This window comes from Pristiophorus japonicus, chromosome 7 (genome assembly GCF_044704955.1).
Source record: "Pristiophorus japonicus isolate sPriJap1 chromosome 7, sPriJap1.hap1, whole genome shotgun sequence".
Taxonomy (NCBI): domain Eukaryota; kingdom Metazoa; phylum Chordata; class Chondrichthyes; family Pristiophoridae; genus Pristiophorus; species Pristiophorus japonicus.
Window position 1 is genome coordinate 231,263,122 of NC_091983.1, and position 144,179 is coordinate 231,407,300.

The window sequence follows — 144,179 nt, forward strand, 5'->3', positions numbered from 1 at the left end:
AAATCCATGCTGACTTGGACAGATCCTGTCACTGCTTTCCAAATGCACTGCTATTTCATCCTTAATAATTGATTCCAACATTTTCCCCACCACTATTGTCAGGCTCACCGGTATATAATTACCCACTTTTGCTCTTCCCCCCTTTCTTTCTCTCTCCCTCCCTTTTACTATGGCTGATCATTCACCTCAGTACCCCTTTCCTGCTTTCTCTCCATACCTCTTGATCACTTTAATCATAAAGGCCATATCTAACTCCCTCTTGAATATATCCAGTCAACTGGCATCAACAACTCTCTGCGGTAGGGAATTCCACAGGTTAACAACTCTCTGAGTGAAGAAGTTTCTCCTCATCTCAGTCCTAAATGGCTTACCCCTTATCCTTAGACTGTGTCCCCTAGTCCTGGACTTCCCCAACATCAGGAACATTCTTCCTGCATCTATCCTGTCCAGTCCCGTCAGAATTTTATATGTTTCTATGAGATCCCCTCTCATCCTGCTAAACTCCAGTGAATACAGGCCCAGTCGATCCAGTCTCTCCTCATATGTCAGTCCTGCCATCCTGGCAATCAGTCTGGTGAATCTTTGCTGCACTCCCTCAATAGCAAGAATGTCCTTCCTCAGATTAGGAGACCAAAACTGTACACAATATTCCAGGTGTGGCCTCACCAAGGCCCTGTACAACTGCAGTAAGACTTCCCTGCTCCTATATTCAAAACGTTAGCTATGAAGGCCAACATACCATTTGCCTTCTTTACTGCCTGCTGTACCTGCATGCCAACTTTCAATGATTGATGTACCATGACACCCAGGTCTCGTTGCACCTCCCCTTTTCCTAATCTGCCAACATTCAGATAATATTCTGCCTTCGTGATTTTCCCACCAAAAGTGGATAACCTCACATTTATCCACATTATACTGCATCTGCCATGCGTTGCCCACTCATCTCACCTGTCCAAATCACCCTGCAGCCTTTTTGCGTCCTACTCACAGCTCACACCACCTCCCATCTTAATGTCATCTGCAAACTTGGAGATATTACACTCAATTCCTTCATCCAAATCATTAATGTATATTATAAATAGTTGGGGTCCCAGCACTGAGCCCTGCAGCACCCCACTAGTCACTGCCTGCCGTTCTGAAAAGGACCCATTTATCCCGAATCTCTGCTTCCTGTCTGCCAACCAGTTCTCTCTCCATGTCAGTACATTACCCCCAATATCATGCGATTTGATTTTGCACACCAATCTCTTGTGTGGGACCTTGTCAAAGGCCTTTTGAAAGTCCAAATACACCACATCCACTGGTACTGCCTTGTCCCCTCTACCAGTTACATCCTCAAAAAATTCTAGAAGATTTGTCAAGCATGATTTCCCTTTCATAAATCCATGCTGACTTGGACCAATCCCATCACTGCTTTCCAAATGTGCTGCTATTTCATCTTAATAATTGATTCCAACCTATTCCCCACTACTGATGTCAGGCTAACCGGTCTATAATTACTCGTTTTCTCTCTCCCTCCTTTCTTAAAAAGTGGTGTTACATTAGCTACCCTCCAGTCCAATGGAACCAATCCAGAGTCGATAGACTGTTGGAAAATGATCACCAATGCATCCACTATTTCTAGGGCTACTTCCTTAAGTACTCTGGGATGCAGACTATCAGGCCCCAGGGATTTATCGGCCTTCAATCCCATCAATTTCCCGAACACAATTTCCTGCCTAATAAGGATTTCTTTCAGTTCCTCCTTCTCACTAGACCCTCGGTCCCCTAGTATTTCCGGAAGATTATTTGTGTCTTCCTTCTTGAAGACAGAACCAAAGTATTTGTTTAACTGGTCTAGCCAATTCATGCCTCATACCATCAAAGTTATCTTTCCTTAAGTTCAGGACCCTAGTCTCTGAATTAACTGTGTCACTCTTCATCTCAATAAAGAATTCTACCATATTATGGTTGCTCTTCCCCAAGGGGCCTCGCACAACAAGATTGTTAATTAGTCCTTTCTCATTACACATCACCCAGTCTAGGATGGCCAGCCCTCTAGTTGGTTTCTCGACATATTGGTCTCGGAACCTATCCCTAATACACTGCAGGAAATCCTCCCCCATCGTATTGCTACCCGTTTGTTTAGCCCAATCAATATGTATATTAAAGTTGCCCATGATAACTGCTGTACCTTTATTGCACGCATCCCTAATTTCTTGTTTGATGCTGTCCCCAACCTTACTACTACTTTGGTGGTCTGTACACAACTCCCACTAGCGTTTTCTGCCCTTTGGTATTCTGCAGCTCCACCCATACCGATTCCACATCAGCCAAGCTAATGTCCTTCCTTACTATTGCATTAATTTCCTCTTTAACCAGCAACGCCATCCCATCTCCTTTTCCTTTCTGTCTATCCTTCCTGAATGTTGAATACCCCTGGATGTTGAGTTCCCAGCCTTGGACACCCTGGAGCCATGTCTCCGTGATGCCAATTACATCATATCCGTTAACTGATATCTGCACAGTTAATTCGTCCACCTTATTACGAATACCCCTCGCATTGAGGCACCGTTTTCTGGCATATTGCCAGAGTTACTCCTGTTTTTCTCGGCCGGAAATGCGGCAGAAATATTTTGCCAAAGTTTCCACGATGTATAATTGGAATTTGGCACCATGCAGCGTGTCCAGTTACCTTGGGGTGTGGAGCCTGCCGTCTGTGCCAAAAAACAAAGCTGCATCTTCTGCGCATGCGCAGAAAAAAAAGTTACATTTTTGACGTTCGTTCCAATGGACGCACATGCTCAGTACAGCTCGGATTTGGCAATTGGCCATTTTTAAAGAGCCAGTTGTGTGTGTGAGAAGGACTGCTGTATAAGAGCATTGGGAAAATCACAGCTGGAGCAGTACAAGATGCAACGCAGTACAAGGACCAAGAATTTCTTGCAGGAAGAAGCAGAGACACTAGTTACTGTGATTGAGAACAGATGGCTGAAGCTGGACACCAGCACAAGTCACATAAAGGTTCCACCCAAAGAAATTATGAAATGCTGGAACCAATTTTGTCGGGGGTGGTGTGGGGGTCAGGTTCACTTCTGATCTTCTGAGCGGTTCAAATTGCTCCCACTCCCTCGATTCTAGACTTTGGATTTATTTAGGGATGTGACAAAGTGCAGAAGACAACTGGTTTTGGTGCAAGAAACTTTGATTTTATTCAAGAAAGAAAAATACAATATTTAATGTATTGTCAAAATCTTACAATCTCAAAATAGGGAACACTTTAATACACACACAAGAAGAGATAGAGCAGAAGAACACCTCCCACCTCCCACTCCTTATATCTAGCTAAATTAGACTCTAGGGCAACAGGGATAATGCTCACTAATCCTTCCTTTGATAATTAGGGCTGTTTCACGGTTTCGGGGTTCACTGGGTTTTGTTGGTTCTGCTTGCTGTACCCCGAACTTAGTAGAGGACTTCTGGCTGTGTTTTCATCAGTTGGGGTGTGTCCGCCGATGCGGTAGGGCACATTTTGGATCTATGGGGTAAGTACCCACTTTTCTCTTGCAGAGGTAGGGTTTCGGGTTACTTTAGGTAAAGTTTTGCCTGTTTGTAGGTCAGGAACAGATTGTAGATTGGAAAACTTTTGAATCTCCGGTTTTCTTCCGAGTTGGTTCTGGTCGAAATCTGTCGGTTGCGGTGGCTCAATATTACCAAGTTGGTTGTTGGTAATGGTTTGTTGATAGTTTCGTGAGGCTCTTGTTGCTGTGATGTGTCCGATGATGTCTGGGGTCACTGAAGACTGACTTCTTCTGCCTTGGCTGTGAAGATCTGTGGTAACCTACTGACCGTAAAACCGGACCTCAATTATACTTTGAGAGGCCTCCTAATCTGTGCGCCAAATCAAGCCCGGTTCTCTGTTTAAGTTTTGGCGGGCTCGTTAATTTTGGTGGACCCGTTAATGGTAACTCAATTAAAAATGTGTTAATTGTTGAAATTATCTTTTGGTTTCGAGTCACAATTGTTAAAGTTAGTTTTTGGTGTCGAGTTGTCTGCCTGGGTCCGAGCTTTCTATGCAGGCCGGAAAGGTGATTAGCATTATGCATGAGTTGGATGGGTTCTGTGCTTGTACTGAAACTGTACTTCCTTGGGTCGATTGTTGAAATGTTAATGTCTTCTAGGGGGCAGGTTTGAGGGTAAACAGTTCCCCAGCCAATTTGATTAGCTCCAATATCCCCAGACAGCTTGATTAGCTCCAATATCCAAACTGGCATTACAGAGTTTGAACACACCCCTGGTCTTGCAGCCGTTTCCTCACAGACCCAACATGCACCTTTTAAAATCCCAAAGTTCATTTTAAAAGAGTCCAAAAATGATCCTTCCTGAGGGTTTCTTCAAGCATGGGGGAATCTTTGAATTTTGAGAAAACTTACAGTCCCCCCTGTGACACTCTACATGCTCGAGTGTCATGCTGAGTGAGCAAAATTCCTGATTCCTGAGAGCCAACATTCCCCTGTAACATACCTAGCTAAACCCAAACGTATATTCCCCTCTGAAATGTATTGCTGTTTATAGGTAAATTCAGTCATAAGTTACATTACAGCATAGAGGGGGTCCAACGCCCCTCCATGACTCCAATTTATAAAAATACACAGTAAAACACACCAAGTTCAAACTTTTTAACACTTGACCTCTGTGTTTTTACAGCAGGTGGAATCTAAACCGGACCTCACTGGGTGACTGTGATTTTTCTGCAGTGTCCTATCATATTTTGTGTTTCCCTCCATGATACAATCCTCAAGTTCAGCTTGGGCTCGTCCAGCACCCTCTGGTGCCGGGACCGGCGACCTCTGCCTCTCACCCTGCAGGTAGTACACCATAGATAAAGAGTAATCGCGAGCTGGCAGATAACTAAAATGTGGGAAGCTATTCTAATTCCGGCAGGGCCCTCTACATTCTGAAAATATCCCACCAGGGTGGAACTGTGATCTCCAAAATCTTGCCCTCTATCTCAACTGTTTTTTGTTCTTGAGTATAGAAATGTTTCCGTGATACTTCTACAGTTTTCAGTAGGGCGGGAAGATGTTTGGGTAGAGGGGGGATTTCGTAACTAAAATGTGTAACACAATCCTGCAGGTTTGTGATGTTTTCACTCACAGTGAGGTGAACAGTGGAGGGTTCAGGAATGGGGACAATCCGTTCCTGGGCCACTTGAACTTCTGCCTCAGGTTTAAAGCAGAAACTGCTGTCACTTACCGGACACCAGAAGTGTTGTCCATGTTGGTAGTGAGGCGCACTTGTGGTGACACAATATGTCCCACCCACTATGTATGCTACATGTGGAGGGACCTGGTCTTGTGTCATTACCTCCATGGTACAGTTGATAGGCTGTGCACCAGCAGCTTTAAACCCGCACTGTGGCTTGGAATAGGCATTCAAGTGCTGGGGGCACAGTATTATGTGTGCACCCCGGCTCCGGCACCCGGAGATGACAGTACCTGTCATAGCGTGCTCCCACTTTATGACATAGGGTGGGACCGCTGTGAAATGAACATGTGCACCCCTTTGAATGACCCCAATATTCTCCACCCTGTATAATGGTGCGGGTCGGGCTGTCCCACCCATGACTGGCATCCTCACTGCTATTCCCATGATAGTGTGATTGGAACGCCCACAATCCACTGGGACAGGGTAGGTTTCAGAAGCTAGATGGAGCTGACACGGGTTTAGAGAATTATGCGGGTGGAGAGCTGCGAGATGCTTGTTGCAGGAGGGGACCAAACCTTGCTTTAAATCCTCCAGCTTGTTACGGCCCTTGCCCAATAACCATGCCCCGTACAGCACACACACCTCATTCCTCGTAGCCTGATCTGAGGCATTCCTATCCTCCCGTATAAGTGCATTTACTGTCTTTCCAGCTCAGCAATAATCTCCTTTAAATGGACCGTCATAACCTGGTGCTCATGTAGTTCTGAGCCTACCACTATCTCTTCCCTTAGGACCTTCTGTCGTTGTTTTTTTTAGACCATTTATTTGCGTTTGCAGTTCTATATTGTTCATGCTATTTATCACAGATGATCCTGTATTACATGCAGTAAAAATATTGTTCCAGGTTCCCCTTCTTTGTCTCCCCGTGCCCATAGTGTTCCCAGCGTATAGGGTGTATAGATCTGCTTTGTCTACGTTGCCGAAATCTAACTCGTAAAATTTCTTCAACATTTCTCTGAGTGGGGCCTGGTATAGCTGCTCCATTTCCTTCGGGTACCATGTAGGTAAGTGTACTTCTGTAAGGTTTAAGATGACACGAAGCTACTGCATAGTGTACCCTCTGGGATCGATGTCACCTCTGTGACCCAGACTCGCCCCCATGATAGCTCTGGCACGCGAGTGTTCCTCGGATTCCCTGAGGTCTGCCTCCAGTGACTCGACTTACATAAGAACATAAGAACATAAGAATTAGGAACAGGAGTAGGCCATCTAGCCCCTCGATCCTGCTCCGCCATTCAATAAGATCATGGCTGATCTGGCCGTGGACTCAGCTCCACTTACCCGCCCTCTTCCCGTAACCCTTAATTCCCTTATTGGTTAAAAATCTATCTATCTGTGCCTTGGATACATTCAATGAGCTAGCCTCAACTGCTTCCTTGGGCAGAGAATTCCACAGATTCACAACCCTCTGGGAGAAGAAATTCCTTCTCAACTCGGACTTTCTTGTCCAATTTCTGGATCTATCGGTGTAGGCAGACTAACCATATTGCTTTCTCCACAGAGCGCTTACGGTCCTTACTCTCAGTCCATTTGGCTGCAGCGTCCAGAGGACGCTCAGCGCACAATAGGTTCAGTACCCATTTCCTTGTTATACTGACTTACTTGAATATGTAAGAGGAAATTATCTCTTCCATTTTGCTTCTTTCCTCAAAAACAGTGTCTACTGCATCACACCCTTTTGACAACGCTCCTACCTGGCTTGCCATTCTGGGGTGGTGGGTCTGTCAGCTTGCCTTCCTGACCCAGAGCGGTTGCGAGTCGCTCCCACTCTCTGGTTCTCGAGCTTGGATTTATTAATCAGGGTGTGATAAAGTGCAGCAGACAACCGTTTTGTACAAAGAAATGTATGGTTTTTATTCAAGAAGAATGAATACACCTTTTATTAAAACTGAGAAAACTTATCAAGTTAAATGAGAGAAAACTTATCACTGTAATGGGGAATCCTTTACTAAAACACAAGGGAATAAACAGCAGTACAACACCTCCCACCTCCCAATTCCCCTATCTAACTATGTTAGGCTCTGAGGCTTCAGGGACAATGCTCACTAATCCTTTCTTGACAGTTGGTAAAGGGACGCGGTTTCAGGGTTCGTTGGATTTGGTCGATTCTGCTAGCCATACCCCGAACGTAGGAGAGGACTTCTTGCTGTGTGTTCCTCAGTTGGGTGGTACGGCGCGTATTACCTCTATGGGGTAAGTACCCACTTTCTTCCTTCAGCAGTAGGTTTTAAAGTTCTTTTAGATAATGTTTTATTCGTTGGTAGCTCAGGGATAGCTTGTAGAGTGGAAACAGCTTGCGAGTCTTCGGGTTTTCATCGAGTTAACTTTGGTTTTGAAATCGTTGGTCGCGGTGGCTCAATATTACCAATTTGGTTGCAGGTAATATCTCGGTGATTGCTTCGTGAGCCTCTTGCTGCCATGGCGTGCTTGGTGTCCTGGTCACTGGCGATACTGTCTTGCTTGATGTTCTGAGGAACCAGGTTAATGAAGCTGGTGTGCTGATCTTGAAGTCTGCCAGGTCTGAAGCATACGAAGCTGGTGTAGAAGCAAAGTGTAGTCCTGACTGTAAAAACAAGCCTCAATTATACCCATAGAGGCATCCTTAACTGCGCGCCAAATCAACCTTGGTTCTTTGTTTACGTTTTGGTGGGCTCGTTACTGGTAACTGGATTGAAAATGTGTCAATTGCTGGAATTATCTGTGGGTTTCGAGTCACAATTGTTAAAGTTAGTTTCTGGTGTCGAGCTGTCTGCCTGAGTCCCAGCTTTCTATGCAGACCGGACAAGTGATAAGCATTATGCATGTGTTGGATGGGTTTTGTGCTTGGATTTGAAAATGTACTTCCTTGGGTCGATTGTTGAAATGTAAATGTCTTCTAGGGGCAGGTTTCGAGAGTAAACAGTTCCCCAGACAATTTGATTAACTCAAATGTCCCCAGACAGCTTGATTAGCTCCAATATCCAAACTGGCCTTTTAGAGGTTGAACCCATCCCTGTTCTTGCAGCCCTTTTCTCACAGACCCAACATTCACCTTAAAAATCCCAAACTTGGTTAAAACTCGTAGATTTCTTCCATAAGCATTTTAGGATCCCAAACTTTCTGCTTAATAGACCCAAATCGAATTTCCTTTTCAATGAGTCCAAACACTGGGGGACGGTTCCACAAATTTTGGAATCTTGCAGTGGCATCATACACCAATTGGAATCTTCGCCCCTTACAACAAACCATATTCCCAGTTGATTTCCAGATTTTCATTTGTTGGCCGAATATAAAATTTGGGAACCAATCATTGAACCCCTTTATGATCTGATTAATTAAAAATCTCCAATCATACAACATGTAATTGCCTTTGAGATCAATTGTTCCTTGTAGTCTTTGTTGTTCTGACATAATGTCTCCTGTCTGCCTATTTATTCCGTTCATGACCGAGCCCACAAGTCACGTTCCATTATCACTATCGATCACCTTGAACTCCCCACCTCGAAAGAAATTGTTCAACAAGAACTTTTGCAGTAGTGAGCATCACGGTGTCGCTTCGAGCTGATACTTAAAAACCAAATACAGCCTGTCTTTACATTCAGCAATCCAATGTGGCAAATAGAAGTAAGGAGTTAATTACCCAATTTCTTCCTTCAGCAGTAGGTTTTAAAGTTCTTTTCGATAATGTTTTAGAAACATAGAAACATAGAAACATAGAAAATAGGTGCAGGAGTAGGCCATTCAACCCTTCTAGCCTGCACCGCCATTCAATGAGTTCATGGCTGAACATGAAACTTCAGTACCCCCTTCCTGCTTTCTCGCCATAACCCTTGATCCCCCGAGTAGTAAGGACTTCATCTAACTCCCTTTTGAATATATTTAGTGAATTGGCCTCAACTACTTTCTGTGGTAGAGAATTCCACAGGTTCACCACTCTCTGGGTGAAGAAGTTTCTCCTCATCTCGGTCCTAAATGGCTTACCCCTTATCCTCAGACTGTGACCCCTGGTTCTGGACTTCCCCAACATTGGGAACATTCTTTCTGCATCTAACCTGTCTAAACCCGTCAGAATTTTAAACGTTTCTATGAGATCCCCTCTCATTCTTCTGAACTCCAGTGAATACAAGCCCAGTTGATCCAATCTTTCTTGATAGGTCAGTCCCGCCATCCCGGGAATCAGTCTGGTGAACCTTCGCTGCACTCCCTCAATAGCAAGAATGTCCTTCCTCAAGTTAGGAGACCAAAACTGTACACAATACTCCAGGTGTGGCCTCACCAAGGCCCTGTACAACTGTAGCAACACCTCCCTGCCCCTGTATTCAAATCCCCTCGCTATGAAGGCCAACATGCCATTTGCTTTCTTAACCGCCTGCTGTACCTGCATGCCAACCTTCAATGACTGATGTACCATGACACCCAGGTCTCGTTGCACCTTCCCTTTTCCTAATCTGTCACCATTCAGATAATAGTCTGTCTCTCTGTTTTTACCACCAAAGTGGATAACCTCACATTTATCCACATTATACTTCATCTGCCATGCATTTGCCCACTCACCTAACCTATCCAAGTCACTCTGCAGCCTAATAGCATCCTCCTCGCAGCTCACACTGCCACCCAACTTAGTATCATCTGCAAATTTGGAGATACTGCATTTAATCCCCTCGTCTAAATCATTAATGTACAATGTAAACAGCTGGGGCCCCAGCACAGAACCTTGCGGCACTCCACTAGTGACTGCCTGCCATTCTGAAAAGTACCCGTTTACTCCTACTCTTTGCTTCCTGTCTGACAACCAGTTCTCAATCCACATCAGCACACTACCCCCAATCCCATGTGCTTTAACTTTGCACATTAATCTCTTGTGTGGGACCTTGTCGAAAGCCTTCTGAAAGTCCAAATATACCACATCAACTGGTTCTCCTTTGTCCACTTTACTGGAAACATCCTCAAAAAATTCCAGAAGATTTGTCAAGCATGATTTCCCTTTCACAAATCCATGCTGACTTGGACCTATCATGTCACCATTTTCCAGATGCACTGCTATGACATCCTTAATAATTGATTCCATCATTTTACCCACTACTGAGGTCAGGCTGACCGGTCTATAATTCCCTGTTTTCTCTCTCCCTCCTTTTTTAAAAAGTGGGGTTACATTGGCTACCCTCCACTCCATAGGAACTGATCCAGAGTCAATGGAATGTTGGAAAATGACTGTCAATGCATCCGCTATTTCCAAGGCCACCTCCTTAAGTACTCTAGGATGCAATCCATCAGGCCCTGGGGATTTATCGGCCTTCAATCCCATCAATTTCCCCAAAACAATTTCCCGACTAATAAAGATTTCCCTCAGTTCCCCCTCCTTACTAGACCCTCTGACCCCTTTTATATCCGGAAGGTTGTTTGTATCCTCCTTAGTGAATACCGAACCAAAGTACTTGTTCAATTGGTCCGCCATTTCTTTGTTCCCCGTTATGACTTCCCCTGATTCTGACTGCAGTGGACCTACGTTTGTCTTCACCAACCTTTTTCTCTTTACATACCTATAGAAACTTTTGCAATCCGCCTTAATGTTCCCTGCAAGCTTCTTCTCGTACTCCATTTTCCCTGTCCTAATCAAACCCTTTGTCCTCCTCTGCTGAGTTCTAAATTTCTCCCAGTCCCCAGGTTCGCTGCTATTTCTGGCCAATTTGTATGCCACTTCCTTGGCTTTAATACTATCCCTGATTTCCCTAGATAGCCACGGTTGAGCCACCTTCCCCTTTTTATTTTTACGCCAGACAGGAATGTACAATTGTTGTACTTCATCCATGCGGTCTCTAAATGTCTGCCATTGCCCATCCACAGTCAACCCCCTAAGTATCATTCGCCAATCTATCCTAGCCAATTCACGCCTCATACCTTCAAAGTTACCCTTCTTTAAGTTCTGGACCATGGTCTCTGAAATTACTGTTTCATTCTCCATCCTAATGCAGAATTCCACCATATTATGGTCACTCTTCCCCAAGGGGCCTCGCACAATGAGATTGCTAATTAATCCTCTCTCATTACACAACACCCAGTCTAAGATGGCCTCCCCCCTAGTTGGTTCCTCAACATATTGGTCTAGAAAACATCCCTTATGCACTCCAGGAAATCCTCCTCCACCGTATTGCTTCCAGTTTGGCTAGCCCAATCTATGTGCATATTAAAGTCACCCATTATAACTGCTACACCTTTATTGCATACACCCCTAATTTCCTGTTTGATGCCCTCCCCAACATCCCTATTACTGTTTGGAGGTCTGTACACAACTCCTACTAACGTTTTTTGCCCTTTGGTGTTCTGCAGCTCTACCCATATAGATTCCACATCATCCAAGCTAATGTCTTTCCTAACTATTGCATTAATCTCCTCTTTAACCAGCAATGCTACCCCACCTCCTTTTCCTTTTATTCTATCCTTCCTGAATGTTGAATACCCCTGAATGTTGAGTTCCCAGCCCTGATCATCCTGGAGCCACGTCTCCGTAATCCCAATCACATCATATTTGTTAACATCTATTTGCACAATTAATTCATCCACCTTATTGCGGATACTCCTTGCATTCAGACACAAAGCCTTCAGGCTTGTTTTATTAACACCCTTTGTCCTTTTAGAATTTTGCTGTACAGTGGCCCTTTTTGTTTTTTGCCTTGGGTTTCTCTGCCCTCCACCTTTCCTCATCTCCTTTCTGTCTTTTGCTTTTGTCTCCTTTTTGTTTCCCTCTGTCTCCCTGCATTGGTTCCCATCCCCCTGCCATATTAGTTTAAATCCTCCCCAACAGCACTAGCAAACACTCCCCCGAGGACATTGGTTCCAGTCCTGCCCAGGTGCAGACCGTCCGGTTTGTACTGGTCCCACCTCCCCCAGAACCGGTCCCAATGCCCCAGGAATTTGAATCCCTCCCTGCTGCACCATTGCTCAAGCCACGTATTCATCTGAGCTATCCTGCGATTCCTACTCTGACTAGCACGTGGCACTGGTAGCAATCCCGAGATTACTACTTTTGAGGTCCTACTTTTTAATTTAGCTCCTAGCTCCTTAAATTCATTTCGTAGGAACTCATCCCTTTTTTTACCTATGTCATTGGTACCAACGTGCACCACGACAACTGGCTGTTCTCCCTCCCTTTTTAGAATGTCCTCCACCCGCTCCGAGACATCCTTGACCCTTGCACCAGGGAGGCAACATACCATCCTGGAGTCTCGGTTGCGGCCGCAGAAACGCCTATCTATTCCCCTTACAATTGAATCCCCTATCACTATCGCTCTTCCACTCTTTTTCCTGCCCTCCTGTGCAACATCCGTTGGTAGCTCAGGGATAGCTTGTAGAGTGGAAACAGCTTGCGAGTCTTCGGGTTTTCATCGAGTTAACTTTGGTTTTGAAATCGTTGGTCGCGGTGGCTCAATATTACCAATTTGGTTGCTGGTAATATCTCGGTGATTGTTTCGTGAGCCTCTTGCTGCCATGGCTGTGAATATCCCTGAAGCTGGGCAGGAGTGAACAAGAACAAGTCAAATTAAAACGTGTATTAACTGTTCAAATTGTAACTTTGCAATTCTCCAAAGCTGCTTTTTAGCCACTTTTTTAAAAATTGTGTATTTCAACAGTGGTATAATGTAAATGTCCGTCAAGATAAATCCACACCAGTCTCTTTAATTTAAAATGTCCAAACTCTTTTCATTAAAGCACAAAAGTTTTCCTTAAATCTCTTATTACTGGGGACACCATTCTGACATTATTATGAGCTTAACAACCATATTCACGCTGTCATCATTCAATCCTTTTTTGCTCTTATCCACCTGTAATGGTTATGAGTTCACAAGTCATACGCCCAAGGATCATAAACATAGTTTAACTAATTCTCCATCTGCAGGGGCGGGCATTCATCTCTCAAATTCAAATGGGCAGATCGAAGTGCAACACCTGATTGACGCAAGACTGTAATTTTGAACTCGAGGCATGCCACAACACCCTGTATTAACCATGTATTGAAGAACTGCAGTGCTACTGTGAGCACTTCTTAAAGGGACACACATGGCTTTCAGGTAAGTGCAATTTCAGTTATTGCAGTGTTTCTTTGTATTTTATTGAAGTTGCTGTTTGGTGCAATACATTTCAAATGTTGTTAAAGTGTGAAGGGAGTGCGACTAGATGCTCGCAAGGCTTTGGATGGTAAATGAATACCTCGGATAAGAAAATAAATGCTCCAAATATTCAACAGGTCAGGCAGCATCTATGGAGAGAGAAACAGAGTTAGTGTTTCAGGTCGAGATGTTGCCTGACCTGCTGAGTATTTCCAGCATTCTGTCTTTATTTAAATTTCTAGCGTCCTGTCCTGGCCTTTTCTCACCAGCCCCTTCCCTTCCCTTCCTGGCTTTTTCTCACCAGCCCGCTCCCTTCCCGGTTTTTTAATTTTTTCACTGGACCAGATCCCGTAATGAGCCGGGGACACCATTCTAACATTAATATGAGCTTAACAACCATATTCACGCTGTCATCATAACACACCACAGGTACCTTGATCCAGTCTTTCTTGATATGTTAGTTCCGCCATCCCGGGAATCAGTCTGGTGAACCTTCGCTGCACTCCCTCAAAAGCAAGAATGTCCTTCCTCAAGTTAAGAGACCAAAACTGTATACAATACTCCAGGTGTGGCCTCACCAAGGCCCTGTACAACTGTAGTAACACCTCCCTGCCCCTGTACTCAAATCCCCTTGCTATGAAGGCCAAAATGCCATTTGCTTTCTTAACCGCCTGCTGTACCTGCATGCCAGCCTTCAATGACAGATGTACCATGACACCCAGGTCTCGTTGCACCTCCCCTTTTCCTAATCTGTCACAATTCAGATAATAGTCTGGCTCTTTGTTTTTACCACCAAAGTTGATAACCTCACATTTATCTACATTATACTTCATCTGCCATGCATTTGCCCACTCACCTAACCTATCCAAGTCACTCTGCAGCCTCATAGCATACCCCTCGCAGCTCACACTGCCACACAACTTAGAGTCATCCACAAATTTGGAGATACTACATTTAATCCCCTCGTCTAAATTATTAATGTACAATGTAAACAGTTGGGGCCCCAGCACAGAACCTTGCAGTACCCGACAAGTCACTGCTTGCCATTCTGAAAAGTACCCAGTTACTCCTACTCTTTGCTTCCTGTCTGCCAACCAGTTCTCAATCCACGTCAGCACACTAACCCCAATCCCATGTGTTTTAACTTTGCACATTAATCTCTTGTGTGGGACCTTGTCGAAAGCCTTCTGAAAGTCCAAATACACCACATCAACTGGTTCTCCCTTGTCCACTCTACTGGAAACATCCTCAAAAAATTCCAGAAGATTTGTCAAGCATGATTTCCCTTTCACAAATCCATGCTGACTTGGACCTATCATGTCACCTCTTTCCAAATGTGCTGCTATGACATCCTTAATAATTGATTCCATCATTTTACCCACTACCGATGTCAGGCTGACCGGTCTATAATTCCCTGGTTTCTCTCTCCCTCTTTTTTTAAAAAGTGGGGTTACATTGGCTACCTTCCACTCGATAGGAACTGATCCAGAGTCTATGGATTGTTGGAAAATGACTGTCAATGCAAGCGCTATTTCCAACGCCATCTCTTTAATACTCTGGGATGCAGACCATCAGGCCATGGGAATTTATCGGCCTTCAGTCCCATCAATTTCCCCAACACAATTTCCCAACTAATAAGGATAACCCTCAGTTCCTCCTTCTGACTAGATCCTTTGACCCCTTTTATGTCCTCTTTAGTGAATACCGAACCAAAGTACTTGTTCAATTGGTCTGTCATTTCTTTGTTCCCAGTTATGACTTCCCCTGATTCTGACTGCAGGGGACCTACATTTGTCTTTACTAACCTTTTCTCTTTACATATCTATAGAAGCTTTTGCAGTCCATTTTAATGTTCCCTGCAAGCTTCCTCTCGTACTCTATTTTCCCTGCCCTAATCAAACCCTTCGTCCTCCTCTGCTGAGTTAAAGTCACCCATGATAACTGCTGCACCTTTATTGCATGCACCCCTAATTTCCTGTTTGATGCCCTCCCCAACATCACTACTACTGTTTGGAGGTCTGTACACAACTCCCACTCGCATTTTCTGCCCCTTGGTATTCCGTTGCTCCACCCATACCGATTCCACATCATCCAAGCTAATGTCTTTCCTTACAATTGCCTTAATTTCCTCTTTAACCAGCAATGCCACCCCGCCTCCTTTTCCTTTCTGTCTATCTTTCCTAAATGTTGAGTACCCTTGGATGTTGATTTCCCAGCCTTGGTCACCCTGGAGCCATGTCTCCGTGATGCCAACCACATCGTATCCGTTAACTGCTATCTGCACAGTTAATTCGTCCAACTTATTCCGAATACTCCTCGCATTGAGGCACAGAGCCTTCAGGCTTGCCTTTTTAACACACTTAGACTCTTTAGAATTTTGCTGCAAAGTGGCCCTTCTTGTTTTTTGCCTTGGGTTTCTCTGCCCTCCACTTTTACTCATCTCCTTTCTGTCTTTTGCTTCTGTCTCCAATTTGTTTCCCTCTGTCTCCCTGCATTGGTTCCCATCCCCCTGCCATATCAGTTTAAATCCTCCCCAACAGCACTAGCAAACATTCCTGTTTGGACATTGGTTCCGGTCCTGCCTAGGTGCAGACCATCCGTTTTGTACTGGTCCCACCTCCCCCAGAACCGGTTCCAATGCCCCAAGAATTTGAATCCCTCCTTGCTGCACCACTGCTCAAGCTATCCTGCGATTCCTACTCCGACTAGCACGTGGCACTGGTAGCAATCCCGAGATTACTACTTTTGATGTCCTACTTTTTAATTTAGCTCCGAGCTCCTTAAATTCATCTTGTAGGACCTCATCTCATTTTTTACCTATATCGTTGGTACCAATGTGCACCACGACAACTGGCTGTCCACCCTTCCTTTTCAGAATGTCCTGCACCCGCTACGAGACATCCATGACCCTTGCACCAGGGAGGCAACATACCATCCTGGAGTCTCGGTTGCGGCCGCAGAATCACCTATCTATTCCCCTTACAATTGAATCCCCTATCACTATCGCTCTCCCACTCTTTTTCCTGCCCTCCTGTGCAGCAGAGCCAGCCACGGTGCCATGAACTTGGCTGCTGCTGCCTTCCCCTGATGAGTCAACCCCTCAACAGTACCCAAAGCCACTGTTCTGCCCACCTGACCAGTATATTCTTATCTTCCTGCAGTCTGCAACTTTCTTCTTCATTATCAACCACACAGCTTATTTTAGTGTCATCTGTCAACTTCTGAATCATACCCCCAACATTCTATTCCAAGTCGTTGATATATATCACAAAAAGCAAGGAACTCAGCATTGAGCCCTGTGGAATGCTACTGGATACAGCCTTCCAGTCAAAAAAGCACCCATCAACCATTACCCTTTGCTTCCTGCCTCAAAGCCAATTTTGGATTGAACTTGCCACTTTGCCCTGGATCCCATGGGCTTTTACTTTCATGACGAGTCTGCCATGTGGGACCTTATCAAAAGCTTTGCTAAAATCCATATACACTACATCATATGCACTGCCCTCATCGACCCTCCTTGTTATCTCCTCGAAAAATTCAATCAAGTTCGTCAGACAGGACCTTCTCTTAACAAATCCATGCTGAATATCCTTGATTAATCCATATCTTTCCAAATGAAGATTTATCCTGTCCCTCAGGATATTTTCCAATAATTTTCCCACCACTGACTGGCCTGTAATTACTCGGTCTATCCCTTTCTCCCTTTTTAAAAAAGGTACAACATTAGAAGTCCTCCAGTCCTCTGGCTCCACACATGTAGCCAGAGAGGACTGGAAAATGATGGTCAGAACCTCTGCTATTTCCTCTTTTGCTTCTCAACAGCCTGGGCGACATTTCATCTGGGCCTAGGGATTTATACACTTTCAAAGCTGCTAAGCCCTGCAATACTTCCTCTCTCACTATGTTTATCTTATCTAATATTTCACACTCCTCCTCCCTCATTGGAAAGTCTGCATCACCCCTCTCCTTTGTGAAAACAGATGCAAAGTATTCATTAAGAACCATCCCCACATCTTCTGCCTCTACACATAGATTTCCTTTATGGTCTCTAATAGGCCCCACTCTTTCTCTAATTATCCTCTTGCTCTTCATGTCTTTAAAAACCATCTTTGGGTTTTCCCTGATTTTACTTGCCAACATTCTTTCATGCTCTCTCTTTATTTTCCTGATATATTTTTTAGTTGCACCCCTGCACTTCTTGTACTCCGCTAGAGATTCTGCAGCATTGAGTTCTCGGTATCTGTCATAAGCTTCTCTGCTTTTCTTTATCTTACCATGTATGTCCCTTGACATCAAGAGGGCTCTAGATTTGTTCGGCCCACCCTTTTTTTTAGGGGAACATACTTGCTCTGTACCGTCAGGATCTCCTCCTTGAATGTCTCCCATTGCTCTGACACTGAGTTACAATCAAGTAGCCATTTCCAGTCCACTTTGGCCAAATCCCATCTCAGCTCAGCAAAATTGTTTTTACTCCAATTGAGAACTTTTATTCCTGGACCACCTTTGTTCTTTTCCATAACTACCCTAAATCTTACTGAATTATGATCACTGACACCAACATGCTCTCTCACTGATACCCCTTCCACCTGCCTCTCTTCATTCCCCAAAATTAAGTCCAGAACCGCCGCTCCCTTGTTGGGCTAGTTACATACTGGCTAAAGAATTTCTCCTGAATGCATTTTAGGAATTCTGCACCTTCTGTACCATTCACACTACTTTTTTCCCCAGTTAATATTAGGGTAGTTGAAATCCCCCACTATTATAGCTCTATAGTTTTGCACTTTTCAGCAATTTGCCCACATATTTGTTCTTCTATCTCCCTCTGACTGTTTGGGGGTCTATAGTATACTCCCAGTAGTGTGATCACCCTTTGTTTATTCTTCAATTCAACACATATGGTGTCATTTGATGACCACTCTAACATATCATTCCTTCTCACAGATGTAATTGTTTCTTTAATTAATATTGCCTTTTTTATCCCCCTCTCAATCCCATCTGAAATCCCTGCAACCAGGAATGTTGAGCTGCCATACCTGCCCTTCTTTCAACCATGTCTCTAATAGCTATAATATCGTACTCCCAAGTGTCAATCTGTGCTCTCAGTTCATCTGCCTAATTCCCCATACTCCTTGCACTGAAGTATATACCATTTAGCACTGCCAAACTCACTTGATGTCTATTTGCCAGCCCTTGTTTCCTCTGTCTTCCAAATTCACTTTCTGCTTTTCTAGTGATTTTATCATAACAACTTTATTTCAGTGACTCATTTGGCCTTCCGTTTATAATAAATGATATGCAAATAATAAAACCTGGTTCCTAGGCTCCGACCATCTCCGACAACACTCTCTGATCTCCGAGAACAACACAAGTCCTGGGGTGATCAGCTCCCGCCCTCCTGGCCCTCCGTGCGGTTGTATCCTGACCCACGAGAATGCCCTGAAGTTGAAGGGGTCCTGGTTCTATTCTTATACTATAATACAACCTTGGCCCGTCCTACGCAATATGTAAATTGTACGCTCAGCTGAGGCCGCAGCTTCTAATCTTTTCACATTTGCCCCTATGCTACGAGCTTTGTTTATAGTACAGTAAGTGGTTAGGCCAAATCTTTCTCCTGTTCCCTCGTCCTGTTGTTCATATCTGGAGACAAGATTAAGTTCCATTCTCTCACATTTGCTCTATGATGAAAAATGCTAAAAGAAAGAGATGCTGGAGTAGATTGATTTTTTAAATGAAGGACTGCAGCTCAGCACCACCTTCTCAAGGGCAATTAGAGACGGGCAACACCCACATTCCGGGAATTAATTAAAAAATATACATTTCATAAAATAAGATCAAATCAGTCACTGTAATAAAGCTTGTTATTATGAAAACCACAGCGGAGTTACTGTGTCCGGATTAACAACTCTTTGTTGTGAAGGTAACCACAGAGAAACATAGAAACATAGAAAATAGGTGCCGGAGTAGGCCATTCGGCCCTTCGAGCCTGCACCACCATTCAATAAGATCATGGCTGATCATTCACCTCCAAACCCCTTTCCTGCTTTCTCTCCATACCCCTTGATCCCTTTAGCCATAAGGCCCATATCTAACTCATCCCTGCTCCTATACTCAAATCCCCGAGCTATGAAGGCCAACATGCCATTTGCCTTCTTCACCGCCTGCTGCACCTGCTTGCCAACTTTCAATGACTGATTTACCATGACACCCGTGTCTCGTTGCACCTCTCCTTTTCCTAATCTGCCGACATTTAGATAATATTCTGCCTTCACGTTTTTGCCAACAAAGTGGATAACCTCACATTTATCCACATTATACTGCATCTACCATACATTTGCCCACTCACGTAACCTGACCAAGTCACCTTGCAGCCCCTTAGCATCCCCCTCACAGCTCACACCGCCATCCAGCTTAGTGTCATCTGCAAACTTGGAGATAATACACTCAATTCCTTCATCTAAATCATTGATGCATATTGTAAATAGCTGGGGTCCCAGCACTGAGCTCTGCGACACTCCACTAGTCACTGCCTGCCATTCTGAAAAGTAACCATTTATCCCGACTCTCTGCTTCCTGTCTGCCAACCAGTTCTCTATCCGCATCTGTACATTACCCCCAATACCATGTGCTTTAATTTTGCACAACAATCTCTTGTGTGGGACCTTGTTAAAAGCCTTTTGAAATTCCAAGTACACCACATCCACTGGTTCTCCCTTGTCCACTCTACTAGTTACATCCTCAAAAAATTCTAAAAGATTTGTCACGCATGATTTACCTTTCATAAATCCATGCTGACTTGGACTGATCATATCACTGCTTTCCAAATGCACTGCTATTTCATCTTTAATAATTGATTCCAACATTTTCCTCAGTACCGATGTAACGCTAACCAGTGTATAATTCCCGGTTTTCTCTCTCCCTCCTTTTTTTAAAAGTGGTGTTAAATTAGCTACCCAGCAGTCCATAGGAACTGATCCAGATTCGATAGACTGTTGGAAAATGACCATCAATGCATCCACTATTTCTAGGGCCCCTTCCTCAAGTACTCTGGGATGCAGACTATCAGGCCCTGGCGAATTATCGGCGTTCAATCCCATCAATTTCCCGAAGACAATATCCTGACTAATAAGGATTTCCTTCAGTTCTTCTCGCTCGATCCTCTGTCGCCTAGTATTTCCAGAAGGTTAATTGTGTCTTCCTTCGTGAAGACAGAGCCAAAGTATTTGTTCAATTGGTCTGCCATTTTTCTGTTCCCCATTATAATTTCACCTGATTCTGACTATAAGGGATCTATGTTTATCTTCACTAATCTCTTTCTCTTCACATATCTGTAGAAGGTTTTGCAGTCAGTTTTTATGTTCCCTGCAAGCTTCCTCTCATACTCTATTTTTCCCCTCCTAATTAAACACATTGTCCTCCTCTGCTGGATTCTAAATTTCTTCCAGTCCTCAGGTTTGCTGCTTTTTCTCGCCAATTTATATGCCTCTTCCTTGCATTTAACACTATCCCTAATTTCCCTTGTTATCCACAGTTGAGCCACCTTCCCAGTTTTATTTTTACTCCAGAGAGAGATGTACAATTATTGAAATTCATCCATATGATATTTAAATGCCTGCCATTGCCTATCCACCGTCAACCCTTTAACTATAATTCCGAAGTCTAATCTCGCCAATTCCCGTCTCATACCATGAACATTACCTTTCCTGAAGTTCTGGACGCTCGTCTCTGAAATAACTGTGTCACTCTCCATCTTAATAAAGAATCCTACCATATTATAGTCACTCTTCCCCAAGGGACCTCGCACAACAAGATTGCTAATTAGTCCTTGCTAGTTAGTTCCTCGACATATTGGTCGAGAAAATCATCCCTAATACACTCCAGGAAATCCTCCTCCACCGTATTGCTATCAGTTTGGTTAGTCCAATCTATATGTAGATTAAAGTCGCCCATGATAACTACTGTACCTTTATTGCATGCATCACTACTTTTTTGTTTGATGTTGCCCCCAACCTCCCTACTACTGTTTGGTAGTCTGTACACAACTCCCACTAGCATTTTCTGCCCTTTGGTATTCTGCAGCTCTACCCATACAGATTCCATATCATCCAAGCTAATATCCTTCCTTAATATTGCGTTAATTTCCTCTTTAACCAGCAATGCTACCCCATCTCCTTTTCCTTTCTGTCTATCCTTCCTGAATGTTGAATACCCCTGGATGTTGAGTTCCCAGCCTTGGTCACCCTGGAGCCATGTCTCCGTGATGCCAATTATATGATATTCGTTAATAGCTGCCTGCGCAGGTAATTCATCCACCTTGTTAAGAATACTCCTCGCATTGAGGCACAGAGCCTTCAGGGTTGTTTTTTTTAACACACTTTGTCCCTTTAGAATTTTGCTGTAATGCTGCCCTTCACTTTTACTTTTCTTCTTTCTATCTTTTGCTTCTGACTCCATTTTATTTCCCTCTGTCTCCCTGCCTAGGTTCCCATCCCCCTGCCATATTAGTTTAACCCCTCCCCAACAGCACTAGCAAACACTCCCCCAAGGACATTGGTTCTGGTCCTGCCCAGGTGCAGACCATCCAGTTTGTACTGGTCCCATCTCCCCTAGAACCGGTTCCAATGTCCCAGGAATTTGAATCCCGCCCTCCTGAACCACTGCTCAAGCCACATATTCATCTGAGCTATCCTGCAATTCCTAATCTGACTAGCACGTGGCACTGGTAGCAATCCAGAGATTACTACCTTTGAGGTCCTGCTTTTTAATTTAATTCCTAGCTGCCTAAATTCAGCTTGCAGGACCTCATCCCATTTTTTTACCTATATCGTCGGTACCTATATGCACCATGACAACTGGCTGTTCACCCTCCCCCTCCAAAATGTCCTGCAACCGCTCTGAGACATCCTTGACCCTTGCACCAGGGAGGCAACATACCATCCTGGAGTCTCGATTGTGGCCGCAGAAACGCCTATCTATACGCCTTACAATAGAATCCCCTACCACTATAACTCTCCCACTCTTTTTGCTGCCCTCCTGTGCAGCAGAGTCACCCATGGTGCCAGGAACTTGGCTGCTGCTGCCCTCCCCTGATGAGTTATGCCCCACAACAGTACACAAAATGGTGTATCTGTTTTGCAGGTTGATGAGCACAGGGGACCCCTTCACTACCTTCCTTCCACTGCCCTTCCTGTGGTCACCCATTCTCTCTCTGTCTTTGTAACCTTTGTCTACGGTGTAACCAACTCACTAAACATGCTATTCACGATATCCTCAGCATCGCGGCTGCTTCAGAGTGAATCCATGCGCAGCTCCAGTGCCGCAATACTGTCTGTCAGGAGCTGCAGTTGGATACACTTCCTGCACATGTTGTTGTCATGGACGCTGGAAGCGTCCCTGAGTTCCCATATAGCACAGGAGGAGCATAACATGTGTCTGGGCTCTCCTGCCATGACTTAACCCTTAAATTAACATAATTTGGCAACAATGATAAAGGTTACCTATTGATAAAGGAAAAGAAAAAGAAGACAAACTGCTCACCAGCCAATCACTTACCTCCTTGGCTGTGACGTCACCCTTCGATTTCTATCTAATATTTTTTGCAGTTCTCTCCCTGCTCCAACTGGATCCTCATCCACGCTGCCACTCTCCGAGTGTTGGGACTTTTATAGGCCTCCAGACTCACCGCGCCTCCTCCTCGACCCGCTAACATTGGTGTCCCCGGGTGAGCACCAGTTAAAGGTGGGAGATGACAGTGTTAATAGAGTGGCTGGTTTCCGACAGGAGAATGGATTAGCTTAAGCCTAATATTGGAAGGAGAAGGAAAGCACACAGGCGTGAATCACTGTGGACTCAGGGTGAATGAGACCGCTGAATGAGAGGGTTAAGCGGCATTTGATCTTTGCCACCACTGTGCTCTTCGAGTGTATCAGCTTCACGGGCGTGATCTTTGGCTGGGCTTGTCTTCATACTGAAGAAGGATGAATATTTCTCCAACCTCTGTATCCCACTGCACAACTCCAGCAACCTCAAAGCGAATAATGGCACCAGAGAGTGTCCGGGGTGGGGCAGGGGGCGGCGGTGTCGGGAGGCGGTGAGGGAGAGCGAGAACGAACGCAAGGAAAAAGTGCAAGAGTGAGAGTGGGAGTGATCAAAGGAGGGAGGGAGGGAGAGAGAAATCATGCATGAGGACATATAGAACATAAGAACATAAGAATTAGGAACAGGAGTAGGCCATCTAGCCCCTCGAGCCTGCTCCGCCATTTAACAAGATCATGACTGATCTGGCCGTGGACTCAGCTCCACTTACCCGCCCGTTCCCCATAACCCTTAATTCCCTTATTGGTTAAAAATCTATCTATCTGTGATTTGATTACATTCACTGAGCTAGCCTCAACTGCTTCCTTGGGCAGAGAATTCCACAGATTCAAAACCCTCTGGGAGAAGAAATACCTTCTCAACTCAGTTTTAAATTGGCTCCCCCGTACTTTGAGGCTGTGCCCCCGAGTTCTAGTCTCCCCGACCAGTGGAAACCAACTCTCTGCCTCTATCTTGTCTTAAGGGAGAGGAAGGGAGAGAGAGAAGGAAGAAGCGAGAGGGAGAGGGAGACAGTGCAGCACACCCTCAGTCCTGCCTCCTCCAACAATGTAGTGCTCCCTCAGTACTGTCACTCCAACAGTGCAGCGCTCCCTCAGTACTTCCCTTCCGACAGTGCAGTGCTCCCTCAGTATTGCCCCTCCGACAGTGCAGTGCTCTCTTATTTCTGCCCCTCTGACAGTGCAGCACTCCCTCAGTACTGCCCCTCTGACAGTGCAGCACTCCCTCAGTACTGCCCCTCTGACAGTGCAGCACTCCCTCAGTACTGCCCCTCTGACAGTGCAGCACTCCCTCAGAACTGCCCCTCTGACAGTGCAGCGCTCCCTCAGTACTGTCCCTCTGACAGTGCAGCACTCCCTCAGTACTGCCCATCTGACAGTGCAGCACTCCCTCAATACTGCCCCTCCGCCAGTGCAGCACTCCCTCAGTACTGCCCCTCTGACAGTGCAGCACTCCCTCAGTACTGCCCCTCTGACAGTGCAGCACTCCCTCAGAACTGCCCCTCCGACAGTGCAGCACTCCCTCAGAACTGCCCCTCTGACAGTGCAGCACTCCCTCAGTACTGCCCCTCTGACAGTGCAGCACTCCCTCAGTACTGCCCCCCTGACAGTGCAGCACTCCCTCAGTACTGCTGCTCTGACAGTGCAGCACTCCCTCAGTACTGCCCCTCTGACAGTGCAGCACTCCCTCAGTACTGCCCCTCTGACAGTGTAGCACTCCCTCAGTACTGCCCCTCTGACAGTGCAGCACTCCCTCAGTACTGCCTCTGCGTCAGTGCAGCAATGAACGGGAGGTGCTGAATCACGCACTTATATGGGCGGTTGGAGTTTGGAATATCACTATTTTGGGAAGGGAATTTATTTGAACTTTAAGGAAGTTTTGCAAAGGTAATATGACAAATATTTTTATCTGCGGGTCCCTGTATCTTTCAGCATCAATGAGCTGTCTTTTATTTTTACCGTCTCGTTCATGTTTTCTATAGCTCCATCAAATGTTCTGTATTTCAACAAAAGTGATATGGGTCGTGAGAGAGAGAGAAAAAGAAAGTGAGGGAGAGACAAAGGGAGGGAGCGAGGGAGAGAAAGAGAGGAGAGAGAAAGAAATCAAGTATTGAAGGGCAGTACATTTGTCACGATTGTGGTAAAATGCAAAATTATCCACTTCGGTAGGAAAAATAGAAAAGCAGATTATTTTTTAACTGGTGAGAGATTGGTGTTCAGAGGGAGCTGGGTGTCCTTGGACACGGATCACTGAAAGTTCACTTGCAGATACAGGAAGCAATTAAGAAAGCAAATGGTATGTTGGCCAGACATCTTACTACAATTATATAGGGCCCTGGTGAGATGGTACCTGGAGCATTGTGTACAGTTTTGGGGCTGAAATTGCCCCTTTTTCTTTAAGAGACGTGACCACATTAAAGAGGCAGCAGGAGGACAGTAAGGACTCACCGCCTCGTGAGCAAGGAGTCACCAACATTTATGAAATTGCCCTCCATTTGTTTACCAGCGGTGTTGGTCCGCTCCAAACCCCACCCACCGGCGGCAACCCTTTTCCACCCCGCGTGGGAAATTGCCCGGCGGGAAATTGCCCGCAGGAGCGGATCGGCCGTCGCTCGATGCCCCCGACAGCGTTCTCCTGCAGGAAGCTGAGTGTGGCTGGGAAGTGCGTCCGTCCTTAAAGGGGAAGTCGCTCTGCCGCTGCCGCCATTTTATTTCAATTGTCAGCCGATTACAAGTTCGGCCCGACAATGGCGGCCACGGGTTTGGCCAGGCCTCCAGCAGGCAGCCCGGCAACCCTCTTGGGTACCGGGCGGCTGGCCCGGCCAAACCCTCCCTGGTGTCCCAGTGGACCAAATTAAACTAAGTACAGAGCTCACAGCGGCCTTCCCCTTTAACTGAGGGGAGGGACGTTGTGACGCATCAACACAACACTGATGACTTTGAGTGATGTCCGCTCTGCTCCAAGTGTACTTCCGCCCCGCAGCTGCCCCAAACATCGCCCCGACCAGAAAAAAAATCAAAGAACTGAATTTCGTTCTCCTTCAGGATCGGCGAGTGCGAACCCTTTCAGTCGGAGAACAATTTTGCCCCTTGATCTCCTTACCTAAGGAAGTATATACTTGCCATAGAGGGAGTGTAACAGTGGTTTACCAGACTGATTCCAGGGATGTGGGGATTGTCCTGTGGGGAGAGATTGAATAGACTAGGTGTATATTCTCTAGAGATTAGAAGAATGAGAGGGGATCTCATTGAAACATAAAAAATGATTGCAGGACTTGACAGGGTAGAGGCAGGGAGGATGTTTCCCCTGGCTGGGGAGTCTAGAAACAGGGGTCACTGTCTCAGAGTAAGGGGTTGGCCATTTCGGACTGAGATGAGGAGAAATCTCTTCACTCCGACGGTGGTAAATCTTTGGAATTCTCTACCCCAGAGGGCGATGGAGGCTCAGTAGTTGAGTGTATTCAAGACGGAGATTGATAGATATTTGAATATTAAGGAATCAAGGGATATATGGATAGTGTAGGAAAGTGGAGTTGATCTAGAAGATCAGTCATGATCTTATTGAATGGTGGAGCAGGCTCGAGGGGCCGAATGGCCTACTCCTGCTCCTAATTCTTATATTCTTATGATTTTCCTCCCATGGGCGAATGATCATTTTCAGAAAGTACAATCGAGCCCACGGAATTCTTTCCAACAATGTTGCAGGAGACTTGGCAACGTTTTCAGATGGACTTTCTTGGCACATTACTGATATTACATTCTTCTGCATAGATTATTGTCATGGCTGTACTTTGGGATCATTAGCACTAGATGGTGGCACTGGGAGGCCATTGGGCTGCACCAAGTGTGTGCAGCCCAAGTATAAAAGGCCAGCCATTTTGTATATTAGTCACTTTGGGCCTTAATAAAGCAGAGCCAAGGTTATACCTCTTGGAGTTAAACAGTACTCAGTCTAACAGTTACTGCATACACAATATTTGGCGATGAGGCAACAAGAACCTTTGCCTACAAAAATGAGCACAATTGGATTGTTGGAGTGATTTGTGGAAGGAGAAGATTGAGCAGACTTTGTGAGCTGTTTGAGCCAGTTCTTCATGGCCAACAAAATTATGGTCTGATAAAGAATCTACTCCTGTTTGTGAGTCCAACAGAGAAGACATATGAAGAATTGTGTACACTGGTACAGGACCACCTTAAGACAGACAAAGGCATCATCATCTCGAGATACAGATTTAAACACACGTTCGCTCAGAGGGCCAGAATGCGGCAGAATTTGTTGCTGACCTGTGACATCTAGCGGGACCGTGTAAGTTCGGGGCTGTGTTGGCAGACATGCTGCGGGACTTCTTTGTAGTCGGCATGAACCACGAGGTGATCCTGCGTTAGCTACTGGCGGTGGAGACGTTGGACTTGAATAGGGCCATCATGATCTCTCAGTCATGCATGATGACGGATAGAAGTCTAAAGCAGATATCAGTGAAAAATCGAAACTCAGGAAGTACTGTAAATATGATCGATTCGGCGTTCGGCAGAGCGACACATGGCAGGGCCTACCTGACTGCGTATGTGAAACCTGTTGCTGCCCAGCGGGAATTAATCTGATTTCTCCGTGTTGGCATTGTGTGGGAAATCACCGGCACCAGCAGTGCTGATTTAAGCAATATAGTTGCAAAGGTTGTCTGAGAGTGGGGCAAGTGTCTGCAGATGAGCAAGCGTGCTGCAACACACCATGTGGAGGATGATGGTCAGAAGTGCGGATCTAGATACGCAATCCATGATACCAGAGGAGGAAGTGTATGGACTGTACTCATTTCTAATGAAGAGCAAACCAATAATGATCAACATGAAATTTAATGGGGTACCGGTATCGATGGAACTGGACATGAGGGCGAGTCGATCGATAATGAGCCAGAGGGCATTCAACAAGCTGTGGAACATTGAGGCTGTGAGGCCCAGGCTGATTCCAGTCACTGCCAAGTTGCGCACGTACACCAAAGAACTCATAACGATGATTGGCAGTGCCACATTTAAAGTGTCGTATGACAGTGCGGTTCATGAGTTACTGCTGTGGATTGTCCCAAGCAACGGCCCAATGCTGTTCGGCAGGAACTGGCTTGAAAAAATATGATGTGACTGGAATGATGTCAAGGCATTGTCGTCGGAGGAAGATACATGTGCCCAAATATTGAAAAAGTTCCCCTCACTGTTCGAACCAGGCATCGACAACTTCACGGGAGCCAAGGTACAGATCCACGTGGACTTGGATGCAAGGCCCATCCATCATAAAGCTCGGCAATTCCATATATGATGAGGGAGCAGGTCGAAATCGAACTGGACAGACTCCAGCATGAAGGGATCATATCACTGGTTGAATTTAATGAATAGGCCAGCTCCATTGTTCCTGTGCTGAAAAGTGATGGCACAGTCAGAATCTGTGGAGACTACAAGGCTACGATCAACAGGGTTTCGAAACAGGATCAGTACCCATTACCGAAGGCTGATGACTTGTTTGCAATGCTAGCCGGGGGGGGGAAGTCGTTTACCAAACTGGACTTGATGTTGGCCTACTTGACACAGGAGCTGGTCGAGAAGTCGAAGAGACTTCCATGCATTAACACGCATAAAGGACAGTTTATTTATCACAGGTGGAATTCGCTCGGCTGCAGCAATATTTCAGAGGAACATGGAGAGTCTACTGAAGTCTGTTCCCAGAACCGTCGTGTTCCAACTTGACATCCTGATCACAGATCGTGACTCCGAGGAGTTTCTGAACAACCTGGAAGAGGTTCTACATCGTCTGGACAAAGTGGGACTCAGACTGAAATGCTCGAAGTGCGTCTTCATAGCACCAGAGGTTGAATTCCTGGGGAGGAAAATTGCTGCTGACGGCATCAGGCCCACGGACGCAAAAACCAAGGACATCAAGAATGCACCCAGGCCGCAGAATGTGACGGAGCTGCATTTGTTCCTGGGTCGACTCAACGACTTCGGTAACTTCCTATCTAAATTGAGCACCGTATTAGAACCACTGCACATGCTGCTAAAAAAAGGCGTCAACTGGGTGTGGGATGCGTCTCACGACAGAGCTTTTGAGAAAGCCACTAATCTGCTTTGCTCTAACAAGCTGTTGGTACATTATGACCCATGTAAACATTTAGTATTGGCCTGCGATGTTTCGTCATATGGAATTGGTTGCGTACTCCAACAAGCTAATGAGTTGGATAAACTTTAACCAGTCGTGTATGCTTCAAAAAGTTTGTCTAAAGTGGAAAGAGCCTACAGTATAGCAGAGAAAGAAGCACTAGCCTGTGTGTATGGGGTTAAAAAGATGCATCAGTACCTGTTTGGTCTTTGGCTTGAACTGGAGACAGATCACAAGCTGCTCATTTCACTGTTCTCTGAAAACAAAGGTATCAATACCAATGCTCCATCGTGCATCCAGAGGTGGACGCTGACATTATCCGCTTACGATTATGTCATTCGCCATAGACCTGGCACCGAGAATTGTGCCGATGTTTTGAGCCATCTGCCGTTGCCCACACCGGAGGTGGAAACACCACAACTGGAGGACCTATTGTTAGTTATGGATGCTTTTGAGAGTGAAGGATTCCCTGTCACGGCTCAACAAGCTAAGACCTGGACCATCCATGACCTGATTTTATCGGTGGTGAAGAGTTGCATCCTCAAAGTTGATTGGTCTGCCATACCCAAGCAAATGTGCGAGGAGACCAAACCTTACATTGGTCGTAAAGACGAACTGTCTATTCAGTCGTGTTGTTATGCCCAAGAAAGGGAGAGAGAAATTTGTGCGTGAGCTACATAGCACACATCCCGGCATTGTAATGATGAAAGCCATCACCAGGTCTCATGTATGGTGGCTAGGAATTGACTCTGAGCTGGAATCATGTGTGCATCAGTGCAACACTTGCATGCAGCTCAGCAAAGCACCAGCGGAACCACCATTGAGTCTGTGGTCGTGACCGTCCAAACCATGGTCCAGGATCCACATAGACTTTGCAGGTCCATTCCTGGAGAAGGTGTTTTTAGTTGTGGTGAATGCATATTCGAAGTGGATAGAGTGTATAATCATGTCATCCAGTACATCCACAGCTGCCATTGAGAATGTCAGTGTCATGCTTACGACACATGGTCTGCCTGACATGGTTGTTAGCGACAACGGATCGTGCTTCACCAGTCAGGATTTATGAAACTCAATAGTATCAAACATGTAAAGTCAGCACGGTTCAACCTACATCCAATTGGCAAGCAGAACGTGCTATCCAAATCATAAAGCAGAGTCTGAAGCGAGTAACCCAAGGGTCACTGCAGACCCACCTATCATGCATACTGCTTAGTTACAGGACAAGACCACACACGCTTACCGGGGTGTCACCGGCTGAACTAATGGTGAAGAGAGGTCTTAAGACCAAGCTATCTCTTGTACACCCTGATTGAATGATCATGTTGAATATAGAAGACAAAGTCAGCACGGGTATCACGATCGCGCTGCTGTGTCACACGATATTTCTGTAAATGATCCTGTATATATTCTGAATTATGGTCAGGGTCCCAAGTGGATCGCTGGCACTGTCATGGCCAAGGAGGGCAACAGAGTATTTATTGTCAAGCTCAAAAATGGCCAAACATGCGGGAAACATATGGATCAGACAAAGCTGCGGCACACAGACGAACCGGAACTGTCGGAGGAAGAGACAATCGATGCGTGCAATAAAGGTGCAGCAGTTATAATGGGTGACTTTAATATGCACATAGATTGGGTTAACCAAACTGGAAGCAATACGGTAGAGGAGGATTTCCTGGAGTGCATAAGGGATGGTTTTTTAGACCAATATGTCGAGGAACCAACTAGGGGGGAGGCCATCTTAGACTGGGTGTTGTATAATGAGAGAGGATTAATTAGCAATCTCGTTGTGCGAGGCCCCTTGGGGAAGAGTGACCATAATATGGTGGAATTCTGCATTAGGATGGAGAATGAAACAGTTAATTCAGAGACCATGGTCCAGAACTTAAAGAAGGGTAACTTTGAAGGTATGAGGCGTGAATTGGCTAGGATAGATTGGCGAATGATACTGAAGGGGTTGACTGTGGATGGGCAATGGCAGACATTTAGAGACCGCATGGATGAACTACAACAATTGTACATTCCTGTCGGTCGTAAAAATAAAAAAGGGAAGGTGGCTCAACCGTGGCTATCAAGGGAAATCAGGGCTAGCATTAAAGCCAAGGAAGTGGCATACAAATTGGCCAGAAATAGCAGAGAACCCGGGGACTGGGAGGAATTTAGAACTCAGCAGAGGAGGACAAAGGGTTTGATTAGGGCAGGGAAAATGGAGTATGAGAAGAAGCTTGCAGGGAACATTAAGACGGATTGCAAAAGTTTCTATAGATATGTAAAGAGAAAAAGGTTAGTAAAGACAAACGTAGGTCCCCTGCAGTCAGAATCAGGGGAAGTCATAACGGGGAACAAAGAAATGGCGGACCAATTGAACAAGTACTTTGGTTCGGTATTCATTGAGGAGGACACAAACAACCTTCTGGATATAAAAGGGGTCGGAGGGTCTAGTAAGGAGGAGGAACTGAGGGAAATCCTTATTAGTCGGGAAAAATGTGTTGGGGAAATTGATGGGATTGAAGGCCGATAAATCCCCAGGGCCTGATGGACTGCATCCCAGAGTACTTAAGGAGGTGGCCTTGGAAATAGTGGATGCATTGACAGTCATTTTCCAACATTCCATTGACTCTGGATCAGTTCCTATGGAGTGGAGGGTAGCCAATGTAACCACACTTTTTAAAAAAGGAGGGAGAGAGAAAACAGGGAATTACAGACCGGTCAGCCTGACATCGGTAGTGGGTAAAATGATGGAATCAATTATTAAGGATGTCATAGCAGTGCATTTGGAAAGAGGTAATATGATAGGTCCAAGTCAGCATGGATTTGTGAAAGGGAAATCATGCTTGACAAATCTTCTGGAATTTTTTGAGGATGTTTCCAGTAGAGTTGACAAGGGAGAACCAGTTGATGTGGTATATTTGGACTTTCAGAAGGCTTTCGACAAGGTCCCACACAAGAGATTAATGTGCAAAGTTAAAGCACATGGGATTGGGGGTAGTGTGCTGACATGGATTGAGAACTGGTTGTCAGACAGGAAGCAAAGAGTAGGAGTAAATGGGGACTTTTCAGAATGGCAGGCAGTGACTAGTGAGGTACCGCAAGGTTCTGTGCTGGGGCCCCAGCTGTTTACACTGTACATTAATGATTTAGACGAGGGGATTAAATGTAGTAACTCCAAATTTGCGGATGACACTAAGTTGGGTGGCAGTGTGAGCTGCAAGGAGGATTCTATGAGGCTGCAGAGCGACTTGGATAGGTTAGGTGAGTGGGCAAATGCATGGCAGATGAAGTATAATGTGGATAAATGTGAGGTTATCCACTTTGGTGGTAAAAACAGAGAGACAGACTATTATCTGAATGGTGACAGATTAGGAAAAGGGCAGGTGCAAAGAGACCTGGGTGTCATGGTACATCAGTCATTGAAGGTTGGCATGCAGGTACAGCAGGCGGTTAAGAAAGCAAATGGCATGTTGGCCTTCATAGCGAGGGGATTTGAGTACAAGGGCAGGGAGGTGTTGCTACAATTGTACAGGGCCTTGGTGAGGCCACACCTGGAGTATTGTGTAAAGTTTTGGTCTCCTAACCTGAGGAAGGACATTCTTGCTATTGAGGGAGTGCAGCGAAGGTTCACCAGACTGATTCCCGGGATGGCGGGACTGACCTATCAAGAAAGACTGGATCAACTGGGCTTGTATTCACTGGAGTTCAGAAGAATGAGAGGGGACCTCATAGAAACGTTTAAAATTCTGACGGGGTTAGACAGGTTCGATGCAGGAAGAATGTTCCCAATGTTGGGGAAGTCCAGAACCAGGGGACACAGTCTAAGGATAAGGGGGAAGCCATTTAGGACCGAGATGAGGAGGAATTTCTTCACCCAGAGAGTGGTGAACCTGTGGAATTCTCTACCACAGAAAGTTGTTGAGGCCAATTCACTAAATATATTCAAAAAGGAGTTAGATGAAGTCCTTACTACTCGGGGAATCAAGGGATATGGTGAGAAAGCAGGAATGGGGTACTGAAGTTGCATGTTCAGCCATGAACTCATTGAATGGCGGTGCAGGCTAGAAGGGCCGAATGGCCTACTCCTGCACCTATTTTCTATGTTTCTATGTTTCTATGACCAACCAACCTACCCCCAGTCATCAGAGGACTCAGTGATCATCAGTGAACCAGGACTTTCAATCACTGACATGTTCAATGAAAATAGACTTTCAATCCCTGACATGGCCATTGCCACTCAGGTCAGCCACCCAGTCAACAGTCACAACAGACTCTGAACACTCACCCAAGGCTGGAGTTGAACTGAGATGGTCAACCCGAGAGGGTAAAACACCGGACCATCTCAATTTATAAAAGACTGTGTTAATATCTCAGAGGTGGGTATTGTCATGTATGTACTTTCGGGATCACTAGCCACTAGATGGCGTCACTGTTGGAGGCCATTGGGCTGCACGCATATGTGTGCAGCCCAAGTATAAAAGGCCAGTCATTTTGTATATTATTCATTTTGGGCCTTACTAAAGCAGAGCCAAGGACATACCTCTTGGAGTTAAACAGTACTCAGACTAACAGTTATTGCATACACAACAATTATTATCTACCATAATTTCTTCTTATCTCACCACATTTATTTTTGTTTTGATTTTGAGCGCTGTATAATTTGCATTTTAGATTTTACGGAAGTAGTCAGCAAATTATAGATGAATGAGGAAGAGTTTTCCGCAAGTGTAACAAAATATTTACAGCACAGAAAATAGCCATTGGGCCCAACAGGTCTATGCCAGTGTTTATGCTCCACACGGGCCTTCTCCCACCACACTTCATCTCACCCCGTCAACTTATCCTTCAATTGCTTTCTCACACTTGTGATTATCCAGCTTCCCCTTTTTGTATCTCACCTCAATCATGAGTTCCTCATTCTCACCCCTCCCTGGGTAAAATTGAGAATCACTGAACAGGATTCTCCGCATTCCTTTCGGAGTGTAACCAACGTCTGACGTCTCACGAGGGTGGGACAATACTGGGAGGGTCAGTACTGAGTGAGTGCTGTCCTGTCGGAGGCTCAGTAGTGAGGGAACGCTGTACTTCGGAGGGTCAGTACTGAAGGAGCATTGCCCTGTCGGAAGGTCAGTACTGATCGAGCGCTGCCGTGTCGGAGGGTCAGTACTGAGGGAGCTCTTCCCCGTCAGAGGGTCATTACTGAGGGAGCACTGCACTATCGGAGGGTCAGTACTGAGGGAGTGCTGCACTGTTGTAGGGTCAGTACTGAGGGAGTGCTGCACTTTCGGAGGGTAGGTACTGAGGGAGCACTGCACTGTTGCAGGGTCAGTACTGAGGGAACGCTGCACTATCGGAGGGTCATTACTGAGGGAGCACTGCACTGTTGTAGGGTCAGCACTGAGGGACGCTGCACTGTTGTAGGGTCAGTACTGAGCGAGCGCTGCACTGTTGTAGGGTCAGTACTGAGGGAGCACTGCACTGTTGTAGGTTCAGTACTGAGGGGTGCTGCACTGTTGTAGGGTCAGTACTGAGGGACGCTGCACTGTTGTAGGGTCAGTACTGAGGGGTGCTGCACTGTTGTAGGGTCAGTACTGAGGGACGCTGCACTGTTGTAGGGTCATTACTGAGGGACGCTGCACTGTTGTAGGGTCAGTACTGAGGGAGCAGTGCATTGTTGTAGGGTCAGTACTGAGCAAGCGCTGCACTGTTGTGGGGTCAGTACTGAGGGAGCAGTGCATTGTTGTAGGATCATTACTGAGCAAGCGCTGCACTGTTGTGGGGTCAGTACTGAGGGAGCAGTGCATTGTTGTAGGGTCAGTACTGAGGGACGCTGCACTGTTGTAGGGTCAGTACTGAGGGAGCACTGCACTGTTGTAGGGTCAGTACTGAGGGAGCACTGTACTGTTGTAGGGTCAGTACTGAGGGACGCTGCACTGTTGTAGGGTCAGTACTGAGGGAGCACTGCACTGTTGGAGTTTCAGTACTGAGTGAGCACTGCACTGTTGTGGGATCAGTACTGAGGGAGCACTGCACTGTCAGAGGGTCATTACTGAGGGAGCACTGCACTGTTGTAGGGTCAGTACTGAGGGATGCTGCATTGTTGTAGGGTTAGTACTGAGGGAGCACTGCACTGTTGTAGGGTCAGTACTGAGGGAGCACTGCATTGTTGTAGGGTCAGTACTGAGCAAGTGCTGCACTGTTGTAGGGTCAGTACTGAGGGAGCACTGCACTGTTGTAGGTTCAGTACTGAGGGACGCTGCACTGTCAGAGGGTCAGTACTGAGGGAGCACTGTACTGTTGTAGGGTCAGTACTGAGGGACGCTGCACTGTTGTGGGATCAGTACTGAGCGAGGACTGCACTGTTGTAGGGTCAGTACTGAGGGAGCACTGCACTGTCAGAGGGTCAGTACTGAGGGAGCACTGCACTGTAGGATACGCTGTTTTCGTGATTTTAAACCAAAGTTCCATCTATCCCCTTGGGAGGACATAATAGAACCTATGGCCATTATTGGAAGAAGATCAGGGAATGAGGTTTCTCCCGTGTCCTGGGACCCAATATTTATCCCTTAACCAACATCAATATAAACAGATTATCTGGTCATTGATCACATTGCTGTTTGTGGGTTCTTGCTGTGTGCAAATTGGCTGCGGCGTTTCCTTCATTACAATAATGACTACACTTCAAAAAGTAGGTTATTGACTGTACAGCGATTGGGATGTCCTGAGGTGGTGAAAGGCACTGTAGAAATGGGAGCTCTTTCTTTCAGGCACTGGATCAGGAACCTCCCAGGTTATAAAAGGGCAATTTACAAGACTCGGGGTCAATGGCACCGTTGAATATGAAGGTCAAGCGGTATTTGACCTTTGCCACCGGGCTCTTCGAGTGTATCAGCTTCACGGGCGTGATCTTCGGCTGGGCTTCCCTCATCTTCGTACTGAAGAAGGAGGAATATTTCTCCGACCTCTGTGTCCCACTGCACAACTCCAGCGACCCCGGCGCGAGGAATGGCACCAGTAAGTATCTGCGGGATGAGGGAAGGGAGGGGGGGAAGGGAAAGAGGGAGAGAGAGTGACTGAGTTTGGAATGGCACCAGTAAGTGTCCGAAGGGAGGGAGATAGAGGGACAGAAAGAGAGAGGGACAGAGAGAGAGGGACAGAGAGAGAGGGCAACAGAGAGAGAGAGTGACAGAGAACGAGAGAGAGAGACAGAGAGAGAGAGAAAGGGGTGACAGAGAGAGAGGGACAGAGAGAGAGGAGGAGAGAGAGTGAGCGAGAGGGACAGAGAGAGACAGAAATACAGAGAAAGAGAGAGAGAGAGGGACAGAGATTGAGAGAGGGACAGAGAGAGTGAGGGAGGGAGAGGGCCAGAGAGAGACAAACAGAGAGACAGAGAGAGAGAGAGAGACACAGAGAGAGAGAGAGAGAGGGAAACAGAGAGAGAGAGAGAGAGAGAGAAATGGGTGACAGAGAGAGGGACAGAGAGAGAGTGAGGGAGAGAGAGAGACACAGAGAGAGAGAAAGAGAGAGAGAGAGAGAGGGACAGAGAGAGAGAGAAAGTGGTGACAGAGAGAGAGGGACAGAGAACGAGAGGAACAGAGAGAAAGAGCGAGCGGGACAGAGAGAGAGACAGAAAGACAGAGAAAGAGAGAGAGAGGGACAGAGAATGAGAGAGGGACAGAGAGAGAGAGAGTAAGGAGTGACAGAGAGAGAGGGACAGAGAGAGAGCGCGAAAGAGAGTGATGGAGGGAGAGGGACAGAGAGAGAGAGAAACAGAGAGAGAGGGGGAGAGAGAGTGAGGGAGAGGGACAAAGAGAGAGACAGAGAAAAAGAGAGAGAGACAGAGAAAGAGAGAGAAAGAGAGAGACAGGGGTGACAGAGAGGGACAGAGAGAGAGAGGAACAGAGAGAGCGAGGGAGAGGGACAAAGAGAGAGACAGAGAGAGAGAGAAACTGAGAGAGAGAAAGGGATGACAGATCGAGAGAGGGACAGTGAAAAAGAGTGACAGGGAGAGAGGGACAGAGCAAACTATGTCGGTATGAGGGGTGACTTGGCTAAGGTAGATTGGGAAACTACATTAACAGGTATGATGGTAGACCAGCAATGGCTAGCATTTAAAGATCTAATACATCATTTACAACAAATATACATTCCTTTAAGACACAAAAACCTCACAGGAAAACTGGTCAAACGTGGCTAACAAGAGATGTTAAAACTAGTATTAGATCGAATGAAGAGCTTATAATGGTGCCAAAAAGACTAATAAGCCTGAGGATTAGGAGGATTTTAGAATTCAGCAAAGAAGGACCAAGAAATTGATCTGGAAAGAGAAAAAGAATATGGGAGTAAATTAGGAAGAGACATAAAAACAGATCGTAACCATTTCTATAGAGGTATGTAAATAGGAAGAGATAAGTAAAGAGAATGACATAGGTAGAAAAAGGGGTGAGGTCCTGCAGGCAGAGTTTTGGGAGCTAGGAGAAAGATTAAAAAGCAAGATCTCAAAGGTAGCAATCTCCGTGTTACTCCCGGAGCCACGTGCTAGTGAGTACAGAAATAGGAGGATGGAGAAGATGAATACGTGGCTGGAGAGATGGTACATGCGGGAGGGCTTTAGATTCCTGAGGCATTGGGACTGTTTCTGGGGGAGGTGGGACCTGTACAAGCCGGACAGGTTGCTCCTCAATATACCCATGACCAATATCCTCGCGGGAGGTTTTGCTATTCTTATTGTGGAGGATTTAAATTAGCTTGGCAGGGGGATGGGAACTGGAGAATAGATTCAGTGGGAAGAGAAGTAAAGCTGGAATTGGGCAGCAGAGTAGTAGAAGTAGAAAGTGAATTTGGAAGATAGATGAAACAAGGGCTGGAAAATAGACAAAAGGGTAGTTTGGCAATACTAAATGTGATATACTTCAATGTAAGGAGTATAGGAAATAAGGCAGATGAGCTGAGAGCACAGATTGACACTTGGCAGTATGATATTATAGCTATTACTGAGACGTGGCTGACAGAAGGATAGGTATGGCAGCTGAACTTTCCTGGTTACAGGATTTTCAGACAGGATAGAGAGGGGGGTAAAACAGGAGCGGGTGTCACAGTATTGATTAAAGAAACAATCACATCTGTGAGAAGGGATGATATGTTAGAGGAGTCATCAAACAAGGCCATATGGGTTGAATTAAAGAATAAAAAAGGGGCGATCACAATATTGGGAGTGTACTATAGACCCCCAAGCAGTCAGAGTGAGATAGAAGAACAAATATGTGGGCAAATTGCTGCAAAGTGCAAAATCTATCGAGCTGTAATAGTGGGGGATTTCAACTATGCCCATATTAACTTGGAAAAAGGTAGTGTGAATGGTACAGAAGGTGCGGAATTCCTAAAATGCATTCAGGAAAAATTATTTTGCCAGTACATAACAAACCCAACAAGGAAGGGTCAGTTCTGTACTTAGTTTTGGGGAATGAAGAGGGGCAGGTGGAAGGGGTATCAGTGGGAGAGCATTTTGGTGCTAGTGACCATAATTCAGTAAGATTTAGGGTAGTTATGGAAAAGGAAAAAGGGGGACCAGTGAAAAAAGTTCTCAACTGGGGAAAAGCCAATTTTGCTGAGCTGAGATGGGATTGGGCCAAAATGGACTGGAACTGGCTACTTGATGGGAAATCAGTGTCAGAGCAGTGGGAGTCATTCAAGGAGGAGATCCTGAGGGTACAGAGCAAGTATGTTCCACTAATAAAAGGGTGGGGCTAACAAATCTAGAGCCCTCTGATGTCGGGGGACATATCGAGTAAGATAAAAAAAAAGGGAAGCTTATGACAGATACGGAGAACTCAACACTGCAGAAACTCTAGCGGAGTATAAGAATTAAAAAAGATATCAGGAAGTCAGAGAGAGAGAATGAAAGAATGTTGGCAGTAAAATCAGGGAAAAGCCAAAGATGTTTTATAGATATATTAAGAGCAAGAGAATAACTAGAGAAAGAGTGGGGCCTCTTAGAGACCGTCAATGAAATCTGTGTGTAGAGGCAGAAGATGTCGGTAAGATATATAATGAATACTTTGCATCTGTGCAGCAGCTCAGAGTGGGAAAACCGAGTTTGGTGAGTGGGAGAGTCTCAAGGGTTTGGAGGCTGGTGGCAATTGCTAGTCGCCTCTCAGTAAGATTAACAGTTAAATATTTAGCATTCTTTCAGGCTGAGGTAGAGACAAACTAGCTAGCTAGCTCTCCAGTAGTTTGCTAAATAGCCAGTTAGTTAAAACTAGTTAAAACCGTTTTTTGAGCAGCTGACCAGTGGTGACTCATCTGAGCCACAAGCAATTTAAAAATCGAGGGCACGTGCTGTTAGCTCGGAGTGCAGCAGCTCAGAGTGGGAAAACAGGGTTTGGTAAGTGGGAGAGTCTGGTGAAGTGGGGGCGGGAGGTTTTGCTTTGCCTTGTTTTTCCTAACTTTTTCCGCAGAGCGGCGACGTACCTGAGCCGGAGCAGACCGAGGCCCGAGGGTGGGAATAAAAGTCACAGCAGACATAGAAACATAGAAAAATAGGTGCAGGAGGAGGCCATTCGGCCCTTCGAGCCTGCACCACCATTCAATGAGATCATGGCTGATCATTCACCTCAGTACCCCTTTCCTGCTTTCTCTCCCTATCCCTTGGTCCCCTTAGCTGTAAGAGCCAAATCTAACTCCCTCTTGAATATATCCAATGAACTGACATCAACAACTCTCTGCAATAAAGAATTCCACAGGTTAACAACTCTCCGAGTGAAGAAGCTTCTCCTCATCTCAGTCCTAAATGGCTTACCCCTTATCCTTAGACTGTGTCCCCTGGTTCTGGACTTCCCCAACATTGGGAACATTCTTAGTGCATCTAATCTGTCCAGTCCCATCAATTTTAAATGTTTCTATGAGATCCCCTCTCATTCTTCTAAACTCCAGTGAATACAGGCCCCGACGATCCAGTCTCCCTTCATATGTCAGTTCTGCCATCCTGGGAATTAGTCTGGTGAACCTTTGCTGCACTCCTTCAATAGCAAGAATGTCCTTCCTCGGGGTTAGGAGACCAAAACTGAACACAATATTCTAGGTGAGGTCTAACCAAGGCCCTGTATAACTGCAGTAAGACCTCCCTTCTCCTATACTCAAATCCCCTAGCTATGAAGGCCAACATACCATTTGCCTTCTTCACCGCTTGCTGTACCTGCATGCCAACTTTCTATGACTGATATACCATGACACCCAGGTCTCGTTGCACCTCCCCTTTTTCGAATCCACCGCCATTCAGATAATATTCTGCCTTCGTGTTTTTGCCACCAAAGTGCATAACCTCACATTTATCCACATTATACTGCATCTGCCATGCATTTGCCTAATCACCTAACCTGTCCAAGTCACCCTGCAGCCTCTGAGCATCCTCCTCACAGCTCTCACCACCACCCAGCTTAGAGTCATCTGCAAACGTGGAGATATGATACTCAATTCCTTCATCGAAATAATTAATGTATATTGTAAATAGCTGGGGTCACAGCACTGAGCCCTGCAGCACCCCATTAGTCACTGCCTGCCATTCTGAAAAGGACCCATTTATCCTGACTCTCTGCTTCCTGTCTGCCAACCAGTTCTCTATCCACATCTGTACATTACCCCCAATACCATCTGCTTTAATTTTGCACATCAATCTCTTGTGTGGGACCTTGTCAAAAGCCTTTGAAAGTCCAAATACACCACATCCATTGGTTCTCCCTTGTCCACTCTACTAGTTACATCCTCAAAAAATTCCAGAAGATTTGTCCAGCATGATTTCCCTTTTACAAATCCATGCTGACTTGGACCGATCCTGTCACTGCTTTCCAAATGCGCTGCTATTTCTTCTTTAATAATTGATTCCATCATTTTCCCCACTACTGATGTCAGTCTAACTGGTGTATAATTCCCCGTTTTCTCTCTCCCTCCTTTTTTAAAAAGTGGTGTTACATTAGCTACCCTCCAGTCCATGGGAACTGATCCAGAGTCGATAGACTGTTGGAAAATGATTACAAGTGCATCCACTATTTCTAGGGCTACTTCCTTAAGTACTCTGGGATGCAGATTACCAGGCCCTGGGGATTTTTCAGCCTTCAATCCCATCAATTTTGCTAACACAATTTCCAGCCTAATAAGGATTTTCTTCAGTTCCTCCTTCTGACTAGACCCTCGGTCCCCTAGTATTTCCGAAAGGTTATTTGTGTCTTCCTTCGTGAAGACAGAAGCAAAGTATTTGTTCAACTGGTCTGCCATTTCTTTGTTCCCCATTATAAATTCAGCTGATTCTGACTGCAAGGGACCTACGGTTGTCTTCACTAATCTTGATCTCTTCATATATCTATAGAAGCTTTTGCAATTAGTTTTTATGTTCCCAGCAAGGTTCCTCTCATACTCTCTTTTCCCCCTCCTGATTAAAGCCTTTGTCCTCCTCTGCTGAATTTTAAATTCCTTGTGGTCCTCAGGTTTGCTGCTTTATATAGCCAATTTATATGCCTCTTTCTTGGATTTAACACGATCCTTCATTTCCCTTGTTAGCCATGGTTGAGCCAGCTTCCCCATTTTAATTTTACTCCAGACAACGATGTTCAATTGTTGAAGTTCATCCATGTGATCTTTAAATGTTTGACATTGCCTATCCACCGTCAATCCTTGAAATATAATTCGCCAGTCTATTCTAGCCAATTCACGTCTCATACCATCGAAGTTACCTTTCCTTAAGTTCAGAACCCTCGTCTCTGAATTAACTGTGTCACTCTCCATCTTAATAAAGAATTCTGCCATATTATGGTCACTCTTCCCCAAGGGGCCTCGCACAAGAAGATTACTAATTAGTCCTTTCTCATTACACATCACCCATCTAGGATGGCCAGCCCTCCAGTTGGTTCGTCGACATATTGGTCTAGAAAACCATCCCTAATACACTCCAGGAAATCCTCCTCACCGTATTGCTACCAGTTTGGTCAGCTCCACCCATACAGATTCCACATCATCCAAGCTAATGCTCTTCCTTACTATTGCGTTAATTTCCTCTTTAACCAGCAATGCTACCCCACCTCCTTTTCCTTTCTGTCTATCGTTCCTGAATGTTGAATACCCCTGGATGTTGAGCTCCCAGCCTTGATCACCCTGGAGCCATGTCTCCATGATACCAATTATATCATATTCGTTTTTAACACACTTTACTGCCTGCGCAGTTAATTCCTCCACCTTATTACAAATACGTCTCGCATTGAGGCACAGAGCCTTCAGGCTTGTCCTTTTAACACACTTTGCCCCTTTAAAATTTTGCTGCAATGTGGCCCTTTTTGATTTTTGCCTTAGGTTTCTCTGCCCTCCACTTTTTCTTTTACTTTTCTTCTTTCTATCTTTTGCTTCTGCCCCCATTCTATTTCCCTCTGTCTCCCTGCCTAGTTTCCCATCCCCCTGCCATATTAGTTTAACCCCTCCCCAACAGCACTAGCAAACACTCCCCCTAGGACATTGGTTCCGGTCCTGCCCAGGTGCAGACCGTCCGGTTTGTACAGGTCTCACCACCCGCAGAACCGGTTCCAATGTCCCAGGAATTTAAATCCTTCCCTTCTGCACCATTCCTGAGCTATCCTGCAATTTATCTCAGCTATCCTGCAATTCCTACTCTGACTAGCATGTGGCACTGGTAGCAATCCTGAGATTACTACCTTTGAGGTCCCACTTTTTAAACTAGCTCCTTAAAATCAGCTTGTAGGCCCTCATCCAGTTTTTTACCTATATCTTTGGTACCTATATGCAGCACGACAACTGGCTGTTCACCCTCCCTCTCGAAAATGCCCTGCAGCCGTTCTGAGATATCCTTGACCCTTGCACTCGGGAGGCAACATACCATCAGCATACAGCCAGTGTGATCTCCTGAACTAGTTTTGATCACCTGGTTGGATCGGAGATGAATTTTCCCAGATTTTTCCGCAATTGGCCTGGGTTTTTTTCTGGTTAATGACTCTCCCAGGAGATCGCATGGCTCCGGGTGAGGAGAACCCTGTATGTGACATCACAGGTAATGCAGGTAAGTGATTAGTAGTGATTGTGGGCTAAGTTTTTCTTTTAAATTAATATATAGCATATAACTAAATACTAAAAACTAACCTTTACTTGTTTAACTAATTTGATAAACTATATAGGGTAAATACTTGATTAACGCAAAACTAATTAATTCAATAAAATAATGGGAAAACAGGAGATGTGTTGTTGCTGCAATATGTGTGAGGTTCGAGAAGTTTTGGTCGAGGGCGACTACATCTGCGGTAAGTGTCTGCGGCTCCAGGTTGAGGAGCTGGAGTCCGAGCTGCAGCCATTGCGAGACATGAGAGAGGGAGAAAGTTACTTGGACCTGTTGCTCCAGGAGGCAGCCACACCCTCTAGATTAAATACTTTAGAATTGACACATGGTCAGGGACTGGAGCATGTGACTGCGAGTGAAGCAGGTAAGGGGATCCAGGAGGTAGTATTGCAGGAGCCTCAGTCCCTGCACTTGTCCAATAGATTTTAGGTTCTTGCAAAACTTGTGGATAAGTGTGCAGACTGCGGGGTGGACAAGCAGACTGAACAAAGTACCGTGGTGCAGAAAGCCATTCAAGTGCGGGGAGTAAAGAGGCAGATGGTTGTATTGGGGATAGTATAGTTCGGGAGATAGATCGGGTTCTCTGCAGCCGAGAGTGTGCATCCCGAAGGCGATGGTGCCTACCTGGTGCCAGGGTAAAGGACATCTCCTCCGGGCCGGAGGAGAACTTGGAGTGGGAGGGGGAGCATCCAGTTGCCGTGGTACATGTAGGTACCAATGACATAGGTAGAACTAAGAAAGAGGTTCTGCTGAGAGAGTTTGAACATCGAGGGACGAAATTGAAAAGCAAAACCACAAAGGTAGTAATCACTGCATTATTTACTGAGCCACGAGCAAATTGGCATAGGGTCAATAGGAGAGGCAGTATTGAGGGAGCACCGCACTGTTGGAGGGCCAGTACTGTGGGAGTGCCACATTGTTGGAGGGGCATTACTGAGGGAGTGCCACACTGTCAGAGGGGCAGTACTGAGGGAGTGCGACACTGTCAGAGGGACAATACTGCAGGACAGCCACACTGTTGGAGGGGCAGTTCTGAGGGAAGGCCACACTGTCGGAAAGTCATTACTGAGGGAACACCAGACTGTTGGAGGGTCCGTCTTTCATATGAGACATTAAACCAAGGCCCCAGTCTGCCCTCTTAGTGGAAGAAAAGTTCCCACAGCCACTATTGGAAGAAGAGCAGGGGCAGTTCTGCCCAAGGTATAGGGACAATATTTATCCCACAACCAATATCACAAAAAAACAGATGATCCGGTCATTAATCACGTTTCTGTTTGTGTGGGCTTGCTGTGTGAAAATTGGCTGCCATGTTTTCTACATTGCAACAGTAACTACACTTCAAAAGGACTTCAGTTGGGACGTCTTGAGTTGGTGAAAGGCGCTGCAGAAATCGATGCTCTTTCTCTCTGTCTGTCTCACTCACTTTCTCGTCCTTTCTTTCTCTCTCTCAGTGGACTGCGATCGGCAGGATGAGCGCTTCGCCCTCATCTTCACCCTCGCCTCCTGCACCATCAGCTTTGTGGCCTTCCCCAGTGGTTTACTGTTTGACCACTTTGGCACCATGGTAACCCACATCCTGGCCATGTAAGTACTTGTCCTCTTCTGGGCTTTTGGGTTGTTAGAGGTTGATATGACTTGACACAGTCAGTAGAAGAGAAACAATTAAGACAGAAAGAGAATCATGATAGAGGTAGAGTAAGAGAGAGATGTGTAATATTGAATAAGAAGGTTAGAGTGAAGAACCATCACCATAAATGGTTAAAGTGGTTACCAGGAATATTAAAGATATATGGTCCTCGCACATATTTGATGATGGAAATGTTAGGTTTGTTCATATTGAAGGAGTTGAAAGTTGAAATGATTCGATTATTTCTGATGAGTCAGATAGTCTTGTTATAAGTAGAGTACCAATAGCAAATCCTACCTCTGATGTACTAGAAACAAGTCCAAGAGAAAGTCAGAATTTAAGTCTGAGTCAGGCAGGCAGACAGTCTGAAGTTGTACAGAGTTCAAATGTAGATCAAGGGCATCTCTTGAAGAAAAACTCTCCTCAGGCTCAGCCTAGAATGAGTCTAACTGCAACACCAAGTTTGGAGAACGAAGGTATCCTCATTGAAACAGAAACCCCTGGTTAAGTTTGGTTTGTAAATATGGTAAACTAAGTCCATGGGGCTGAAATTGCTCCTTTCCTTTCGGCCTTTTAACACCGGAAAGTGGCGGCCACACTGCGGAGTGCAATGGCCGCTGACTTTTCGTGTAATGGCCGCCATTATCACAATTCCACTTCTGTGCTATCCCGGTGGTGACCCGCTCCCCCCCACTGCTCCGCTGTTGCCGATCCGTGCTAAGTACATCATCACAGTGTGTACCGTCGATCTACTCCCCGCCCCGCCCCCATCAACGGCGAAATTCTGCCGTGAAAACTTACGGCCCGCCCGGTGGTTCCAAAGCAAGCTTTTTTGTGGTGGTCCAGTGAGGCTGAGGCCTTCTGTAATGGTGGCACAGCTCCCCTTAAAGGGGAGGACCTACTGCTGCTGCCGCCATGTTTTTTATTTTGTCGGACGACTGCCATGTCGGCCCGACAATTATTCCTCCAGGTTCGGCCGGGCCACCAACAGACAGCCTGGCACCCCCTCTTCAGTGCCAGGCCGCTGGTCCTGCAGAAACCCAACCTAGAGACCCGGTGGACCGAAGTTTAAAGATCGCGCAGGCTCTCACCTTTAAGTGAAGGGGAGAGCCGTGGTGATGTGGCATTGTGCTGACCTCATCACCGGGACCACTCCACAGCCCCCCCCCCGCCAACTTCCCCCCTCTAGTCTTGTCACCGCCGCATATCCGCCCCCATTAAGTGCGACTTCCGGATCCGAGTGAAAAAAACAAAGAGCAGAATTTTGCTCAAGAGGCGACCTCACTCACCATGGCAGTAAAAACCATAGAAACGTGCTGTGTATGGAATATTTCGGGCGGGGGGACATTTTGGCCCGAATATCTTTGATGTGTATAACCATGCAAGTTATGTATGATGATTATTTTGTTATGATTAATTACTCATTAAGGGGGGAGAAGTATAATGTAGCTCCCCCTAGTGGACTACTGTGTAAATACAACTGCTGATGTATATTATAAAAGCATCATGTTCTTGTAGTCCGTGTGTTTGTGATGTCACAAAGAAGATATCAGAGGTTCAGAGGAGGTTTACCGGGAATGAGGAACTTCAGTCATGTGGAGAGATTGAAGAAACTGGGGTTGTTCTCTTTCGAGCAGAGAAAATTGAAGAGAGACCAAATCGAGATACAGTTTGATTGCTATTTTGATTTGTTGTCAGTGTAAACTCTGAGAATAGTTCCCAGAATAAATCCAAAAAACATTGTGTGCATTTATTGGAGCAATTTATGACTGAACTATATACTTTCACCACCTCAGCATGTCCCAAAACACTTTAAAACCAATGAAGTTCTTTTAAAGTGTAGTCACTGTTCTAATGTAGGAAACGTGGCAGTCAATTTATGCACAGCAAGCTCCCACAGAGAGAAATGCAATATGACCGGACACCAACTGTATTTTTAGTAATGTGCGTGAGGGATAAATATTGGCCACAGGATTCCGGGGAGAATTGCCCTGTTCTTCCAGTACCAGCTGTGTGAACTTTTATGTCCACCTCGGAGGGCGGAAGGGACATTGATTTAGCTTTTCATTTGAAAGAGAGCATCTCTAACAGTGCAGCTCTTCCTCAGTACTTCCACTCCCACAGTGCAGCGCTCGCTCAGTACTGCCCCTCCCACAGTACAGCACTCCTTCAGGACTGCCCCTCCTACTGTGCAACACTCCCTCAGTGCAGCACTCCCTCAGTACTGCCCCTCCCACAGTGCAGCGAACCTTCAGTACTGCCCCTCCCACAGTGCAGCGAACCCTCAGTACTGCCCCTCCCACCGTGCAGCGAACCCTCAGTACTGCCCCTCCCACCGTGCAGCGAACCCTCAGTACTGCCCCTCCCACCGTGCAGCGAACCCTCAGTACTGCCCCTCCCACAGTGCAGCGAACCCTCAGTACTGCCCCTCCCACAGTGCAGCACTCCCTCAGTACTGCCTCTCCCATAGTGCAGCACTCCCTCAGTACTGACCCTCCCACAGTGCAGCACTCCCTCAGTACTGCCCCTCCCACAGTGCAGCACTCCCTCAGTACTGCCCCTCCCACAGTGCAGCACTCCCTCAGTACTGCCCCTCCCACAGTGCAGCACTCCCTCAGTACTGCCCCTCCCACAGTGCAGCACTCCCTCAGTACTGCCCCTCCCACAGTGCAGCACTCCCTCAGTACTGCCTCTCCCACAGTGCAGCACTCCCTCAGTACTGCCCCTCCCACAGTGCAGCACTCCCTCAGTACTGCCCCTCCCACAGTGCAGCACTGCCTCAGTACTGCCCCTCCCACAGTGCAGCACTCCCTCAGTACTGCCCCTCTCACAGTGCAGCACTCCCTCAGTACTGCCCCTCTCAGAAACGTAGAAACATAGAAAATAGGTGCAGGAGTAGGCCCTTCGGCCCTTCTAGCCTGCACCGCCATTCAATGAGTTCATGGCTGAACATGCAACTTCAGTACCCCATTCCTGCTTTCTCGCCATACCCCTTGATTCCCCTCGTAGTAAGGACTACATCGAACTCCTTTTTGAATATATTTAGTGAATTGGCCTCAACAACTTTCTGTGGTAGAGAATTCCACAGGTTCACCACTCTCTGGGTGAAGAAGTTTCTCCTCATCTCGGTCCTAAATGGCTTACCCCTTATCCTGAGACTGTGAGCCCTGGTTCTGGTCTTCCCCAACATTGGGAACATTCTTCCTGCATCTAACCTGTCTAAACCCGTCAGAATTTTAAACGTTTCTATGAGATCCCCTCTCATTCTTCTGAACTCCAGTGAATACAAGCCCAGTTGATCCAGTCGTTCTTGATAGGTCAGATCCGTCATCCCGGGAATCAGTCTGGTGAACCTTCGCTGCACTCCCTCAATAGCAAGAATGTCCCTCCTCAAGTTTGGAGACCAAAACCGTACACAAAAGGCCCTTACAACTGTAGCAACACCTCCCTGCCCCTGTACTCAAATCCCCTCGCTATGAAGGCCAACATGCCATTTGCTTTCTTAACCACCTGCTGTACCTGCATGCCAACCTTCAATGACTGATGTACCATGACACCCAGGTCTCATTGCACCTCTCCTTAGCCTAATCTGTCACTATTCAGATAATAGTCTGTCTCTCACAGTGCAGCACTCCCTCAGTACGGCCCCTCCCACAGTGCAGTGCTCCCTCATACGGCCCCTCCCACAGTGCAGTGCTCCCTCAGTATGGCCCCTCCCACAGTGCAGCACTCCCTCAGTATGGCCCCTTCCACTGTGCGGTGCTCCCTCAGTACGGCCCCTCCCACAGTGCGGTGCTCCCTCAGTAAGGCCCCTCCCACAGTGCGGTGCTCCCTCAGTACTGGCACTGGGACAATGACGATAGGTTTAGAGAGGGCACAGGAGACAATGGGATAAGGGAGAGCATTTTCAGTGGGAGGGTCAGTGTCCTGGGGCTAAGATTGATCAACATCAATAAAAAAAGCTGATCATTATTTGTACATATGTAAACCCGTAAATACCTTGTTTAACCACCGGAGGGCTCATCCCCTGGAGTCCCAAAGGATCCCACAATCCCTTGGGAGCACCTGTACATAAGGAGGCCTCACAGGCTGTAGAGGCACTCTGGAGACCTGTAATAAAGGACTGCGGTCACACCTTACTTTGAGCTCACAGTATCTGGTCAGACTCTTTATTCAATACATAACAATTATCACATTGCTCTTTGTGGGAGCTTGCTGTGCACAAATTGGCTGCCATGTTTCCTACATTACAATAGTGGCTGCACTTTAAAAAGCACTTATAGAATCATAGACTGATACAGCACAGAAGGAGGTCATTTGGCCCATGCTGCCTGTGCTTTGAAAGAGTTGCCCGATTAGACCCACTTCCCTGCTCTTTCACCATAGTCCTTCAAGTATTGATCCAATTCCTTTTTGAAAATTGTTGTATCTGCTTCCACCGTCCTCAGGCAGTGCATTCCAGATCATAACAACTCGTTGCTTAATTTTTTCCCTCATGTTGCCTCTGGTTCTATCACCAATGACCTTAAATCTGTGTCCTCTGGTTCCTGACCCACCTTCCACTGGAAACAGTTCCTCCTTATTTATTCGATCAAAACCGGTCATCATTTTGAACATCTGTATCAATTATCCTTTTAACCTTCTCTTCTCGAAGGAGAACAACCCTAGGTTCTCCAGTCTCTCCAAATAACAGAAGTCTCTCATCCCTGGTACCATTCTGGTAAATCCCCCCTGTGCCCTCTAGTGCCTTGACATCCTTCCTAAAGTGCGGTGCCCAGAATTGAACACAAGGCTCCAGTTGAGGCCTAACCAGTGGTTTATGAAGGATTTAGCAATAACTTCTTGCTTTTGTACTCTGGGTCTGTTTATCAAGTACTTCATTGGCTGTGAAGCGCTTTGGGTCGTCCTGAGGTGGTGAGAGACGTTGGATAACTGGGAGCTCATTCCTTTCAGGGGAAGGGGAGGTGAATGTGTGGACAAAGGAGTTCAAACTAAGCTCTGATTTTTATCTCCACAGATTCCTCCACACCACCGCGACTCTGATCATCGCCTTCTCCACTGCTGGTAAGTCTAGCCCCTCCCCCTGTCAGAACCCAGTGAGGTCCCACACATGGTCCTTCAATACCTGCATAGAATTACGTAGAATATACAGCACAGAAACAGGCCATTCGGCCCAATCAGTCCATGCCGGCTTTTGTGCTCCACTCCAGCCTCCTCCCATCCTTCCTCATCTAACTCTATCAGCATTGTAAAAGTTGGATAGAGTGAAGGATAGAGCACCAGTCCTTAGTTACTGACTCTTTTTCCATGTTGAGTTCAGTGTTTGATGGCTGGTTCCATCTGCCCAATAGAAAAGGGGAGGAGTCCCACATGGAGTAACCTCCACTGGGGAGCCCCGCCTCCTCTGCGGGGGAAGATGGCCCACCAAGGCGTGTCCGGACGGCAGACGAGGAAGACAAAGTGGAGAGTGTGCAAGAGTAGCCCGTACAGGAAACCCCTCCGTGCAGAGTGGAAAAGCACGGCAGGGATCTCCAGGAGACGGCTCAAGCTGTGAGGCACCGGATCCCGAGGGAGGATTCGAGCCCTGGTGCCGATGAGAAAACACGGACAGGATCGCTCCATACACTTGAGCCTCCTCGACACGCCTCGTGGAGTCAGGGCTAAGTGCCTCTTTTAGCGTCTCGATGGCTTTGGCCATGGACCAGACACCGTGCCATGACATGCGTTGTGCCAACTCTTCATGGAACATCCAGCCCGCTCCTCCTTTATCCAATAGGCCCCTGACTCTGGTCACCTTGCCAGCCAGTGTCTTTCCCTCTGCCAGTCACGTGACACGCGGACGTGGAGGTACGGATTCCTGAGCAGCAGCTCCCGGAGTATAGCCATCACTCCTGACGGGGGAGAACTCCGGCTGGAGGTGACAGCTTTGCAGATCCTGATCATTACATGGTAAAAGACAGGCAGCTCCTGCAAGGAGGCCCAGCCACACCCCAGATTTATTGGCAATAGCTGAGTGCTATAATTGAGGCCATGCAGCTAGCGGAAGAAATACGTCGCCAGCGCACACGATCTGGGAGGATCCCTGACGTACAGATATCTCTACAGGGTCTGAAGACGGAAGGTCGCAGCCTGGGTACACACCCACACCAGCGCCTGACCGCCCTCTCTAAGCAGGAGTCGGATAACCATGGCACAGACCCAATGCTTCCCTTTGATCCTGAAGAAGTCAACAAGCATCTTCTGAATCTTGGCGACTGATACGTCCTTACTACACAGTATAAATGCACACGAGGCCCATGCTTGAGAGAAGGTCAGTCTGTGACCTGCCCTTTATTCCTTAGCACTCAAGTGATGAAGGTGGGTGGAAGTTCGCCTTTTATACCTGAAGGTCCAGGTTAGGAGTGTCTCCCACCTCGTGGTCAGTGTTCTCACGGTGTACAACTTAGGTCAGTTTATACATGGGTTACAATGCTGGTTGAATACATGACATCACCTCCCCCCCGCAAAGTCTTATTGGGATCGCAGGTTGAGTCTCTCTGGTGGTTTACGCTCCCTTGTAGAGCGCCTGAGTTGGGGCTCCGGTTGTTGGGCGCTGGCCTGAGTGTCTGCTGTTTGCAGTGCCTCAGGCCTGTCCGGACTGCCCACAGTGATTGGGCCCTCCTCCCTTTGGTTCCGGTGTTCGGTCACCTGTGGTGGAGTGAACTCTATATCGTGTTCTTCCTCTGCTTCTTCTATGGGGCTGCTGAACCTCCTTTTTGTTTGATCCACATGTTTGCGGCAGATTTGTCCATTGGTAAGTTTAACTACCAGAATCCTATTTCCCTCTTTGGCAACCACAGTGCTTGCGAGCCATTTGGGCCCTGCAGCGTAGTTGAGGACAAAAACAGGATCATTTACATCAATACATCGCGCCCTCGCATTCCTGTCATGGTAGTGATATTGTGACTGGCGCCTGCTCTCGACAATTTCTTTCATGGTGGGGTGTATAAGGGATAATCGGGTTTTGAGCGTCCTTTTCATTAGTAGCTCTGCGGGTGGAACCCCTGTGAGCGAGTGTGGTCGGGTTCTATAGGCCAACAGGAGGCGTGATAAGCGGGTTTGTAGGGAATCCCCTTGGAATCTGAGCATCCCCTGTTTGATTATCTGCACTGCTCGTTCTGCCTGGCCGTTTCAGGCCGGCTTGAACGGTGCCGTTCTAACATGGTTAATTCCATTGCCTGCCAAGAAGTCCTGGAATTCAGTGCTTGTGAAGCACGGGCTATTGTCACTGACCAAGATGTCCGGTAGACCGTGGGCGGCAAACATTGCCCGTAGACTTTCGACCGTGGCAGAGGATGTGCTTGAATTTAAAATGTCACACTCAATCCATTTGGAGTAGGCGTCTACTACAACCAAAAACATTTTCCCCATGAAAGGACCTGCGTAGTCCACATGGATGCGTGACCAAGGCTTGGCGGGCCATGGCCAGGGGTTAAGGGGGGCTTCCCTGGGCGCATGGCCCAGCTGGGCACATGTGTTGCAGCTGCGAATACAAAGTTCCAGATCTGCGTCTATCCCTGGCCACCAAACGTGTGACCTGGCAATTGCCTTCATCGTGACAATGCCCGGGTGCCCATTGTGGAGTTCTCTGATGAACACCTCTCTGCCCATCTGGGGCATATACTACGCGGTTTCCCCACAGTAGGCAATCGGCCTGAATCGAGAGTTCATCCTTGCGCCTGTGAAATGGTTTAAATTTCTCAGGGCATGCCCTGTACGTGGCTGCCCAGTCCCCATTCAGGACACATTTCTTGACTAGAGACAATAGCGGGTCTCTATTTGTCCAGACTTTAATCTGACGGGCTGTCACGGGTGAGCCTTTGCTTCCGAAAGCTTCAACAGCCATGACCATCTCAGCACCATGCTCGGTAGCCCCCTCAGTAGTGGCTAGCGAGAGCCTGCTGAGTGCATCGGCGCAGTTTTTGGTGCCCGGTCTGTGCCGAATTGTGTAGTCATAGGCAGCTAACGTGAGTGCCCACCTCTGTATGCGGGCCGATGCGTTTGCATTTATGGCCTTGTTGTCGGCCAAAAGGGATGTTAGGGGTTTGACATCTGTCTCCAGCTCAAATTTCCTGCCAAACAGGTACTAGTGCATTTTCTTTACCGAATATACACATGCGAGCGCCTCCTTTTCTACCATCCCGTAGCCCCTTTCTGCCTGGAACAGACTCCTGGAGGCATAAGCTATCGGCTGTAACTGACCCTTGGCACTGACATGCTGCAACACACACCCGACACCATAGGATGACGCATCGCACGTTAACACAAGTTTCTTATATGGGTCATATAGCGTTAACAGATTGTTGGAACATAACAAATTGCGTGCTCTATTAAAAGCTCTTTCCTGGCTGTCCCCCCAGACCCATTCGCGACCTTTGCATAGGAGCACATGTAGCGGCTCTTGCAGCGTGCTCAATTTGGGAAGAAAGTTACCAAAATAGTTCAGGAGCCCCAGGAACGAACACAGCTCCGTTGTGTTACGGGGTCTGGGTGCTCTCTGGATCGCTTCCGTCTTGGATGCAGTAGGGCTGATCCCGTCTGCTGCTACTCTCATCCCCAGTAATTCTATCTCTGGAGCTAGGAAGGCGCACTTCGCCTTTTTCAGTCGCAGACCTACCAGATCCAGTCTGCGTAGCACCTCCTCCATGTTGTGGAGGTGTTCTTCAGTATCGTAACCCGTAATGAGGATGTCGTCCTGAAAAACCACCGTCCTTGGAATCGACTTGAGGAGGCTTTCCATATTTCATTGGAAGATCGCGGCGGCCGAGCGAATCCCGAAAGGACATCTGTTGTACTCAAACAACCCCTTGTGTGTCGTGATGGTGGTCAGCTTCTTCGACTCACTCGCCAGCTCCTGGGTCATGTAAGCTGAGGTCAGGTCCAATTTTGAAAAAAGTTTGCCACCGGATAGCGTCGCAAAGAGGTCCTCCGCTCTCGGTAGCGGGTACTGGTCTTGGAGTGACACCCGATTGATGGTGGCCTTGTAATCGCCACATATCCTGACCGACCCATCCGCCTTGAGCACCCGCACAATTGGGCTCGCCCAGTCACTGAATTCGACTGGCGAGACGATGCCTTCCCTCAACAGGCGGTCCAATTCGCCTTCTATCTTTTCCCGCATCACTTACAGCACCACTCTGGCCTTGTGGTGTACTGGCCTGGCGTCTGGGTTTATGTGAATCATTACCTTGGCCCCCATGAAAGTGCCAATGCTGGGTTGAAATAATGAGTCAAATTTGTCCAGGACCTGTGAGCATGATACTCGCTCCACAGAAGAAATTGCATTGACATCGCCCCATTTCCAGTTCATGACAGCAAGCCAACTCCTCCCCAGTAGTGCGGGACCGTCCCCTGGGACAATCCAGAGTGGCAACCTGTTCTCCGAATCTTTGTGGGTCACGACTACCGTGGCGCTGCCCAGCACCGGAATGATCTGCTTTGTGTAAGTCCGTAGCTGTGCATCAATCGGCAATAATTTTGGCCTCCTGGCCTTGGATGCCCACAACTTTTTGAATTGTTTGATAACCATCAGGGACTGGCTGGCACCCGTGTCTAACTCCATTGATACTGGGATGCCATTGAGGAGCACTTTCATCATTATCGGTGGCGTCCTGGTGTATGAACTGTATACGTACTCCACATGAACTCGCTGAACTTCAGCTTCCAGCGATTTCCCCCAGTGTCCATTTCTGCAATTTCTGCAGGTAGTTTGCTCATCTCTGCAAACTCCGGCTGAATGTATGCCTCCACGCCTCCAGCATGAGTTGCGGTTTGAAACAAAAGGTCCCTTGCCAGTCGATCGTCCCTGACTGCCCCTGTTATTGTCCTTGAGTGCACCATTAACAGGTGTTGATGGCCCCATTACTGGCCGCATTGTCCCTTGTAATGGCGTGAATCGTTGTTCAGCTTCCCATTGTCTCTGTCGAACTCCCCCTCTGGGTTCGACTACATGTTGGGGCATGCCTGACTGCCCTTGTCTGCCTGGAGAACTGTGTGCTGCTTCAACAATGTTGAATCTCTGTCCCAACCATTCCTTAACACAGTATCTCTCGTCTGTTCTGCTAGTGGCCATGCTCGCGTGGTTTAAATCCCAGTTTCTTGTCGCCATTGATACGTCCTTACTACACAGTATAAATGCACACAAGGCCCATGCTTAAGAGAAGGTCAGTCTGTGACCTGTCCTTTATTCCTTAGCACTCAAGCGATGAAGGTGGGTGGAGCTTCCCCTTTTATACCTGAAGGTCCAGGTTAGGAATGTCTCCCACCTAGTGGTCAGTGTTCTCACGGTGTACAACTTAGGTCAGTTTATACATGGGTTACAATGCTGGTTGAATACATGACAGCGACAGTTCGGGGGAGGGGCGGGGGATGTATCAAAGTGACCAACCAGTACCACAACATAGCGGCCATCAGTTGGTTTATGACCAGCGCCCTACCCCTGTAGGACAGCACTTGGAGCAGTCCTGTCCAGCGCCCTCGGTGAGCAGTGACTTTAGCCTCCAGCACTTGCCAGTTTGCCAGCCAGGCTTCCTCAGCAGGGCTAAGGTAAACTCCCAGGTTGAGGAGATGAGTTGTACTCCAGGTATAATTTCTGAGCTCCTCCCACCACTGACTGACCAGGAGTGCGGAACATTTCTCCCAGTTGATCCTCACAGAGGACGCGGCAGATTAGACCCGCTGGCACTCGCGCAACCTCCGCAAGACAACGGCATCCGTGACCATGAGGAGCACGTCAGCGACGTAAGCCGAGAGCACGACCTCCACACCCGGCCCTTGGAGAGACCGTCCCGTAAACATCTTCCACAAAAGATGCAGGAAAGTCTCCAGACAGAAAGCATGGAACTGGCCAGACAAGGGGCATTCCTGACGGTCCCATATCCCGAAGCCAAGGGTCGCCGTCAAAGACCCGTTAACCTTAATCAGACACTCCACGCAAGTCAGTTCGAGTTAAAAAAATGTGTCCTGAATCTGAATGTGCGCATGAGCTGAATGTATCCATCCTGTTGAAAACTTTCTCCTGATCCAGGGAAAGGAATGCCACCGACAGACCAGTCCTCTGGGAATGGTGGACCAGGTCCCGAAACAGATGGATGCTGTTGTGGATAGTCCGTCCCTGATCTGTGTAGGACTGGTCAGGGTGGATCATTTGGGCCAGCATGGTGCCAAGGCAAGCAAAGACTTGTCGTTCGTGCTGAGGAGGGAGACCAGGCGCCAGATCTTCAGTAGGGGCAGATTTTCCCTCTTGGGCAGCGGGATGATGACTGCCCTGCGCTGAGAGAGGGATATCTCCCCGGCCTCCAGACTTTCCCCCAGACTCACAGGTAGTCGCCCACCCCCACCCCAGAGCATCCCAGAACTCCACGGTCTGACCATCCAGCCCTGGGGACTTTCCCCTCGAGAATGGGCTGAGGGCACTGGCCAGCTCCCCCAGGCTTAGCGGGGCATCGAGCTGCTCGCCACCCTTCGGGCTGACCTTCAGCAGGTCCTCGCACAAAACAATGCGAGCAACCTCGATAGGACGGATCCGCAGAGAACAGAGCCCCATAGTAGACACGGGCCTTGGCACTGATGCCCTTCTGATCCGAGGCGAGGGATCTGTCGCTGGCCAGTGGCCCCAAGAGCTGCTAACGGAACCCCTCCCTCTTTTTCCATTGAGTAGAAGAAGGGCGCCCAATATTTATCCATCAACCAACATCACACTAAAAAAACCAGCAGATCTGGTCATTTATCAGGTTGCTGTTTGTGGGAGCTTGCTGGGCAGAAATTGACTGCTGGATTTCCTACATTACAATAATGTTAAGATAAAGTAATTAATTGGCTGTGAAGATTTTGGGACGTCCTAAGGTGGTGAAAGGCACTGTATAAATGAAAGTTCTTTCTCTCTTTCTCACACTCCCTCTCTCCCTCTGTTGCAGCTTCAGCAGCACTGTTGTTCCCTGCGCTCTGTCTGATGGCAGTGGGAGGAAGGTGTTTTTTCATAACAAACTTTCAGGTAATGTAGGATTGTGTGTGATAGAGCATGAAGTGTACTGAGAGAGTGCTGCACTGTCAGAGGGGCAGTACTGAGAGAGTGCTGCACTGTCAGAGGGCAGTACTGAGGGAGAGCTGCACTGTCAGAGGGGCAGTACTGAGGGAGAGCTGCACTGTCAGAGGGGCAGTACTGAGAGAGTGCTGCACTGTCAGAGGGGCAGTACTGAGGGAGAGCTGCACTGTCAGAGGGGCAGTACTGAGGGAGAGCTGCACTGTCAGAGGGGCAGTACTGAGGGAGAGCTGCACTGTCAGAGGGGCAGTACTGAGGGAGAGCTGCACTGTCAGAGGGGCAGTACTGAGAGAGAGCTGCACTGTGAGAGGGGCAGTACTGAGGGAGAGCTGCACTGTCAGAGGGGCAGAACTGAGAGTGCTGCACTGTCAGAGGGGCAGTACTGAGAGAGTGCTGCACTGTCAGAGGGGCAGTACTGAGAGAGTGCTACACTGTCAGAGGAGCAGTACCGAGAGAGTGCTGTACTGTCAGAGGGGCAGTAGTGAGAGAGTGCTGCACTGTCAGAGGGGCAGTACTGAGAGAGTGCTCCACTGTCAGAGGGGCAGTACTGAGAGAGTGCTGCACTGTCAGAGGGGCGGTACTGAGGGAGTGCTGCACTGTCAGAGGAGCAGTACCGAGAGAGTGCTGTACTGTCAGAGGGGCAGTAGTGAGACAGTGCTACACTGTCAGAGGGGCAGTACTGAGAGAGTGCTGCACTGTCAGAGGGGCAGTACTGAGAGAGTGCTGCACTGTCAGAGGGCAGTACTGAGGGAGAGCTGCACTGTCAGAGGGGCAGTACTGAGGGAGTGCTGCACTGTCAGAGGGGCAGTACTGAGAGAGTGCTGCACTGTCAGAGGAGCAGTACCGAGAGAGTGCTGTACTGTCAGAGGGGCAGTAGTGAGAGAGTGCTGCACTGTCAGAGGGGCAGTACTGAGAGAGTGCTGCACTGTCAGAGAGGCAGTACTGAGAGAGTGCTGCACTGTCAGAGGGGCAGTACTGAGGGAGAGCTGCACTGTCAGAGGGGCAGTACTGAGAGAGTGCTGCACTGTCAGAGGGGCAGTACTGAGGGAGTGCTGCACTGTCAGAGGGGCAGTACTGAGAGAGTGCTGCATTGTCAGAGGGGCAGTACTGAGAGAGAGCTGCACTGTCAGAGGGGCAGTACTGAGGGAGTGCTGCACTGTCAGAGGGGCAGTACTGAGAGAGTGCTGCACTGTCAGAAGAGCAGTACCGAGAGAGTGCTGTACTGTCAGAGGGGCAGTGGTGAGAGAGTGCTGCACTGTCAGAGGGGCAGTACTGAGAGAGTGCTGCACTGTCAGAGGGGCAGTACTGAGAGAGTGCTGCACTGTCAGAGGGGCAGTACTGAGGGAGAGCTGCACTGTCAGAGGGGCAGTACTGAGAGAGTGCTGCACTGTCAGAGGAGCAGTACCGAGAGAGTGCTGTACTGTCAGAGGGGCAGTAGTGAGAAAGTGCTGCACTGTCAGAGGGGCAGTACTGAGAGAGTGCTGCACTGTCAGAGGGGCAGTACTGAGAGAGTGCTGCACTGTCAGAGGAGCCGTACTGAGGGAGAGCTGCACTGTCAGAGGGGCAGTACTGAGAGAGTGCTGCACTGTCAGAGGGGCAGTACTGAGGGAGTGCTGCACTGTCAGAGGGGCAGTACTGAGAGAGTGCTGCACTGTCAGAGGGGCAGTACTGAGGGAGAGCTGCACTGTCAGAGGGGCAGTACTGAGAGAGTGCTGCACTGTCAGAGGGGCAGTACTGAGGGAGTGCTGCACTGTCAGAGGGGCAGTACTGAGAGAGTGCTGCACTGTCAGAGGAGCAGTACCGAGAGAGTGCTGTACTGTCAGAGGGGCAGTAGTGAGAGAGTGCTGCACTGTCAGAGGGGCAGTACTGAGAGAGTGCTGCACTGTCAGAGGGGCAGTACTGAGAGAGTGCTGCACTGTCAGAGGGGCAGTACTGAGGGAGAGCTGCACTGTCAGAGGGGCAGTACTGAGAGAGTGCTGCACTGTCAGAGGGGCAGTACTGAGAGAGTGCTGCATTGTCAGAGGAGCAGTACTGAGAGAGTGCTGCACTGTCAGAGGGGCAGTACTGAGAGAGTGCTGCATTGTCAGAGGGGCAGTACTGAGAGAGTGCTGCACTGTCAGAGGGACAGTACTGAGAGAGTGCTACACTGTCAGAGGAGCAGTACTGAGAGAGTGCTGCACTGTCAAAGGGGCAGTACTGAGAGAGTGCTACACTGTCAGAGGGGCAGTACTGAGACAGTGCTGCACTGTCAGAGGAGCAGTACTGATGGAGCGCTGCACTGTCAAAGGGGCAGTACTGAGAGAGTGCTGCACTGTCAGAGGGACAGTACTGAGAGAGTGCTACACTGTCAGAGGGGCAGTACTGAGAGAGTGCTGCACTGTCAGAGGGGCAGTACTGAGAGAGTGCTGCACTGTCAGAGGGGCAGTACTGAGGGAGAGCTGCACTGTCAGAGGGGCAGTACTGAGAGAGTGCTGCACTGTCAGAGGGGCAGTACTGAGAGAGTGCTGCATTGTCAGAGGAGCAGTACTGAGAGAGTGCTGCACTGTCAGAGGGGCAGTACTGAGAGAGTGCTGCATTGTCAGAGGGGCAGTACTGAGAGAGTGCTGCACTGTCAGAGGGACAGTACTGAGAGAGTGCTACACTGTCAAAGAAGCAGTACTGAGAGAGTGCTGCACTGTCAAAGGGGCAGTACTGAGAGAGTGCTACACTGTCAGAGGGGCAGTACTGAGACAGTGCTGCACTGTCAGAGGAGCAGTACTGATGGAGCGCTGCACTGTCAAAGGGGCAGTACTGAGAGAGTGCTGCACTGTCAGAGGGGCAGTACTGAGGGAGTGCTGCACTTGCCTGCAGGGATTGTGGGACCACCTCAAAAAGAGGAGGAGGGAGAAAAGGAGGATGAGGAAGCAGAGGAAGAGGAGCAAAAGGAAGTGGAAGGTCAGGAAAATGAAGATGTAGGGAGGAGGCAGTAGCTGGACACTTGGAAAATCATGATTCAATCAAGCAGAGCCAACATGGTTTTATGAAAGTGAAATCACGTTTGTCAAATTTGCTGGAGTTCTTTGAGGATGTAACCAGTAGGGTGGTTAGTGGATGTGGTGTATTTGGATTTCCAGAAAGCATTTGATAAGGTACATAAAAGGTTACTGCACAAGATAAAAGTTCATGGGGTTGGGATTAATATATTAGATTGGATAGAGGATTGGCTAACGAACAGAAAACAGAGTCGGGATAAATGGATCATTTTCCAGTTGGCAAACAGTAACTAGTTGGGTGCTGCAGGGATCAGTGCTAGGTCCTCAACTATTTACAATCTACATTAATGATTTGGATGAAGGGATCGAGTGTAATATAGCCAAGTTTGCTGATAGAAAGATGGGTGGGAGAGCAAATTATAAGGAGGACATGAGAAATCTGCAAAGGGATATAGACAGGCTAAGTGAGTGGGAAAAAATTTGGTAGATGGAGTATAATGTGGGAAAATGTGAGGTTATCCACCTTGGCAGAAAAAATAGAAATGCAAATTATAATTTAAATGGAGAAAAATTGCAAAGTGCTGCAGTACAGAGGGACCTGAGGTCCTTGTGCATGAAACACAAAAAGTTAGTATGCAGGTACAGCAAGTGATCAGGAAGGCAAATGAAATGTTGGCCTTTATTTAGAAACATAGATACATAGAAAATAGGTGCAGGAGTAGGCCATTCGGCTCTTCGAGCCTGCACCACCAATCAATATGATCATGGCTGATCATTCACCTCAGTATCCCTTTCCCGCTTTCTCTCCATACCCGTTGATCCTTTTAGCCTTAAGGGCCATATCTAACTCCCTCTTGAATATATCCAATGAACTGGCATCAACGACTCTCTGCGGCAGGGAATTCCACAGGTTAACGACTCTCTGAGTGAAGAAGTTCTTCCTCATCTCAGTCCTAAATAGTCTACCCCTTATCCTAAGACTGTGTCCCCTGGTTCTGGACTTCCCCAACATCGGGAACATTCTTCCCGCATCAAACCTGTCCCGTCCCGTCAGAATCTTATACGTTTCTATGAGATCCCCTCTCATCCTTCTAAACGCCAGTGTATAAAGGCCCAGTTGATCCAGTCTCTCCGTATTTCAAGGGGGATAGAGTATAAAAGCAGAGAAGTCCTGCAATAACTGTACAGGGTATTGGTGAGGCCACATTTGGAGTGCTGCGAAAGTTTTGATCTCCGTATTTAAGGATGGATATACTTGCATTGGAGGCTGTTCAGAGAAGGTTCACTCGGTTGATTCCAGAAATGAGGGGGTTGATTTATGAAGATAGGTTGAGTAGGTTGGGCCTATACTCATTGGAGTTCCGAAGAATGAGAGGTGATCTTATCGAAGGTAATGAGGGGGCTCGACAAGGTGGATACAGAGAGGATATTTCCATTCATAGTGGAAACTAAAACTAGGGGACATAGTATCAGAATAAGGGATAGCTCATTTAAAACTGAGATGAGGAGGAATTTATTCTCTGAGGGTTGTAAATCTGTGGAATTCTCTGCCCCAGAGAGATGTGGAGGCTGGTCTTTGAGTATATTTAAGGCGGAGATAGACAGATTTTTGAGCGATAAGGGAATAAAGGATTATGGGGAGCGGGCAGGGAGGCGGAGCTGAGTCCATGATCAGATCAGCCATGATATTAAATGGCGGAGCAGGCTCGAGGGGCCAAATGGCCTACTCCTGCTCCTATTTCTTATGTTCTTGTGGGGCAGGCAGCAAATTCCCCTTCCGGACAGGCTGTCCGTGTCGTCTCATCCAAGTCAGATTCCAATGAATGAAGGCCCAGATCCCGGTCACTCACCACATCCCCATCATACCATCCCTCTGTCACAGAACATCGCAGCGTCCTCCTGGGCACAAAGCTGGAATGAGAGCCACTACAAAACAAAAATTCTAAACAAAATTAATGAATTTATAAGTATTCAATTAACAGTGCAATATCAACCAATCATACTTGTGCAATCCCTTAGTGTCTGCCGTTTGTGTGACCTCTCCTACTCTCGTGCTCCTACGCAGTGCTCCCCCAGTGACTGAAGCATGGCTGGTGGAAGGCTGCTGAGTTTCCAGGGGGGAGACTACAGCTGGCCTTGCAGGACCACCTCAACCAGGTGTGGATCTAGAAGGCCCAGCTGTAGACTGCACCATCTGGGCTGGCTGTCTGACAGGCAGCAACAAGTACAATGACGGAGTGGCAGTGGTGGGAGTAGGAATCCTGTCATACTGAGAGAGGGTCCTGCACAGACCCATTGCCACTCCCCCGGTACGGCACCTCAGCATTCCTCGCAATCTGTTAGAGGCTAGATTGCTGACCTGCAACACCCTGCAAGCCCCATACGATATTCATAAACCCAGCCATGATGGCGGCACTCTCAGCTTCCACTGCAGCTGTGAGACGTTGCGTCACTTCCGCCTGTGCTGCAATGGAAGCTGTGACATCGCCCACCACACACAGTATCATGGCTGGGTCCACAAGGTCTCTCCAAGAATCACAGTTTGTTTACAGCACAGAAAGTTCACCAGACTGATTCCCGGGATGGTAGGACTGACATGTGAGGAAAGAGTGGATCGACTAGGCTTGTATTCACTGGAATTTAGAAGAATGAGAGGGAATCTCATAGAAACATATGAAATTCTGACAGGATTGGACAAATTAGATGCAGGAAGAATGTTCCCGACTTTGGGGAAGTCCAGAACCAGGGGTCACAGTCTAAGGATAAGGGGTAAACCATACAGGATCGAGATGAGGAGAAACCTTTTCACCCACAGAGTGGTGAACCTGTGGAATTCTCTACCACAGAAAGTGGTGGAGTCCTGTTCGTTAGATATATTCAAAAGGGAGTCAGATGTGACCCTTACGGCTAAGGGGATCGGGGGTATGTAGAGAAAGTGGGAGTGGGGTACTGAAGTTGCATGATCAGCAATGATCATATTGAATGGCGGTGCAGGCTCGAAGGGCTGCTACTGCATTTATTTTCTATGTTTCTATGTTTCTATGTATGCCGGTAATGGGCGGGACACCACAGCCAGCTCCGGTATACAGAGTGGATTGCAAGGGGCCTACATTAGTCTTCACTAATCTTTTTCTCCTCACATATCTAGAGAAGCTTTTGCAGTCAGTATTTGTATTCTCTGCAAGCTTACTCTCATACTCTATTTTCCCCCTCCTTATTAAACCCTTAGTCCTCCTCTGCTGGATTCTAAATTTCCCCAGTCCTCAGGTTTGCTGTTTTTTCTGGCCAAATTATATGTCTCTTCCTTGGATCTATCCCTAATTTCCCTTGTTAGCCACGGTTGAGCCACCTTTCCTGTTTTATTTTTATGCCAGACAGGGATGTACAATAGTTGTAATTCATCCATGTGATCTTTAAATGTCTGCCATTGCCTATCCACCGCCAACCCTTTAAGTATCGTTCGCCAGTCTATCCGAGCCAAATCACATCTCATACCATCGAAGTTTCCTTTCTTTAAGTTCAGGACCGAGTCTCTGAATTAACTGTGTCGTCCTCCATCTCACCCATTGCTCTAGCCAGTGTTGCTACTTCAAGTGCCAGTCCCACTAATTCTACCCTCACCTCACCCATGATTTCCAGAAGCAATCTCGTTAAAACATAAGAACATAAGAATTAGGAACAGGAGTAGGCCATCTAGCCCCTCGAGCCTGCTCTGCCATTTAACAAGATCATGGCTGATCTGGCCGTGGACTCAGCTCCACATACCCGCCCACTCCCCATACCCTTAATTCCCTTATTGGTTAAAAATCTATCTATCTGTGACTTGAATACATTCAATGAGCTTGCCTCAACTGCTTCCTTGGGCAGAGAATTCCACAGATTCACAACCCTCTGGGAGAAGAAATTCCTTCTCAACTCGGTTTTAAATTGGCTCCCCCATATTTTGAGGCTGTGCCCCCTAGTTCTAGTCTCCCCCACCAATGGAAACAACCTCTCTGCCTCTATCTTGTCTATCCCTTTCATGATTTTAAATGTTTCTAAAAGATCACCCCTCATCCTTCTGAACTCCAACGAGTAAAGACCCAGTCTACTCAATCTATCATCATAAGGTAACCACCTCATCTCCGGAATCAGCCTAGTGAATCGTCTCTGTACACCCTCCAAAGCCAGTATATCCTTCCTTAAGTAAGGTGACCAAAACTGCACGCAGTACTCCAGGTGCGGCCTCACCAATACCCTATACAGTTTCAGCAGGACCCCCCCTGCTTTTGTATTCCATCGCTCTCGCAATGAAGGCCAACATTCCATTCGCCTTCCTGATTACCTGCTGCACCTGCAAACTAACTTTTTGGGATTCATGCACAAGGACCCCCAGGTCCCTCTGCACCTCAGCATGTTGTAATTTCTCCCCATTCAAATAATACTCCCTTTTATTGTTTTTTTTTTCCCAAGGTGGATGACCTCACACTTTCCGACATTGTATTCCATCTGCCAAACCTTAGCCCATTCGCTTAACCTATCCAAATCGCTTTACAGCCTCTCTGTGTCCTCTACACAACCCGCTTTCCCACTAATCTCAGTGTCATCTGCAAATTTTGTTACACTACACTCTGTCCCCTCTTCCAGGTCATCTATGTATATTGTAAACAGTTGTGGTCCCAGCACCGATCCCTGTGGCACACCACTAACCATCGATTTCCAACCCGAAAAGGACCCAATTATCCCGATTCTCTGCTTTCTGTTCGCCATCCAATTTCTATCCATGCTAATACATTTCCTCTGACTCTGCGTACCTCTATCTTCTGCAGTAACCTTTTGTGTGGCACCTTATCGAATGCCTTTTGGAAATCTAAATACACCACATCCATCGGTACACCTCTATCCACCATGCTCGTTATATCCTCAAAGAATTCCAGTAAATTAGTTAAACATGATTTCCCCTTCATGAATCCATGCTGCGTCTGCTTGATTGCACTATTCCTATCTAGATGTCCCGCTATTTCTTCCTTAATGATAGTTTCAAGCATTTTCCCCACTACAGATGTTAAACTAACCGGCCTATAGTTACCTGCCTTTTGTCTGCCCCCTTTTTTAAACAGAGGCGTTACATTAGCTGTTTTCCAATCCGCTGGTACCTCCCCAGAGTCCAGAGAATTTTGGTAGATTATAACGAATGCATCTGCTATAACTTCCGCCATCTCTTTTAATACCCTGGGATGCATTTCATCAGGACCAGGGGACTTGTCTACCTTGAGTCCCATTAGCCTGTCCAGCACTACCCATCTAGTGATAGTGATTGTCTCAAGGTCCTCCCTTCCCACATTCCTGTGACCAGCAATTTTTGGCATGGTTTTTGTGTCTTCCACTGTGAAGACCGAAGCAAAATAATTGTTTAAGGTCTCAGCCATTTCCACATTTCCCATTATTAAATCCCCCTTCTCATCTTCTAAGGGACCAACATTTACTTTAGTCACTCTTTTCCATTTTATATATCTGTAAAAGCTTTTACTATCTGTTTGTATGTTTTGCGCAAGTTTACCTTCGTAATCTATCTTTCCTTTCTTTGTTGCTTTTTTAGTCATTCTTTGCTGTTGTTTAAAATTTTCACAATCCTCTAGTTTCCCACCAACCTTGGCCACCTTATACGCATTGGTCTTTGATTTGATACTCTCCTTTATTTCCTTGGTTATCCACGGCTGGTTATCTCTTCTCTTACCGCCCTTCTTTTTCACTGGAATATATTTTTGTTGCGCACTATGAAAGAGCTCCTTAAAAGTCCTCCACTGTTCCTCAACCGTTAGTCTGTGTTTCCAGTCTACTTTAGCCAACTCTGCCCTCATCCCATTCTAGTCCCCTTTGTTTAAGCAGTGTATACAGTGTCTCAAATGTCCCTACACCTAAACCATGGGGCTTGCTTTATCCACTAGACTGTAGGGTCTTATATACAGTGGCTCAAACGTCCTTACACAGATGTAGTTTTAGACCATCACCTGGTCCCCTACCTTCCACTCGTGCGTTCTGTGGGGTTCGAGCAGCAACTGATTACTCCGGTGTTGCTTCCCCATGTTTCTGGCTGCCTGCCAATGAATCTGCTTCAAACTCTCGTACAGATTCTTGACAAACCTATCCTGGTTTACTTCTCTCACTTGACCTTTGGTGAGATCCCGTGCCAGAACATGGCTGGGCGTGCGCATGACCCTACCAGTCATGAGCTCATGTGGGGAATACCATGTGCTTCTGGAGAGGCTGGCACGGACCGCCATCAAAATTAACGGCAGGACCTCATCCTACATTTTCGGGGATGGCCCCGTTTCCTTCCACAGACTTTCTTTGATGGTCCGATTAAGTTGCTCCATAACCGCCGATGACTGTTGGTTGTGAGACACATGCCATTTCCCTTCTATCCCTAGCACCTTCAAGGTGGCCTGAATCACCTGCCCTGTGAAGTGGCTCCCCTGGTCGGACTCCACGATCTGTGGCAGTCCCAACTGAGAGAACATTTCCCTCACCAAAATCCTTGCCTTCGCCAACGTCATGGCTGATCAGCAAGGGAAGGCTTCCACTCGCTTGGAGAACACGCCTACTAGGACCAAACAGTACTTGTAACCCCGCTTTGTGGTGGGCAATGGCCTGATGTAATTGACCTGTATCGACTTCCATTGTCCCTCTACCCTTCTCATGTGTCCCATGGGAACCTTCCTACATTGCGGATCGGGGTTGTTGTCTGCACACACCAGACAGTTCGCGCAAAAATCGCGGACATCCTCCCTCAGTTGCGGCCACCACCCTGTCTGTTCTACCCTTTGCCAGGTGGTCTCTGGCCCTGGGTGTCCCGCTCCTGGGCCCCCGTGGCCCAACTGGAAGTGCGTCTCGGGAACTATCCACCGATCCCCCTGAAAGAGAATCTCCTCCTTTATAGTGATGCCCGCTACACCGAAAGGACCTTCTACCTTCTTGCCCTTAGCCAGCTGTTCCAGGACGACCTTGAGGATGGGATCCTGTGCCTGCATTTGTCTCAAGTCTGGGGCCAATGCTACCCCTACACTCCCTGGTGTTCCCGCTTTGTCCCAGATCGCTGCTACTGGGTTGGACCCCAAAAAACTCCTTCCCTGGCTCCCTCCTTTACTAACTCGTCTGCCCTTTGGTTACCTTCCCCTCTGGGCTCTGTCTTAGCGTGAGCCTTTACTTTGAGGATGTAATAACTTCCCAGGATCCCCGTGGCCTCTAAAACCTTTCTCAGCAATGGTGCTGTTGCGAAGGGCTTCCCGTTGGCGGATGTGAAACCACGACGAACCCAGATGGCCAAGTATTCGGTGCATGAAATGCACGTAAACATGGAAACCGAGCAAATGGTGTATGGGGCCAGGAACTCGTCGGCGTTGGTAACGACATACAGCACTGCCGACAGTTCAACGTGCTGGGAGCTCAGGGTGCTCGGGAGTTTAATGGCCCTTGCTATCCCAGCCGTAGGATCATAAATCCCACACCCGGTGAAACGCTCCACGTTCATCACCGAACTAGACCGTCGACATAGATCTCAAGGCGTGTTGGGTGTAACCCGGCCCAAAATCCTACGTCCACGTCCCTTACCCCTTCTACCGTACACTTGTGGGCCGTCCCTGCGTAGATCATGTTGGCGGCCAATTTGGGCTCACTCAGGCCTTGCACTCTCAGATGCATTTGTGAGAGCAATAAAGTCCAGTGGGCAATGAGAGCACTGCTCACCGTGCCGTCCTTTATCCTCCCATTTAATAACTTCTGAGTGGGGCTATGGTGGATTAGTAGAACGATCAGGGACGATTCTGTAAAGAGCTGTGAGCACTTTATGACCCAATGCATGGCTAAGAGATGCCTCTTGCAATTGGAATATCCCTGATCTACATCCGTAAGGACTCTTGAGGAGTACACCATGGGCCTCAGTTTGCCATGCCGCTCCTGGAGCAGCACCGCGCTCAAACTGTCCCCGCTGCTGCCACATCGAAAATGAAGTCCTCACCACCATTAATCGCCCCTAATGCGGGTGCCGTCTGCAGGTCTCCCTTGAAGTGATTAAATGCTGCCGTGCAGTCCTCATCCCATTCCCAGCCGACTCGCTTTTGGAGGAGCCGAAGCAGAGGGGCTGCCGTGGCAGCGTAATCTTCAATAAAATCCCTGCATTACCCAGTGAGCCCCAGGAAGGATCTCACCCCCGGCACTGTCGTGGGGGCTGGTAACTCCTGTACCGCCTTCCATTTGGTCTCATCTATAGCCCTTTCCCCAGCCCTCACGGTGAGCCCAAGGAATTTTACTTCCCTCTGACTGATCTGAGCTTTCTTAGGATTGACCTTGAACCCTGTCTCTCTCAGCAGCTCCAGCAGCTCAGCCAGCAGTGGACCATGCTTCTCCCCCTCATCGGAGAACCTCGTCCACAACTGCACCAACTGCTGGGGTCTGCTGAATCACTTTAAGGCGTCTGCCATGCACTGGTGGAATGTGGAGAGGCTGTTCTGAAATCCCTGGGGAAGGCATGTCCATGTGTACGACTGTCCCTTAAAGGTGAAAGCAAACTTGTACTGGTCATCACATTTCAGGGGAATTGACCAAAACCTGTTTGAAATGTCCAGCACCGTAAATGTGGTTGCGGTTGCTGAAATACTCTCTATCGGATCAGCTATGGCCGCGACTGTGGGTACGCAGGCTGGGATGTTTCTGTTAAGCACCTGATAGTCCACGGTGGCTCTCCACGACTGGTCCGGTTTCCTAACCGGCCAAAGTGGCGAGTTCACGTGTGTGGCTATGGGCCTCAACACATCCTGTGCTACCAGGGATCCTAGCACCGTCTCCAAGTCGGCCTCTCTGGGGAAACTGTACAGCTTCTGTGGCCGGGACATAGGGTCCCCCTGTACTCAGACTTCCACCCCCATCACCCTACCACAGCCATGCTTGTGTGTGGTGAACGATGCGAGATTGTCCCGCACGTAAGCCTGGTACTCGGCCGGGGTAGTTTTGAACAATTGTTCTAGGTCGTAACTCCCTTTTGGCTTTATGGTACACGTGTTGCCTTTTCCTTCCCTTTCCTTGGGATCACAACAACTTCATCCTCCTGATCAGAACCCACTGCTTCCCAAAGGCAGTGATTCCTCTAGTCCACTATAATTCTGTGGGCTAACATAAAGTCGGCCCCTACTGTTCCCATTTTATTAGGACACAGTCCTACCTGGTGTGGAGGGATGCTAAATCTATGGCTAAGGACCTGGACATCGCCCCCACCTGCTCGTTCCTGGTGAACCCCACCAGACTGTGTGGGACCTTGCTGGACAGGGTGAATCGGTCAGATTCCTCACATGGATCACCGTGCTTGAAGCTTCGGTGTCCACCATGTATTTCCCCTCGACCTTCTCCACCCCCATCCTCACGCATGGTTTACTCCACTCATCGTACGTGAGTGAACACAAGTACTCAGGCTGGGTGTGTGCTCGTCAGGGTGGTGGGATGACCGGAATGGTCGGGATTTCCCTGTTCATAGCAACGTCTACCCTTCCCTGCTCTGGCACAAAAGCTATCCGAAGGGCGGCCACCAGAACATCAAATTGTCCCACGATCGGTCCCTTCGCCTCGACAGGTTTCATCCTAGGCACTGGAGGATCCCCTTTGCTTTACCCCCTCCTCGGGGCTGGGCAGTCTCGCCTCTAGTGTCTCGACTTCCCACACCCGAAACACGTCCTAGCCTTCCCTGCACTAACCCCTTCCTAATGCCATTCCTTTTTACTATGTTACTCTAAGGGTTATGTCAAGGCAGGAGAGCTCGGACATGTGTCCTCCTGTGCTATGTGGGAACTCAGGGATGCTTCCAGTGTCCCTGACAACTACATGTGTGGGAACTGTATCTTGCTGCAACTCCTGACAGACCGCATTGCGGCACTGAAGCTGCAGGTGGATTCACTCTGGAGCATCCGCGATGCTGAGGATGCCATGAATAGTGCGTTTAGTGAGTTGGTCATATCGCAGGTAAAGGATACACAGGCAGATAGGGAATGGGTGACAAACATGAAGAGCAGTGGAAGGAAGGTAATGCAGGAGTCCCCTGTGGCCATCCCCCTCCAAAACAGATACACCATTTTGGGGACTGTTGGGGGTGATGACTCATCAGGGGAGGGCAGCAGCAGCCAACTTCATGGCACTGTGGGTGGCTCTGCTGCACAGGAGGGCAGGAAAAAGAGTGGAGAGAGCTATAGTGGTAGGGGATTCTATTGTAAGGGGAAGAGATAGGCATTTCGGCAGTCGCAATCGAGACTCCAGGATGGTATGTTGCCACCCTGGTGCAAGGATCAAGGATGTCTCGGAGTGGCTGCAGGATATTTTGGAGGGGAGGGTGAACAGCCAGTTGTCATGGTACATATACGTACCAATGATATGAGTAAAAAACGGGATGAAGTCTTACAAACTGAATTTAGAGAGCTAGGAGTTAAATTAAAAAGTAGGACCTCAAAGGTAATAATCTCAGAATTGCTACCAGTGCCACGTGCTAGTCAGAGTAGGAATGGCAGGACAGCTAAGATGAATACGTGGCTTGAGGAGTGGTGCAGAAGGAAGGGATTCAAATTCCTGGGACATTGGAACCGTTTCTGGGAGAGCTGGGACCAGTACAAACTGTCCGGTCTGCAACTGGGCAGGAGCAGAGCCAATGTCCCAGGGGGAGTGCTGTTGGGGAGGGGTTAAACTAATATGGCAGGTGGATCGCAACCTATGCAGGGAGTCAGAGGGAAGTAGAATGGGGGCAGAAGCAAAGATAGAAAGAAGAAAAGTAAAAGTGTAGCACAGAGAAACCCAAGGCAAAAATCAAAAAGGGCCACATTACAGCAAAATTCTATAGGGACAAAGTGTGTTAAAAAGACAAGCCTGAAGGCTCTGTGCCTCAATGCGATGAGTATTCATAATAAGGTGGATGAATTAACTGCGCAGGCAGCAATTAACAAAAATGATTTAATTGGCATCACGGAGACATGGCTTCAGGGTGAACAAGGCTGGGAACTCAACATCCAGGGGTATTCAACATTCAGGATGGATCGACAGAAAGGAAAAGGAGGTGGAGTAGCGTTGCTGGTTAAGGAGGAAATTAACGAAATAGTAAGGAAGGACATTAGCTTGGATGATCTGGAATCTTTATGGGTGGAGCTGTGGAATACCAAAGGGCAGACAACGCGAGTGGGATTTTTGTACAGAACACCAAACAATAGTAATGAGGTTGGGGACAGTATCAAACATGAAATTAGGGATGCGTGCAATAAAGGTACAGCAGTTATCATGGTCGACTTTAATCTACATTAGATTGGGCTAACCAAACTGGTAGCAATACGGTGGAGGAGGATTTCCTGGAATGTATTAGGGATGGTTTTCTAGACCAATATATCGAGGAACCAACGAGAGGGTTGGTCATCCTAGATTGGATGATGTGTAATGAGAAAGGAATAATTAGCAATCTTGTTGTGCGAGGCCCCTTGTGGAAGAGTGATCATAATATGGTAGAATTCTTTATTAAGATGGAGAGCAACACAGTTAATTCAGAGACTAGGGTCCTGAACTTAAGGAAAGGTAACTTCGATGGTATGAGACATGAATTGGCTCGTAGCGACTGGCAAATGATACTCGAAGGGTTGACGGTGGATAGGCAATGGCAAACATTTAAAGATCACATGGATGAACTTCAACAATTGTACATCCCTGTCTGGAGTAAAAATAAAATGGAGAAGGTGGCTCAAGTATGGCTAACAAGGGAAATTAAGGATTGTGTTAAATCCAAGGAAGAGGCATATAAATTGGCAAGAAAAAGCAGCAAACCTGAGGACTGGAAGAAATTTAGAATTCAGCAGAGGAGGACAAAGGGTTTAATTAGCAGAGGGATAATAGAATATGAGAGGAAGCTTGCTGGGAACATAAAAACTGGCTGCAAAAGCTTCTATAGATATGTGAAGAGAAAAAGATTACTGAAGACAAACGTAGATCCTTTGCAGGCAGAATCAGGTGAATTTATAATGGGGAACAAAGAAATGGCAGACCAGTTGAACAAATACTTTGGTTCTGTCTTCACGAAGGAAAACACAATTAACCTTCCAGAAACACGAGGGGACCGAGTGTCTAGAGAGAAGCAAGAACTGAAGAAAATCCTTATTAGACGGGAAATTGTGTTGGGGAAATTGATGGGATTGAAGGATGATAAATCCCCGGCGCCTATAGCCTGCATCCCAGAGTACTTAAGTAAGTGGCCCTAGAAAGAATGGATGCATTGGTGATCATTTTCCAACAGTCTATCAAAATTGGATCAGTTCCTATGGACTGGAAGGGAGCTAATGTAACTCTACTTTTTAAAAAAGGAGAGAGAAAATGGCTAATCATGGACCAGTTAGCCTGACATCAGTAGTTGGGAAAATGTTGGAATCAATTATTAAAGAAGAAATAGCAGCGCATTTGGAAAGCAGTGACAGCATTGGTCCAAGTCAGCATGGATTTATGAAAGGGAAATCATGCTTGACAAATCTTCCAGAATTTTTTGAGGATGTAACTAGTAGAGTGGACGAGGGAGAACCAGTGGATATGGTGTATTTAGACTTTCAAAAGGCTTTTGACAAGGTCCCACACAAGAGATTGGTGTGCAAATTTAAAGCACATGGCATTGGGGGTAATGTACTGATGTGGATAAAGAACTGGTTGGCAGACAGAAAGCAGAGAGTCAGGATAAACGGGCCCTTTTCTGGATGGCAGACAGTGACTAGTGTGGTGCTGCAGGGCTCAGTGCTGGGACCCCAGCTAGTTCCAATATACATCAATGATTTAAATGAAGGAATTGAGTGTAATATCTCCAAGTTTGCAGCTGACACTAAGCTGGGTGGCGGTGTGAGCTGCGAGGAGGATGCTAAAAGGCTGCAGGATGATTTGGACAGGTTAGGTGAGTGGGCAAATGCATAGCAGATGCAGCATAATGTGGATAATGTGAGGTTATCCACATTGGTGGCAGAATCACGAAGGCAGAATATTATCTGAATGGAGGCAGATTAGGAAAAGGGGAGGTGCGACGAGACCTGGGTGTCATGGTACATCAGTCATTGAAAGTTGGCATACAGGTACAGTAGGCGGTGAAGAAGGCAAATGGTATGTTAGCCTTCATAGCTAGGGGATTTGAGTATCGGAGCAGGGAGGTCTTATTGCAGCTATACAGGGTCTTGGTGAGGCCTCACCTGGAATATTGTGTTCAGTTTTGTTCTCCTAATTTGAGGAAGGACGTTCTTGCTATTGAGGGAGTGCAGCGAAATTTCACCAGACTGGTTCCCAAGATGTCTTAATATCACTCAGAGGCCCCTTCAGCCCCTCAACTTTACCCATTAACAGGGCGTTCTCCTCCTGTACAACCTGCTCGTTGAGCATGGCCTTGGTGATCTGGCATTGCAGGTACTCTCTGGTGTTATGGGAGGGTTCCTCCTGAGGGCACATTTCCTCCCTCTCCTCGCACAACTCATCCACTAATCTGGTCCCCACTGTGGCCCTTGCGGCTGACTGCTCCTCTGACTCTTGGAGCTCTGCCTTAAGCTTACCAACCTGCTCCCTAAGCAGCTGGACTTGCTTCTACAAACACAGGAGCAAAATGGCCTTTTTTTTTGCCTTTTTGTGCTCCTTACTCCCCATCCACTCAGCGGCTTTTTCCTCGGGACTCTCAGCCCGCAACAGGTCTAACACCCACTAATGAGTTACATTAACATTTCCGAATAAGCACGAGGAAATCCTATTCACCATTGCCAATCGCTTGACCTTGAGATCCTCCATAACTGTCTGTTCAATCAAATGTCTCTTCGTGGTCACCAGATTCTGTAAGTGGTTTTGCCCTTGGTGGTTTCGAATCAACCTCCTTACAACAGTTCTAGACCCAGGAATTATAGTGGTGAACAGAATACACAGTTATAGACAAATCTTTCAGTCTCAACCATCACAATGCTTTTATTCAAGTTAAAGCAGACACCTGCTTCCAGTGAAATACACCCTGGTGCTGTAAAACAGACAAACACAGTACAACACATACCACTGGCCGTCTGAACAGGTCCCTATCACGAAGTACCCATGATTAAAACAATCCTGCTTGGCTCAATAGGGCATCACCGAATCTGTCCAATGGATTGTGCTTACGCCTATGATCCGCACAGAAACCTCCCCACAAAACCACTAAGGCTTGGTTGGGACACACGACACCGCTGCACACTATGTGGTGATCTTAAGGATGCGTGGGTTGGGATAATGCTCACCAGTTACCCCTCTGGCTTACTCGCTGCTTCTCCCAATGTGTGAGGCTCTCTTTGCTCATAGATGCTGGTTTAGAAACATAGAAACATAGAAAATAGGTGCAGGAGTAGGCTATTCGGCCCTTCGAGCCTGCACCACCATTCAATAAGATCATGGCTGATCATTCCCTCAGTACCCCTTTCCTGCTTTCTCTCCATACCCCTTGATCCCCTTAGCTGTAAGGGCCATATCTAACTCGTCCTGAATATATCCAATGAACTGGCATCAACAACTCCCTGCGGCATGGAATTCCATCGGTTAACAACTCTCTGAGTGAAGAAGTTTCTCCTCATCTCAATCCTAAATTACATACCCCTTATCCTAAGACTATCTCCCCTGGTTCTGGACTTCCCTAACATCGGGAACAATCTTTCCACATCTAACATGTCCAGTCCTGGCAGAATCTTATACGTTTCTACGAAATGCCCTCTCATCCTTCTAAACTCCAGTGAATAAAGGCCCAGTTGATCCAATCTCTCCTCATATGACAGTCTAGCCATCCCGGGAATCAGTCTGGTGAACCTTTGCTGCACTTTCTCAATAGCAAGAACATTCTTCCACAGATTAGGAGACCAAAAATGAACACAATATTCCAGGTGAGGCCTCAGTAAGGCCCTGTACAACTCCAGTAAAACCTCCATGCTCCTATACTCATATCCCCTAGCTATGAAGGCCAACATACCATTTACCTTCTTCACCACCTGCTATACCTGCATGACCACTTTCAGTGACTGATGTACCATGTCACCCAGGTCTCGTTGCAGCTCCCCTTTTCCTAATCTGCCACCATTCAGATAATATTCTGCTTTTGTGTTTTTGCTCCCAAAATGGATAACCTCACATTTATCCACATTATACTGCATCTGCCATGCATTTTCCCAGTCACCTCACCTGTCCAAATCACCCTGCAGCCTCTTAGTGTCCTCCTCACAGCTCACACTGCCACCCAGTTTAGTGTCATCCACAATCTTGGAGATATTACACTCAATTCCTTCATCTAAATCGTTAATGTATATTATAAAGAACTGGGGTCCCAGCACTGAGCCCTGCGGCACCCCACTAGTCACTGCCTGCCATTCTGAAAAGGACCCATTTATCCCGACTTTCAGCTTCCTGTCTGCCAACCAGTTCTCTATCCACGTCAGTACATTACCCCAATACCATGTGCTTTGATTTTGCACACCAATCTCTTATACGGGACCTTGTCAAAAGCCTTTTGAAAGTACAAATACATCACATCCACTGGTTCTCCCTTGTCCACTCTACTAGTTACATCCTCGCAAAATTCCAGAAAGTTCATCAAACATGATTTCCCTTTCGTAAATCCATGCTGACTTGGTCCGATCCTGTCACTGCTTTCCAAATACGCTGCTATTTCATCCTTAATGATTCCAACATTTTCCCCACTACTGATGTCAGGCTAACCGGTCTATAATTAACTGTTTTCTGTCTCTCTACTTATTTAAAAAGTGGTGTTACATTAGCTATCCTCCAGTCCATAGGAACTGATCCAGACTGTTGGAAAATGATCAACAATGCATCCACTATTTCTAGGGCCACTTCCTTAAGTACTGTGGGATGTAGACTATCAGGCCCCGGGGATTTATCGGTCTTCAATCCCATCAATTTCCCTAACACAATTTCCCATCTAATAAGGTTAGCCTTCAGTTCCTCCTTCTCACTAGACCCACTGTACCTAGTACATTCGGAAGGTTATTTGTGTCTTCCTTCGTGAAGACAAAACCAAAGTATTTGTTCAATTGGTCTGCCATTTCTTTGTTCCCCGTTATAAATTCACCTGAATCCGACTGCAAGGCACCTACGTTTGTCTTCACTAATCTTTTTCTCTTCACATATTTATAGAAGCTTTTGCAGTCAGTTTTTATGTTCCATGCTAGCTTCCTCTCGTACTCTATTATCCCCCTCTTAATTAAACCCTTAGTCTTCCTCTGTTGAATTCTAAATTTCTCCCAGTCCTCAGATTTGTTGCTTTTTCTCGCCAAATTATATGCCTCTTCCTTGGCTTTAACATGATCTTTAATTTCCCTTGTTAGCCATGGTTGAGCCACCTTCCCCATTTTATTTTTACTCCAGACAGGGATGTACAATTGCTGAAGTTCATCCATGTGATCTTTAAATGTTTGCCATTGCCTATCCACCATCAACCCTTTAAGTATCCTTTGCCAGTCTATTCTAGCCAATTCACGCCTCATACCGTCAATGTTACCTTTCCTAAGTTCAGGACCCTAGTTTTCGAATTAACTGTGTCACTCTCCATCTTAATAAAGAATTCTACCATATTATGGTCACTCTTCCCCAAAGGGCCTCGCACAACAAGATTGCTAATTGGTCCCTTCTCATTACACATCACCCAGTCTAGGATGGCCAGCTCTCTAGTTGGTTCCCCGACATATTGGTCAAGAAAACCATCCCTAATACACTCCAGGAAATCCTCCTCCACCGCATTGCTACCAGTTAGGTTAGCCGAATCAATATGTAGATTAAAGTCGCCCATGATAAATGCTGTATCTTTATTGCACACATCCCTTATTTCTTGTTTGATGCTGTCCCCAACCTCAGTACAACTGTTTGGTGGTCTGTACACAACTCCCACTAGCGTTTTCTGCCCTTCGGAATTCCACAGCTCCACCCATACCGATTCCACATCATCCAGGCTAATGTCCCTCCTTACTATTGCATTAATTTCCTCTTTAACCAGCAACGCCACCCCACCTCCTTTTCCTCTCTGCCTATCCTTCCTAAATGTTGAATTCCCTTGGATGTTGAGTTCCCAGCCTTGGTCACCCTGGAGCCATGTCTCCGTGATGTCAATTTCATCATATCCGTTAAATGCTAACTGCGCAGTTAATTTGTCCACCTTATTCCGAATACTCCTCACATTGAGGCACAGAGCCTTCAGGCTTGTATTTCTAACACACTTTGCCCCTTTAGAATGTTTCTGTAATGTGGCCCTTTTTGTTTTTTGACTTGGGTTTCTCTGCCCTCCACTTTTACTTCTCTCCATCCCAGACGGTGTGCTCAGTCCTTGAGTGCCTTGAATGAAGCAAGTAAGTGTCGACGAGGAGAGAGAGAGAGATGGCTCCAAACTGCTGTCTCTTATACCCAAAAAATACTTCTGAATTCTCGCACCAAAAACCAGTCCTTTGCCTGAGGCAGTCCAACTAACAGCAATGAATCACCTCTTCAGCCTGTGCCTTTGTTACTGGGCTGTTCCTGGGGATAAAGGCTCCATCGTCTGGGTGGCCAATTGGCTTCCTTTGACCTGAGGTTCCCGCGCTCCGGGGCTCTCAGTCATTTCGATGGCTTGAGCACTGACCAGTTTACCTGATCTCTCACTGATGGGTTCCCATTACATGACAAAGGGTCCTGCATCAGTCACCTTCCTGCGATTCACCCGCCCACCCGATGTGTATTCCTGTGGAACATGTCTGGACTTATCCCAATCCTCGATCTGCTCTTCTGCAATAACAGAAAATATGGAAAAGCAATGTCCAAAACTTAATGTCCAAAATGTTTACGCTGATGCTGTCGATGTTTCCTCCGATTCTTACCTGTGGTGCAGTGTGTTTGGATGGAGTGTGTGAGTGAGTGAGTGTTGTGCAGTGTGTTTGGGTGGAGTGTGTGAGTGAGTCAGTGTGGTGCAGTGTGTTTGGGTGGAGTGTGTGAGTGAGTGAGTGTGGTGCAGTGTGTTTGGGTGGAGTGTGTGAGTGAGTGTGGTGCAGTGTGTTTGGGTGGAGTGTGTGAGTGAGTCAGTGTGGTGCAGTGTGTTTGGATGGAGTATGTGAGTGAGTCAGTGTGGGCAGTGTGTTTGGATGGAGTGCGTGAGTGAGTGAGTGTGGTGCAGTGTGTTTGGGTGGAGTGTGTGAGTGAGTGAGTGTGGTGCAGTGTGTTTGGGTGTAGTGTGTGAGCGAGTCAGTGTGGTGCAGTGTCTTTCAGTGGAGAGTGTGAGTGAGTGAGTGTGGTGCAATGTGTTTGGGTGGAGTGTGTGAGTGAGTCAGTGTGGTGCAGTGTGTTTGGGTGGAGTGTGTGAGTGAGTGAGTGTGGTGCAGTGTCTTTGGGTGGAATGTGTGAGTGATTGAGTGTGGTGCAATGTGTTTGGGTGATGTGCCTGCCATAGTTGAATAGCTGTCAGTGCCTGCAAGGTGTGATATATGGATGTGAGTTTTGCAGCCATGGTACGGTTGTGAGTGTGAAGTGAAGCTCTGAATGTGAGGTATGAGTGGTGAACGGTAGAGATTGTTGGTAGGTGAGTGATGGGGTGTGGTGTATTGAGCACTGTGAGGCTTGTGGTGCAGATGGTGGGATATGACATTTGCTGAAGCCTTCACTCCCCTTGACCGGCCGTGTGAGGTCATTAAACTTTTTTCGGCACTGGATCCAGTTCCGCGGCATGGCACTGTTGGCCGTGACGTACGCAGTTACCTCTTGCCAGTGGGTTTTAATGGCTTCCTGCCACCCTGCGGGAACAGGAACCCACCTTCTCTCCTTGCCACTACTAATGCCGCGAGACCCTCGGGCTCATTCTCCGTGTTGTTGCTGAGCCATGTCTCCAGCTGCGCTTACAATGAGGTGCTGCTGCATCATTGCACCTCCCCTTTAAGTAATGGAGAGAGACCAGGCCAAACATTACTGGCCATGAGACTGCGCCCGATATTGACCCACTTGTTGAGCACTAAGCCAACCAGCAGTGCGTTTACTGCTGAGATCACCTCTCCAATCATGTAAATGAGCAGGCAGCACAAATTTTGCCTGCTGCCTGCACCACTTTGAATTGCTGCAGCCAAATTGCACTGGCCCATGACACCGCCCGTTTTCAGACGATATCCAATTTCTGGACCTCGACATCTTTTGTATAAATAAAACTCGCATTCTAATCTGAATGGAGGCTGTGTGGTGCCATCTGCTGGCATAATAGGGTATGACACATAACGATCACAGGATGCAGCCTGGGCCTTTTCCTGCTGTGTGTGTGTGTGTGTGGGGCTCTGTACCACACCGACTGTGATCAGCTGACGCAGCACAGGCCGGGCATGGAGCCTGGGCCCTTGCTGCTGTGTGTGGCCCAACTAACGATGGATCTGTTTGGGAGCGGCTTCAAGGGCACATAGAGCTCCATTGACTGTTTTTGTTGTGTCTGATCCCCAGGTTGGAAACTTATTTGGGAACAAACGATCCACAGTTATCACACTGCACAATGGAGCCTTCAATACCTCATCTGGCGTGTTTCTGCTGGTCAAGGTGAGAGGTGCAGGCAGCAAACTAGCTTATAAAAACAGATGGATTCAAACTGTACTCACTGCCTGGCTTAACATCCAGCTCAGAGGACCAGAGGGTGAAAGGTCAGGGCCTGACCTACTGACCCCACCCAGTGTTATCCATCAGAGCGAGGAGCCCTTCACTCCCTCTGTCTGGGGGAGAGGGAGAGGAGAGAGGAGAGAGTTCTGGCTGTAGAGAGGGAGAGAAGAGAAAGAGAGGGGGCGAAGAGGGAGAGAGAGGTGGAGAGAGAGAGTGCGAGAGAGGGGGCACACGGAGAAAGAGAGGGAAGGGTTCAGTGTGAGATCAGGGAGGGTGCGGGGTGAGGGGTATGGGAGAGAGAGAGGGGAGGGTGCGGAGTGAGGGGTGTGGGAGAGAGAGAGGGGAGGTGCGGAGTGAGATCAGGGAGGGTGTGGGGTGGGATAGGGGAGAGATAAAGGGGGAATGAGGGGCGAGAGATAAAGGGGGGTGTGGGGGGAGAGATAAAGGGGAGAGTGCGGAGTGGTGTCAGGCGAGATCTGCTGTTAATGGTCACTTCTTGTTTTATTGCGTCCCACCCTTTCTCCCTGTAGGTGTTGTACGAGGCTGGCTTCTCCCTGAGGCCCATGTTCCTGTTCATCAGCTGCCTGAGCTGCTTGCAAATCCTGCGTACCTGCCTCCTGCTCCCCCGCACACACATTCCCTATCCCCTGCCTGAGGAGTACAGCTACGGGTAAGGAGAGCAGGCAGAGTGAGTTACAGCATGGAATCTAATCCAGGGGTTTGGGGGATTATATAGAATAACAAATACCTGGGAGTGAGTTATAGGCTGGGATCTAATCAAGGTGCTCGGTGTGGTTTATATATAGAATACAGGTACAACGTCCCGAATCCGGAAACCTCGTCACCGAGGCCATTCCGGTTTTCGGGTTTTTCCGGATTTCGGAGAAGAAAATCCGACGTTCCAAATCCAGACACCCCTGGGCCGAGTTTCGGGTATTTCTGGATTTTGGAGACAATCCGACGTCCCGAATCCAGAAATATAATCCAGAAAATTGCTGCAACTATATTACAGTTGTAAGGTGACCAGGACTGGGAACTGAATATTCAGGGATATTTGACAATTCGGAAGGACAGACAGAAAGGAAAAGGAGGTGGGGTAGCACTGTTAATAAAAGATGAGAACAGTGTGTTAGTGAGAAACGATATTGGTTCAGATGATCAAGATGCTAAATCAGTTTGGGCGGAGATAAAGAATATTAAGGGGAAAAAGTCGCAGGTGGGTGTAGTCGATAAGCTCCCTAACAGTAGCTACACTGTTGGATGGAGTATAAATCAAGAAATAATGGAGGCTTGTAATAAAGGAACGGCAATAATCATGGATGATTTTAACGTTCATATTGATTGGACAAGGCAAATTGTCTAGGGTAGCCTTGAGGAAGAGTTCATAGAGTGTATCCAGGATAGTTTCCCTCAACAGTACATTGCAGAACCAACCAAGGAGCAGGCTATCTTCGATCTGGTACTGTGTAACAAGACAGGATTAATAAATGATCCTTTAGGAATGAGGACCATAACATGGTTGAATTTCAAATTCAGTTGGAGGGTGAGAAAGTTAGTTCTCAAACTAGGGTTTTGATCTTAAATCAAGGAGACTACAAAGGTATGAGGGCAGAGTTGGCTCAAGTGGACTGGGAACATAGATTAAAGTGTAGGACGGTTGATGAGCAGTGGCATCAAATTGAAAACAAGGGCATACAATGTGGCCAAGACTAGTGGGAGGCCAGAGGATTGGAAACATAGAAACATAGAAAATAGGTGCGGGAGTTGGCCATTCGGCCCTTCGAGCCTGCACTGCCATTCAATAAGATCATGTCTGATCATGCAACTTCAGTACCCCTTTCCTGCTTTCTCTCCATACCCCTTGATCTCTTTAGCCGCATCAACAACTCTCTGCGGCAGGAAATTCCACAGGTTAACAACTCACTGAGTGAAGAACTTCCTTCTCATCTCAGTCCTAAATGGCTTACCCCTTATCCTAAGACTATGTCCCCTTGTTCTGGATTTCGCCAATACCGGGAACATTCTTCCCGCATCTAACCTGTCCAGTCCCGTCAGAATCTTATACATTTCTATAAGATCCCCTCTCATCTTTCTGAACTCCAGTGAATAAAGGCCCAGTTGATCCAGTCTCTCCTCATATGTCAGTCCACTTTTAAAAGCCAGCAAAGAACGACTAAAACATTGATAAAGCGAGGGATGATAGATTTTGAAAATTAACTAGCACAAAATATAAAAACAGATAGTAAGAGTTTCTACAGGTACATAAAAAGGAAGAGTGGCTAAAGTAAATGTTGGTCCCCTAGAGGTGAGACTGGGGAATTAATAATGGAGAACAGGAAAATGCCAGAGACATTGAACAAATATTTTGCTTCAGTCTTCATGGTAGAAGACATTAAAAACATCCCAATCGTGGATAATTAAGGGGTTATAGGGATGGAGGAACTTAATACAATCACAATCACTAATGAAGTAGTACTCGGTAAAATAATGGGACTAAAGGCTGACAAGTCCCCTGGACCTGATGGCTTACATCCTAGGGTATTAAAAGAAGTGGCTGCAGAGATAGTGGATGCATTTGTTGTAATCTACCAAAATTCCCTGCCTTCTGGGGAGTCCCAGCGGATTGTAAAAATGCGAATGTAACGCCCCTATTTAAAAAAGGAGGCAGACAAAAAGCAGGAAACTATCGAAGAGTTAGTCTAACATCTGTCATTGGGAAAATGCTAGAATCCATTATTAAGGAAGCAGTAGCAGGACATTTGGAGAAGCATGATTCAATCAAGCAGAGTCAGGTCAGCATGGTTTTATTAAAGATAAATCATGCTGGAATTCTTTGAGAATGTAACGAGCAGGGTGGATAAGGAGGAACCACTGGATGTGATGCATTTGGATTTCCAGAAGGCATTCGATAAGGTGCCACATAAAAGGTTACTGCACAAGACAAAAGTTCACGGGGATGGGGGTAATATATTAGCATGGATGGAGGATTGGCCAACTAACAGAAAGCAGAGAGTCAGGATAAATGGGTAATTTTCTGGTTGGTAAACAGTGACTAATGGGGTGCCGCAGGGATCAGTGCTGGGTCCTCAACTATTTACAATCTATATTAATGACTTGGATGAATGGACCAAATGTAATGTAGCCAATTTGTTGATTATACAAAGATGGGTGGGAAAGCAAATGGTGAGGAGTACACAAAAAATCTGCAAAGGGATACAGACAGGCTAAGTGAGTGGGCAAAAATTTGGCAGATGTAATATAACGTGGGAAAATGTGAGGTTATCCATTTTGGCAGAAAAAATAGAAAAGCAAATTATAATTTAAATGGAGAAAAATTATAAAGTGCTGCAGTTCAGATGGACCTGGGGTCCTTGTGCATGAAACACAAAAAGTTAGTATGCAGGTACATCAAGTCATCATCATCATAGGCAGTCCCTCGAACGAGAATGACTTGCTTCCATGAGTCCACAGGTGTTTCGATGAAGGACCCAATGTTCCAGTCCTGAACTCCAATTGAGGGGGTGGAAGATGCCTGTGCATGAATTTTTTTAATATATGGTGACCGTTGCACACCAGCCACCACACGGGTTTGACAGAGCTAGGTCTTGGTCCAGTTGCAAGGAGTAACCAAGGCGACTGGAGACCTGCTCTGCTGCACGGATCGAGCGCATGCATATCGCCTTGGCTCTTCTGGGCTCCGTACCCTCATCTGCTGCACCTCCGCCATAATCTCTCACTGCTCCTCCGCCATAAACATTCACCGCATCTCGCCACAAACACTCGCCGCTCATCCGCCCCGACCTTCCCACTCCTCTGTACCTCGGCTCTGCCGATGTTCCTGCCAATGCTCCAAAACGGCAACCAGGGTTTGATGACGTCACCTAGGTGCCCATCTCAAAATCCTTGGAGCAGCTCGCAATGGTAATCAGGAAGGCAAATGGAATGTTGGCCTTTATTGCAAGGGAGATGAAGTATAAAAGCAGAGAAGTCCTGCTATAACTGCACAGGATATTGGTGAGGCCACACCTGAAGTATTGAGTACAGTTTTGGTCTCCTTATTTAAGGAAGGATATACTTGCATTGGAGGCTGTTCAGAGAAGGTTCACTAGCATGAGTCCGGAAATGAGGGGGTTGACTTATTAAGATAGGGGTTGGGCCTATACATGTTGGAGTTCAGAAGAATAAGAGGTGATCTTATCGAAACATATAAGATAATGAGGGGGCTCGACAAGGTGGATGCAGAGAGGATATTTCCACTCATAGGAGAAACTAAAACTAGGGGACATAGTCTCAGAATAAGGGGCCGCCCATTTAAAACTGAGATGTGGAGGCATTTCTACTCTCAGAGGATTGCAAATCTATGGAATTCTCTGCCCCAGAGAGCTGTGGAGGCTGGGTCATTGAATTTATTTCAGGCGGAGATAGACAGATTTTTGAGTAATAAGGGAGTAAACGATTATGTGGAGCGGGCAGCGAAGTGGAGCTGAGCCCATGATCAGATCAGCCATGAACTTATTGAAATTAGGGCAGGCAACAAGGTAGGTTTTAAGGAGAAACTTGAAGGAGTAAAGAGAGGTAGAGAAGCGGAGAGGTTTAGGCAGGGAGTTCCAGAGCTTAGGATCTAGACAACAGAAGGCATGGCCACCAATGGCTGAGCGATTATAATCAGGGATGCTCAAAGAGAACAGAATTAGTGGAGCGCAGATATCTCGGGGGGTTGTGGGGCTGAAGGAGATTAAAGAGATAGGGAGGGGCGAGTGCCATGGAAGGATTTGAAAACGATGAGAATTTTATAATCAAGGCATTGCTTAACGGGGAGCCAATGTTGGTCAGCGAGCACAGCGGTGATGGGTGAGCGGGACTTGGTGCGAGTTAGGACACTGGCAGCCGAGTTTTGGATCACCTCTAGTATACGTAGGATAGAATGTAGGAGACCAGCCAGGAGTGCATTGGAATAATCAAGTCTAGAGGTAATAAAGGCATGGGTGAGCTGCGGCAAGGCCGGAGACAGGCAATGTTACGGAGGTGGAAATTGTTAATTTTAGTTATACAGTGGATATGTGGTCGAAAGCTCATTTCAGGGTCAAATATGACACCAAGGTTGTAAACAGTGTGATTCAGCCTCAGACAGAGGAAGGGGAGAGGAATGGAGTTAATGGCTAGGGACCGGAGTTTGTGGCAGGTACTAAAAACAATGGCTTTGGTCTTCCCAATATTTAATTGGAGATAATTTCTGCTCATCCAGAACTGGATGTTGGACAAGCAGTCTGACAATTTAGAGACTGTGGAGGGGTCGAGGGAAGGGAAGTGAGGTAGAGCTGGGTTTCATCAGCGTACATGTGAAACTGTGGCTGTGTTTTCAGATGATGTCGCCAAAGGGTAACATGCAGACGAGAAATAGGAGGGGGCCAATGATAGATCCTTAGAGGACACCAGAGGTAACTATGCAAGGGCGGGAAGAGAAGCCATTGCAGGTGATTCTTTGGCTACAATTAGATAGATAAGAATGGAACCAAGCAAGTGCAGGCCCACCCAGCTGGACGACGATGGAGAGGCGTTAGAGAAGGATAGATTGGTCAAATGTGTCAAAGGCTGAAGACAACTCAGGAAGGAGGAGCAGGGATGTAATTTGTGACTTTGATGAGAGCTGTTTCGGTACTGTGGTAGTCATGGATACTGGATTGGAGGGATTTAAACATGGAATTGAGGGAAAGATGGGCACGGAGTTGGGAGGCGACAACACGTTCAAGAACTTTGGCGAGGAAAGGGAGGTTGGCGATGGGGTGGTAGCTTGCAAACAAAGTGGGGTCAAGGGTTGTTTTTTTTGAGGAGAAGGGTGGTGACGGCAGATTTGAGGGAGAGGGGGACAGTACCTGAGGAGAGAGAACCGTTAACAATGTCAGCTAACATGGGAGACAGAAAAGGAAGTTGGGTGGTCAGCAGTTTGGTGGGAATAGGGTCAAGGGAGCAGGAAGTGGGTCTCATGGACAGGATGAGCTCAGAGTGGTCATGAGGAGAGATTGGAGAGAAACTGGAGAAAGATGTGAGGACAGGAGGGATCCTTAGAGGAAGTTTGGCCCACTGGGCTAGGGGAAGGAAAGGCAGAGGCGGCTGAACGGACGGTCTCGAACTTAGAGGCAAAGAAGTCCATGAGCTCCTCACACTTATTGTCAGAGGTGGAGGTGGAGACTGGGGAGAAGGGTTTAAAAAGACGGTTAGCAGTGGAGAATAGAAGCCGGGGTTTAGCTTTACATTTCAGAAGATTCTGGAGTCGTGAGCAATTTTGGCAGATGAGAGCAGGACACGATTATGCTTTATCTGGTCCAGCCAGATCTGGCGGTGAATGGTTAAACCAGTTGTCTGCCACGTCTGTTCAAGTCTACGTCCCTTGGACTTAAGGGAGCGAAGATCAAGTCTGTACCACGGGGAATGGCCAGGGTGAGAATAATTGTTTTATAGCTGTGTCTATTTGTCCTAACTGAAAATCAGCTGTTTCTCTAATTGACTCTCCATTTTCATATCACCTATTGCTGATTGGTCCCCTTGGAGGATAAGCCACAGCCTGAAGTTCCTTTGGAATGTGTAATTGGAACCATCTAGCCCAAGTTCTGAGTGACTTTCCAATTTGTAATTCGATCCATTTTGAGTTCAGAAGCCACTGAGGATAGATCTCCCCAAAAGTCTCCAAGTTCCAACCGAAGTCCCTTGCCCCAGCGTAAGTGCTGCCTCTGCCAACTGAAGACCCTTACCCCGGCACATGTGCTTCCTCCCACAGCTGAAGCCCTGACCCAGCGCAAGTGCATCCCTCCACCAGCTGAAGACTCTTGCCCCAGCACATGTGCTACCTCCCACAGCTGAAGCCCTGACCCAGTGCAAGTGCATCCCTCCGCCAGCTGAAGACTCTTGCCCCAGCACATGTGCTACCTCCCACTGCCAAGTTCCAGCCGAAATTGCTTACCCCAGCGCAAGACCATACCCCCACATTGTCCAACGCCCCCCCCCCCCACTGCCCCCATAGGTGGAGCATTGTCAGCAGATTGTTAAGGGATTTATTGGGTATGAAGTCAATAGTGACAGTGTCGTGACTTATTGATTTTAACCACCCGAACGGTATCCCTTGTAACACTCGCACCGAGCTTGCAGGCACCAGGGGCTTGGAAGAACCAGGGCTCAGCGAGCGACGGGTTCAGAGGCTCGGCGGATGCGTTCGGCTGTAACGTGGTGTTGGACACATGCGCAGAAAAGGCTAAGAGACTTAGAAACAGAGAAAATAGGTGCAGGAGTAGGTCAGTCGGCCCTTCGAGCCTGCACCGCCATTTAATAAGATCATGGCTGATCATTCCCTTAGTATCCCTTTCCTGCTTTCTCTCCATACCTCTTGATCGCTTTAGCCGAAAGGGTCATATTTAACTCCCTTTTGAATATATCCAATGAACTGGTATCAACAACTCTCTGCGGTAGGGAATTCCACAGATTAACAACTGTCTGAGTGAAGAAGTTTCTCCTCATCTCAGTTCTAAATGGCCTACCCCTTATCCTAAGACTGTGTACCCTGGTTCTTGACTTCCCCATCATCGGGAACATTCTTCCCGCATCTAACCTGTCTAGTCCCGTCAGAATCTTATAAGTTTCTATGAGATCCCCTCTCTTCCTTCTAAACTCCAGTGTATAAACACCCAGTTGATTCAATTTCTGCTCATGTGTCAGTTCCGCCATCCTGGGAATCAGTCTGGTGAATATTTGCTGCACTCCCTCAATAGCAAGAACGTCCTTCCACAGATTAGGAGACCAAAACTGAAAACAATATTCCAGGTGAGACCTCACCAAGGCCCTGTACAAATGCAGTAAGACCTCCCTGCTCTTATACTCAAATTCCCAAGCTATGAAGGCCAACATACCATTTACCTTCTTCACGGCCTGCTGTACCTGCATGCCAACTTTCAATGACTGATGAACCATGACACCAAGGTCTCATTGCACCTTCACCTTTCCTAATTTGCCGCCATTCAGATAATATTCTGCCTTCGTGTTTTTGCCTGCAAATTGGATAAGATCACATTTATCCACATTGTACTGCATCTGCCATGCCTTTGCCCACTCACCTAACCTGTCCAATCACCCTGCAGCCTTTTAGCATTCTCCTCACAGCTCACACCGCCACCCAGTTTAGTGTCATCTGCAAACTTGGAGATACTACACTCAATTCATTCATCTAAGTCATTAATGTATGTTGTAAAGAGTTGGTATCCCAGCACTGAGCCCTGCGGCACTCCACTAGTCACTGCCTGCCATTCCGACTCTTTGCTTCCTGTCTGCCAACCAGTTCTCTATCCATGTCGGTACATTACCCCCAATACCATGTGCTTTGATTTTGCACACCAATCTCTCGTGTGAGACCTTGTCAAAAGCCTTTTGAAAGTCCAAATACACCACATCCACTGGTTCCCCTTTGTCCACTCTGCGAGTTGCATCCTCAAAAAATTCCAGAAGATTTGTCAAGCATGTTTTCCATTTCATAAATCCATGCTGACTTGGACCGATCCTGTCACTGCTTTCCAAATGTGCTGCTATTTTATCTTTAATAATTCGTTCCAACATTTTCCCTACTACTGATGTCAGGCTAACCGGTCTATAATTACCCGTTTTCTCTCTCCCTCCGTTTTTAAACAATGACGTTACAATAGTTACCCTCCAGTCCAAAGGTACTGATCCAGATTCGATAGACTGTTGGAAAATGATCACCAATGCATCCACTATTTCTATGGCCACTTCCTTAAATACTCATGGATGCAGACTATCTGGCCCCGGGGATTTATGAGCCTTGAATCCCATCAATTTCCCTTACACAATTTCCCGCTTTATAAGGATATACTTCAGTTCCTCCTCCTCACGAGACCCTCGGTCCCCTAGTATTTCCGGAAGGTTATTTGTGTCTTCCTTCATGAAAACAGAACCAAAGTATTTGTTTAACTGGTCTGCCATTTCTTTGTTCCCCAATAAAAATTCACCTGAACCTGACTACAAGGGACCTACATTTGTTTTCATTAATTTTTTTCTCTTCACATATGTATAGAAGCTTTTGCAGTAAGTTTTTATGTTCCCAGCAAGCTTCCCCTCATACTCTATTTTCCCCTTCCTAATTAAACCCTTTGTTCTCCTCTGCTGTATTCCAAAATTCTCCCAGTCCAAAGGTATGCTGTTTTTTCTGGCCAATTTATATGCCTCTTCCTTGGATTTAACATTATCCTGAATTTCCCTTGTTAGCCATGGTTGAGCTACCTTCCCCGTTTTATTTTTACTCCAGACAGGGATGTCCAATTGTTGAAGTTCATCCATGTGAGCTTTAAATGTTTGCCATTGCCTGTCCACCATCAACCTTTTAAGTATCACTAGCCAGTCTATTCTAGCCAATTCACCTCTCATACCATTGAAGTTATCTTTCCCCAAGTTCAGGACCCTTGTCTCTGAATTAACTGTGTCACTCTCCATCTTAATAAAGAATTCTACCATATTATGGTCTCTCTTCCTCAAGGGGCCTCACACAACAATTAATTAGTCCTTTCTCATTACACATCACCCAGCCTCGGATGGCCGGCCCTCTAGTTGGTTCCTTGATATATTGGTTCTGAAAACCATCCCTAATACACTCCAGGAAATCCTCCTCCAACGTATTGCTACCAGTTTGGTTAGTCCAGTCAATATGTAGATTAAAGTCGCCCATGATAACTGCTGTATCTTTATTGCACACATCCCTAATTTCTTGTTTGATGCTGTCCGCATCCTCATTACTACTATTTGGTGATCTGTCCACAACTCCCACTAGCGGTTTCTGCCCTTTGGTATTCCATAGCTCCACCCATACAGATTCCATATCATCCAAGCTAATGTCCTTCCTTACTATTGCATTAATTTCCTCTTCAACCAGCAACGTCACCCCACCTCCTTTTCCTTTCTGTCTATCCTTCCTAAATGTTGAATACCCCTGGATGTTGAGTTCCCAGCCTTGGTCACCTGGAGCCATGTCTCCGTGATGCCAATTATATCATATCGGTTAATTGCTATCTGCGCATTTAATTCGTCCACCTTATTTCGAATAATCCTCGCATTGAGGCACAGCCCCTTCAGGCTTGTCTTTTTAACACCCTTTGCCCCTTTAGGATTTTGCTGTAATGTGGCCATTTTTGCTTTTTGCCTTGGGTTTCTCTGTGCTCCACTTTTACTTTTCTTCTTTCTATCTTTTGCTTCTGCTCCCATTCTACTTCCCTCTGTCTCCCTATATAGGTTCCCATCCACCTGCAATATTAGTTTAACCCCTCCACAACAGCACGAGCAAACACTCCCCCTAGGACATTGGTTCCGGTCCTGCCCAGGTGCAGACCGTCCAGTTTGTACTGGTCCCACCTCCCCCAGAACCAGTTCCAATGTACCAGGAATTTGAATCCCTCCCTTCTGCACCACTCCTCAAGCTACGTATTCACCTGAGCTATCCTGCAATTCCTACTCTGACTAGCATGTGGCACTGGTAGCAATCCTGAAATTACTACTTTTGAGGTCCTACTTTTTAATTTAGCTCCTAGCTCCCTAAATTCGTCTTGTAGGACCTCATCCCATTTTTACCTATATCATTGGTACCTATATGCACCATGACAACTGTATGTTCAAACTCCCTCTTCAAAATGTCCTGCACCCTCTCTGAGACATCCTTGACCCTTGCACCAGGGAGGCAACATACCATCGTGGAGTTGGAATTGCGCTGGGGGAGGGGCGGAGTCGGTGATATTTTCCTAACTCTTGCGTTGGGAGACACATGTGCAGAAGGGAGACTTAGTACAAATAGCTACTCCGTTGTTTCAACAGGGACGAGAGCATCAATGGTGGTGGTGAGGGTGTGAATTACAAACTGGAATCTAATTGAGGAATTTGGGGTTGTTTATATAGAGCATAACAGATACCCCGGAGTTTAACAGGCTAGAATCTAATCGATGATCATTTATATATAGAATAACAGAAATTCTGGGAGTGAATTACAAGCTGGAATCTAATCGAGGGGTTTGAACAGTTTATAAATAAAATAACAGAAAACCAAGAGTAAGTTAAAGGCTGGAATCTAATTGCGGGGTTTGCGGGTGTTTATATATCGCACAACAGATACTCCAGAGTGTTACAGGCTGGAATCTAATCAATGGGTTCAGATGGTTTATATTTAGAATAACAGATACCCCGGGGTGGGTGTTAATTGAAAGAATTAGACGCTGTATTTAACGAGGAATTTCTTGCTTTGTTCGGACAGGATGATTTGTGCGAAGTTTGAATTGAAAACCTTCTCCTGCGTGGAAGGGACTGAGAGCCAGAGGAAGCCTTACGGAGGGATGGATGGAGATAGGAGCGAGACAAGGGAAGAGACAGAAGGAGACAGGGGAGAGAGAAGGGAAGAGACAGAAGGAGACAGGGGGGAGAGAAGGGAAGAGACAGAAGGAGACAGGGGAGAGAGAAGGGAAGAGACAGAAGGAGACAGGGGAGAGAGAAGGGAAGAGACAGAAGGAGACAGGGGGGAGAGAAGGGAAGAGACAGAAGGAGATAGAGGAGAGAGAAGGGAAGAGGCAGAAGGAGACAGGGGAGAGAGAAGGGAAGAGACAGAAGGAGACAGGGGGGAGAGAAGGGAAGAGACAGAAGGAGACAGGGGGGAGAGAAGGGAAGAGACAGAGGGAGATAGCGGGGAGAGAAGGGAAGAGACAGAGGGAGACAGGGGAGAGAGAAGGGAAGAGACAGAAGGAGACACGGGGGAGAGAAGGAAAGTGACAGAGGGAGACAGGAGCGAGAGTCACGAAGAGATGGAGATAATTGATGGTGTGAATCCCCGGTTGCTTGGACCAAGAGGTGAGAACATCTTCCCCCTCCGCGCCCACCTCCCCTATCCCTCTACCCCTCCTCCTCACCTTCCCCATTCCCCTTCTCTCTCCATCTCCCCTCCCTGTCACATTCTCTCTTCCCTCTCCCAATCCCCTCCATCCCCCTCTCTCCCCCTCTCTTCTCACTCTCCCTTCCAACTTTCCTGTCCCCCTCTCCCCCACTCCAGCTCCTCCCTCACCCACTCCTCTCTCCCCCATTCCTCTCCCCTCTTCACCCTTCTCCCTTACACCTTCCCACTTTACCCTCTCCTTTCCTCTCCCTTTCCCCTTCCGCTCTTTCTTTCCCCCTTTCCCACTCCCTTTTCCCCTTCCGCATTTCTCCCTTCCCCCTTTTGATTGCACCCTTTCCTTTTCCCCTCACCCCTTCCCATTCTCCCCTTCCCTCTTTCCTTTTCCCCAATCACCCTTTTCCCTTCCCCTTCCCTTTTCCTACCCTTCCCTTTCCATTTTTCCCTTTCCCCTTGTCTCTCCATTTCCCCTTCTCTCTTCCCCTCTTTTCCATGTAGGCTCCTTTGTTTTATTTGTGGAGGCATAGGCCGAGAAATCCATCTCTGCTGGTGGTGCACAATGGCGGTATCGGACCGGTCCCCCGTTACACGCAGACCCTGGAATTCAGGTCCATTTCAGCCCGAGAGGAATTTCTAGGCCAGAGAGTTCAAAAGCAAGGAAGTTATTGCTAAACCTTGGTTCGGGCTCAGCTGGAGTATTGTGGCCAATTCTGGGCCCCACACTTTAGGAAGGATGACAAGGCCTGAGAGAAGGTTAAGGGGAAATTTACCAGAAGGGTTCCCGGGATGAGGGACTTCAGTTATGTGGAGACTGGAAAAGCTGGGGTTGTTCTCCTTACAGCAGAGAAGGTTAAGGGGAGATTTGATGGAGATATTCAAAGTCCTGAAGGGTTTTGATCGAGTAAATAGAGAGAAACTGTTTCCACAGGCAGGAGATGGGTAACCAGAGGGCACAGGTTTATGATAATCGGCAAAAGAACCAGAGGGAAGATGAGGATAATTTATTTTTACACTGTGAGTCGTTGTGATCCGGAATGCGTTGTGTGAAAGGACGGTGGAAGCAGCTTCAATAATAACGTTCAAAAGGGGAATGAGATAAATACTTGAAGGGGAACTCCATTTGCAGGGCTATGGGGACAGAGCAGAGGGGAAGTGGAACTAATTGAATGGAATCTTTCAAAGTGCCAGCACAGGTAGGATGGGCCGATTGGCCTCCTTCTGTGCTGTAAGTTAGGGTGGGAAAGGGCGAGGATTTCCAGTAGGCCGCCCTGGTCGAAATTGTTCTGTGAAATGTCCGAAGACTGCTATACATTTTTCCTTGGCTAATTCTTGCTCCATTTAACTCTTTGTTTCTCCTCCCCTCCCACTACAAACTCGGAGGCAGAAGGGAATGAGGAGGAGATTCCCTCCTTCAGGAGCTGCATCTTCTCCAAGCTCTTCCTCACTCACATGCTTTGGCTCTCCATCATGCAGCTCCGACTCAACCTGTTCATCGGCACCCTGAACCCCATGCTCAGCCTGCTCGCCAGCGGTGACTCCAGACAAGGTAAGAGGCAGAGGTCACTCGCTGATTATAGGGAGGGGAGAGGGGTAGAAGGGGAGAGGGAGAGAGATGGTGAGGGGGAAAGGGGGGAGAGAAAGGAGGAGAGAGAGAGGGGGAGAGAGAGAGTGAGGGGGAGTGAGGGGGGGGAGAGTAAAGAAGGGGAACAAGGTGAAGAGTGATACAGGGAGAGAGGGGGAGGGGTGAGGGGGATAATCATGGGGGAGAGTGCGGGGAGACACAGGGAGAGAGGGGAGTGGAGGATAGAAAGAGAGGGGAGACAGAGGAAGAGAGAGAGAGAGAAGGGGAAGAGTGAGGGAGGGACAGAGTGGGAGAGAGAGAGAGGTGGAGACAGGGAGGGTGGAGAGTGGGAGAGGAGGGAGAGAGGGGAGAGGGGGAGGGACAGAGAGAGGGAGTAAGGGAATGGGAGAGAGAGAGGGGAGAGAGAGGAGAGATGGAGGGAGGGCAGAGAGAGAGAGAGAGATGGAGGAGGAGAGAAATCTGGAGGTCGAGAGGGAGATGGAAGGGAGGGAGAGAGAAGGAGGGAGAGAGGAGATGGATGAGAAAGCAAAGAGAGGGGGAGAGAGAGGAAGGGAGAGGGAAAGGAGAGGGGAGAGAGAGAAAGGAACGAGGGAGAGACAGAGGGTGAGTGGCGAGGGAGGGGAAGAGGGAGAGCGGAGGGAGAGTTAAATGGGGGAAGAGAGAATGGGGGAGTGGAGATTGGGGGAGAGGTGGGGAGAACGAGTCTGGAGAGAGAGAGGGAAAGGGGAGAGAAGTTGGTGAATGAGCCTTTGTTCACTCCCAGCCCGATCACATCTCAGTGAGGTGAGGTGTCCAGGGAGCAGATGGGGTGTGAGGAGCAGGGTCACCTGTCTCTCTCTCTCTCTCTCTCTCTCTCTCTCCCTCTCTAAGGCACAGAGCAGTAAAGGCCCAGGCTCCATCCCCGACCTGTGCTCAGTTAGCTAATCTCACACCCTGTGTGGTACTGAGCCCCACACACACAGAGCAGGAGAGGCCTACACAACCCCTGTGGTGTCATTGCATGGGCGCCAACCTCTGTGATGTCATCGCGTGGGCTCCAACCCATGATGTCATCACGTGGGCGCCAACTGTCATCGCGTGGGCAAAAACCCCTGTGATGTCATCACATGGGCGCCAACCCCTGTGATGTCATCGCATGGGCACCAACCCCTGTGATGTCATCGTGTGGGTGCCAACCTCTGTGATGTCATCGCGTGGGCGCCAACCTCTTTGATGTCATCACGTGGGCTCCAACCTCTGTGATGTCATTGGGTGTCTCCTTGTCTGTCGATTTTCCTCTCGTATCCCAATCCGCATGTCATATCCCAATCCACACCTTGTATTCCAATCCGCACCTCGTATCCCAATCCACACCTCGTATCCCAATCCGCATCGAGACTCGAATCCCAATGCACACTGAGACTTGAATCCCAATGCATACCGTGACTTGTATCCCAATCCACACCTCGTAGTCCACTCCGCATTGAGACTCGAATCCCAATCCGCACCTTGTATCCCAATCCGCACCTTGTATTCCAATCCGCACCTCGTATCCCAATCCACACCTCGTATCCCAATCCGCATCGAGACTCGAATCCCAATGCACACTGAGACTTGAATCCCAATGCATACCGTGACTTGTATCCCAATCCACACCTCGTAGTCCACTCCGCATTGAGACTCGAATCCCAATCCGCACCTTGTATCCCAATCCGCACCGAGACTTGTATCCCAATCAACACTAAAACTCACATCCCAAGTTGTGTGTCTATCTGTGGGAGAGCAGGATTTGGCTTCACCATTCTAAATCCCACTCCCTCATGTGTGGGACTCATCCCAAACTACACCTCAGGAAAAAAATCACAAAATATTGAGCAAAAAAGCAGCAAAATGTTGTTTGATTCTAACTATCTGCCTCTGTCTGTTTCTCCCTCTTTACCTCTCTCTCACTCTCTCCCTGCCTCTCTCTCACTGACTCCCTGCCTCTCTCTCTCTCTCTCTGTCTCTCTCTCTGTCTTTGTCTGTCTCTGGTTTCCATCTTTGTCTCTGTCTCTCTGTGTCTCTCTGTCTGTCTCTGTCTCCCTCTGTATCTCTCTCTGTCTCTCTCTGCCTCTCTCTCTGTCCTTGTCTCTGTTACTCTCTCTGTCACTTTCTGTCTCTGTTCTCTCTATGTTTCTCTCTCTGCCTTGGTATCTGTAACTCTGTCTCTCTCTATATCTTTTTCTGTCTCTGCCACTCTCTGCCTATCTCTCTCTCTTTCTCTGCCTCTATGTTTCACTCTCTGTCCTTGTCTCTGTCACACTATCTCTCTCTTTCTGATTCTGTTCTCTGTATTTCTCTCTTTCTCTGTCTCTTTCTCTTTCTCTCTTTTTCCATGTGCCTCTCTCTCTCTATCTCTATCTTTTCTCTATGTCTCTCTCTCTCTGTCCCTCTCTCTCTCTCTCTCTTCAGTCAGCAGGTTTACAAACGCGTTTGCCTTCACACAATTGTGTGGTATTCTCTGCGCCCCCTGGAATGGACTAATCATGGACCGGCACAAAGGCAGAGCCCAACCTTCTGATAATGTCTCAGCTGTGAACACACAGTCGATCCCAGTCTCAGGAAATCCAGCTGTGAACACACAGTCGATCCCAGTCTCAGGTAATCCAGCTGTGAACACACAGTCGATCCCAGTCTCAGGAAATCCAGCTGTGAACACACAGTCGATCCCAGTCTCAGGTAATCCAGCTGTGAACACACAGTCGATCCCAGTCTCAGGTAATCCAGCTGTGAACACACAGCCGATCCCAGTCTCAGGTAATCCAGCTGTGAACACACAGTCGATCCCAGTCTCAGGTAATCCAGCTGTGAACACACAGTCGATCCCAGTCTCAGGTAATCCAGCTGTGAACACACAGTCGATCCCAGTCTCAGGTAATCCAGCTGTGAACACACAGTCGATCCCAGTCTCAGGTAATCCAGCTGTGAACACACAGTCGATCCCAGTCTCAGGTAATCCAGCTGTGAACACACACCTGTCCCAGGTACACAAACCTCTGATCTCTGGGGCCAGGGATCAAATTCAGCCCCAGACAATTGGAGATGAAGGGCTCCTGTGACTCTGTTTTTGGGACAGTTGGGGTATGGGGGATTTGGGGGAGTCTCTCACTCTCTGGGACAGTTTGGGTACGGGCGATTTGGGGGAGCCTCTCTATTACTGGAACAGTTGGGGTACGGGGGATTTGGGGGTGCCTCTCTCTCTCTGGGACAGTTGGGGTACGGGCGATTTGGGGGAGCCTCTCTATCTCTGGGACAGTTGGGGTACGGGCGATTTGGGGGCAGCCTCTCTACCTCTGGGACAGTTGGGGTACGGGGGATTTGGGGGAGTCTCTATCTCTGGGAAAGTTGGGATATGGGGGATTTGGGGGGAGCCTCTCTACCTCTAGGATGGTTGGGGTACGGGGATTTGGGGGAGTCTCTATCTCTGGGACAGTTGGGGTACGGGGGATTTGGGGAGCCTCTCTATAGAAACTTTAAGGGGGAGACTTTCGCCGTATTTTTTGGGCGTTTTTTATGAGAGAAACCGCCCGGCGAAAGTTTGCCACTTACCTTTTGAATGGGACCGCCCAGATCGCGAAATGACCGCTGGGATCAAAACCTGTGTGCACCGCCGAGCGAAGTGCCCGGGCCTAAGTTTGGCCTCAATGGAAGCCCATCCAGATCACTGAGGGAACTGACCACAGAAAGCTGCTTTTTCAGCCCGGTCGGTGAGTACTCTGCAAAGAAAGGTGAGTTAAAGATTCTTTAGTTTTTTTTAATTGTAAAACGGCGATTAGCTTTAAAACTGTCTTGGGTATGTTTTTTTACTTTTTATTTTTTAATATTGTAATGTCTGTAAGCTTGTAATGTTTGTAGCTCCACACTGTGGATGTGGACGTATTGTGTACTGCAAGTGCATAGTTAATCATTAAGCAGAACGAGGCAGTTTCCGGGGTCTTCCGAGAGAGCTGCCTCCATGTTAGGAGCTGTGTGTGTTGTGCTCTGTGAATATATCACATTTGGCAACTGAGATGGGATTTTTCGGATGATTTAAAGCTTAATTTTTGTTGGTGAAGGATTCAGCCAGCCGACAGAGAGACTTTGGAAGTTTCTGTCTTTGGAAAAAAGCTACAAAATCCGAGGTAAACTACAGCACATGGTGTGAACAGCTAAAGATTAAAATGGCAGGTGTATTGGGACATTTGTGTGAGTATAGACACGACCGGAAACATTTTAAAGCGTACGTGGATCAGCTAGAAATGTATTTCACTGCAAATAACATAATCGAAGTTCCAGACAATGCAGTCCAGAACCAGGCTGTGTTGGAACGTAAGAGTGCGATCTTCTTATCCAAGGCAGGTCCAGCATTATACGAAACCCTTGTAAATCTGCTTGTGCTTAACGAGCCAAAAGACACAATGCTTAAAGAGATTTTAACGAAGCTGGAGCAGCACTATAACCCCAAACCGTTAGAAATTGCTGAAAGCTATCGTTTCGGGATTCAGAGTCAAAAGGCTGATGAAAGTATCAGTGATTACATCATAGCATTAAAAAAGCTATTGATGCACTGTAATTTTGGACACTTTCAAAACCGAGCATTATGGGATCGTTTTGTTTGTGGGGTGAAAAATGATGCGATCAGAAGGAAGTTATTGACAACAGATGACTTGACTTTTGAGAGCATGGCCGAACAATATTCCTGAGAATTAAATAATGATTACGGTTGTCAGTCAACCGAGGTAAATCACCTGCAGGTTCAAAGTAAAAGACGGGCATGGCCGAATGTCTCAGAAACTGGAAATTCTACCAGAGCGTCGAAGTCATGCGATAGGTGCTTGGGATAACACATTGCTCAAAGTTGCCCATACATGAAGGCAGAGTGTTTCTTCTGCAGGAAGACTGGGCATCTTGCGAAGGCACGCCGACTGAAGGGTAAACCAGCTTTTAAAGCTATGAGTCCAGCGTTCAAAGCTATGAGTAAAAATCCAAAGAGACTACATAGCATGGAAGAACAGCAATAGGACGAGGAGATGTTAGAGTTACACGTCATCAGAAGCACGAGGTTAACGGACAGCGATTCGGAAAGCATCAAAATCCACATAGCTGTTGCGGGATTCAAGATACCAATGGAAATTGACACGGGTGCATCCGTGAGTGTAGTAGCGGAGTCACTGTACTACGACAAATTGCATGATTTCCAACTGAAGAAATCCAAGATAGAGCTGTAAGGCTACTCGGGAGAGAAAATTCCTGTGGTAGGTCGTATCACCATACCGGTGAAATATAAAGATCAATTTCAGAACTTGCCTCTAATAGTAGTGAAAGGAGACAAGTCTGCCTTACGAGGAAGAAATTGGTTGAGCTCACTGAAGCTGGATTGGAGTAAGATTTTCTGTGTGGAAGCGAGATTTTCATCAACGGAAGAGGTTATCAAGCAGTATCTGAAGGTGTTCTGCGAAATGAGCAGTCCGATCCAAAGTTTCAAGGCGGGTGTCAGGGTACAGAAGGACGCTAGATCTGTTTACTACAAGCCACGTTCCATACCATAAGCACTCAAGGAGAAAGTTGAGCAAGAAATCAAAAAAGTAGAGACTGAGAACATTATTTGTAAGATAGATCGATGTAATTCGGCTACACCCATTGTTGTTGTACCTAAGTCCGATGGCAAGGTAAGATTGTGTGGTGATTATAAAGAAACCGTAAACCAGGTTCTAGAGGGTAATGTCCCCAATACATTGCCGAATATAAAAGATTTGTTCACAACACTGACAGGTGGTCAGATCTTCTCAAAACTGGATCTTACGAATGCCTACTTCCAGCTTGAACTAGATGAGGAGTCCAAGTCATGTTTAACTATCAATACTCATCTCGGCCTATATCAATTTAATAGGCTACCGTTTGGAGTGTCTTCCGCCCCTGCCATATTCCAAGGTGTGATGAACCAGATTTTGCAAGGTATTGAAGGGGTAGTATGTTATTTGGATGACATACTAATTTCAGCACCAAATAGGCAAATTCATAATAACATATTGAATGAAGTCCTCAAACGGCTAGAGAAGCACAAAGTACGAGTGTCTGCTCGTAAGTGTGAGTTATTTAAAAACTCAGTGGAGTACTTAGGGTACAGAGTAGACAAAGATGGTTTACATCCAACCATGGAAAAATTGGATGCAATTAGAAATGAACCCACTCCCAGGAATGTCACTGAACTTCGTTCATTCTTGTGTCTTTGGAACTATTATGGGAAGTTCATACCAAATTTGGCTACATTATTACATCCACTGAATGAACTTTTGAAAAAACAGGCCCATTGGAAGTGGCCAAAAGAATGCAATACAGCATTCAAGAAGTGTAAAAGCAAATTGGTAGAGAGCACCATGTTAGTTCACTATGACATATCTGAGGAGATTAAGCTAGCATGTGATGCCTCTCCGTATGGATTTGGGGCAACAATCTCTCATGTATTAAGTAGTGGGGAGGAGAGACCAATTGCTTTTGCTTCACGCACTCTCAGTGCCAATGAGAGTAATTATGCGCAAATTGAAAGGGAAGCTTTGGCATTAATTTTTGGGGTCAAGAAGTTTCACAAATACTTGAATGGTCGTAAGCTTACCATCGTTATGGACCATAAGCCCCTAACAGCAATCCTCCATCCAAAGTCCCCAGTTCCAACCTTAGCTGCAGCCCGAATGCAGAGATGGGCTTTGACTTTGTCAGCATATACATATGATATTGAATACAGACGATCAGCTGATCACAGTAATGCTGATGCAATGTCTAGATTGTCTTCCCCATCACAAGTTACACCCGATAGGGAAGAAGTGTTTTATTTTTCATACATTGATGAACTGCCAGTCACAGCTGAAGAGATTGGTAGAGCAACCAAACGTGACCCAGTGATGTCAAAGGTGTATGAGTATATTGCAAATGGATGGCCAAACCAGATAACAGCCAAAGATACACATCCATTCTTCATTCGTAGGAATGAATTATCAGTCGATAAAGATTGTATCATGTGGGGTGCAAGAGTGGTTATACCAAATAAATTCAGTTCCAAATTATGAGGAGACCTCCATGACCAGCACCTCGGAATGTGCTTGACCAAGATTTTTGCACGCAGTTATTTATGGTGGCCAGGTCTTGAAAAAGATATAGAGTACATCGTGAGGCAGTGTACAACATGTCAATCGGTAAGCAAGCAACCACCACCAGTACCATTACAGCCATGGAAATAGCCTCCCAGGGTGTGGCAAACGCTACATATTGATTTTGCTGAGTTAGAAGGACAATTGTTCATTGTGAATTATAGCTATTCGAAGTGGGTTGAGGTGTTTCCAATGTGGAAAATAACAACAAGTAAAACCTTGGACATTTTGCGAAAATTATTTTCTGCATTTGGCCTCCCTGAAGAAATTTTTTCGGATAATGGACCACAATTTCGTTCAGAAGAATTTGCACAATTCACGAACAAAAATGGTGTGAAACATACCAAGGTTCCACCATACCATCCTGCTTTGAATGGTGCAACAGCGCGCAATGTACAAATTATAACACGTGCCCTCATAAAACAAATGTTAGATCCTAATCCAAGGAAACAACAGTTGTCATTGGATCATAAATTGGCTAATGGTTTGATTACATATCGAAACACTCCTCATACAACTACTGGTAGAACACCAGCAGAGTTGTTTCTCAAATGACAGCCACGAACCAGATTCTCGTTGTTAAAGCCAAATTTGGCACAGTCCGTAGAAGAGACACAATTAAGACAGAAAGAGAATCATGATAAAGGTAGAGTAAAAGAGAGAATTGTGAAATTAAGGCAGAAGGGGAGAGTGAAGAACCATCATCATAAATGGTTAAAGTGGTTACCAGGAAGAGTGGTGAAGATATGTGGTACTCACACATATTTGATGAAGATGTTTGATAATGGACAGGTTAGGTTTGTTCATATTGATCATATTTACCTACAGACAGGGAAGGAGTTGAAGGTGGGAATGATTCAGTTATTTCTGACTCATCAGACAGTTTTGATACACCAGTAGCAAATCCTAAAGTCAATGTACTGGAAACAAATCCAGGAGAGAATCAGAATGAAAATCTGAGTCCGAGTCGGGAAAACAAAGAGCCTGAAGTTAGAGTGAGTTCAAATGAAAATCAAGGACATTCCGTGGGGGAAAATGTTCCTCCGGATGAGCCTCGAATGAGTTTAGATTCGACACTATGTTTGGAATGTTTTGTTTGAAAGTGAAGGTATCCTCTTCGAAACAGAAAACAAGTGGTGAAGTTAAATTTGTAAATATGGAAAAAAAATAAGTTTATATCCTGTGTTATGTATAAACATGAAAGTTATGTATGATGGTTGTTGTGATGGCTTCTTCATTAAGGAGGGAGAAGTGTAATGTCTGTAAGCTTGTAATGTTTGTAGCTCCACACTGTGGATGTGGACGTATTGTGTACTGCAAGTGCATAGTTAATCATTAAACAGAACTAGGCAGTTTCCGGGGACTTCCGAGAGAGCTGCCTCCATGTTAGGAGCTGTGTGTGCTGTGCTCTCTGAATATATCACAAATATAGCCTCTTTTTTAATTTTAAATGTACTTAATTCATTATTAATCTCATCATTCAATGATGTAGAAACATAGAAACATAGTAATTTGCAGCGCAGTAGGAAGCCATTTCGGCTCACCGTGTCCGTGCCGGCCGACAAAGAGCCACACGGCCCTCGGTCAGCAGCCCTGAAGGTTACATATAAACCTATGAACAATAATCAATGGCGAAAGGTAAATAGCATCCGGCCCAACCAGCCTGCCCCACAAAACTGCAATATTCCATGCGTCATAACATTTTTCACTCCACCCCACCTGGAGGCATGCGATCTCCTGGGAGAGGTAAAAAAAACAGAATAAAAACCCAGGCCAATTGGGGAAAGAAAATCTCGGAAAATTCATCTCCGACCCATCCACGTGATCGAAACTAGTCCAGGAGATCACTCTGGCCGTATTCAATTCCCTGAAGTACTTACCATCGTATCTGTGCCAGCCAACAGAGGTTATCCAGTCTAATCCCACTTACCAGCTCTAGATCCATAACCTCCACCTCAAGTGCCCATCCAAGCATCTTTTTAATGTGGTGAGGGTTTCTGCTTCTACAATCTTTCCAGACAGTGAGTTCCAGACCTCCACAATCCACTCCATGAAGAAGCTTCCCCTCAAATCCCCTCTCAACCTTTCACCAACCACCTTAAACCTATGCTCCTTGTAATTAACACTTCCACCAAGGGAAAGAGGCCCTTGCTATCCACTATATCCAGGCCCCTCAAAGTGTCATACACCTCAATGAGGTCTTCTCTCAGCCTCCTCTGTTCCAATGAGAACAAACCCAACCTATCCAATCTGTCCTCATAGCTAAGTTTCTCCATTTCACGCAGCATCCTTGTAAATCTCTTCTGCACCATCTCCCGTTACAATCAGGTCCTTTCTATAATACGGCGACCAGAACTGCACACAGTACTCCAGCTGTGGCCTAACCAGGGTATTATACAATTTAAGCATAACCTCCCTGCTCTTGTATTCTATGCCTCGGCAGCGAAAGACAAGCATTCTGTATGCCTTTTTAGCAGTATCGGCATTGCCCCTTTCCTTTGTGAAAACAGACACAAAGTATTTATTAAGAACCATACCAACATCTTTCACCTCCACACACAGATTACCTTTGGCCTGCTACTTTCAGGGATCTGTGGACAAGCACTCTAAGTCCCTATGTTAATTTACATTTCTAAATGGCCTTCCGATTAATGTGTATGCCCTTTCATTATTAGCCCTCCCCAAGTGCATTATCTCACACTTTTCTAAATTAAATTCCATCATTAATGTGTACCACAAAAAGCAAGGGACCCAGTGCTGAGCCCTGCGGAACTCCACTGGAAACATCCTTCCAATCACAAAAAGATCCATCAACCATTTGCTTCCGACCTTTAAGCCAATTTTGGATCCAACTTGCCACTTTGCCCTGGATCCCATGTGATTTTACCTTTGTGACCAGTCAGCCGTGTGGAACCTTATCAAAAGCTTTACTAAATCCTTATACACTATGTCGTACGCACTACCCTCATCGACCCTCCTGGTTACCTCCTCAAAAAATTCAAACAGATTAGTCAAACACGATCTTCCCTTAACAAATCCATGTTGACTGTCCCTGAGTAATCCTTGCCTTTCTAAATGTAGATTTAATCTGTCCTTCAGGATTCTTTCCAATAATTTTCCCACCACTGAGGTTAGGCTAACAGGCCAGTAATTATCCGGCCTATCCCTTTCTCCCTTCTTAAACAAGGGTACCATATTAGCAGTCTTCCGGCACCATGCCTGAATCCAAAGAGGACTGGAAAATGATGGGCAAGGACTCTGCTATTTCCACTTTTGCTTCGCTCAACAGCCTGGGATGCATTTCATCCGGGCCTGGGGACTTATCCACTTTCAAAGCTGCTAAACCCCTTAATACCTTCTCTCTCACGATGTTTAATTCAGCCAGAATTTCACACTCCTCCTCGCTAGCAGTATCGGCATTGCCCCTTTCCTTTGTGAAAACAGACACAAAGTATTTATTAAGAACCATACCAACATCTTTCACCTCCACACACAGATTACCTTCATGGGGCTCAAATTTCCCCAGGAGATGCCCCGCTTTTTTTGGTGCAAGTAGATTTTTTTGGAGTAACTTAAAAATCGCAAATTTCCCCATTTAACCTGCTCCAGTGTAAATCAGTTAGTTAGGTTTTTTATTAGTTTAGTTTTTTTTCTCCAAAAGGGGGCGTTACCAGCCACTTCCACCTCTTTTGGCCATAGAAGCAAATTTGGCCAGCTAAGAGTTACTCCAAACTAACTTAGGCCAGTGTATGTGGCCACTTTTGTAGGCACAGAAAACCTTACGTACATATAAGAAATCAGCACAGGTAGCTCGAGATGGGGGTGGGGGGGGTGGGGGCAGGTGAGTTAGAGGATTCTAAAGCACTAAATACCTTCACAGCATCAGCACAACATCATGATATCTTCAGCACAACCTCTTCACAACATCATCAAAAATAAAGGAAAGTTACTGAAAATAGAGCAGTCCTGCCTTGCTGACTGCAGAACGCTTCGGCTAGCCCTTCAGCTGGGGCGAGGGGCGGCAGGCACACATGACTGTAGGGGTGAGGGTTTGTTTTTCTTTTACAGTTGTTCCTCAATGTTGTGTGGTGATAATGGAACATGATTCAGTCTTAATGCAAAATATATTTTATTGGAAAGTTTACAATGCACTTCAACAACAACAGCAACAATAGCAACAACAGCAAAGAAAGGCTGCACCCATCCCTCACCCACATCTCGGGGAAAGTGTACTTCCTCATAGGGTCGATGATGGTGGTGGGGGGGATTGGGGGCCCGACTTGTGTCTCACCGGTGGCTGGTGCGTGAATTGAAATGGGAGTGGCATTTGAGTATCTGGCCTTTGTGCCCTTATTGTAGCAGCTAGTTCCCTCATGACATCTGCCATCGTTTGCACACCCTCTGAAATGCCTGCCCTCAGTTCCCGTCTCAGTATTTATATTTCTCCTGACAGTGTCGCTACCTCATCACACACCCCACTGACGGTCGCCGCGAGTGATCTTGTAAGAATATTGGTCTACTCACCCAATGACATAACCTGATTAACTTCTGATGAAGGCTATATCTCAGGAGAGACTGGACGGCTTCTCCTTCCCCTCGCCATGGGTCTGCCTAGTGACACCACTCCAGTGTGAGGCGCAGGCTGGGACGGTGGAGCACTGGGTGTTCCAACATGCATTTCACCACCGCCACTGGGACCCGCAACCTCGGAAGGTGTGAACCCATGGAATGTTGCCGTGGAGCTCATGGAGGTTTCTGGCAGTGTGCTGCCCTGTACTATGGACTGATCCATATCACGATCAGTGTTAGCGTTAGTGTTTTCTCTGAAGAATCACTCAACACTCAGAGTCGGTTCCAATGCCTGGCGGCCTTTAATAACGCTCAGCGGGGAGGAAACACACAGGACCGTATCCAGGTTTCTCTCCACAGAACAAAGGGTTACATGTACCTTTATATGTTTCACAACAGTTACAACAGTTTACTACAGTTACACAGCCCATCACGGCTGGACACAAGCCAATCACAACGATTATAGATTACATATAGGTTCTTTTAACCCAATAGAATTCTCCTAGTATCCAGGGAACCATATGTTCGGTTATTGTCAGCTTGGGCTGATCGATGACTTTATAGGTTCTCTCCCTAGTTCTTTCATCTGGGAGAAATAATTGGTTTATAGCCTTGTTTACAGCAAATGGTTTCCCTCTTATCTTTCTTCCTGGGGAATTAATTGGTTTATGACCTTGTTCACAGGAGATGGTTTCCTTCTTATCTCTGTCTTCCCAGGCATTCCTACAGTGGGCCTCACAGGGTTATTGCTCGGTCAGTGAACGTTCAACAGTTCACAGCTTGACTACCTGATTTCCCATCATGCCTGGGCAGCCATTTTATGTGTGTGTCCATTTAAGCTTATGTGAGTTTTAAATATCCAGCAGGTGCCTAATGCCTAAGTCTATATATATATTTCTACTCTCTACAACAATCAGCATTCTCCCGTGAACACATTTCCATGGACCACTCCTCCCCCCACCTGCCTTGGTCTGGAGCGCACACATCTGGATCTTCTGGTGGATCCTCAGGATGCTCAGGATTGTCTTCTTCTTCTGCAAAATACAACAGAACAGTCAAATGCTGAGCAACACAGGATGGGGCAGGATGGGTGGCATGAATAGTCTTATGCGTATCAGGCCAGTCAGCAGGTTGATTTGAAGGGTGACAATGATTTTAATGACTCACCCTCACCCTCGCGTGTGGGTCCAGCTTGTGCACAGCTGATACTTTTTCTGCAGGTGCGACTCAGCAGGGCAGCTACCCTTTGTTCCAGGGGTGATAGTTGGTGCAGATTTGACGGTCCTCCTCCTGTTCTAAGTCTTTCCCTTTTGTTGTGGGCCAATTTCTTCTGCAAAGATGAAAATACAACATTTCACACATGGTGCACTTTTGATGGTGGGACATATACAGATGGTCACGTTTACAATTGCAATTATATTTAAAGGTGAAGATATTACTTACACTCACTACTTGACCAACATCCTGCCATTTCTTTTTGCACTGGCTTTCAGATCTTGCAGTATTCACTCCTGCGGAGTATTCTTCTGCAACTAGGTTCCATCGTCTTCTCATTTCTTTGAGTGGAACTTTTGTGAGACCACTCTTACTGATATCCAGCTCCAGCCATTTGTCCTCAATGACAGTGACTAGTTTCTCCACTTCCTCATGGAGGAAATTCTTTGTTCTTGTTGCACACTCTTATGTCATTGGTGTATTGGACTTACACTTGAAAAATCACAGTTCTCACCTTTCTTCCACCTATGCAACAGTCTTTTCCACTCCCTCAGCCACCCAAAAATCACTATTCACACCTTACCTTTATATATGGTCCATTGCCAATGATGCTGAGGCACTGAGGACGCTGTCCCTTTAATTGGCCGATTGCCCAGCTTCCTGCTCCATTGCGCATGCGCGCACGCTGAAACGGACATGCGTCCCCCTGTTGGCACGTGAAGAGATGCTGGCCCAAGCCCCGCCCCCATGCCGGCTGCGCTGAGCATGCACGGTAGAAGCTCCGCCCCCACCCCCCGCAGGCTCTGCAGCGCCACGCCACTGGACCAGAACGATGAAGGAGCGGCCAAATTAAAAGGTAAATTTTCGCCGCGTTTTTTGTCCCACAAAGTCGGCGTACCATGGCTAACTACGCCGCTCTAGGCAGCTGGGGAAATTTGGGCCCATTGTCTCGAATAGGCCTGACCCTTTCTTTAGTTATCCTCTTGTTCAATATATTTATAGAACATCTTTGGCTTTTCCTTGATTTTACTTGCCAAGAATTTTTCATGCTCTCTCTTAGAATTCCTAATATCATTTTTCAATTTACCTCTGAACTTTCTACATTCCTCCTGAGATTCTATAGTATTTAAGCTTCCCTTTTTTTCCTTATCCTCCCCTGTAAGTCCCTAGACATCCTGAGGGCTCTAGAATTGTTACACGCACGCTTTTTCTTTAATGGCACATGTTTGGCCTGAGCTTTCCGGATCTCCTCCTTGAATGCCTCCCACTGTTCCAACACTGATTTACCTTCAAGTAGCTGTTTCCAGGCCACTGTGGCCAATTCACCTATCAACTTAGCAAAGTTAGCTTTTCCTCAATTGTGGACTTTTATTCCTAGTCTATCCTTGTCATTATCCATAACTACCTTGAATCTGACTGAAATATGGCTACTGGCACCTAAGTGCTCTCCCACTAATACCCCTTCCACATGCCCAGGTTCATTCCCCAAAACTAAATCCAGAACCGCCCCCTCCCGTGTTGGGCTTGTTACATACTGACTAAAAAAGTTCTTTTGAATGCATTTTAGTAATTCCACACCCTCTATACACATCACACTATATTTGTCCCAATCAATTTTGGATAATTGAAATATCCTATTATTTCTGCCCTATGGTTTTTAGACTTTACAGAAATTTGCCTACATATTTGCTCCTCTATCTCCCTCCCACTGTTTGGTAGTCTAAAATACATGCGCAGTGTGATTGCCCCGTTTATATTTTTCAGTTCAACCCATATGGCCTCATTTGATGATCCCTCGAACACATCATCCCTCCTCACAGCTGGAATAGTTTCTTTAATCAATACTGTGACCCCACCCCCATTTTACCCACCTTTCTGACTTCTCTAAAAATCCTGTAACCAGGAATATTGAGCTGCCAAACCTGACCCTCCTTCAGCCATGTCTCTGTAATGGCTATAATGTCATACTCACAAGTGTCTACCTGTGCTCTCAGCTTATCTGCCCTATTCGCTATACGCCTTGCATTAAAGTTTATACCAGTTGACATGGAAAGACCTGCTTGATTGCTACATACTAACCCGTGTTTCCTCTGTCTTACAGATTCGCTTTCTGCATTCTTGCTTTCAAATTTCAGCTTTACATCCTTCGCTATTGAATTTGTTCTCAGGTTCCCATCCTTCTGCCGAACTATCTCTCGGATGGTTGGGATATGGGGGATTTGGGGGAGCCCCTCTCTCGCTGGGACAGTTGGGATATGGGGGATTTGGGGGAGCCTGTCTCTATCTCTGGGACAGTTGGGGTACGGGGGATTTGGGGGGAGCCTCTCTCTGGGACAGTTGGGGTATGGGGGATTTGGAGGAGCCTCTCTCTCTCTGTGACAGTTGGGGTACGGGGGATTTGCGGGGAGCCTCTCTCTCTGGGACAGTTGGGGTATGGCGGATTTGGAGGAGCCTCTCTCTCTCTGTGACAGTTGGGGTACGGGGGATTTGCGGGGAGCCTCTCTCTCTGGGACAGTTGGGGTATGGGGAATTTGGGAGGAGCCTCTGTCTGGGACAATTTGGGTACGGGGATTTGGAGGAGTCTCTCTCTCTCTGGGACTGTTGGGGTACAGGGGATTTGCGGGGGCTTCTCTCTCTCTGGGACAGTTTGGGTACTGGGGATTTGGGGGAGCCCCTCTCTCTGGGACAGTTAACATACAGTGGATGATATTGGGGAGTCGCTCTATCTGGGACAGTTGGGGTACGGGGTATTTGGGGGGAGCCTCTCTCTCTGGGACAGTTGTGGTACAGGGGATTTGAGGGAGCCTCTCTATCTCTGGGATAATTTGGATACAGGGGATTTGGGGGAGCCCCTCTCTCTGGGAGAGTTGGGGTACAACGGGTGATATGGGGGAGCCCCTCTCTCTGGGACAGTTGGGGTACAGCGGGTGATATGGGGGAGCCCTTCCCTCTCTCTGGGATGGTTGGAGTATGAGGGGGATTCGGGGATGTGCTGAGCCCAGATTAAGTGTTTTATTTTCTCCTCTTTCTCGTCCCCCCTCAGATTCCACCGTCTCGCAGAGACTGGCTGACATGAAGTCAGCGGTGCTCTCGCTCACTATCACAGTCACGCAAAGCATCCTGTTCTCTATCAGTGCCGCTATCCCCGTGCTGAAGGTCCAGTATCTGACCTTCATCCTGCAGTTGGTCAACAGTTCATTCCTGTACGGAAGTGACACCACATTCACCGCCATCACGTAAGTCAGCCCACGATATCCAGGGAAGGGAGACCCCATTCGGGGGCCAAAGTGCGTACCGGTACATCTGGGATTGTGAGACAGGGAGCTAGAAATTCATTAACGCCCCGGCTGGAGCGTCAACTTTAGAAAAGTTGTAAATTTAGCGCCAGGCGCTAATCAATCTCCACACCCGCGAAATTGAGTCTCTGCACTGAAAGAATGCAGGGGAGCGCTAAATCAGGCGCTAATTGCGTAGGTGAGTGGCATTAGGCTTCAAGCGATAACGAAAATGAGGTGTGGTGTAATTGGGAGTGAGCATTGGTGAAGGCACCTTCCAGCCATTAGAAGAGAGGGCGACTGGAGTCTGCACACCAGCCCTCAATGAATCAGGGAATGCAAAAACATAGAAACATAGAAACATAGAAAATAGGTGCAGGAATAGGCCATTCGGCCCTTCGAGCCTACACCACCATTCAATATGATCATGGCTGATCATGCGACTTCATTCCTGCTTTCTCTCCATACCCCTTGATCCTTTCAGCCGTAAGTGCCACATCTAACTCCCTTTTGAATATATCTATGAACTGGCCTCAACAACTTTCTGTGGTCGAGATTTCCACAGGTTCACAATTCTCTGAGTGAAGAAGTTTCTCCTCATCTTGGTTCTAAATGACTTACCCCTTATCATTAGACTGTGACCCCTGGTTCTGGACTTCGCCAACATCGGGAACATTCTTCCTGTATCTAACCTGTCCAATGCCATCAGAATGGCGATATGCTGTCGGATGAAGTTCAAAGTCCTTTGATGGCCCACAACACGAAGCAGCATTTATCTGTCTGCAGATACATCATGCGCTCACTTGCCGCATAACTGACCTTTAGAACGGAAGCACATCCCTTTAAGTAGCGCCCCGCCAGCCACCAGCTGACTGGTTTACGCCTCCGCTCGCTGTCGCTGTCGGTGCGAGGCGGTATGGCGGGGGGTGCTACTGAAGTTTGCAGATCGGGCGCTCAGCGAGCGTTGCACACTCATTGACGTCATCATCTGCATGGGTAAAAGTGCCGAGGCACTAACTGTTAGTGCCATCCTCCAAGGCAATCTGCCGTGTCCTCCATGGAAAATCAGCATCCTTCCAGCAGCCATGCTAGAGCCACTGGGGCAGCACTGTGTAGGAGCACTAGGACAGGCAAAGGACAAAATATAGAAACTAAGGGAATGCACAAGGGTTATTAGTTGACATTTAATGTAATATTAGAATTAATCATCAAATATGTCAGGAATTTTTTTGTGGTGATTTTCATTTTGGCATTTTGCCCAAGAGGACGCTGTGATGTTCCGTGACAGAGGGATGGTAAGGTGGGGAAGTGTTGATCAACGGGGATCTGGGGTTTCAATCCAGGGAACTGGAATTTGATTATGTGCTCACGGTCAGCCTAGCCAGAAGAGAGATTTGCAGGCTGACTCCTCCCATTTCCCTTTTTCTCTTCCTCTTCCTCCTGAGGTTGTCACAGAACCCGTGGTGGAAAGGGCTGTGCCCTCATGATGGCCAAGTTTTTGAGGATGCAGCAGACCACCACAAGTTGGGACACCCGCTCCGATGAGTACTGGAGCAGTCAAGAAAGCAGAACCATTGCTTGAGCTCCCCAAAGGTCTGCTCGATTAAGTTCCTCGTGGCAGCATGGCTGTCATTATATGATTGCTGGCCACGAGTAGTGGGATTGAGGAAGGGATTCATCAGCCGGGGGTAGAGCGGATAGCGCTTGTTGCCGAGCAGCCATCCTCGGGTTTGACATGGTGGCTGGAAGATTCCTGGTACAGCGGACTGGCACTGGATGAAGACATCATGAGTGCTGCCAGGATAGCGGGCATTCACCATCTCGATGTGTTTGGCGCGGTCGCACACCAACTGTACATTAAGAGAGTGGTAGCCTTTGCAGTTATGTGACAGCTCAGCATTGACATGCCTCATGCACAAATCCACGTGGTAGAGCTGCGAAACACCAAAGGGCAGAAAACATTAGTGGGAGTTGTGTACAGACCACCAAACAGTAGTAGGGAGTTTGGGGATGGAATCAAAAGGAAATTAGGGACGCGTGCAATAAGGGTGCAGCAGTTATCATGGCTGACTTTATTCTGCATATTGATTGGGCTAACCAAACTGGTAGCAGTACTATGGAGGAGGATTTCCTGGAGTGTATAAGGGATGGTTTTGTAGACCAATATGTCGAGGAACCAACTCGAGAGCAAGCCATCCTAGACTGGGTCTTGTGTAACGAGAGAGGATTAATTAGCAATCTGGTCATGTGGGGTCCCATGGGAAGAGTGACCATAACATGATAGAATTCTTCATTAAGATGGAGAGTGACATAGTTAATTCAGAGACTAGGGTCCTGAACTTAAAGAAAGGAAACTTCGACGGTATGAGATGTGAATTGATGAGGATAGACTGGAGAATGATACTTAGAGGGTTGACGGTGGATAGGCAATGGCAGACATTTAAATATCACATGGCTGAACTACAACAATTGTACATCCCTGTGTGGCATAAGAATAAAAAAAGGGAAGGTGGCTCAATCGTGGTTAACAAGGGAAATTAGGGAAAGTGTTAAATCCAAGGAAGAGGCACATAAATTGGCCAGAATAAGCAGCAAACCTGAGGACAGGGAGAAATTTAGAATTCAGCAGAGGAGGATTAAGGGCTTAATTAGGAGAGGGAAAATAGAGTATGAGAGTAAGCTTGCAGGGAATATAAATACTGACTGCAAAAGCTTCCATATATATGAGAAGAGAAAAAAGATTAGTGAAGACTAATTTAGGTCCCTTGCAGTCAGAATCAGGGTGATTCATAATGGGAAACAAGGAAATGGCAGACCAATTGAACAAATACTTTTCTTCTGTCTTCACTAAGGAACACATGAATAACCTCCCAAAAATACTGGGGAACCGAGGGTCTAGCCAGAATGGGGAACTGAGTGAAATCCTTATTAGTCAGGAAATGGTGTTCGGGAAATTGAAGGGACTGAAGGCTGATAAATCCCCAGGGCCTGATAGTCTGCATCCCAGAATATTTAAGGAAGTGGCCCTAGAAATAGTGGATGCATTGGTAGTCATTTTCCATCAGTCTATAGACTCTGGTTCAGTTCCTATGGCCTGGAGGGTAGTTAATGTAACCCCATTTTTTAAAAAAGGAGGGAGAGAAAACACGGAATTATAGACTGGTTAGCCTGACATCGGTAGTGGGAAAAATGTTGGAATCAATTATTAAAGATGTAATAGCAGTGCATTTGGAAAGCAATGACAGGATCGGTCCAAGTCAGCATGGATTCATAAAAGGGAAATCATGCTTGACAAAGCTTCTAGAATTTTTTTAAGATGTAACTAGTGGAGTGGATAAGGGAGAACCAGTTGATGTGGTGTATTTGGACTTTCAAAAAGATTTTGACAAGGTGCCACACAAGAGATTAGTGTGCAAAATTAAGGCACTTGATATTGGGGTCAATGTATTGACGTGGATAGAGAACTAGCTGGCAGACAGGAAGCAAAGAGTGGGAATAAATGGGTCCTTTTCAGAATGGCAGGCAGTGTCTACTGGGGTGTCACAGGATTCAGTGCTGGGACTCCAGCTATTTACAATATACATTCATGATTTAGACAAAGGAATTGAATGTAATATCTCCAAGTTTGCAGATGACACTGAGTTGGGTGGCAGTGTGAGGTGCGAGGAGGATGCTCGGAGCCTGCAGGGGGACTTGGACAGGTTAGGTGAATGGGCAAATGCATGGCAGATGCAGTATAATGTAGATAAGTGTGAGGTTATCCACTTTGGTTGCAAAAACAGGAAGGCAGATTATTATCGGAATGGTGACAGATTAATAAAAGGGGCGGTGCAACGAGACCTGGGTGTCATGATACATCAGTCATTGAAAGTAGGCAATACAGGTACAGCAGGCAGTAAAGAAGGCAAATGGCATGCTGACCTTCATAACGAGGGGATTTTAGTATAGGAGCAGGGAGATCTTACTGCAATTGTACAGGGCCTTGGTGAGACCACACCTTGAGTAATGTGTGCAGTTTTGGTCCCCTAATCTGAGGAAGGACATTCTTGCTATTGAGGGAGTGCAGCAAAGGTTCACCAGACTGATTCCCGGGATGGCAGGACTGACCTATAAAGATAGACTGGATCGACTAGGCTTATATTCACTGGAATGTAGAAGAATGAGAGAGATCTCATCGAAACATGTAAAATTCTGATGGGATTGGACAGGTTAGATGCAGGAAGAATGTTCCCGATGTTGGGGAAGTCCAGAACCAGGGGTCACAGTCTAAGGATAAGGGATGAGCCATTTAGGACCGAGATGAGGAGAAACTTCTTCACTCAGAGAGTTGTGAACCTGTGGAATTCTCTACCACAGGAAGTTGTTGTGTCCAGTTCGTTCGATATATTCAAAAGGGAGTTAGATGTGGCTGTTACGGCTAAAGGGATGAAGGGGTATGGAGAGAAAGCAGGAATGGGGAACTGAAGTTGCATGATCAGCCATGATCTTGTTGAATAGTGGTGCAGGCTCGAAGGGCCGAATGACCTACTCCTGCACCTATTTTCTATGTTTCTATGTGAGAAGACAGTGAAGTCCCTTCTACTGGAGTTCAGAGCCTCTGTGACCTAGTAGATGTAGCGATGGATAGCAAACTGTGAGATGTTAGCGCTGACATCTGTTCCAGCCCAGAAGAATCAGTTGGGGCAAAATTCAGGGCCAAGTCACCTTGAGGGCCACTGGCAGCAATGTCGTTGCCCCGATCTCAGGCTGCAGGTCTGGATGTTGGAGGTGGCAGAAATCTGTGACTACATCCTTGGTGACACGGAGCCTCCCAACACACTTCTCCTAGTTTAGGTGTAGGGATGAGAAGTGCTCCCTGAAGACACTCGGTGGGTAAGGCCTCTGCTGACAGCCATTCTCCCCCTCCTCCACCTCCCATTGTGGGCAGCTTGTCTTTGCTGCCACTGCTCCATCTCCCTGTTATGCTGCAGTGTGAGGGGGACTACAGGTAGAGCCCCCTTGACTGGCAGCAAGTGGTGTAGTCAGAGGCCTTCCAGTTCCAACTAATGCCTTCCCATGTCCAGCAGCACTCCCTGCATACTTTAACAATGTTATAAATGTTTTCCAACAAGCCAGTATTGATATGAACATTGCAAGAGCCAGTACAAGAGAAATAATCAACTGACCACAGTGACTAAACTTCAAAAGTACTTCATTGGCTATAAAGCGCTTTGAGAAGTCCGGTGGTCATGAAAGGCGCTATACAAATGCAAGTTGAATGTTTCCCTTTAAATAGCACTGGTGGGGTCCCTCGTGTAGCTGATCACATGTCCAGCTGTGTGTGTTTCGGAGAACCGTTGTTTGGGACGGCGATGTCCAAAATGGCAGGTCATGCATCAAATCAGCATTGCACGCTGACTGACGTCACGATCTGCCGACTCTGCACACGGCCTGCACAAGCTCGTCCTGCCCGTGTTATCGCTCGCACCAAGATGGCGACCAGTGTGGGCCACGCCGGAAGTGGGTGGAAGCGAGGCAGCCGCCATTTTTTCCCCCTAACCCAAACCGGCCTTAACTGCCGGCGCTAAGGTGCCAAATTTCAGGGCCCAGGAGTTCATTCAGACTCCAATACTCATTGTTAGATCTGGTATTCTGAGACCAGGAATCCATTCAGACTCCCCCCCCACACACACACACACAGGTAAATCTGGGACCCTGAGACCAGGAGTTCATTCAGACTCCCCACACACACACACACAGGTACATCTGGAGCCCTGAGACCAGGAGTCCATTCAGACTCCCCACACACACAGACACACACACACACACAGGTAAATCTGGAGCCCTGAGACCAGGAGTCCATTCAGACTCCCCACACACACACTATGATTAGAGAAGATGGTTCCAATTGTGGGAAGGGCGCAAAACTAGGAAATCATCAATCGAAAATTGTCACAAATAAATCCCGTAGGAAAGGAGAAACTTCTTTACCCAGAGAGTGGTTAGAAAAAGAAAAGAAAAAGAAAGACTTGAATTTATATAGTGCCTTTCACGACCACCAGACGTCTCAAAACACTTCTCAGCCAATGAGACCTGGGTGATATGGTACATCAGTCATTGAAGTTTGTCATGCAGTTACAGCTGGTGGTGAAGAAGGCAAATGGCATGTTGGCCTTCATAGCTAGAGGATTTGCACATAGGAGCAGGGAGGTCTTAATACAGTTGTACAGGGCCTTGGTGAGGCCACACCTGGAATATTATGTTCAGTTTTGGTCCCCTCATCTGAGGAAGGGCGTTCTTGCTATTGAAGGAGTACAGCGAAGCTTCACCAGATTGATTCCTGGGATGGCAGGACTGACATATGAGGAAAGACTGGATGAACTGGGCTTGTATCCACTGGAATTTAGAAGAATGAGAGGGGATCTCATAGAAACATAAAATTCTGATGGGATTGGACAGGTTAGAGGCAGGAAGAATGTTCCTGTTGCTGGGGAGTTCCAGAACCAGGGGTCACAGTCTAAGAATAAGAGGTAACCATTTAGGACCGAGATGAGGAGAAACTTCTTCACTCAGAGAGTGGTTAACCTGTGCAATTATCTACCACAGAAAGTTATTGAGGCCAGTTCATTAGATATATTCAAAAGGGAATTAGATATGGCCCTTACAGCCAAAGGGATCAAGGGATCTGGAGAGAAAGCAGGAAAAGGAAACTGAGGTTGAATGATCAGCCATGATCTTATTGAATGGCGGAGCAGGCTCGAAGGGCCGAATGGCCTGCTCCTGCACCTAATTTCTATGTTTCTATGTTTCTATGGAGTGCAGTCACTGGTGCAATGTAGGAAACGCGGCAACCAATTTACACACAAGCAAGCTGTGTGGAACTCGCTACCAAATAGCAGAGATACATTTAAGGGGAAGCTAGATAAACACATGAAGGAGAAATGAATAGAGGGATATGTTTGACGGGGTGAGATGAAGAGGGGTGGGAGGAGACTCAAATGGAGTATAAACGCCGGCATGGACCAGTTCGGTCAAATGGTCTATTTCTGTGCTGTCGACCCGATGTAATTCTCTGAACCTCCTCCTCTCTCTCTGCTTGTTCCCTGCAGGTTCCCTCCTCGCCACTTTGGGAAGGTCTATGGACTGCTACTGGCTCTTGCGGGAATTGTAAATCTGCTCCAGTACCCTTGCTTCATTCTGGTCAAGGGACCCTTGCACGGTGACCCCTTGTATGTGAGTATCGGGAGGTCCGGGTCTCCCTGTGATCTGTGCCAGACAGTCACGGATACAGTGAGATAGAGAGAGACAGTAGGCTTTATAAATAGAGGCATAGAGTACAAAAGTCAGGAAGTTATGCTAAACCTTTATAAGACATTGGTTCGGCCCCAGCTGAAGTACTGCGTCTAATTCTGGGCACCACACGTTCGGAAAGACCTGAAGGCCTTGGGGAATGCAGAAGAGATTTCGGAGAATCTGGAAAAGCTGGGGTTTTTCTCCTGAGAGCAGAGAAGGCTAAGAGGAGATTTGAAGAAGTGTTGAAAAACCTGAAGGGTTTACATAGAGTAAATAAAGAGGAACTGTTTCCAGTGGCTGAAGGGACCGGAGGGACAGATTGGTAAAAGAACCAGAGGCGTCTGAGCAAACATTTTTTTCCACAACAAGTGGTTAGGATTTGGAATGCACTGCCTGGTAGGGTGGTGGATACAGATTCAAAAGTAACTTTCAAAAGGGAATTGGATAAATACTTAAAATGAGAAAAAATTGCAGGGATATGGGGTAAGAGCGGGGAGTGGGACTAACTGGATTGCTCTTCGAAAGAGCTGGCACAGACTCGATGGGCCGAATGGCCACCTTCTGTGCTGTACTATTCTATGATTCTATGATAAGGGTTTGAGATTGCTGTTGCCTGAACACAAACTCTCTGTTTGCCTTTTTTTGTCCCTCGTGACGCAGTTGAACATCGGATTAATCGTCCTGGTAACCTTGACATATGTCCATCCCATCAATGTTTACCTGCACTGCCGACGGGAAACCCAGCAGAGAGGCACAGTGAAGCACTACCGAGTCGAAGTGCCAGGCTTGGGAGAGACGGACGATCAACCTGTGTCGGGAAACGATATCTGAGCTGGACATCTGCTTGGGGTGGGAGGTGTCGGGGATGGTGTCAAGTGGGGGTGGGGTGGGGGGTGTTCTGGAGTGGGTGTGGGCAGGTGTAGTATGGGGGCTCATGGTTAGAGGGGTGCTCTGTACAGGTGTGGGTTTGTGAGCATGTAAGTTGGGAGATGGAGGGGGTTGGGGTTGGGTGTGTGGGGTATTGGGGTGTGGGTTTGGGGGCTGTAGATTGGGGCGTCGGGGGCCAGGGTTGGGGGGTGTATGGGGTGTTGGGGTGTTGGTTTGGGAGCATGTAGTTATGGGGGTTGGTGTTGGAGGGGATGTGGGGTGTTGGGGTGTGAGTTTGCAGGGGTGTAGGTTGGGGAATGGGGGGGTCAAGTTGGGAGGATGTGAGGAGTTGGAGTGGGTTTGGAAGGGTGCAGGTTGGGGAGGGTCAGTGTTAGGGGGATGTGGGGTGTTGAGGTGTGGGTTTGAGGTGGTGTAGGTTGGGGCTGGGGGTATGTGGGGTGTTGAGTTGTGGGTTTGGGGGGGTGTAGGATGGGGGTGGGGGGTGGGGGTGTGTGGGATGTTGGGGGGTGGGTTTTGGGGGGTGTAGGATGGGGGAGTTGGGGGGTGTTGGGGTTGAGTTTTGAGGGTGTAGGATGGGGGAGTTGAGGTTGGGGGCTTTTGGGGTGTAGGTTAGTGGGGTGTAGGATGGGGGGTGGGGGTGTTGGAGTGTGGTTATGGGGGTGTAGGATGCGGGGTGGGGGTGTTGGAGTGTGGTTTGGGGGGTGTAGGATGGGGGTGGGAGTGTTGGAGTGTGGTTTGGGGGGTGTAGGATGGGGGTGTTGGAGTGTGGTTTGGGGGGTGTAGGATGGGGGTGTTGGAGTGTGGTTTGGGGGGGTTTAGGATGGGGGGTTGGGGTGTTGGAGTGTGGTTTGGGGGTGTAGGATAGGGGGTGGGGTTGGGGGATGTTGAGGTTTTGAGGTGTGGGTTGGGAGGGTGTAGGTTGGGAGGGGTGAGGGTAAGCAGGGGTGAAGTTTGGTTTCAAGCAATTCCCAAACAAATCATTTACAAAAAAGATCAATTGGAAACAGTGCTGTTTCCCGGGATCCCGGAGAATGAGATCTTTTCTTCAGAAGACCGGGTCAGAGACAGATTATGGACAATGTTAATTCTTTATAAGCAAACATTTTGTTTTAATCTGTGGGATTATCCAATGCAAATAGTCCTCTTCTCCCCTCCTTCCCTCCCCTCTCTCCTTCTACCCTCCTCTCTCCTTCTCCCCTCCTCTCTCCTTCTCCCCTCCACTCTCTCCTTCTCCCCTCCCCTCTCTCCTTCTCCCCTCCTCTCTCCTTCTCCCCTCCTCTCTCCTCTCCTCCCCTCTCCTTCTCCCCTCCCCTCTCCTTCTCCTTCTCCCCTCCTCTCTCTTTCTCCCCTCCTCTCTCCTTCTCCCCTCCTCTCTCCTTCTCCCCTCCTCTCTCCTTCTCCCCTCCCCTCTCCTCCTCCCTTCCTCTCTCTTCTTCTCCTCTCCCCTCCTCTCTCCTTCTCCACTCTCTCCTTCTCCCCTCCCCTCTCCTCCTCCCTTCCCCTCTCTCCTTCTCCTCTCCCCTCCTCTCTCCTTCTCCCCTCCTCTCCCCTTTTCCCCTTCCCTCTCTCCTGCTCTCATTCCCTCTTTCCTTCTCCCCTCCCTCTCCCCTTCATCCCTCCTCTTTCTTTCTCCCCTTCCCTCTTTTTCTTTCCCGTTCCTTCCCTCTCTCTCTCTCTCTCTCTCTCCTTCCAAGGGACTGAATGTAATGTAGCCAAGTTTGCTGATGAGACAAAGATGAGAGGAAAAGCAATGTGTGAGGAGGATACAAAAAACCTGCAAAAGGACATAGACAGGCTAAGTGAGTGGGCAAAAATTTGTCAGATGGAGTATAATGTTGGAAAGTGTGAGGTTATGCACTTTGGCAGAAAAAAACGAAGAGCAAGTTATTATTTGAATGGAGAAAAATTGCAAAGTGCTGCAGTACAGCAGGACCTGGGGGTACTCGTGCATGAAACACATAAGGTTGTTATGCCAGTACAGCAAGTGATCAGGAAGGCCAATGGAATCTTGGCTTTTATTGCAAAGGAGATGGAGTATAAAAGTCTTGCTACAGTTATACAGGGTATTGGTGAGGCCACACCTGGAATACTGCGTGCAGTTTTGGTTTCTATATTTAAGAAAGGATATACTTGCTTTGGAGGCAGTTCAGAGAAGGTTCACTCGATTGATTCTGGGGATGAGGGGGTTGACTTATGAGTAAAGGTTGAGTAGGTTGGGCTTCTACTCATTGGAATTCAGAAGAATGAGAGGTGATCTTATCGAAATGTATAAGATTATGAGGGGGCTTGACAAGGTGGATGCAAAGAGGATGTTTCCACTGTTAAGGGAGACTAGAGCTAGGGGGCATAATCTTAGAATAAGGGGCCGCCCATTTAAAACTGAGATGAGGAGGAATTTCTTCTCTCAGAGGGTTGTAAATCTGTGGAATTCGCTGCCTCAGAGAGCTGCGGAAGCTGGGTCATTGAATAAATTTAAGACAAAGATAGACAGTTCTTAACCGATAAGGGAATAAGAGATTATGGGGAGCGGGCAGGAAAGTGGACCTGAGTCCATGAGATCAGCCATGATTTTATTGAATGGTGGAGCATGCTCGAGGGGCCGTATGGCCTACTCCTGCTCTTATTTCTTATGTTCTTATCTCCCCTCTCTCTCTCCTACTCCCCTTCCCCCTCTTCTTTTGTTCTCCCCTCCATCTTCCCTCCTCTCTCTACTTCTCCATTTCCCCTCTCCTTCTCCCTTCCCCTCTTCTACTTCTGCCCCTCCTCTCTCCTTCCTTTGCCTCTCTCCCCTTCCCCCTCTCCTCCCTCCTCACTCTCCTTCAATGTCCTCTCTAATTCCCCTTCCCCCTCTCTCCTTCTGCTCTGCTTGTTCTTTCCTCTCTCTCCTTCTCCCCTTCTATCCTTCTACCCTTTCCCCTCTCCTTCTCTCTTTCCCTCTCTCCCTCTGCTCTCCTTTTCCCCACCTATCTTTTCTCCACCATCCCCCCTCTCAATGTCCCCTCCCCCTCTCTCCTTCCCTTCGCCTCCTTACTTACTTGCCAGGTTCATTATACCTTTTACGCTGCATGATCAAGGTCTCCACAATTGTTAGAGGTTTTGTACTGTTCCCATTAAAGAATTTCCCTTTTAAGGGTGCCAGAAGTGGTGCCTGCAATGACACCAGAGTGTTTTGCAGGAGTACATTTCCCTTTTAAGGATGCCAGAAAGGGCACTGCTGCAGGAAGAAGTGTCACACCAGTTATCTGCGAAATGGATTTCCTTTTTAAGGATGGCAGTGTGGGGCCCACAGAAGCAACAGTGTTCTTTATGAAGAATACCTGAACGCAATGTGCAGAGTGTACGGCTCCCTGTAGAGGACAAGCAACTCACAACAAGTCAAAATAATGGCTAGTGTGCTTAAGATTAATGTTTGGTTGGTTTGAGTGTTTAAGAGCAGTGTTGGTTGGTAATAAGTGAAGTGAATTATCAATCATATTACTGTCTCTACCTGTGCAAATGTGTTTAAAGGATAAGGAAGGAATTATCCAACAATTGTAATGTAGGGAAAAACTGCAGCCAAATTGTGCACAGCAAGCTCCCACAACAGTAATATGATCACTGACCAGATAATCTGTGTGTTTTTATGATGTTGATTGAGGAATAAATATTGGGCCCAGGACACCAGGGAGAACTCCACTCTTCCACGGGATCTTTTACGTCCACTGTCATGTATTTAACCATCTTGCAATGATATAGTCATGTAACTGTAACTCATGTACACGGTACAGGTACACGGTACCTGTACCCTAGAAATGCACACCCTGACCACAGGGGGTGAACTTGCAGGAGACACTCCTCACCTGGGTTTCCAGGAATAAAAGGGGAGGTCCCACCCAGGGTCAGCACTCCTTGGTCCTGGCAATAAAGGTGAAGGTCACAGAGTGACTGTGTCTGATATATCTATGCTTCGTGTGAGTTTGTATGAAGGTGCAAGGACACTACATTTGGTGATGTAAAACGGGATTCACCAAACCACGAGGATGGCCACCGGTGGCACAGAGGAATGTTACTGTGTGGATGAGGACTGGGACGACTTTGTGGAAAGACTCCAGCAGAGCTTTGTCACAAAGGACTGGCTGGAAGAGATAGCGGCTGACAAGCGGAGGGCGCATCTACTGACCAGCTACGGACCACAGACCTATGCGCTGATGGAAGACCTGCTCGCACCCCAAAAGCCGGCGGACAAGTCCTTTGAAGAGCTCAGACAGCTGATCAGTGAGCATCTCAAGCCAGCGAGTAGCGTACACATGGCACGGCACCGGTTCTACTCTCACCGGCGTCGGGAGGGACAAAACGTCTCGGACTTCGTGACGGAACTGTGGCGCTTGGCCAGTCTCTGTACGTTCTCCGATACCTGCAGGTGGGAGATGATAAGGGACTTTTTCATCAAGGGCATTAATCATGCCGGCATTTTCAGGAAGCTCATAAAGACTAAGGACTTGACTTTAGAAGGGGCGGTGCTGATAGCTCATACCTTTATGGCAGGGGAAGAGGAGACTAAGCTAAGTTATGCGCGCAGCCCTGGTCCAAATAGTGGCGACGGACCAGGGAGTTAACATGGTGAACGCGGCTCGGGACCCCGCAGGCAGGCAAGGGCATTTTGAAACCGCCCAGGCAGCAACAGGCTCTAGGGTCGGCTCGCAACAAGGACAATGGAAAGGGGATCGGCAATACACGCCATCTCGAGGAACAATGCGTCCCACGATGGGACCATTAACACCCACCATCAGAGTGCTGAGAAACAGCCAAATGGGCAATCAGAGAGGAATGCCTGGTAATAGTCCTTTTGTTAACAGCAATCTCAATCTCAGCTCATGCTGGAGGTGCAGGGGTAGACACACTGTGAAAAGCTGCAGGTTCCAGCAATATATCTGTAGGATTTGTAATGTCAGTGGACACTTGGCCAGGATGTACAAAAAGGCAGTAGTGAGGCTAATCTCTGAGACAGAGGAACCAGACGAGGGGTCTGCAATGCAGGATGAGGCCTAGGGTAAAGCCATAGATGCTGAAGTTCAGCGGGTTCATGTGGCTGATGTCCACAGCTCATACACCAAAACGCCACCCATGACGATGAATGTCTTACTGAATGGCATCCTGGTGCACATGGAGCTGGATACAGGAGCAAGCCAGTCATTCATGAGCGCCCAATAAATTGAGAGTCTATGGCCACACAGAGCTAGCAGACCCAAACTGGAACACATTAAGATGCAGCTACGGACGTACACCAAAGAGATATCCCAGTGCTGGGCAGTGCAAACTTGGTGGTAACACATAATGGATTACAGAACCGGCTGCCACTCTGGATCGTTCCGGGAAATGGCCCCGCGCTTGTGGGGAGGAGTTGACTAGCCGAGATGAATTGGAAATGGGGGGATGTGCTCGCCATTTCATCCGTGGAGCGAAGTTCATGCTCACAGGTCCTGCAAAAATTCGGGTCACTGTTTCAACCCGGTGTCGGAACGTTCAAGGGCACTAAAGTAGTGATACGCATCACTCCGGACGCCAGACCAGTGCACCACAAAGCCAGAGCGATGCGTGAAAAATTTGAATGTGAACAGGACAGGCTGCTCAGAGAGGGCTAATTTCAGCCGTTGAATTCAGAAACTAGGCAAGTCCCATCGTTCCCATCCTCAAAGCAGATGGCTCGGTCAGGATTTGTGGCGACTACAAAGCCACCATCAACCGAGTATTGCTGCAAGACCAATACCCGCTCCCGAGAGTGAAGGACCTTTTTGCTACACTGGCAGGTGGCAAGCTGTTCACGAAGTTGGACCTCACTTCGGCCTACATGACTCAGGAACTGGCTAAAGAAGCCAAGCTTCTGACCACCATCACGACACACAAGGGATTATTTGTCTACAACAGGTGTCCATTTGGCATTCGTTCGGCAGCAGCTATCTTTCAGAGAAACATGGAAAGTTTGCTCAAATCCATTCCTGGAACAATCGTATTCCGAGACGACATTCTCACAATGGGTAGAGACACCGAAGAACATCTCCACAGCCTGGAGGAGGTGCTACGCCGATTGGATCGGGTAGGCTTGCGGCTGAAAAAGGTCAAGTGTGTGTTTTTGGCCCCAGAGGTCGAGTTTTAGGGCAGGAGGTTTGGCTCAGACAGGATCCGGCCCACTGAATCAAAAACGGAGGCGATCCACTGGGCACCCAGGCCCGGCAACACGTAGGAGTTGCAAACATTCATGGGACTTTTGAACCATTTCGGGAACTTTCTGCCGAACTTAAGCACATTGTTGGAGCCATTACATGCTCTTGCGTAAAGGTTGTGAATGGTTTTGCGGGGGACTGTCAAGAATGGGCTTTCAATAAGCCGAGGAGCCTGCTGTGTTCCAACAAACTGTTGACTTTGTATGACCTCTGTAAAAAACTGGTCTTAACATGCGATGCATCAACCTACAGGGTTGGGTGTGTGTTGCAGCAGGGCAACGATGACAGTCTACTCCAACCGGTGGCTTACGCCTCCAGGTCACTCTCCCAGGCAGAGCGTAGATACGGCATGGTCGAGAAGGAAACACTCGCGTGTGTTTACAGTGTGAAAAAGATGCACCAGTTCCTTTTTGGTAGAAAGTTCGAGCGAGAGACAGACCACAAGCCGTTAACATCCTTATTGTCCGACAGCAAGGCTGTCAACGCCAATGCGTCAGCTCGCATACAGTGCTGGGCCCTCACGCTGGCTGCATATGCCGACACCATACAGCACCGGCCAGGCACCGAAAATTGCACTGACGCGCTCAGCAGGCTCCCACTGGCCACCACCGAGGGGGCGTTGGAGCAGAGCACCGAGATGCTCATGGCCGTTGAGGCTTTTGACACTGCGGGCACCCCCATCACAGCCTGCCAGATCAAACTCTGGACTAACAGGGACCCCCTCCTATCCATGATAAAGAAATGTGTCCTGACTGGGGATTGGGCGCCCGCACACAGGGCGTGCCCCGAGGAAGTCAAACCATTTCAGAGACGGATGGATGAGCTCTCCATCCAAGCCGACTGCCTGCAATGGGGCAGCCAGGTAGTCATGCCCCAGAAAGGAAGGGAAGCGTTCATCAGGGAACTCCACAGTGAGCACCCTGGCATCGTGTTAATGAAGGCCATTGCCCGGTCACATGTATGGTGGCCAGGGATTGACTCAGACCTGGAACATTGGGTTCGCAGGTGCACGACATGCCCGTGGCCCTGGCCCACCAGACCATGGTCACGTATTCACGTCGACTATGCGGGCCCGTTCATGGGGAAAATGTTCCTGATCGTTGTCGATGCATACTCGAAGTGGATCGAGGGCATCATATTGAATTAGTGCATGACATCCATCACTGTGGAGAGTCTGCTTACGGTTTTCGCGACCCATGGCTTGCTGAACAGCCTGGTCAGTAACAATGGCCCGTGTTTCACCAGCCATGAATTCCAGGAGTTTATGTCGGGCAATGGTATCAAACACGTCCGGACAGCGCCGTTCAAGCCGGCTTCCAATGGTCAAGCGGAACGAGCGGTCCAAGTCATAAAACAGGCATGCTACGCATTCAAGGACCCTCCCTTCAGTACCGCCTATTGCGCCTCCTGCTGGCCTACAGGTCCCGCCCGCACTCGCTCATGGGAGTCCCGCCAGCGGAACTCCTCATGAAACGCATGCTAAAGACGCGCTGTCCCTCATTCACCCAGCCCTGGCAGACATTGTTGAGGGCAAGCGCCAGTCCCAAACCTAGCGCCATAATCGAAACTCAAGGGGGAGGTGTATAGAAATAGATGACCCAGTATTTGTTCTTAACCATGCTTTGGGACCCAAGTGACTTGAGGGCACCGTAATTGGGCAAAGAAGGAAATAGAGTCATGGTGGTCCGACTAAACAATGGGCAGATATGCTGCAAACACTTGGAGCAAGTAAAGAAAAGGTTCAGCATAGACACGGAGGAACCTGAAGAAGAGCATGAGATGGCACCCACACCACTGCTAGCAATGAGCAACAAAGACAGCCATCAGCATGCACAGTCCCTGCGACCAGCCCGGACAGGCCGGAATCACCTCACGTGACAGAGACGTGTGCCGAGGCTCAGCCACCAGAGCCACAACTGTGTCGCTCCACGAGAGAGCGATGACCACCTGACAGACTTAACCTCTGTAACAAAAAGACTGAAGGGGGGAGGTGATGGCATGTATTTAACCATCTTGCAATGACATAGTCATGTAACTGTAACTCATGTACACGGTACCTGTACCCTAGAAATGCACACCCTCACCACAGGGAGACTTGTGGGAGACACTCCTCACCTGGGTTTCCAGGTATAAAAGGGGACATCCCACCCAGGGTCAGCACTCCTTGGTCCTGGCAATAAAGGTGAAGGTCACAGAGTGACCATGTCTGATATATCTATGCCTCGTGTGAGTTTGTATTAAGGTGCAGGGACACTACATCCACCAGAGAGGGCAGTCCCCTCGACTACATTTGTGCAGTGAATTGTTCCCAGAGCGGGGTGGGAACCTGAGAGTAGATTCAGAAGGAAAAGAAGAAAAGCTGGAAATGAAAGGTAGAAAATTAGTAAACGAGTTTGGAAGTCAGAGAAAATGAAGGCTCGAAAATAGACAACAAAGGAGTTTGGCCATGCTAAATGGTATATACTTCAATGCAAGGAGTCGAGGGAACAAGCAGATGAGCTGAGGACACAGATAGACACGTGGAAGTATTATATTATAGCTATTACTGAGAAACGGCTCAAAGAAGGGCAGGAATGGCAGCTCAACATTCCTGATTACAGGGTATTCAGACTAGGGGGTTAAAATATTGATTAAAGAAACAATTACAGTTGTGATGAGGGATGATATGCATGAAGGATCATCAAATGAGACAATATGGATCGAATTGAAGAACAAAAAAGGGGCAGTGACATTGCTGGAAGTGTACTGTAGACCCCCAAACAAGAAGTGCAAAAACAATGGGGCAGTAATAGTGGGGAATTTCAACTACCCTAATATTACCTGGGATAGAATTGGTGCAAAAGGTATAGAGGGAGCAGAACCTTTTTCGCCAGTGCATAGCAAGGCCAATAATAAAGGGGGCGGTTCTCAAAGATTCATAGATTCTAGAAGTTTACAGCACATTTCGGCCCACCTGCAGGTTACGGCACTTCAAGTGCACATCCAAGTATTTTTCAATGTGGTGAGGGTTTCTGCCTCTACCACCCTTTCAAGCAGTGAGCTCCAGACGACCAAAATCGTCTGTGTGAAGAAATTTCCACTCAGTTCCCTCTAATCCTTCTACCAATTACTTTAAATTTAATGTCCCCTGGCTGTTGACACCCCCGCTAAAAGAAACAGGCCCTTTCTATCTACTATATCCAGGCCCCTCATAATTTTATACACCTCAATGTGGTCGCCCCTCAGCCTCCTCTGTTCCAAGGAAAACAAACCCAGCCTATCCAAACTGTCCTCATAGCTAAGGTTCTCCACTCCCGGCAACATCCTCATAAATCTCCTCTGTACCCTCTCCAGTGCAACCACGTCCTTCTTGTAATGCTGCAGGGTGTTTTGTGTGCTCCGTGTCTCTATGACTCTCCCGTGAGTCGACCCATGCTTTAAAACTCCCCGGTTTGAGTTGTTTCCCTTTGGACGGCAGGAGCTTTTGCCAATAGTTCCTGCCTAGCCCGTTGATTAGCGGGTAATCCCACACAGAGAGAGACCAAGGTCAGATAGGTCTTCTCCTATGTCCGATACGCAGCATCCCCAGCGGGATTACTGTGTAACCCGGCCGTGAGCGGATGCCACCCGGTTGGTCTTCCGAATTATACCGCGAACCACAAGCCCCACAACCCCCAAGTTCGGACACAAGGAGTTACTATGGATAGATTATAATTGACTCTGGCAAAACGCAATGGTTCAGGTTGGTCAAAGATCGATTCCTTTTATTACACTCACAAAACGACAACCCCTACTCCTCTCGCTTATGGCTTAAAGAGTAGGTGACTGTGGACACTAGCTTAAAACCTCAGACCAAATACCCAGCCTGTCAGTTACGCCAAACCAACCCCCTTCCTAGAATCTAAGTCTAGATAATAGAAAGCCTTCTAACTAAACCCCTCTCCTGGTTTGGTCAGAACCCACACTTGGAAGCCTCCTCACACACACACATGTGAGCCTGCATCTTGGACACCTGCAGTTCCTCAGCAGCCAAACACACTGGTGGTCTTGGGGATTTCCAGTGGTGTAAGCTGGATATAATTACCAGCCCTTGTCGTTGATTCATGCGGTCCCGGGTCCGTTCGACTCTAAAGACAAAACTGTGCAAATAGAGGCGTGCGATGAGGCCTAGAGTGTTACATTCAGGTGTTACAGCGAAGCACTCACTTTGGGCGTTCCTGGAGAGTTGACGGACGCGTAGCCACGTGGGGAACACCGTTCCAGATGGTAGAGAAAAGTAAGCACTGAATCCGCCAAAGTTCAGTATCTTTATACCCCATATAATACACAAAACTGACTGGGCAGTTCCTGGTTACCATGGTCGCAGAGATGCTAGTTGGTCTTCCTGGTGACGTCTCTGTCCTGGATTGGTCAACTTGATGAAAACAATGGTAGGCCATTTCTGTAGATAAGCAGTTCTCGAAGTGCAAACTGTTTGGTGAGTTCTTGACTGCTCCTTCACTGAAAGAGTCCAGAGGTGTTACAATTGGCCTGCAAACCTCATTGTCCATCCAGACATCCCGGACAAAAGGTGTCTTTCCACAAATCACACAAAGTTCAAAATGAAAGCTCCTGCTATCAGTCCTTTTTAAAGTCCAAATGTTCAAACTCAATTTTGAAACACAGCCCATGTGCGTCTCCATTTTAAAAGGGTACAGATCCATTTTAAAAGTCCAAAATTCCTTCCGGCCCATACACACAGTGATGATGGCACTGGCCAAATCCTACAGCTCACTGTGGAAGCTAGGGCACGGAATGTACTCTGGGTGGCATCTTCAATATTCATCACCAAGACTGGCTCAGTAGTACCAACGTTGACAGAGCTGGCTGAGTCCTGAAGGACATCGCTGCCAGACTGGGCTCACGATGGGTGGTGAGAGAACAAACACAAGGAAAAATCCTACTTGATCTCGGCCTCACTTCTTCCATCGCAGATGCATCTGTGCATGACAGTATTGGTAGCAGTGACCACTGCACAATCCGTGTGGAGAAGAAGTCCCATCTTCACAGAGAGAACACTCATTCATCGTATTGTTGGCACTATCACCGTGCTAAAAGGGATAGATTAAGAACACTTCAGCAGCACAGAACTGGGTATCCATGAGACTGAAGGATATGCCAGCCAATGAGGTTATGGATTGTGGTGGAATACAATTCTGCTGCTGACATCAGAAGCAACAGAATTGTATTTCACCACAATCTATAACCTCATGGGCTGGCATATCCTTCACTCTACCATTACCATCAAACCAATCCTGGTTCAATGAGGAGTGTTGAAGAGCATGCCAGGAGCTGCACTAGCTGTACCTGAAAATCAGATACCAACTTGGTGAAGCCACAACACAGGACTCTAGGCATGCTAACCAGCGGAGGCAGTAGGCTACAGACAGAGCTAAGCAATCCCACACTCAATGGATCAGATCAAAGCTCTGCAGTCCTGCCACATTCAGTCATGAATGATGAAGGACAATAAAACAACTAATGGGAGGACGAGGCTCCATGAACATCCCTATTCTCAACTGTGGCACAGCATGTGAGTGCAAAAGACAAGGCTGAAGCCTTCGCAATCATCTACAGCCAGAAATGCCATGTGCATGACCAATCTTGGCTTCCTCCTGAGGTCCCACCATCATCACAGATGCCAGTCTTCAGCCAATTCGATTCACTCAACGTGATATCAAGAAACGGCAGAGCGCAGCGGATACAGCAAAGGCTATGGGCTATGACAACATCTTGGCTGTACAGTTGAAGGTCTTTGCTCCAGAACGAGCCGCACCTCTAGCCAAGCTAATCCAACAGTCAGTTATCCCCCATCAGCCATTCCTCAATCCGCAGTGAAGTGATGCGGGCTGTCATCGGCAATGCTATCATCAAGCAGCACTTACGTACAATTAACCTGCTCACTGATGCTCAGTTTGGTTTCCGCCAGGAACTCTGCTCCTGACCTCATTACAGCCGTGGTCCAAACATGGTCAAACGAGCTGAATTCCAGAAGTGCGATGAGAGAGCCTGCCCTCAATATCAAGTCACATTTGTGCGGCATCAAGGGGCTCTAGTAAAACTGAAGTCAATGGGGCTCAGGGGGAAACCTCTCTACTGGATGGTGTCATATCTAGCACAAAGGAAGATTGTTGTGGTTGTTGGAAGGCAATGTCCTCGTTATTACAATTTAACACTTTCCTTCCTTCTGTTTTTCCTTCCTTCCTGCAGGGTCAAATTTAATCTGTCTATAATTCAGATCTTACCATTGATCAATAAGTCAGTGCTATTTATCTTTGTCCTATTTGGTTTCCAATACCTGGGAGTTCGGGAGCAGTGGGAGTTTGAGGAGGCCAGCTGGTGCAGACGCAGGGGCAGAAGGTAAACAAAGAAGTAGAAAGAAATCGAAGGGTGACGTCACAGCCAGGCTGGTAAGTGATTGGCTGGTGGATTGGTGAGTATATAATCTTTTTTTTCTTCTCTTTATTTCCTTATCAGTAGGTAACCTTTGACATTGTTGCCAAATTAAGTTAATCTCAGGGTTAAATCATGGCAGGAGAGCTCAGACCCATGTCATGCTCCTCCTGTGCTACGTGGGAAGCCAGGGACGCTTCCAGTGTCCCTGATGACTACATGTGCAGGAAGTGTATCCTGCTGCAGGTCTTGACAGACCACATTGCGGCACTGGAGCAGCGCATGGATTCACTCTGGGGCATCCGCAATGCTGAGGATGTCGTGAATAGCACGTTTAGTGAGTTGGTCACACTACAGGCAAAGGTTACTCAGGCAGATAGGGAATGGGTGACCATCAGGCAGAGCAATGGAAGGAAGGTAGTGCAGGGGTCCCCTGCGTTCATCTCCCTCCAAAACAGATACACTGTTTTGGGTACTGTTGCGGGGAATGACTCATCCGGGGAAGGCAGCAGCAGCCAAGTTCATGGCACCATGGGTGGCTCTGCACACCGGAGGGCAGGAAGATGAGTGGGACAGCTAAAGTGGGAGGGGATTCTATCGTAAGGGGAATAGATAGATGTTTCTGTGGCCGCAATTGAGACTCCAGGATGGTATGTTGCCTCCCTGGTGCAAGGGTCAAGGATGTCTCGGAGCGGCTGCAGGACATTTTAGAAGGGGAAGGTGAACAGCCAGTTGTCGTGGTGCATATAGGTAACAATGATATCGGTAAAAAAACAGGATGAGGTCCGACAAGCTGAATTTAGGAAGCTTGGAGTTAAATTTAAAAGCAGGACCTCAAAGGTAGTAATCTCAGGATTGCTACCAGTGCCACGTGCTAGTCAGAGTAGGAATTGCAGGATAGCTCAGATCAATTCGTGGCTTGAGGAGTGGTGCAGGAGGGAGGGATTCAAATTCCTGGGACACTGGAACCGGTTCTGGGGGAGGTGGGACCAGTACAAACCGGACGGTCTGCACCTGGGCAGGACTGGAACCAATGTCCTCGGGGGAGTGCTTGCTAGTGCTGTTGGGGAGGGGTTAATTTAATATGGCAGGGGAATGGGAACCTATGCAGGTAGACAGAGGGAAGTAAAATGGGGCAGAAGCAAAAGATAGAATGAAGAAAAGTAAAAGTGGAGGGCAGCGAAACCCAAGGCAAAAATCAAAAAGGGCCATGTTACAGCAAAAGTCTAAAGGGACAAAGTGTGTGAAAAAGACAAGCCTGAAGGCTCTGTGCCTCAATGCGAGGAGTATTCGTAATAAGGTGGATGAATTAACTGCGCAGGCAGCTAGTAACAAATATGATATAATTGGATTACGGAGACATGGCTCCAGGGTGACCAAGGCTGGGAACTCAATATCCAGCGGTATTCAACATTCAGGAAGGATAGATAAAAAGGAAAAGGAGATGGGGTAGTGTTGCTGGTTAAAGAGGAAATTAACGCAATAGTAAGGAAGGACATTAGCTTGGATGATGTGGAATCTGTATGGGTAGTGCTGCGGAATACCAAAGGGCAGAAAACATGAGTGGGAGTTGTGTACAGACCACCAAACAGTAGTAGTGAGGTGGGGGACAATATCAACCACAAATTAGGGATGCATGCAATAAAGGTACAGCAGTTATCATGGGCAACTTTAATCTACATATAGATTGGGATGACCAAACTGATAGTAGTACGGTGGCGGAGGATTTCCTGGAGTGTATTATGGATGGTTTTCTAGACGAATATTTCGAGGAACCAACTAGAGGGCTGGCCATCCTAGACTGGGTGATATCTAACGAGAAAGCCCCAATTAGCAATCTTGTTGTACGAGGCCCCTTGGAGAAGAGTGACCATAATATGGTCGAATTCTTTATTAAGATGGAGAGTGAAACAGTTAAATCAGAGACTAGAGTCCTGAACATAAAGAAAGGGTACTTCGACAGTATGAGACGTGAATTGGCTCGGGCTCGAATAGACTGGCGAATGATACTTAAAGAGTTGCCGGTGGATAGGCAAACATTTAAAGATCACATCGATGAACTTCAACAATTGTACATCCCTGTCTGGAGTAAAAATAAAACGGGGAAGGTGGCTCAACCGTGGCTAACAAGGGAAATTAAGGATAGTGCTAAATCCAAGGAAGAGGCATATAAATTGGCCAGAACAAGCAGCAAACCTGAGGACTGGGAGAAATATAGAATTCAGCAGAGGGGGAAAATAGAATATGAGAGAAAGCTTGCCGGGAACATAAAAACTGACTGCAAAAGCTTCTATAGATATATGAAGAGAAAAAGATTAGTGAAGACAAACATAGGTTCCTTGCAGTCAGAATCAAGGGAATTTACAATGGGGAACAAAAAAATGGCAGACCAATTGAACAAATACTTTGGTTCTGTCTTCACGAAGGAAGACAAAAATAATGTTCCGGAAAAACTGAGTGTCTAGCGAGAAGGAAGAACGAAAGGAAATCCTTATTAGTCAGGAAATTGTGTACGCGAAATTGATGGGACTGAAGGCCGATAAATCCCCAGGGCCTAATAGATTGCATCCCAATGTTCTTAAGGAAGTGGCCCTAGAAATAGTGGATGCATTGCTGATCATTTTCCAACAGTCTATCAACTCTGGATCAGTTCCTATGGACTGGAGGGTAGCAAATGTGACACCACTTTTCAAAAAAGGAGGGAGAGAAAACAGGAAATTATAGACCGGTTAGCCTGACATCAGTAGTGGGGAAAGTGTTGGAATCAATTATTAAAGATGAAATAGCAGCGCATTTGGAAAACAGTGACAGGATCGGTCCTAGTCAGCATGGATTTATGAAAGGGAAATCATGCTTGACCAATCTTCTAGAATTTTTTGAGGATGTAACTGGCAGAGTGGACAAGGGAGAACCAGTGGATGTGGTGTATTTGGACTTTCAAAAGGCATTTGACAAGATCCCATACAAAAGATTAGTGTGCAAAATTAAAGCACATGGTATTGGGGGTAATGTATTGACATGGATAGAGAACTAGCTGGCAGACAGGAAGCAGAGAGTCTGGATGAACGGGTCCTTTTCAGAATGGCAGGCAGTGACTAGTGCGGTGCCGCAGGGCTCAGTGCTGGAACACCAGCTATTTACATTATACATCAATGATTTAGATGAAGGAATTGGATATAATATCTCCAAGTTTGCAGAAGACACTAAGCTGGGTGATGATGTGAGCAGTGAGGAGGATGCTAAGAGGCTGCAGGGTGACTTGGACAGGTTAGTTGAGTGGGCAAATGCATGGCAGATGTGGATAAATGTGAGGTTATCCACTTTGGTGGCAAAAACATGAAGGCAGAATATTATCTGAATGGCATCAGATTAGGAAAAGGGGAGGTGCAACAAGACCTGGGTGTCATGGGACATCAGTCATTGAAGGTTGGCATGCAGGTGCAGCAGGCGGTGAAGAAGGCAAATGGCATGTTGGCCTTCATAGCTGGAGGATTTGAGTATCAGAGTAGGGAGGTCTTGCTGCAGTCTTGGTGAGGCCACACCTGGAATATAGTGTTCAGTTTTGGTCTCCTAATCTGAGGAAGGTTGTTCTTGCTATTGAGGGAGTGCAGCGAAGGTTCACCAGACTGATTCCCGGAATGGCAGGACTGACATATGAGGAGAGACTGGATCGACTGGGCCTGGATTCATTGAAGTTTAGAAGAATGAGAGGGGATCTCATAGAAACATATAAAATTCTGACGGTACTGGAAAGGTTAGATGCAGGAAGAATGTTCCCGATGTTGGGGGAGTCCAGAACCAGGGGACACAGTCTAAGGATAAGGGGTAATCCATTTAGGACCGAGATGAGGAGAAACATCTTCACTCAGGGAGTTATTAACCTGTAGAATTCTCTTCCACAGAGAGTTTTTGATGCCAGTTCTTGACATATATTCAGGAGGGAGTTGGATATTGCCCTTATGGCTGAAGGGATCAAGGGGTATGGAGAGAAAGCAGGAAAGGGATACTGAGGTGAATGATCAGCCATGATCTTATTGAGTGGTGGTGCAGGCTCGAAGGGCAGAATGGCCTGCTCCTGCACCTATTTTCTATGTTTCTATGTTTCCATGTTTCTGTGTAACAGGCCTCATATGTGTTAGTCTGGAATTGACTGTTACTCCTCTTGAGCTGCAGCATTCAGGATGAATTGTGGACAACAAATATTTCTGACACATGTATCTGGAATGAATAATCCACCATGTTCTGGTGAACCTCATTTGCTCAGAATCCAGTTGCTCAAAGCTTTACATTTCCTGATTCTTTCCGTCACCATCTCTTGCGTCGAGTGACTGAAAGTCTTTTGCGCCAGAGCTGCCATTGCCTCCCTCCACAGGGGATCTCCAGCATTTCTCGATCTGCTACAGCCCAGCACCAGGTCTGGGTAAGGTGGATGTTGCTGAGTGTCACTGTACAAGTCCTACCTCTTTGGTGTCACTCTCCTGTCACTTGTCCAGTACTGGGAATGTACTGTCAGGTAATGTGTGACATCTGAAGGACAGTCCTGGTCTTCAAAGAAGAGCTGAAATAAAATAATTGAAGAGGTCAAAGATGGTAATTTCCTTCGGCTTGATGTCACACACCTGCAATATTCCAACTGTACCCACAAGAAAATTATAAATTAGGCCGGGCGCGGACAGGGGTTCCTCTCTAGAGGTTGCTGATTTACCTGCAGAGGTAGTGTCGCACCATCCCAGGGTCAGCTCCTGTGACTGGGATCTTTTCTGCTCTCATGCTGATCTCTGTGTGTATACGGAATGTATCTGAGTTCAGGGAAGTACTGGGTATATGACAGAAATAGTCAATGAAGGTATCAGCCAGTCTCAGTTAAATGCAGAGTAAAACTCCCTCTAAACTGTCCCATCAAACACTCACAGGACAGGTACAGCACAGGTTAGATACAGAGTAAAGCTCCCTCTAACTGTCCTATCAAACACTCCCAGGACAGAGAGAGCCCAGGTTAAGTACAGAGTAAAGCTCCCTGTACACTGTCCTATCAAACACTCCCAGGCCAAGTAGAGCATGGGTTAGAAACAGAGTAAAGCTCCCTCTACACTGTCCAATCAAACACTCCCAGACCTGGTATAGCGTGTGTTAGATACAGAGTATAGCCTTCCACTGCACATGACCATCTAACAATCCCAGGCCAGGTACAGCACGAGTTAAGCTCTCCCTAAATTGGTTCATCAAACACAGCCAACTGAGATACACAGCAATTATTAAATTCAGCGTACAGCTCCCTTGACACTATCCAATGAAGCACACCAGCTCAGGTACAGCATGGGATCAATAGAGAATAAAAATCCAGCTACATGTAAATGTCATGCAGTCCCAGGTATGGGCCAGCTTTACATATGAGTTAAGCTCTGTTGGATTTGCTGCATCAAAGGCGGACCCTTATGGCATCGATCGAAGAAGCTCCCAGTAGATGGTTAGACTCTCACCTTGGCAATATCCTGGACTGATGGGATCCTCAGTAAAGTTCCTCACCTTTACAATCATTGTTGAGGCTTCATGTTTTATCCCATCATTGACATTGAGGGTCTTGGTCCCAGCAGATCTGCTCTGTGAATCCAGTGACATTTCTCCAGTCCCAGTTCGTGTGATGATGATTCGAATCCTCTCTCTCCACATTCCTCAGATACTATTCACTCCAAGAACATTTTAATATAAAATTAATATTCATTCTAGAATCTGTAATTGGAATACAGTCGGACTATTTTAGTGACTATGATTATTTTTAACGTGAATATATTGGTAATTAATGACATTTGGTTGAACTTACCTTAATATTAAATTGTTCTTTCCTTTCCCCTATTTATATGGACTAAACTCACTCACAGTGTCAGCTGCCAAGTGCAGCTCCTCCCACAGTGACTCCCACTGATGCTGTGTAACCAGGGGCGGAAACCTGTCTCCAGGTGACATCACAAAGGAGCCCAACCCCCTCCCACTCAAGGTACTCCAGGGTCACATGACCAGGCTCTGCACCTGGTGTGCAGTCTCACTGAGCATGAACGCAGGTTGTACATTCAGTCCCATCTCCAAACCTGCTGCCATATACTGAGATTCCCCAAATTACCACTTCTAAATTATGCCTTGCATCCTCCAAATGTGACATCCTATTATTCAATGTCCGCCATGTCTACCTCTTGCTTATGCACCAATGTCTCCACTTTCTTTAAATTTTGTCTCTCTCCTGCAATGGCAGAGAGAGACAATTTGTGGAAATTGTGTTTGGGATGAGGCAAGGTTATTACAACATCCTTTATGCTCTGAAAGAAGTCTATCACTGAAACAGGAAAGGCATTAGAGGCAATATGTGGAGGAATCTTCAGGGGTGTCAAGGAGTGGAATCATCGGAGCATTAATTGGAAGGTGCATCCTGGGCAATAATGGAGTAAAGCTCCCTCTGTACTATCCCATCAAACACTCCCAGGCCAGATACAGCATGGGTTAGACACAGGATAAAGTTACATCTACCCTGTCCAATCAAATCGTCCCAGCGCATTTACAGCACGGGTTAGATACATTGTAAAGCTCCATTTCCCCTGTCCCATCAAACACGCCCAGGGCAGGTACAGCACGGGTTTGATAGAGTAACGCTCCCTGTACACTGCCCCATCAAACACTCCCAGGGCAGGTACAGCACGGGTTCGATAGAGTAACGCTCCCTCTACAGTGTCCCATCAAACACACCCAGGGCATGTACAACACGGGTTAGATGCTGAATGAATCTCTGTCCAAATTGGTTCACACAATATACCAACTCAGATCAAGCCTGTATTAAATGCAGCATACAGCTCCTCTGATACTGTGTATTAAAGCACACCAGGCCTGAAATTCAGTACCACTGGAAAGCTGGTGCTCCCCCCACCTTTTTGTGGCCATGAGCACCAACATTTTTCCGTGGCTGGGCCACCCCATATTCAGCACCAAAAGTGAACAAATGGTTCCAATGCCAATGAACCCTTCCAAAGTGGATTTTTCAGCGGTGTGGCTGTCTTAATCTGAGTGTTATCACCACTGAGAAATTCAGCATGCAGGTAAGGGTTTCTAATGCCAGCTGCTCCCTGGTCTTTTTAAAGGCTGGGGTTTGCAGCAAAGCCCCTGAGGGGGGAAGGAGGTTGGAAGGAGGTTGGAAGAGGTGCAAGAGTTGTAACAGAGCCAACAGGTTCACTAATATGAAGCTGGAGACACTGATGGATGGTGTGGAGGACAGAAGAAGAATACTGTTTCCTGATGTGGGGAGACCTGGCAGACCACCAGTACATAATGCATGGAGGGAGATTGCAGGGGAGGTGTCAGGCACCTCCATATATGTGAGGACGCACCCTCCTAGGAGGGTGCTGGCCAGTCTGCACCCGGCCCTTCCAGGGTGGCGATGGGTCGACACCTCCTAGCTCTGGGGTGATGGGATCCTCCTCCTCCTCAGGTGGTACTGCTGGCTCGACCTCCAGCGACTGTCCCCTCATGATGGCCATTTTGTGCAGCATGCGGCAGACCATGACGATTATGGAGACTCGTTGAGAGTACTGCACGGTGCCACCAGAGGATCCGGAATCTCTGCTTAAGGATGCCTCTGCACTGCTCGACGATACACCTGGTGGCACAATGAGCGTCATTGTAAGCAGGCTCTGGCACTGTCCTGGGGTTCCGCAGAGGAGTAAGCAGCCACAGGGGATATCCCTTGTCCCCAAGCAGCCAACCACAATCCTGATTCAGGCCGGTGAAGACGGCGGGCACACTGGTGTGGCACAGAATGAACGAATCAATGGCTGCTCCCTCCCTTGCCCGCTGCCTGTCTGCATGGTGCTGACGGCGATGCCTTCTCCTGCGTGCCACCCTACTTCTGAGCAGGTGTACCAGGTGTCGCCCTCCCAACACTCCTCCCATCCTCAGGGTGAACCCTGCCAAGCAGCTCTCTGCAGCCCACTAAAGAGTCAGACCTGAAAGTTATACAAAAGTACAGAGCTATGTGAAAACCTCTGAGCAGCACTCAGCAGGTTTAATGGAACCAAAACAATTAATAAAACTATATCAAGAGATAAATACTGCAGACCATGGAAAATGAAATAAAAACAATAATAATAATAAAAACGTTATCAAAAGATAAATACTGCGGATGCATGCTGAAAAATGAAATAAAATCAATAGTAAGTAATAAAACTATTTACCTTCCAAAGGGCCCCAGCGATGTCGCGTTCGAGCACCGCATCGAAAACCTCGCGGGGGCACTGCCGGGAAAAGTCCGACCGTTTCCTCGGTGAAGAGCGCTGTCCTGGTGGCTTTTCAGCAGCCTGCACGCTGCTTCCCTCTCCGCTGGAAACTTCCCTTTACAGCGGCTTCACCGCGCCCTTCCCGGCGGAGGTGAACACCGCTGAAATCCTCCCCGAGCTGAATATGGCTCGGGGAGGGAAAATTACCCGACTGCAGCGGCCCATCGATTTTCTCGATCGACTGCCCAAACTCTCCTTTGGGGACGGTGAATTTCGGGCCCACCAGCTCAGGTACTGCATTGTAAGAATACAAAATAAAACACCTTCTACATACAAGTGACAAGTATTCCCAGGTGAGGTATTGGCTGGCTTCACACACAGGTTAAGCTCGGGTCAAGTTGTCACATCAAAGGCCGAGCTTTATGGCATCTATCGAAGAAGCTCCCAGTAGATGGTTAGACTTTCACCTCAGCAATATCCTGGACTGATGGGATCCTCAGTAAAGTTCCTCACCTTTACAATCATTGTTGAGGCTTCTTGTTTCATCCCATCTTTGACATTGAGGGTCTTGGTCCCACCAGATCTGCTCTGTGAATCCAGCGACATTTCTCCAGTCCCAGTTAGTGTGATGATGATTTGAATCCTCTCTCTTCACCTTCCTGAGAACTGCTCACTCCATGAACATTTTAATATAAAAATTAATATTAATTATAGAATCTGTAATTGGAATACAGTCAGACTATTTTAGTGACTATGATTATATTTAACGTGAATATATTGGTAATGAATAACATTTAATTGACCTTACCTTAATACGAAATTGTTGTTTCCTTTCCCCTATTTGTATGGACGAAACTCACTCGCAGTGTCAGCTGCCAAGTAAAGCTCCTCCCACAGTGACTCCCACTGATGCTGTGTAACCAGGGGCGGAAACCTGTCTCCAGGTGATATCACAAAGGAACCCAAGCCCCTCCCACTCTAGGTACTACAGGGTCACATGACCAGGCTCTGCTCCTGGTGTGTAGTCTCACTGGGCATGAATGCAGGTTGGACATTCAGTCCCATCTCCAAACCTGCTCCCACATAGTGAGACTCCAGGCAGAGAGCACTGACTCCCAAAATTATCACTTATAAATTATTACTCCCATGCTACAAATGTGACATCCCACTATTCAATGGTGCAGGACATTCTGAAATGGGAGGGAGAAAATCCAGTTGTCGTGGTGCATATTGGTACCAACAACATTGGTAAAAAAAGGGATGAGGTCCTACGAAATGAATTTAAGGAGCTAGGAGCTAAATTAAAAAGTAGGACCTCAAAAGTAGTAATCTCAGGATTGCTACCAGTGCCACGTGATAGTCAGAGTAGGAATCACAGGATAGCTCAGATGAATACGTGGCTTGAGCAGTGGTGCAGCAGGGAGGGATTCAAATTCCTGGGGCATTGGGACCGGTTCTGGGGGAGGTGGGACCAGTACAAACCGGACGGTCTGCACCTGGGCAGGACTGGAACCAATGTCCTAGGGGGAGTGTTTGCTAGTGCTGTTGGGGAGGATTTCAACTAATATGGCAGGGGGATGGGAACCAATGCAGGGAGACAGAGGGAAACAAAAAGGAGGCAAAAGCAAAAGAAAGAAAGGAGATGAGGAAAAGTGGAGGGCAGAGAAACCCAAGGCAAAGAACAAAAAGGGCCACTGTACAGCAAAATTCTAAAAGAACAAAGGGTGTTAAAAAAAACAAGCCTGAAGGCTTTGTGTCTTAATGCAAGGAGTATCCGCAATAAGGTGGATGAATTAATTGTGCAAATAGATGTTAACAAATATGATGTGATTGGGATTACGGAGACGTGGCTCCAGGATGATCAGGGCTGGGAACTCAACATTCAGGGGTATTCAACATTCAGGAAGGATAGAATAAAAGGAAAAGGAGGTGGGGTAGCATTGCTGGTTAAAGAGGAGATTAATGCAACAGTTAGGAAAGACATTAGCTTGGATGATGTGGAATCTATATGGGTAGAGCTGCAGAACACCAAAGAGCAAAAAACATTAGTAGGAGTTGTGTACAGACCTCCAAACAGTAATAGGGATGTTGGGGAGGGCATCAAACAGGAAATTAGGGGTGCATGCAATAAAGGTGTAGCAGTTATAATGGGTGACTTTAATATGCACATAGATTGGGCTAGCCAAACTGGAAGCAATACGGTGGAGGAGGATTTCCTGGAGTGCATAAGGGATGGTTTTCTAGACCAATATGTTGAGGAACCAACTAGGGGGGAGGCCATCTTAGACTGGGTGTTGTGTAATGAGAGAGGATTAATTAGCAATCTCATTGTGCGAGGCCCCTTGGGGAAGAGTGACCATAATATGTTGGAATTCTGCATTAGGATGGAGAATGAAACAGTAAATTCAGAGACCATGGTCCAGAACTTAAAGAAGGGTAACTTTGAAGGTATGAGGCGTGAATTGGCTAGGATAGATTGGCGAATGATACTTAGGGGGTTGACTGTGGATGGGCAATGGCAGACATTTAGAGACCGCATGGATGAATTACAACAATTGTACATTCCTGTCTGGCGTAAAAATAAAAAAGGGAAGGTGGCTCAACCGTGGCTATCTAGGGAAATCAGGGATAGTATTAAAGCCAAGGAAGTGGCATACAAATTGGCCAGAAATAGCAGCAAACCTGGGGACTGGGAGAAATTTAGAACTCAGCAGAGGAGGACAAAGGGTTTGATTAGGGCAGGGAAAATGGAGTACGAGAAGAAGCTTGCAGGGAACATTAAGGCGGATTGCAAAAGTTTCTATAGGTATGTAAAGAGAAAAAGGTTAGTAAAGACAAACGTAGGTCCCCTGCAGTCAGAATCAGGGGAAGTCATAACAGGGAACAAAGAAATGGCAGACAAATTGAACAAGTACTTTGGTTCGTTATTCACTAAGGAGGATACAAACAACCTTCCGGATATAAAAGGGGTCAGAGAGTCTAGTAAGGAGGGGGAACTGAGGGAAATCTTTATTAGTCGGGAAATTGTGTTGGGGAAATTGATGGGATTGAAGGCCGATAAATCCCCAGGGCCTGCTGGACTGCATCCCAGAGTACTTAAGGAGGTGGCCTTGGAAATAGCGGATGCATTGACAGTCATTTTCCAACATTCCATTGACTCTGGATCAGTTCCTATGGAGTGGAGGGTAGCCAATGTAACCCCACTTTTTAAAAAAGGAGGGAGAGAGAAAACAGGGAACTCTAGACCGGTCAGCCTGACCTCAGTAGTGGGTAAAATGATGGAATCAATTATTAAGGATGTCATAGCAGTGCATCTGGAAAATGGTGACATGATAGGTCCAAGTCAGCATGGATTTGTGAAAGGGAAATCATGCTTGACAAATCTTCTGGAATTTTTTGAGGATGTTTCCAGTAAAGTGGACAAAGGAGAACCAGTTGATGTGGTATATTTGGACTTTCAGAAGGCTTTTGACAAGGTCCCACACAAGAGATTAATGTGCAAAGTTAAAGCACATGGGATTGGGGGTAGTGTGCTGCTGTGGATTGAGAACTGGTTGTCAGACAGGAAGCAAAGAGTAGGAGTAAATGGGTACTTTTCAGAATGGCAGGCAGTGACTAGTGGGGTGCCGCAAGGTTCTGTGCTGGGGCCCCAGCTGTTTACATTGTACATTAATGATTTAGACGAGGGGATTAAATGCAGTATCTCCAAATTTGCGGATGACACTAAGTTGGGTGGCAGTGTGAGCAGCGAGGAGGATGCTATTCGGCTGCAGAGTGACTTGGACAGGTTAGGTGAGTGGGCAAATGCATGGCAGATGAAGTATAATGTGGATAAATGTGAGGTTATCCACTTTGGTGGTAAAAACAGAGAGACAGACTATTATCTGAATGGTGACAGATTAGGAAAAGGGAAGGTGCAACGAGACCTGGGTGTCATGGTACACCAGTCATTGAAAGTTAGCATGCAGGTACAGCAGGCGGTTAAGAAATCAAATGGCATGTTGGCCTTCATAGCGAGGGGATTTGAATACAGGGGCAGGGAGGTGTTGCTACAGTTGTACAGGGCCTTGGTGAGGCCACACCTGGAGTATTGTGTACAGTTTTGGTCTCCTAACTTGAGGAAGGACATTCTTGCTATTGAGGGAGTGCAGCGAAGATTCACCAGACTGATTCCCGGGATGGCGGGACTGACCTATCAAGAAAGACTGGATCAACTGGGCTTGTATTCACTGGAGTTCAGAAGAATGAGAGGGGACCTCATGGAAACGTTTAAAATTCTGACGGGTTGAGACAGGTTAGATGCAGGAAGAATGTTCCCAATGTTGGGGAAGTCCAGAACCAGGGGTCACAGTCTAAGGATAAGGGATAAGCCATTTAGGACTGAGATGAGGAGAAACTTCTTCACCCAGAGAGTGGGGGTGAACCTGTGGAATTCTCTACCACAGAAAGTAGTTGAGGCCAATTCACTAAATATATTCAAAAGGGAGTTAGATGAAGTCCTTACTACTCGGGGGATCAAGGGTTATGGCGAGAAAGCAGGAAGGGGGTACTGAAGTTTCATGTTCAGCCATGAACTCATTGAATGGCGGTGCAGGCTAGAAGGGCTGAATGGCCTGCTCCTGCACCTATTTTCTATGTTTCTATGTTTCTATGGTTCCCATGTCTACCTCTTGCTTTATTCACCAGAAAGTCTCTGCTCTCGTTATATCAGCCAGTGTGTCTTCCTCCTGCTCTGACAGAGAGGCAGTTCGTGGGAATGGGATATGCGATAAGGCAAGGATATTACAACATCCTATGTGCTCTGAAACAACTTTATTTTCTGAAAATGAAAGGTGCCAGAGGCAATAAATGAAAGGATCTTCAGGGATATCAAAGAGTTGGAACATCACAACATTAATTGGAAGGTCTGGGAGGACAGATGCACAAACGTTAGAAACATAGAAAATGGGTGCAGGAGTAGGCCTTGCGGCCCTTCGAGCCTGCACCGCCATTCAATGAGTTCATGGCTGAACATGCAACTTCAGTACCCCATTCCTGCTTTCTCGCCATACCCCTTGATCCCCCTAGTAGTAACGACTACATTTAATTCCTTCTTGAATATATTTAGTGAATTGGCCTCAACAACTTTCTGTGGTAGAGAATTCCACAGGTTCACCCCCACTCTCTGGGTGAAGAAGTTTCTCCTCATCTCAGTCCTAACTGTCTTACCCCTTATTCTTAGGCTGTGACCCCTGGTTCTGGACTTCCCCAACATTGGGAACATTCTTCCTGCATCTACCCTGTCTAAACCCGTCAGAATTTTAAACGTTTCTATGAGATCCCCTCCCATTCATCTGAACTCCAGTGAATACAAGCCCAGTTGATTTAGCCTTTCTTGATATGTCAGTCCCGTCATCCCGGGAATCAGTCTGGTGAACCTTTGATGCACTCCCTCAACAGCAAGAATGTCCTTTCTCAAGTTAGCTGACGAGAACTGTACACAATACTCCAGTTGTGGCCTCACCAAGGCCCTGTGTAACTGTAGTAACACTTCCCTGCCCCTGTACTCAAATCTCCTCACTATGAAGGCCAACATGCCATTTGCTTTCTTAACCGCCTGCTGTACCTGCATGCCAACCTTCAATGACTGATGTACCATGACACCCAGGTCTCGTTGCATCTCCCCTTTTCCTAATCTGTCACCATTCAGATAATAGACTGTCTCTTTGTTTTTACCACCAAAGTGGATAACCTCACATTTATCCACATTATACTTCATCTGCCATGCATTTGCCCACTCACCTAACCGATCCAAGTCACTCTGCAGCCTCATAGCATCCTTCTCGCAGCTCACACTGCCACCCAACTTAGTGTCATCCGCAAATTTGGAGATACTACATTTAATCCCCTCGTCTAAATCATTAATGTACAATGTAAACAGCTGGGGCCCCAGCACAGAACCTTGCAGTACCCCACTAGTCACTGCCTGCCATTCTGAAAAGTACACATTTA

At 47.3% G+C, this 144,179-nt stretch overlaps 1 protein-coding gene across 1 annotated transcript; it reads left to right on the forward strand.

Moving 5' to 3' along the window:
• Nucleotides 1-35,878: 35,878 nt before the first annotated feature.
• Nucleotides 35,879-117,265, forward strand: LOC139266691 (equilibrative nucleobase transporter 1-like). The gene is made up of 12 exons (XM_070884281.1): nt 35,879-36,068; nt 44,616-44,748; nt 49,809-49,855; nt 56,746-56,822; nt 79,313-79,405; nt 79,993-80,132; nt 80,269-80,476; nt 92,760-92,925; nt 95,392-95,506; nt 108,926-109,123; nt 116,251-116,374; nt 117,095-117,265. The coding sequence occupies exons 1-12, from the start codon at nt 35,879-35,881 to the stop codon at nt 117,263-117,265; spliced, it is 1,662 nt and encodes a 553-aa protein (XP_070740382.1).
• The last annotated feature ends 26,914 nt before the right edge of the window (nt 117,266-144,179 follow it).

Bases quoted from the DNA above. Each gene is read 5' to 3' on its own strand.
- LOC139266691 (XM_070884281.1), top strand. From the start codon at position 35,879: ATGGCACCGTTGAATATGAAGGTCAAGCGGTATTTGACCTTTGCCACC. The intron at 36,069-44,615 runs GTAAGTATCTGC...TCTCTCTCTCAG, and splicing joins CGGCGCGAGGAATGGCACCA to TGGACTGCGATCGGCAGGAT. The intron at 56,823-79,312 runs GTAATGTAGGAT...TCTGATCCCCAG, and splicing joins TTTTCATAACAAACTTTCAG to GTTGGAAACTTATTTGGGAA.